We start from the raw sequence: 144179 nt of genomic DNA on the forward strand, positions 1-144179 counted from the left end.
GTAGATAACCAGGTCCTGAGCCATGGAGCGCTCTAAAGGTGATGACCAAAACCTTGAAGCGCACTCGGAAGACCACCGGGAGCCAGTGCAGCTCGCGCAGGAGAGGCGTTACATGGGAGCGCCACGTCGCTCCCATCACCACCCGCGCGGCCGCACTCTGCGCCAGTTGGAGCCTCCGAGTGCTCCTCAAGGGGAGCCCCATGTAGAGAGCGTTACAATAGTCCAGACGGGAGGTGACGAGGGCATGAGTGACCGTGCGTAACGAGTCCCGATCCAGAAAGGGACGCAACTGGCGAATCAGGCGAACCTGATGAAAAATCCTCCCGGTCACGGCCGTCAAGTGCTCTTCTAAAGACAGCCGTGAATCCAGGAGGACACCCAAGTTGCGAGCCCTCTCCGTGGGGGCCAATACTTCGCCCCCAATAGTCAGCGATGGCACCAGCTGACTATATCGGGATGTCGGAAACCACAGCCACTCGGTCTTGGATGGGTTGAGTCTGAGCCTGTTTCTCCCCATCCAGATCCGTACGGCCTCCAGGCACCGGGACATCACTTCAAGGGCATCGTTGGGGTGGTCCGGGGTGGAGATGTACAGCTGGGTGTCGTCAGCGTACTGATGGTACTCCACCCCGAAACCACGGATGATCTCGCCCAACGGCTTCACATAAATGTTGAACAAAAGGGGCGAGAGGACCGATCCTTGTGGCACCCCACATATAAGGGGCCTCGGGGTCGACCTCTGCCCCCCTGTCAACACAGACTGCGACCGGTCGGAGAGAAAGGAGGAGAACCACCGTAGTACGGTGCCTCCCACCCCCAACCCCCCCAACCGGTGCAGCATGATACCATGGTCGATGGTATCAAAAGCCGCTGAGAGATCTAATAGGACCAGGATAGAGGAACAACCTCTGTCCCGAGCCCTCCAGAGATCATCCACCAACGCGACCAATGCCGTTTCCGTGCTGTACCCAGGCCTGAAGCCCGACTGGAACGGATCTAGATACGTCGTTTCATCCAGGTACCGGGGAAACTGTCGTGCCACCACACTCTCAACAACCTTCGCAACAAAGCGAAGGTTGGAGACTGGACGATAATTAGCCAATATTGCCGGGTCCAGGGAAGGCTTCTTGAGGAGAGGTCTCACCACCGCCTCTTTCAAGGCGGCGGGAAAGACACCCTCACTCAATGAAGCATTTATAATCCCCTGGAGCCAGCCTCGCGTCACCTCCCGGGAAGCCAGCACTAACCAGGAGGGGCACGGGTCCAACAAACATGTGGTCGCATTCAGTCTACCCAGAATCCTGTCCACGTCCTCAGGGGTCACAGAGTCAAACTCATCCCAGATAACATTCTCAGGACCTGCCTCCGTCATCCCCACTGGATCTACCCAGTCAGAGTCCAGATCTTCCCGAATCTGAGTGATTTTGTCATACAGATACTGAACAAAATCCTCGGCTCTCCCCTCCAAGGGGTCCTCCCTCGCTTCCTGGTGGAGCAGGGAGCGGGTCACCCTAAACAGGGCGGCCGGGCGGTTATCTGATGACGCGATAAGAGCAGCAAGATGAGTACATTTCGCTGCTTTTATCGCCACTAGGTAATTCTTAATATGAGATCTTACCAGTGTCCGGTCAGATTCAGTGCGACTGGCCCTCCAACTACTCTCTAGGCGTCTTTTCCGGCGCTTCATCTCCCTCAGCTCCTCAGTAAACCAAGGAGCCAGGTGAGATCGGCGCCGGGTCAGAGGCCGCAAAGGCACGACTCGATCCAGAGCTCCAGCGGCCGCCCTATCCCAGGCGGCCACTAAGTCTCCAGTCGAGGCGTGAGCCAAGACCTCAGGCATTGGCCCAGCATCATTTCAACAGCAGAGATTAGAGGGGGAAATGTTTCCTAGTATCAAAAGTAAAAACTCAGCTGGCTTAATGATAATTGCTTGTTCAGCAAAATATAAATAACAGAGAGTATCTTCAGAATATGTCAAACATGCCTTCCAAAAATTAAGTTTGATCAATGTTCTGAGCATGAGTAGGTATCTATAGCAGGAAGGTAACGAAGCTCTTGCTCATTTTACAGAATACATGGTTTCTATTAAATTGAGCTATATTACCAGTTTCTATCAGCGTCTTAATCATAAAGTCTAACCTGGTGTTTCATAATTCCAGTGATTCTAGTATCATATATACATATTTATGTCCTCTTAGAAGTAAGTCCCATTGACATCTATGATCTCAGGTAACCCAAGAGAAACCTTCTCTAATCTAACGTCATGCTACAGTATTTGGACTGCACCATTTACAATCCTCAGGCAGATTAGAAATAGCACTGCTGCTCAGAGCTGTGGATTGAAGTGCAATAGAGACAAAATCTATATGTGGTAGAGCTCCAGCCAAGGTGTATCTTCCACCAAGAAAGACCATCAGCTACTTCTACTTTGGCTAGAATATGATTGATACATTAATTAGCAGCAGCATCTTCTGAGACTATAACAGTTTCTAATTCTCTCATTCATAGCTTTTACTGTAAGCAAGGATAAGAATGATTTATTTAAAGCAGAGGTGGGAAACTATGGTCCCTTTATGACTTGTGGACTTCAACTCCCAGGATTCTTGGAATTGAGGTCCACAGGTCATAAAAGGGCCATAGTTCCCCTCCTCTTTCCCTAAGGGGAAAGAGATCAAATCCAATGGACACTGGATAAAAGATATTTAAAGGAAAGGGAAAGGCATGTTTTGTGGTGTAAATTGGCATTTATAAAACAATTACATCTTACTGCAAACTCTTATTATAAAAAAAAAATAGAGAAGATTGCACACATGGACACATATACACTTAGTATAGTAGTTCATTAGTTTGGATTTTTTTTATTATAACAATTAGATGCAGGTTGGAATAGCTGAAACTGAATTCCAACAAAATAGTTTAATTTTGACAAATGTTCCAAAGGACAATTGCCTGCTGAGATTCATGGAATTGATATCAGTACTGCACTTTTTGTGTGTTTTAACAAGGTACAGTACAGCATAACCATTGGATCCTTAAGGCCGTTCTGAGGAGAACAAGTTCCAAACAAACCTGGTTAGTACTGGTAGAATTTGGCTATTGTTTTTTTTTAACAGCTAACCCTAATATATACAATCTTCTTTCTGGCGCTTTCCGGCACTTTCCAGTGCTTTAGGAAACTTGTTGCCATTCCCATCCCTGCTCCTCCCAAATTGCAACTGGCAGTCACCATCTAAGCAAAAATGTATGAAAAGATTTAATTCAAGGAAGATCTTTGCCTGCAGTATTTCTCTAGTCTCTAGTCCACGGGTGTCAAACTCAAGGCCCGGGGCATAGATCCGGCCCATGGGATGCTTAGATCTGGCCCGTGAGGCCACCTTGGAAACAGTGAAAGAGCAGCCCACAGTGCCTCTGTCAGCAAAAATGGAACTTGGGAAGGCCGCATGCTCTGTTTTTGCTGGCAGAGGGTTGCAGGAGGCTGTCCCAGCTGAAAATGGAGCTTGGGAGCCCGATTTCACTGGCAAAGCCCTTGGGCCACCACAAGTGACGTCAAGCTGGTCATGCTCACCCCGGTCCCCTGAGATCAAACACAACCTTGATGTGGCCCTCAGTGAAATCAAGTTTGACACCCCTGCTCTAGTCACTATTCAGAATCTCTACTTTGCCTACACTGTTTGTAATCTCAGCCTCATTTAAAATAAGCTCATTATATGTCAAAGCAAGGGAGCTTTGGGTTCCACAGATTTATTATTTAAAGTGCCACCAAAAAAGGGTTAAGGATTGCCAACATTTCATTGCCATACACTGTCACTATGGAAAGTTCCCCCCGCCCCCTCCATATTAAATAAGGTTCAGTTCTCACCTATTCTTTTGAAGGAAGAGTCCATAAATTCATTATGGTAATTCCTGACTCTAAATGGGGCAGAGTCAGAAGTGGCTAACTGAGATAAATCACTACCATCAGCTGAAGGATGAACATGGACTCTGGCCTTACTCAGCAGACCTATTGGGGTGCAATGAATTTTATTGAGAAGGGCTCTGTCTTACTGTCTTCTTCTTACAACATTGACTATTGTCTCTACTGTTAGAGGATGAGGATGAGCTTCTGGGCCTTGAGTTCTTGCCATTCTGAGTTAAAGGAAATCAATGGGATGGCCTCTATAGGCTCTATGTGGACGAGTGCTGGCCAGAGAGCCAATTACATTTTCTATGCCTATTGTTAGTATTTCTCCGAGATACCAACTTGGTTCTCTAACTCCTGAATACAGGTGGCTTCCTGATAACTTGACAGATTTATGCTGACCTGCCAAAAATATAGCTGCCATTTGAGTCATCTAAACAGCATTCTTGGAGTAGCAGCTCATTTTTTGCAAATTCAGCTGTTTGCCTAGTTTGATCTTTGGCTATTTAGATTTCTTCTAACAAAGCTGCCCACCTGTGCTTTTCTGAAATAAGATCATTACTCTGTTGCTTCTTCCATGCCTCCAATACGCAAACAAACAGTAGATTTTCCCTATTCCAGAAATTATTTTTTTAATATTTCTCTCATTTTCTTTTAATATTTCTCACTATTTCCTCTTACCTCTCAGTTCTTTGTCCTTGACTTGTAATAAATCTCTAGAGTTTACTTGGAAGTATCCATGCAACACAATTTATTTGTTTTTATTCTTACCAAGCTTAAATTGTTCCGAGGTTTGGACACAATGTTCCTTTGCAGTGGTTATAGCATCAGAATGATCCTAGGGACAGTTTCCTTGTTTTATTACAAATTTCTCAAGTTTGGAAAGTTTATCCTTTGGTTCTGAAGCAGATTCAGTTTAAACACTTTTGGAAAAATGTTTCCGTCCTTTTGAAATAAGAAAGTTAACTTTAACTTTCAGTTCAAAGCGATCCTTTGTTTTAGTGGATCTTGATGCAACAGATTTTGTCTATAGTGGACCCAATTTCCATTGCAATTTGCATCATTTTAGAAATATCGTCATGAAAATGCAATTTACTTCAATTTTTTATTTGTAGTGATCACATTATGCAAATTCCTCCCCCAATGCCCTATTTTCTGGTTCAATGAACTTTTGTCAATAGCAGACACTTCCACCCCCAATTAGCCTGTTAAAAATTGGTTTCAAAGTGCTTATCTTACTATCTTATCACCAGTAGAAATGCAAGATTTATTCAAAACAAATATGAGGGATGATACAGGTAGTCTTTTGCTTCTTGCCAGATTTATTTGGAAAGCAGGGGAGGTGGGGGAGAGAGAGACAGTGAAAGTAATAACAAAAGTTATCTCTACTTGATAAATGAAATATACATTCACATGAAATGCACGTGCACAGACCAAACAAACACTGAATCCCCGAAGGACACCAACAAAGGAACAATATCAACAACTAAAAGTACACTGCAAAGAATGAGATTACTTCAATATATTAGTACTGTTTTTCCTGTGCAACACCCAAATGCCACTTAATCCAAAAGATATCCTGCTGGTCTGCTTTAAAGCAAGCAAAACTGAGCAGCAAAGCACGAAAAAAAAAAAAATCCTAAAGATGCTTTCTCAGTTTGCCTCTTCCAAAAACAAACTAAGCATAAATTCCTCTCCAAACAGGGAAGGGGGAAGAGCGCTGCTCAGAAGGCCTATTGCCAAGCTGAGGGCACCACAGCTTCTATGCAGCCACAATGTTCCAGATTCTTTATGCTCGGAGCTGCCCAATATGGTTTAGCAGTGAAGCCAGGACTTTGGAAGCCATCTGTGGAGGGGGACAAAGAGAAGATTTCACACTACAACTCTCCAACTCAAATCCAGGGATACTAAACCAACCGTAGATCCAGATTCCTGCCCCGGAATAACCTTTTAATGCTACCCAGTGCAGTTCAATTAACTTCAGAATAACAGAAAGGGAGGAAGTGAGCAATGTTCTCAGAAGGGAATAGCTTACCAAATTTCCCAACATCCACAACAATGAGGAAGGGGAAGGTGTGTTGCTTAAGGCGGCCTGCCCTGTTTCCAGATAAACCCTTTTGTGCCTCTCCAATCTCTATCCCCCACATAATTAACCCACTTTTGGAGCTTCTGGTAATATAGGGCCACTTAAGCTCGGATTTCAAAATGGACAAAGGACTCTGATAAAAGATCTTTCCCTCTAACCAAGGTGAGACCAAGAGGTACTTTGTCCAGCTGTTAATCTGACACAACTATGGTAACTTTGTCTAGTGCAGTTTAAGTGAATCTCAGGAAAGTTAGAGGTGAGATAAAAGCGGTAGTCGTGTTCAGGTAATGCTGCGTGTATTTTCTGTCAAGCGAGTAGCAAACCATGGAGCATTCTCCATCAAACAAACAATTTCCCAACCACTCTGCCAGCCTCAAGTACCAAAATCACATTCAGGAATATTTTCAATAATCAACACTTCAACCTCTCTCCACCAAGAGCACAAACAATGAGACAAGAGTATAACAGAACATACAAAGCAAGCTTGCAAAGAACAAAAGAAAGTGCAAGGTATTGATTTTCCAGAGCTACTCAGATTTAATGATTCAGGTTTACCTTGATTTTTGAGTCATGTCTGCCTGACGTTCTCCATCAGCCTGTAAATACTTTCATTTACCTGCCTGGATACTCACTACGGTAGTATATGTAAATTGAGCCCACATATAAAGTATCTTGTGACTTGGTGAACCCTGGAAAAAGCTTAAAGCCAAAAACAGAAAAGAAAAAAAAACCCTTCAGAAAAATTAAAATAAATTCAGGAGGATTAGAACTCAACATAAACTGAGAATGTTTCTAAATCAGGGGATTTAGAATCATACAATAAGCATAAAGAACAGGATTTGTAAGTTTGATTGAGAAATAGGGGGAAAAGGAAGCCTAGCATTGATCTAATCCCAGAAATGGAAACCACTCATACAAGAAGGAGTTAAGGACCTGTCAACCGCAGACTTTAAAGAGAGTATGCAGATGTTAGTTTCATAGTGAAAATTTAAGAAAAGATGAAAGCAATTAGATGTTGGATGGTTCAGGGAACAAAATGAAGAATGTACGAAAGTAAACTTGTCCTTGTCTGTTGGCTTGGGTATACTGGAGCAAGGGTCTCCAACCATAGCAACTTTAAGCCTGGAGGACCTCAACTCCCAGAATTGCAGGAATTCTGGGAGTTGAAGTCCACCAGGCTTAAAGTTGGCAAGGTTGGAGACCCCCGCACTGGAGGATTGGCTTGGCTGAACTTCTGAAGAAACGGTAGGAGTCCTTGTTCTGCTCCCAAACTTGAACCAACGAGGGCCTTTTCAACCCTTTTACCAGGAAATTTAGCAAATTAAAAAGAAAACAAAATCCTCACTTCAGGATGTCCCAAGTTCACTTGAAGAACTATCAATAAGGTTATCAGAAAGAAAGTATCATGCTTCTTCTTTCTCCTTCCTCAACTGAAGGGACACAAATGAATAAGGAAATTCCTTAGCATAATCATCATGGGGTGAAACTTTAAAAGAAGACAATAGAAGCCCACCAAAGATGTTTGCAAAAGCTCAAGTACTTTGCTGGGGACCTCTCCTGCCAAAGTTTCAATAATGGAAGGATTTCTTTTGCCAAACTGGAATGGAGCCTCAGCCTCTTGTTACAGGCTATCTTTAACAAAATAGGCTAGAGTTTCCTAAGAGGAGTTATCACAATAGCTGTCACTTGGAAACTTTCAAAGAACTGGGCATCAGCCTGAGCTGAAACAGCAGTTTTAAAATCACCTGATAAGACGACCTCCAACAAGGCCCTAAGAAACAAGACGGCCACTTCACGTCTGTGATATTTGCTGAATATATTTAAATCTATGGATAGATACCAGCGTGCTTCTTAAGTCTTTGTGGCTACCTGGGGCACTTCAGCCTACACTTTCCCCCATCTGACAAAATTAAAGAGAAAAGTGTTGTGAGAAGAGGCTGCATTTCCGGAAGCACTACAAGGAGGCTTGTTCCGAGGAACAAGATCGCTGTGAACACTTCATCCTCCAAGGCGACACCAATGCCCCTCGATCCCTCCATTAGCTTAAACAGGGAAGCATCCATCTAACTGTAGGTACTGCTTGTCCTGAATGAGGGATGCATTATTTATCTCTCCGCGTTATTTTCACAGATTTCTGGAGAGAGTGGGGCAACGTAAAAGAAGAATATGAGAGAGAGAGAGAGAGAGAGAGAGAGAGAGAGAGAGAGAGGGAGAGAGAGAGCCTAGCAGTTATTTCTCTCTCTCTCTCTTGCTCACTCGCATATTCTACCCCACGTTACTTTGATTGACAGCCCAGCCTCTCCACTCTCCTTCTCCCCGACCTTCCTATTCTCCCTGCCTGCCTGAACGTTCCGCTGCCTCCCATTGGCTCGCTCAGAGGGGTCCTGCAGCTCAACTAGAAAGGCTTCCTAGGAAAGGGGGAGGGAGGCAGAAGGGGAGGTGACGCTTACCAGAGTCGCCTGCCATTGGTCTGATGTCATTGCCCCACGTTGGTTCCTAAGCAGATGATTGGCCCTACGCCCTCCTCCCTCTCGCTCGGGGCGGAGCCAAGAGGCTGGTTAGCTCGAGGAGTGTGAAACCGCGTGTTAATGTAACCAGCGCGGGCGGATACATTGTGTCCCGTTTATTGAGATCCTGCCGCCGCCGCCGCCGAGCTGGGCTGTGTGTCCTGCGGAGTTTTCTTATTACGTGCCGGTTTTGTCTCCATGGAAGAAAAATCGTTGCGATAATTTTGGGGAGGGGGGAGGAGAAGGTCTCGCCTTCTCCCCACCCCCGCCTGGATGGTTCCTCGAGGGATCTTGCAAAGAAGAACTTTGGCCCGGGGTTGAGCAAGAGAGAAAGAAAAGCAGCGGAAGGGAAACCAGAGGCCGCCGCGAGAAGTCCGCCCGGGATGCTTCTGCTCCAAATGGGGGGTTTCGTTTCGGGATTCTAACGTGGGGATCCTGGTCGAGGCGCTGCCGGGCCTAAGAAGACAGCCTCGGCACGACTCCGAGGGAGAAGCGGCTCTTGATTTGGAGACCGACTGCGGTGGGAAGAGTGGGTACCAGGAGGGAGAAGAGCGGCTGAAGTGTGGGGGGTGGGGTGTTTTTTCCGTGTAACTCTCAGGACTCTTTCTTCAGTCCGGCTCCTGTCTCGTAACCCTCCCTCTCCCTCGATTTCCTTCCTCGAGTCCCGCGCCCGATCTGGCCTGAATCGTTCTCCCGAGGCGAGGAGAGCGCGGCCTTTCGCAGGGGCGCTCCTCGGCTCTAGCCCCGCACCCCGATCGTCGGAAAAGAGCCCCTTTGACTTGTTTGGATTTTCTCCTCCGATCGACTCCAAAGCCACCGATCTTTCGGGTGGTTGGTTGGTTGTTTTGTTTGTTGGGTCTTTACTAAGTGCGTTTGGCGGCCGAGGAAAGGAAGGTTGTTATTTCCTGGAAGAAAAAAAAAGAAAATAAAAGAAACCCCCCCCCCCTCCAGGAAGCCCAAGGAGCGGCGACAACAACAACAACGGCGCGGCGAGGAAGGACCCATCCCGGACTGGCCATCTCTTGCGCTTGCTCGGGCAGATCCCCGGTGACTTTTCCTTTCCTCGCTCTCTCGAGCTAACAACAAAGGAAGCGGCTGGGCTGGGGCTGGAGGGAAGCCGCGTGGGGGTGGGGGTGGGGGGAGGATGAGCTTGCAGCTGAGCCAAGAAGCGGAGTAAGCGCCCTTCCCCGCTTTCCTCCCACCTGGCGTTTGCTCTGGAGCTTCCGCGGAATCTAAAGTTCAGGGGGTCGAGGCGAGGCGAGACCTGCGAAGGAGGAAAGCGGCGGCCAGAGCCATGTTTCCTCAGAGCCGGCATCCCGTAAGTGGCCTTCCCGTAAGCTTCCTCACCTCTTCCACCCTACCCCACCCCCCCGTCAACCCCCACCCGGTCCCCTTTTCCCGGGCAAAAAAGTAACGCGCGGGGTTCTTGGCTAAACGCAGGAAGTCCGAAAGTGTAATTGGCTCCTTCAGTTGGCCCTCTGCGAACTCTTGGAGGGCCGAAAACAGCTTTTTTTGGGGGAAGCGGTGTGTCTGTGTGTGGGCGGGCGGGCGAGGAAAGGCCTGGGAAACTTCTGCCTCGTCAGCTGGCCTGGCCGGGGTTGGTTTGAAAAGCCTCGCTTGGCTTTTTTTTTTTTTGGGGGGGGGGGACGACCGGCGGGCGGGGAGGAGGAGGGGGGGAGCGTCGGCGCGTGCGGCTTCCCCTTTTGTTTACTCGTAGCCCTGGCGGGGGCCGCTTCGCTTCCCTTTCCCCGGTTCAGGACCCAGCCTGTAAAGTCGAAGAGCGGCGGGTACTTTCTCCTCAAAGCCCGAATGCGAGACACCGCTGCTGCCATTTCCTGGAAGGAAGAGGACGTTGGAGGGAGCGCTCTCTTGCCCGCCAGTGGCGTGGCGGTGCTTTTTAAATGAAGAATATAGCAGCGAGTTCTGGATGGGGCATCCCTACAAAGGCGGTTTCGGTGGGGGGGGGGGTTCTGCCTTTGCCCTTGCCACGTGCTCTTTCTGAGCCAGGTGGCATTGTTCCCTCGGTAGCGGCGGCTGCAACTTCGTCTACCGTCTCAACAGTTTCCTCACAACCCCCCCTTCCTTTTCTTCCTGTGCCCCCTTCCTCCTTTCTTTCCTTCCTTCCTCTTCAGACGCCACACCAAGCTGCAGGACAGCCCTTCAAATTCACAATCCCGGAGTCTCTAGACCGAATCAAAGAGGAGTTCCAGTTTCTCCAAGCTCAGTATCACAGGTGAGAATGGCTCTGGTCAGCATAGAAAGGCATCGCCTTTCCCCCAACCCCACCCCCAATTGCACTTGGAGAAAGGAGGTTTCTTCTGGGATGAGATTTTCAAGGCTCCATAATGTGCTCCTTAGTATATATAGGGTGTGTTTTGCTTCTTCCAAATGTACTTAGTAGTTATGCCCAGGTGGTGGCGTGAGGAGGCAGTGAAAAGTCTGTCACTCACTCACTGAAGGTGAGTGTGCAAGCAGGCTGGTGGATCTGGCTATTGTTTTTATTTGTGTTAGGTTAATACAGTTTAGGTGTATGAGCTGCTCTCTTGCTACCTCCATCTTCCTATGTGCTTTCAGAGCTTTACAGGAACTGTCAATATTTGCTCTGGAAAGTTTTAAGAGACTGAGTTGACATTTGGTCAACCAGGGTTCCTGTCTTCATATTCCAGCATGCCAATGAAAAAAAATAAAAAATAAAAATAAAAAAACCTTATTTAACTGGGTTCCCACAGCTCCTGAGAGAATAGAGCATGCTAAGTAAAACATTTTTACAAAATAAAGTGTTTGCATGCTTATTTTGGCCATTGTTTGATCCTGTGTGTGTGGTCTACTTAGAATTATGTTTTATTTAGTTCAGTGAAAAATATTCCCAAGATAGCATGCATAAAAGTTCAGCAAAGTTTTCAAAAGCACAATTTGCAAACAAGAAATCAAGTTAGGGTTATTTACTAAAACATTAACTTGTACGTACATGTGAGTAAAATGCATGTCTAATAAAAATCTAAGGAACACATCTTTAAAGTAAACATGTTCCAGGGCCAGACGGTTAGTATATTATCTTGGTTTGGTTTGAACAAACAAACATACATATATAAAACTGAGCTCAGCTGTTATATAGCTCAAGCACACTGTGTACACAGCCTTAACTGCAAAGATCAAGCCTGTTCAAATAAGTAGTATTCAAACAGTAAAGTTTTTACAATTGTGTGAGAGAGAGCAGGAATTATGGTACACACCTACAAATACCCTTTAATCATAGCAGTAAAACTGAAAGGCTTTAATTATCTAAAGGATTTGGCTTGATGACCTTCAGGCTTTTATTTTTAGTTAATAGAATTAAAATCCCAATCCTAGAAGTAAATTTCCATTGGAAATAATTTGTAAATGAATTTGAAGCTTGGCAGCTTGATTTAGGTTATTTTACTTCAACTGAAAGCTATAAATTATGTTTGGGTCTAATTAAAAGTTTATGTAAACTACTATAAATTACAGTGCTGCATTATCACCAAGTAGTTTACATGATGGGCAAAAGCTATTTAGTTTGGTTATATTTGAAAAATTGATTTTGGGAAAATGCAAACTGAAGTATTTGCTAATAATTCATATGGATTTTTATAGAAATGTATTTTCTGAATCTTTCAAAGGAATGCTGGAATTCCTTTTTAGTACCTCTTTAAAAATATTTTCCCACTATATTAAATTATTTCTATATTACATAGGAACACTTTCATCTGTTTGATCTCCTCTGCATATTCAAATGTTGTCATCTATTAAAAGTGGGTTGCTAAACATCTCTGTATTTCTACTTTGAGACCCCAGAACAAAACAACAAACAATATGTAAATAAAAATCATATCTTAAATTCATATCTTAAAACAAATACATACCTTTATCTTTGTAGCCTTAAGTTGGAATGTGAGAAGCTTGCAAGTGAAAAGACAGAAATGCAAAGGCACTACGTTATGGTAAGTACAATCTTGTTTATGTGCTTTAGTAAAATGTAAAATCAGAGTTGGAAGAAAACATGAAAAATAGTCTAATCTAGACCCCTGGTAAGGGCATAGTATCCCTAACAACTGGTAGCTTCTGTTTAACTTCCTCCAGTAAAAGACTCAGGATCTCCCTTAGCAGCTTGCTCCATTGCTGAATATATTTTAGGACATTTACTGTTGTTCATTAAAATCAGCTTTACCACAGTTTTAATATATTGGTTTACTTCTGCTTGTTTGGAACAAGAGAAAATGGAAATTCTGGGCATGATAGAACCGCTGTTTTGTGTGTTATCTCTGTTTTAAATAAACTTTTCTCTGCTTTGTTCACAGTATTATGAAATGTCATATGGATTAAATATTGAAATGCACAAACAGGTAAGAAATTGTTGTTATTGAATTCTGTGTTAGTACAAAATTACATTACATGAATATCTAAAAGGTTGGAGAATTATAGAGAAAATTTCCCTATAAATTTCCATTTAGTTTTATAAATACTATCTTGGCCTTTGCTATTATATATGAGAGATGCTTAAAATTAAATATTTTCAAGGAAATAGTTTTCATGAAGAAAATTTGGGGTCGACACCTCCGTGAATTTGCCTAACCAGTATTTTATGTCTAGGCAGCATATGTTGATGGTTGCTCAAATCCAAGCCATTTAAAAAGCATGAAAAGATTAGTGACTTGGAAAGCATTCCTTATGACTGAGTTTGCAAGTTCCCATAAAATTCACACTTATGGCTGCTATAATGGTGAATAAAAAGAGTATTGAACTGGAACAAGGCACTAAGGACCTCATAAGAGAAAGAAAGCTAAATGATTGCTCAGCCCAAAGGACCTTCAATTGAGTAGTTATTGTCTGCCAAAGAAAGCATTAATGGCAGGGTGTAAATATTCTGTAGATATGCTGACATCCACTTTTTCATCAAGATGCTGGTACAATAAGTCTTTCAGAAATCGATGGCCTCTTAAAAAAAATTATCATTAGATGAAGTTGCACAGTTGGATACATTTCAAAGTGCAACAATACAATTCTTTCTTGATGTATATGTGCTATTTCATCTGAAACTCTTGTTTCATTAAATTAAGGAGCATGGCTGACCAGCTAAGGCAAAGTGAAGAAATTGATTCGTTCAGGTTTCACATCTTCAGTGTATTCAAAGGCTCCCATTAAGCAAGTGTGCTTGAATGCTGAATTCTGCTTTTGTAATTCTGAGCTCTTTGATTTGGGGGGAGTATGTGTAAAATCCATCAGATGCAAGAACCTTTGGTAATCCAGAATTACAGATTCCCTCAAAAGTAGATGCTTTTTAGATGTATAGGTAGTGCATTTGACATTTACATATTAAACATTTGGTTGCATAAATTAATGGCAGCTTTCAAGCCTTAACTAAATTGTTGAAATTTGGGTATTAAGAATTCCCATTTTTCCTTTCATACTTTTCTCTATTTGCTTTGAAAATAGTACTATTACATTGCACTAAAAACTGATGTTTTCCATTCCCCCTCCCCTGAAAATGTGTAGGCTGCCATTTGCTTAAAACTTACTAATAGCCTGTTCCAGATCACAGGTTTTTATGAGCTTAATTGGTCATACTTTTGTCCAACATTGTGACTAGCTTTAAAAATTTCTTCTTTAACAGCAAACCAAATGTGTAAATTGGAAACTGAAGTTGAGAACTGGATTTATTTAAAGATTAAACAAACAAAACTGAAAGAGCTTTGGAACTGAGAGTGTTATTTTAGTCTGTGCATTCGTGTACCAAATTTTATTTAGTCTGAATATGAAATTTATAAATAACATTTTCAGATACAATAAGCATTGTCTATATTATTTCTGTAAAAGGAAATTGCCAAAATAATATTTATATTTGGTAGAAATTTGCTATTTTTTATATGGTGTACAACAGAAGTAGCAATGATTTTACCATATACTTTTCATGTACGACACAGTTAACTATTTCTCTATCTTAACAATGTTGTTGAAAAAAGAAAATGAATTCATCTTGGAAAAAAGCATGTGTGTATGTGAGAATTTCATGATTTAAACATGAACAGTATGTTCTTAGGCATTTGCTGGAGAGTAATCATAATTCTTATTAAAACTGTTGATGTGTATCCCCCAGGGAGTAGCTAGGCTCCAATTGATGCTTTTTGCTGGCTGATCACCAGCCTGGCCTAAGTGCTCATTATGTTGTAGAGAGGGTCTTCAGAGCTCTCATTACATTTGACAGGAATTCTCTCTAGGGGGAAACTGGGCATTAGCTAGACTCCTGACAGGCTGAAATTATTCCTGTTTTATGGCTTATAACCAAATGCTTAGCAAGGCACCATCAGGAGACATAAAAGTCATCATAACTGACTTTTTTTAAATACAAAATGTAGTGATGGGAATTTTTTTCATCAATTGTAATGTCATAGATGCATGCATCTAATGTTATAAATGTGGAAAGATGCTTTCAGAGATCTATGACCCCTTCACTCCAAACTTTAGCAAAGGAAATTGCAGTAGCATGGCAAAATAATAACAAGAAAAAAGTCATGTTAATCTATGGGATTATTTTGCCCTTATTTCCATGGCTGTTATTTTGTGTTGGCAGTATTTTCCAAAAGTGAAAATCAACATTGGTTGAACAGGCTTCTACCTGCTTGGTAGGAACATAATTTGATGTAGGCAAGCTCTTTCTATTCCCTCTTTGCATGTCTTTTGCCTTTAAGCAAAGTGGATGGCATCCAGGAAATTATGTTTCGGATTCTGGCCATCTTTTGTAAAATTACGATGATTCTCTACTCATATTTTATTTCATTCTTTATTTAATATACCATTAGTTATTTGCATTTATCTAGTGTAACAGTCTGGGCAAGACCCCACTCAACCTCAGAGTTACTGGATAGCTTTGTATCAATCATTGTCTGTCGTGTCACCTCCCTCAAAGGATTGCTGGGGGAATAAAATGAGCTAGATATCCATATTAGCAGGATTTCCAGAAACATTGAGATTTAAAAAAAAATTCTTTGCATTTAGACCTGTTAGAGCAATGAGCTAAGGACCAGCATAACATCTCAGACAAAAAGCTGCTACCTGTAAATCAGTACTTTCTACTTATCACAATTATTTATTGGGTTGACTAATTGCACAATTTTCTTTGGCCTTTGATACAGTAGAAATTCTGTTTGTAGAATCCACCAAGGAGGAGAGCAAATTTCACTGATCTTCCCTTGTAGTAACTCTTATGTGGAAAAGTTCCTCTTCAATCTTTTGGAATGGATTATTTAGGGCATGAAACAAATGTGCTGGAACAGGTGTCAGCATGTAACTACCTTTATCTGATCTCACCCTAAAAAGGGGTCAGCCCTAGTTAGTTCTTGGATGAGAGAATGCTGTAATTCCAAATCTTTTTGAATAGATTGGGAAGTTAAAATAAAACAATAGAAGAGAATATCTATTGTTCAGGGTTGAACTATGAAGTCCTTGATGCTCTCTGAGCATCATGTTATTGATGGTTGTATCATTGCTTATTTGCTTGCAGATGTTTCCTTACCTGACTAGGTAACATATTTAGTGCTAGAAGAGAGTGTGGTTTCCCCACTTCCTTCTAACACTTGAAAATACTAACTACTTGGGCAACAAACTATCTGCAAGCAAACAACTAAGCTCTGAAAGCACTTATTTTTTAAAAATGCATTCCATTTGCAAACCACTTCTGTTATTTTCCAAAAGTACTGTGTGGATATAGCCATCAAGAGTTGAGTGCCTTGCAAGGTTATCTTTGCTTTGGTAAGACTAAGGGAGTAGGGAAAAAAAACCTCTACCTTCCTCATCAACGGGTTTGTCCTGGGAATTCTTTACTATTTGTGGGATCCCTGGATTCATCTTTTTTTTTTTTTAAGGACAAAAATAGAGAACCTGGGGTAGTGCAGGAAATGAAGCATTGCTTTAATTTAACCAGTAGTAAGCTTAATCCTTGATCTGACAAACAATTGTAGCAAGTGTTTTTTCCCTTTAGATTGCATATTTTGCTTATGTATATATGATTTTAAGCCTTTTGCTAGTTTATCATAGTACTTTCTTCCTTTTGTTTCTCTAATTGCATTTCAAAAACTATGCTGTTAGTCTAGGGCTGATACAGATCTTTCTAGGGAATTGCTTAAAGGTTATGAGTTTCATTTTTAAAAATACTTACTCATTATGGCAGTTAGGGTTAGCAATGATTACTGTGGTAAATTTGCTGCCAAGATACAGGGTTTCTTGGATATTAGTAGCTGCATGGGAAATGTTTTTTCTGTGTCATTTTCATCATTCCTGTCTGATGGCCTTCAGAGTAAACCAGAAAGTAAACCTTCTTGTGTGTTAAAACCCCAATTGTTTAGGGGTAAGGTTAGCCTTAGTTCAGTGGCAGTCAGCCAAATGAAGATTGATCACTGCTGAGCCCACAGACAGACTATATAAACTACTACAGTGTTTGAGTTCCTGCCATTCTAAAAGTGACAGGTGGGCCTTTGTCTCCTCTGAGGGGACAGCTATGATCTCTCTGACCTGCCTTCAGGCAAGCTTGTTACTTTGCCCTGCTGAGGTTTTCTGTTTGGCTTGCTGCCTTCTCGCTTCCAAATAATTACAACTTCAAAAATGGAGCATAGTGCTAACAGTGCCAGTCTTTTCTTTGAAGGAGCCACTCACAAAGCTGTCTGTGTTCAACAGCCGTATCTCCTGATGGTTGCTCGTGACATCGTAGGTAGTAGATAGCTTCAGACAATTCAGATATTTTCTTGATTTTGCACAGTTCTTTGAATAGGAGTGATCATGATATTGGACTAGTCTTCCTCCATGAACTTTTTAATGTGGCTTCATTAATTTAGATTGCAAATGGGAACTCAGATGAATTTGTGAAACTAATAACTTCTTTATAGCAAGTTAATGTCAGGCGCATAGAATTTTAAGTATTACCTTTTTAATGCATGGAAATGGTTTCGTGTGGAGTAGCATAAATCAAGGTATCTTTCTGAATTGTGATGCAATATATTCTCAAACCCAGAATTACCATCTCAGCAAAAGATTGGCTTTTTAAAAATAGATTTCCTTTTGCTTGGCTGCTTGTATTTCACTTATTGCTTTCTGACTTTCTCGGTATCTTGATTTTCTGTCATCAAGATATTAGGTGAACATATTTGAGCACTAATGAATTTTGTCATTGCCCCACACCCCAAAGGTCAGAGAAGCCTAGTGTTGGAAAAATACAAACCTACTCCTTCAGTTCTAATTTTTCTTCACATTTTTATCTTAAATTCCTGCCTTTTAGATATTTAATTCTTCATAGTATTTTGTATAATTTTTAGCCTATAAGACCACAATAAGACAATCCTTTACACTATTAATTTGTCACCGGCATTTGAAGCTTTTATATATTCATAGCAGAGATTTCTATCAGTACTCCTTACAAAATTTCAAATAAACTAAATGAAATGAAACACATCTTTGTTTGAAAAGAGGAAATTGTTGTAGTTGGATATGCTTCTTGAAACCACAGTTTGGAACATAGTTATTATATGCTAGTCAGCATGGCTATAGCATAATTATCTTAATTTTATCCAGGTTAATCAGAATAGCTCCCAAATTAAGCTGATTAAAAGTGATTCCAGTTAGGAGGTGCCTGATCTCTTGTGTAGCATGCTGCTTTTGGACTGGTGACATAAATTGTTGGACAGAAAATCAAGGAAAGTCCCCTGCCTTGTTTTTGGTCTTTTGATATCTTGTGTAAACAAGTAGTCAAAGTAGCTTATGGAATAAGGTGACCAGTCAGTGTATTGACAAGAACATACACAATAGGAAAAAAACTGCATTAAGAGACAAGCCATTGGGATTTGCAGTAAATATATTACTGAACACAAGTGAATTGCCAATACTGCTTGTTTAGCAGTTTGCAAGGGCAATGGCAGTATGGATTTTTGAATTAGAAGGGAGAAGGACTGTTCTTTCTCTGTGCTGGAACATCTAGTGGATGGTTAAGAAGAGAATTGATTTAAAGAACAAACTGCTGCAACTTCTGTTTTGAGCCATTTGAAAAGCTTTTGTGGATTACTGAATGAAAACAAAAGGGTAGTTTTCCATTTTCTGGAGGAACAGAGCAAAAAGGATTTTGTTTGTTGTCTGGCTAGGATGCTAAGCCTAAACAGATATGAAGTCCATCCCCAATCTACTACATGGAATTCTTTGGATTTTCTGCTTAGATTAAATAGAGGTAGTCTAAATTAACAAATTAATTTTCACTTTGCCAGGAAAACCCACACAAACAAACCAAAAGTGCACATGATACTGCTCCCTCCCTCCCTTGCAACTTTGTCCTATATGTATTTACTCAAAACTAAATTAATCGAGTTTCTATTTAACACTTGATAAAGATACTTAAGATACTTTCACAGATCTATATTTAATATGACCTCTTACAGCATAAAAGATATGGTTCATGTATAGCCATAAAATGAGGCAGTAAATGTGCTTTATTAGAATTCAGTATAGAACGATCGCTATCCCTTTTGTACAGCCAAAGTAAGATGACCTGCAAATCACCTTTGTGGTTTTCAAACGTGTTTACACATGTAGGAAATGAATGTCCATAACAAGGCGATGGCGATGATTTATTCCATTTTGATATTCTAACCGTTATAACTAATATTACAATTGACTTAATTGAAAACCACAGCAAGTACCCATGGTTGTGGTCCATCAGTTCAGGTTTAAACTATAGTATACTTCATGTAGTGTCATTCTAAATTTGGATTCCCCACTTAACTGGTTTTCAAACCACAGTGATAACTTGCAAGCAACTCTGCCCTTGCTGTTAATGGGAAGAGACAGAAGTTGTGTCTGGTACTCTGTGAGGCGAGTTTACCATTTAACCATTTCCTTCTTAAGTGGATGTGCAATCAACGTCAAAGAGATAGTAGCCTCATGCTGCTTTTATTAATCTCAAGTGCTGCACCTTTACACCGGGTGTCTGTGTGTGTGCAGTTCACACATTCTTCTCTAAAATTGGGCGATAAAATATTTTATATTTAAATATGTAATCAGACTTTGCATGAAACAATAGTGGATATTTGTTTATGCAAAAGTTTATGTATTGGCCTACTTTCAAGAATGATATCAGTAGAGTAAAATACTTCGCAATTTAGGGGTTTTTTTCCATTAAAAATTCTTGTCTTTAACATCAGTAGCAATATCTCATATAAATGAATGTTAAAGTTGCTTAGTAAAAGACTAGAAAAGATACTATGTACCATGTGTTAAGAATAGAGAAAATTGTTCTCTTAATTATTTCCTATGCTTTTTTCAAGAAAAGACAAGCCAGCATATATGCAGTTATTTATAATAGAGAAATGTATATGATCAACCCCCCCCCCCCCAAAAAAAATCCCATGTTGCTCTTTAAGGATTTGGAAGGCATTGGCATGTATTTATATGTGACTTGACTTGATTCACTGAATCAGTGAAGCTGTTCTGATAACAGAATGTGCAGAACTATGGTATTTAGTAAAAATGTTAACAGTCTTATCCACTAACCGGTTAAGAGAATGAAATCTCCTTCAGTCAAATTACATGTCAACTTCTTGCGAATAAAAAATATGAATCCTTAGAAAGACGTGAATGGCCTTTTGAATTTAGTACCCACTTGCATTGTTGCTGCCCAAAACATGTAGGTTTTGTTTCTGATATATCAAGATCTGTATCGTATGCATATTTGATTTTTTTTAAACATGGAGGCATGATATATTGTAGAATGATAACATAGCAATCATTTTTAAAGTGCATGCACGGTTCTATTGGATATAAGGTTGCTAGAACTGAAGTGATGCACTGTTTTACTAATATTTGTAGACAGTCATTGATCAAAGCTCATCTAGTTTATGTGTATGCACGCACATGCCTCTTTATCAATCTGAATTTAATCTGTTTGATTATGGCTTCACAACTCTTTCTGTTGATTGCAATATTAATGGTGACAACACTGATAACTTGAAATATACTGGGAGGCCACCTTCACGACTTCTTTGTGTAATGGTTAATATGGCTGTAAATAGGAGATGAATGTGGCTACTTTTCTAAGTCTATTACTCAGGAGGCCTGTAAACATGATTGGCTGTTACAATTCTAGCAGAATCATTCGATTTGAGAGCAATAGAGAGATAAGGTATCCAATTACCCAAATGATTTGCAGGGCTAGCCGGTGTTGTCATGGAGATGTGAGTTGGAACAAATTAAATTTTAAGCAATAAAAATAATCTTAAAGCACGTCTGGGAACAAGAACATTTGGCAATGGCACTTACCTGAATTGAATCTTAGTTTGACATGCTGTTGCTTGACATTGATATACTGTGGGGGCTTAATCCTCCAGATATGGCACAGAGCCTCTTAATACGTTGCTGTCATGGCCAAAATAAGAAAACAGCCTTTTTTACCAACTGGCACCTTCCAGAGGTGAAGGATTTCAGTTTCCATCATCCTAGCCAGCACATTAGCTTTAAAAATATGGTGTTTAATAATGCACGCTATTGTGAGATAGCTGAATGCAGCAAAAGTTGTACAGATAGTCCTTGATTTATGGCCACAAATGAGACCAAAATTTCTGATGCTAAGCAAGACAGTTGTTAAGTATGAGTTTTGCCCTATTTTATGACCTTTCTTGCCACAGTTATGAATTTAGTAACACGGTTGCTGCAGTTGGGAAGTTAGTGAATCTTGCTAAGTAAATCGTGCTTCCCCATTGACTTTGCTTGTCAGAAGGTCACAAAAGGTGATCACATGACCTTGGGACACTGCAACCGTAATAAATATGAGCCACTTGCCAAACGTCCAAATTTTGATCACATGACCAGGCTTATATTGCAACAGTCGTAAATGTGAAAAATGATCATGTCACCTTTTCCAGTGCAGTTGTAACGTTGAATGGTCACTAAATGAACGGTTGTAAACCGAGGACTTAAATAATTGAAATTGCAGCGACTTCATATGTCTGACTATTTAACATTTTGATTTTAAATGTGTGACAACTTTTCATACAGCTCTTTAAAGGCAAGCAAGTTATGATGGCCATTATAACCTTGATTATATCCTTTGGACTTTTTGTTATGTTGGCTTTTTCAGGTTATCTTGAAGACTCATTTTTTTTTCCCTGAGCAAATGAAACCTTTTAAAAAAGAAGGTATGCTGCACAAAATAACTTCCACTGTCAGTTTCACTTACTGTCTTTGTGCAAGACTCTTTTGTCCTGCAAGTCACTCTTGTGGAAGGCTGCAAATTGGATGCTTTCTGCCCTCCCTGGCAAAGTGAAGGTATCTCTAAGCCATTTTGTTAACAATTTACAGATGTAAGGAAAGTAACTTCTGAGAGAAGGACATACTTCAAGTGATAAATAACAATCTAAATGTGTTTTTGAGTCAGAGAAGCCTACTTTCCCCCTTATTAACGCTATATCAAACCGATTCGTGCCTTACAACATAGATTTAAAAAGAACCCTGTAAAAAGCTTTCATCCTTATATGGGTTAGACAGATGGAGACAAAAATTGGACTGAGGTCAAGCCATTTGCAGCATACTCGCAGTCTTCGATTTTCCTTACCACAGATCATCTCAAATGATTCGGTAATGACCAAAAGGGCAGCCTTGACCTTTATTCCCTGGTGGATTACTGTTACACTGTATATAAATGGCAAGAACATTTTGCTCATTCAGATGGAGTTTTCAGCACTATTTTGTTGAAATCTCTATAGCACCAATGCAGGGATTTGAACACAGTTGGTTGCTTGTTTTGTGGAAAAGCTAAATATATAGTTTCAGTTTCAGTTAGGTGATCATACTGTCCTTTTGAAAGGTTTTTTTTCCCCCTGCCCCAGAAACTTGAGGAGTTATGCTTTTTTGTTAAAAAAAAAAGTTTTTTTTAAAAAATATTGATAGTAAATGAATTTGGCAGAAGTTTGTATTTTAATTCTTACTACTAATGCTTAAATATTTCCTTTCTCATGTTTGCAACATTTAATTTTTCCATAATAGTTTTTCTTCCCTTATTTTGGCAAATGGTTTTCTATGGATTTTTTTTTTAATATCCTTGATGACATATTTCAAAATTATAATGCATGGATTTCTAGAGGATAAAGCATGTTATTTATTTGGTTGTCTAGGTTGTAGGATGATTTTTAAATAAGAATGTCTTAAGTCCACAGTGAGTAATAGCTGGATAACTAGCTAAGTCCAAAAGTTTGTTTTGGCCAATGTATATAATAAATGAGAGCTAATAATTGCTCATCATAAATAATATAAGAACAATAATAGGGCCAGAATAGATTACAATTGTGTCTATGGTTGAAATTCTATTGCTCTGATAGTCAGAAAAAAGACTTAAAATTGTCTAGGTTTGCTTTGAATTTGAACGATACAGGAAATAGAAGTAATGTAGATAAGATTTGTGTTTTCCTCTTTGTGGTTGCTTTTTCACAGTTCCCATACCATGCAAAAATTCACTCAAACAGTGCAGCATATTGTATAAGAATGTATTCAGCCTAGGGTTGCTCAGTACAAAATGTATTTTGTTTCTAGAATGTCCATTGTAATGTTCTGTTGAAATATTACAAGTCGTCTGCTCTTCCATTGGAACAAAGTCATTCAAAGTGTTGAATATTCCACAATAGGAAACCATTACTACTCGGGGCCAGCTATTGCTGCCTTGTTCTTTTACTCCAGCTGCATGGGGTACATGGTGCTTGTTAATGTTGGAAACGGGGAGACTTGAGTTCTAGTCCCACTTTAGGCAAAATGCAGCTGGGTGACCTTGGCTTGTCATTCTCTCTCAGCCTTAGGAAGAAGGCAATGGCAAACCACTTCAGAAAAACCTTGCCAAGAAAATTGCAGGGACTTCTCCAGGCATTCTCCAAGAATTGGACATGATTGAAGGGAAGGAAAAAAAAATTCCGATGTGCCTTAAATTATCTCAATTTTTCTTTAGGCACTTGTTACTTATTTTTATACCGTCTACATGCTTGTTGTCTGCCAAAGAGTGATGAAAATCAACTTCGTTGTTCCTTCCACAAATTTTTGCCTGCACAATGTGGAAAAAAGGCCTGATATTGATTAATTGTGTGAATATTATTAGCCATTTTGGTCTAGTGGTTAATGCACCAGGCTAGAAACCAGGCGACTTGAGTTCTAGTCTTGCTTTCAGCATGACAGCCTACTGGGTGACTTTGGGCTAATCATTGTCTCTCAGCCCAACCCAGCTCACAGAGTTGCTATGTGTGGCCCCTTGAGCTATAAAAATAATAAAGGGTTAAAAAATTAAAATACAAGAACATTATTGTAAGATGCGAGAATATATAACTATATATTTATATATTCTTATATATATATATAATTCAATCAACCAACTAACCAAACCCACCTTGCATTAGTAAGCTAGATTTATACAACCTCAACATCATAAGCAACACTTTTATGTGAAGCAAAGTAGTGAGTGCACAAAATGTGCGTGATGTTTTACATTACTTGCTTGTTTTAAAAAAACAGAAGCAGAACAAGCACAACACTTGGAGAACTCATACAACCACCCACTTGAATTTTTAACTTCTCCCTAGCATGAGGGGAAAAAAAGCAATAATTTACTAGGCAGTCAAGCAGCTACAAGCAGTTTTCTCCTGTCTGACCATGTGTTTAATTGCTTTTCTCCACTCAACACTCCACTCCCACATCACCTTATTCAATCTAAAGCAATAGCAGCAAAGATACAACTGGTCCCTGCTGTAGTATTGGCTATGCTGGATGAAAAAAAAGCAGCCACAAAACAACAGTCCAATTACGATGCTATGAGCAACTGGAACATTCAAAACTATGCATCTCAAAACAGCCAAGGTTATTATTATGCAAATTCTGCTATTTGCATAAAAATAACGGGGGGATGATGGAAAATGCATGTTTTGTTTCATGATTAGAGCCTGCTTTCCTACCCATACGATACCCAAAGTGGCAAACAATTAAAAAACGTGGGAGTGCTGCTGTTGATTTTAATCCAAGGCAGACTGAGTTTTCCACTGGGGTTTCATGTCTAGGATACACAGTTCATGCGACTTCTAGATTGGCTTTTCTGGAAATGGCATGATAATGACAAGCATGTCACAAGGCTGTCAGGATTTTTCAGGGCTCTATAATCCAAATAGCTACAGGAACCACTTCAGTTTAAGAGGACCTTAAGAGTTACATTAATCATAAAAAAGATGCTGTCAGATTGAACCAAGTACACGTTCTAACAGTGGACATATTAGAGCTGCATTGAATTTTCATGAGATTCATTATTTTTCTGCGAAAGGTGTCATTTCGGTAGGTGTAATAAAGTTTACATGTCTTTCCTTTCACTCTGTCCCTTATTTATGTACGTGTGTGTGTGTGTGTGTTCTTGTTTCCTCAATTTGCTGCCACTTGGAGATGGTGGAAGATAGTTCTTGACAGCGGGAGATATATATTCCTTTCCTGTGGGAGCTGCCCTCTGTGCACAGAGTGAGATAATGTTTTGGAATGACATTTCTGGCTGACTAACTTCATGTGGATTCTTTGAACAGCATCATTGTCAGTAGGAGGCACGTGGGAACATCTGTCTTGTTTGTCTCAACAGTGAGGGTATAGTCCCACCTCCTTGATAGCTGTTCTGCAAGCAGCTTTTGCCAAAGGTGTTGAAAACTATCAAATATTTACAGATAACTCTTCTGTATATAACAGAACCTAATTTAACAGTAGTGTATGAATTTGTTAATTATTTGTGCACCGGATAGCCAAATATATTTTTTTCAGAATATGGAGAAACAAAAGCATGAAATATTTGCTTTATTGTTCAGTAGGAAGTAAGAGAAGAGGATGATAGATGTTATACATCATAATAAAAATAATTGCTTTTAAATGTATTTGTCACCTAACTCCCAGGAACTCTATACATCTTTAGTTTAGTGAAATTACAGATGTCATTTGTAATTATGCAATGAAGAAAGATTTTTAATTTATTCTGAGATGCATTAAAAATTAATATTACAGACTACTTCCACATAAGGATTTCTTCTATAAGAACTAATTGGTGAGATGAATTTTTGAGGATTTGAATAGAATATTTAGTTTAATTTTTCCCATCTAACAAAGAACAATGAGGATGGTGCCTTTTGAAGTCAGGAAACTGGATTGCCTTTCAGATAACAAAGCATTGCTTCTCACAAAAAAGTAGCTGAAAGTAAAAGCTTTCAGTGATATCCTGTTTAATTAACGTGATGAAATTGCATTTTCTAAGACATCTAGCTTTTTATACATCTCTAATTTGTATTTGAATTGTGGGAAGCACTTACTCCTTTTCTCCTGCCCCAAAATATTATTTTAATCACATCATGGATAACCTCTGAAAAGGTCTGGCATTTTTCTGGGCTGAAACACAGCTACACCTTTTTATCAAATAGAATCTACAGTTGTTAAACTTACAAGGACAGTTTGGTGACTGACAGGAAAATAAAATTCAGATAAATAAAAATGGGAGGTTACAAGCAAATAGGAAAATATCGGTTCATATATTTCATCCGGGATTTATTGTTTTTATTCATATGCCACAGTAAAGAGATTTGGAGTGAATACTAGAGTGGTAATCCCAGTTGCAGTAATTACTTAAGACAATTGAAGTCCTTGCAACTTTCCAGTTCTAAATAGACTAAATCCAACTCTTTTAACATAGAATGGAGTTTTCAATATTCCTGTATAGAAATCTGGGAGAATACTTATAGCAATAACATGTAGACTTAGTTACTGCTTCGCAGTGCTTTCCAGCTCTCTCTAAGCTGTTTACAGAGTCAGCATATTGCCCCCAACAATCTGGGTCCTCATTTTACCAACCTTGGAAGGATCCACCCCACCCCACCCCTGGCTTAACAACAACAACAAAAACTTGAGACAACATCGGGAAGATAAAGAAGTACTGGTTTCAAACTTATTTTTTAACTACTTGGAGATAAAATTAGACCAACGTTCTGCAATATAGGAGCCTAAGCAAAAGTACAAGCTTATTCTTCCTTTTTGCTGATTTCTTATCAACTGCCACTTGTTAGGCCAGAAACTAGATGACACAGCAACAGTTATTGTGCATGGATTTTTTTTTTTAAAAAAGGTGTAAAATATTTCATTCTTAACACTACAGTCCTTATGCTTGGAAAAAGTGGCCTAATTTGTGATTTATTTATTTATTTATTTTTGCTATTTCCCAGTTCCATCTATTTTATTACATTTTTGCTAATGGAGAACTCAGAAGCATTCACGCCTTTTTTGGTCATTCTAACAAAGGCATCACTCAAGGATAAGTTTGGAAACTTGTTAACTTTCTGTGCTAATAGACTGAGCAAACATTTCCTGCTCTAGGTCATGGTGCCTTATGATTTTTGGTACACAGGCTCTCAATAGGGTGATTATTTATCTAAGCTTCCAGTTTGTACAAGGAAATTCCTTAATTTTATTGTTGCTTTTAAATTTTGAATGAGAATTCACTTTTAATGGGGAAAAAATGACCCATGGAAACTGCTGTGTTAAGAAACAATGTATTAAATTCTTCTGGGGAGAAAAAGCTCGAGTATCATACATTTTAATCTCGGTTAAATATGTGTTGCTTCTGTAGAAAGAAGAGAAAGAAAAGAAAATCTCTGATCAAACATTTACAGAATTTGAAGCAGGCATTTTTGAAACTGTTCAAGCACCTGCCTTTTCCCCCCTTAATCACTCAGTTCAGTATGAAATGTTGACAAAATGACAAATAACAACACTTGAAGCTGACTGTGCTTCAGATCAAAACACTTTAAGTTAGTAAAAAAAAAAATACACATACCTCCCACAGAATGCAAACAATTTCAGTCTCAACTTTATCTTTCCCCCATCATGTTTATGATGCTTTAGAAAGGAGGGCACTGATTGAGTCTGGAGCCCCAGCAAGCTTGTCATTTACAAATAAATCAAAAGGTCATCATTGCCATAGCAAAGGACTAATAACTGGGGTTGCTGTTGTGCTCTTTGATAGGCCCCACACTCAAGCCTGCTATTAAAAATGAATGCATTCAAGAGGCCTTACATTAAGAACATAAACAATTAAGGGTACTTGAGGGGCTTTCACGCCAGGCACCAGCCTTGCAAATCTGCTTTGGTGGTGAGCAAAGAGAATACGGGCAATTAGTGTTGATGTATCTGCTGTCTGCAAGGGATGGTTTCTTTCATCCCACATTGTTTTTAACTGTCCTCTGTATTTTCAGATCAGAAATCTAACGATAAGCTGTGTCAAGCTAGCTACGACAGCTCAGAATTAATGAATATTACATGAACCTGAGGGGCTGTGTCAGGCATTTCAGAGATTTAATGTCATCTATATTGCATATTCCTAAAGCATATCTTATAGCTTATATTTTTGATTGATTGACTGGTTTGGGGCTATTCATCCCCCACCCTTTTTTTAAAGGTTGGATTCTGGCCTCATGAGTATTTCTTAGGCCTTTTTTTAATGCTGCAAGCTTATCTTCATTTAATATCTGAAGCTCTCATTACTAGTTGTGGAACATTTCAAAGATTGAGTTCTTACTCAAAAAACTGAAAGGATAGCATAAATTAAACTTGAGTGTCGATCTTTGTAGCTCACAGATGGATTGAATGAAAGACTTCGTGTCAGTGCCTTACAATCATATATAGTGCAGTATTGACAAATATAGATATTCTCCAGTTCATTTAGTGACCATTCAAAGTTACAATAGCACTAGAAAAAGTGACTTATGACTGTTTCTTACACTTAGAACAACTGTTGCCGCATCCCCATGATTACACAATCAAAATTTGGATACTTGGCAACTGTTTCATATTTATGATGGTTGCAACGTTCAAGGGCCATGTGGACACCTTTTGCAATCTTCTGACAAGCAAAGTCACTGGGGAAACCAGATTTACTTAACAACCATGTTACTAGCTTAACAACTGCAGTGATTCATTTAACAACTCTGGCAAGAAGATCGTAAATAGGGCAAAATTCACTTAACAGATGTTTCATTTATGGCAGGGATGCAGGATGCCCTTATCAGATATCCTGCATCTCTGCCATAAATATCACAAGATACTAAGCATAGATTGTTATAAAGTACCTACTTGGACATTAGTTTGTGAGAATATCTACTTGTGACTTATTTCTCCTTTTCAGCACTCGGAAGACTTCAAATAATAAAAAAAGGGGGAGGAATAATAGATTTATCAATCTCATGCTGGGCTTGAATTGATGATTTATTTGTTAATGACAATGTAGTAATAATATATTTGTTTAAATATATGTGGAGCTGTAGCAGATGTTCTTTCCGTTTAATTACATATTCTAGATATTTGATGTAATATTGGGGTACTTCACATTTTTATAACATTTGTCTTTCACATGAACTTGTAAACTAAAATATAATGTGTGTGTTTTAATCCAAATATTTACTTTTCTCTATAGACTGAAATTGCCAAGAGATTGAATACAATCTGTGCACAAGTCATCCCATTTTTGTCTCAAGAAGTAAGTACAAATGTTCAGCTGTTTAAAGTGAAATTATGTTGCATCTTTGTTTGCAAATTAGTTCTTAAAATGTTAATTTTATCAAAATTCAGAAGAATGAGGAACATCTGTTGTAGCTGAAGTATGCAGGCCCCCTGTTAATTTGGTCTAGCAGATGAGATGAGATACACCAACTGTATAACTGGTGAAATAGCTCAACCACAAAATTATTCTTTCCAACACAGGAGGAGGCAGTCTAAAAAGATTATCAAGATTTTTTTTAATGCTAGCATTAGCTTAGCAGCTGCTAGTCTAGCCATTTGTTAAATCCTCTGTAAATAAAAATGATAGTATTTAATAGCAGACTAAACTTTTTGAGTGGCATTTGCAAACCCAAAAAACATCTAAGAATTGGTTGAAATTCTTAAAGCCCTTTTACGTTTCATTTGAAACATTAAAGTCTAAGAAAGCAGAAGTCTAACAAAAGTCTAAGAGGCCTGAGTTGTAATCTGTGTTAAATTTCTTGACAAACATTTATTAGCATTTATGTAGCAACTTCTGTAGGATTGTGCCATGAGACACTGTAAAACATAGAAGTGAATTTTGGGGAGTAGGAAAACCTGGTTACTGGCACAGATGTAAATTGTATTGTGTATGGGAGAACCTGGTGACTAAGTTGATACCACGACATTGGCGGAATGCTTATTAACACAACACGAATAGGCCAGATATACTGCCCTAATGCTTTGTCACACACACTTTCCTAGCTTACAATTGGCACCCAGGAGTGCCTTGAACGATGACTCCCCAATGAGATAGTGTTAAGGCAAAGGTTGAGGTGACCAACATCAGCCAATAGTATGGTTTAGCACAGTATGCTCAACAGAAGCCTTACATATCAGCTTTGGAAGAAGGTTAACTTGCAAATAAACAATAGTTAAAGCTATGTGTTTATGTATGGTGAAAGGAAGTTGCGTCTTGGTTTGCTAGTTTGAAATATACCTACTGCTTAATTTAAAAAAATGCCTTTTTCTCCTGCTTAAATCTGAAATAGCGGTTGTTCTGATAATAGACATTTATTTGTCCTTCCAGCATCAACAACAAGTGGCTCAAGCAGTGGAACGTGCCAAACAAGTGACCATGGCTGAGCTGAATGCCATCATCGGGGTACGTGGCCTTCCAGGTCTACCTCCTACAGTGTGTATAACCAGCTTTCCTTTTTTATTGCTTTTGGCAGTTTTGATGTTTTAATTTTTAATATGTAATATCTTTGATAATTAATGGCTACATTTTAAGTATTTATTTTCTTGGCACCTATGCATTTTTAAACTGGTAGCATTGTTAAAAGCTTAATTTATTGCTTTATCCTATATATCGGGGATACCCACCCTTGGCAACTTAAAGACTTATGGACTTCAATTCCCAGAATTCCCCAGCCAGCCATGGAGAATTCTGGGAATTGAACTCCACAAGTCTTTAAATTGCCAATGTTTGACATCCCTGTTATATATTACAGACCTATATTTTATATATGGAATGTTTCTGGATTGTAAATTAATGTTTGGAGTGGGTATGTCACAGGTTAGAAAAAAGAAACCAAACTGATTAGGACTGATACATTTTGTAGGGATTAACAGACTTTCTTGGTATCTGAGTAATTGGATAATCTGAATATCTACATTTACCAAAAATAAATAAATAAATAACCGTAGCATGTTATAAAAGTAAAGTTATTTTGTTCACATTTATAAGTGGAGAAAATGATTGGGTGAAAAGTTTAAGAAATGTTTATTTCTGCTTTTGCTTAACTATATCATCTGTATCATCCCAATTAATATACTATAGTAATACTAATGTCATAGTTATGTCCCAAAATTACATGACAAGTTCTTTTAAATACAAATAAAAATAGTTATCTAAACTGTTCCTCTTGACATTATACAAAAAAATGAGAAAGGATATCAGACAATCTTAAGGTTTGCTAGAATTTAGTATACCTGTCACATTCATAGAAAGTTTAACCTCATGGGAAAATAATCTGCTAATATATGAAAACAAGTAGATAAATCACTTTATATTTATGGGCATCGTGCACCAGACATTTTGCTTGTCATATACATTAATTTTATAATGCTGAAGACATATCACTTGTATTTCCATCCTATTGCTTCTGTAGTGGGCAAAAGAACTTGAAACAAGTCGTCCTCCTTCTGATTTTTATTCATGTGCGAGTACTATGAGAGATTCAAATTATTCATTTACTAGTTTATGTTAATTGCTTGTGAGAAGATGCCCTGCTGGTCTTTATAGTTCCCTCAGACACTTTGTAATGATAATTAGACATGCTGCTGTATGGATTAACAGTGCAATAGTCCAGTGACATGTTCAAACAATAGCACCGGTTAATCCATCTGTGCTTAAAATTACATCCCAACTGGAGATGGGGGAACTCCCCCCATCCCCACAAGACCTAAGGAGGATTAAAAGATGATCCTCTGCTTGAAAACTCTGCTTTAATCAATTTCTGAATTGTAGATCTGTGGTAAACTATTGGCAGTCAATTAGGTGAAATAAACTGAGAGAATGACCTTCATTTCCTTTTAATAGCCATTCCTCCCTGCAAGTGTCAGTAGATTTTCAACTTAAATTTTATTCAGGCAGCCTTATTACATGCCACAGATTAGCTTTGCATAAACACACCTCCCCTTTAAACTAGGTCCTTGTTCCTCCTGCTTGCTCTATCCAGTCAACTACCTTTTCTCCAAAGTCTTTATTTGTCTTCATGACCCATGACTTGTCCCTATGATGTCTTTACTTGGAATTTAGTTCAGAAGTTCAATTGGGTATTTTCTATGTGTGCAAGTGTGTTTAGCTGACACAGCTCAAAATAGCTTTTAAAATAAATTGGAAATGTTTATATTGGACAATGAATATTTTGTGGAGCATCTGGTTTATATCTTTGTACGCTGCTACCTTTTCCTTAAGCGCCCATCAGCCAAGAGAACAATATTGCAATCATTTACAGACTACCTCCAGTTGAATGCCTTCAGCACAAACTTGTGTATTTTTAAAGGAACAAGACTACCATCCATTCATTTAATACGCTGATTTCATTTTAAGTGAAACAACAGCATTTTTTTTTAAAAAAAAGACTGCAAATTGAGGTTCGCCTCATATGCAGTGAACTCCTCCTGAAAAATAATTGCATACTCCTTAGCAAGAAAATAAGAGTTGCCCTGTCAAATTGGACCAATTTAGTCCAGCATTTTTTCAATATGATAAAATGCTGGACTAAATCAGAATAGGGTGATCACAGACAGGAGACTGAAGTTTGCCTCCCTGCATATGTTATTTAGAGAGATGCAACCCAGCCTTGCACAGCTGATCTAACAATTGTGTTATAATCCAAAAAGTGTTGTGCAACTGCAGTCTCACTTTACACATAGATATTGGTCCGGCAAGAGATCATCTCTTCCACTGCACATTTGTATACACAAATAATTATTCTGTGCTGCACAATAAGTTTCATGCTCTGGCATATGCTTGATTTGTTTGAAAGGGGTTGGGTGCACTCTGCAAAATTGGAGTAGCATAAAATTGGGCTGACAATTCACTGGCCCTTTGCTCCTCTTCATTGAACATTCACTGTGTCAGCCTGTGTCCCTAGAGGGGAGGAAGCATCAGGAGTCGGTCTGTTCTTACAAGCAGCAGCTGCACTAAAGTAAACGCCAGCTCAGTTTAATAGCAGCTGTCAGTATTGTTCAGAGACCCAACTTAGTATAAAGAACAATAGTGGAGGCCATGCTCTTAAACTGCAGTGTCTTTCAGGCTAATAAAAGAAATAGTAATTTAACGGTTTAGACATCTATTGTGAGCCTGAAACATCATGAGTCTCTTCAAAATGCAAATCATCTGCTGAATTCTCCAACATTAGAAGCACAAATCAAGTAGCCAGTGGCTAAGCAAGGCCCAAGAAATTTGAGTTGCATGAAAGTAGAAGCAGTAGAGAGGCAACAAATTGAGGGAAAAGTTGAGTATATTCCTAATAAGTGGAAATAGTTAAGATCCATGTTTTTAGTGATGCTTAATGAGATTTAGTGTTTTTTTAAAGAGCTTTATTGCTTGACATTGAAAACAATTGCTTCTAAATGGTGCCCTTACTTCTTTGTTGGGAATGCCCTTCTACCTCTAGACCTGTATTCCATTTGGCACAAGAATTAAGGCACAGGTAGGTGTGAGGAAGATGTGTTGGGAAACATTCAGTTACGAAATTGGGGGGCTGGAGGAGTTTGCTCTCATAAAACCTGTAAACTAGATCTGGAGCTGTTTTAATCCTGATAGAACAAATTCTAACAACCCCTTAAACACCCTCCCTCCCCCAAATGTAACACTCTTGAAAAGTGTCCAGGTTCCTTTTTCAGAAGTCTGATCCAGTATGGTTGCCCATCTGCAAGTTTATGCAGTTAGGTAGTTGAGATTGTATAGTGTTTATTTGAAGATAGGGCCAAAGGTTCATAGGCAGAATACCTTCACATACATTACACACATTTGGTTTGAAAGCTAATTAGATTGAAAAGTCTAATTTTAAATATTACAAAGTGAACTAGCAAAATGGCAAGTGAAGCAATCATTCTCTTCCTATTTCAATGTTCCAAATGTGGTGATAAATATTTTCTTGGCGTGGACATTTAAATAGATTTCTTAGTAAAGTTTTAAGAGATTAGAGTAAGAGGAAAATATAGTCAGCGGTTAGGAAAATTAAAGGAAGTTTGTATTAAAATCATAATTGGGCCACACTGATAGATAATTAGATCACTTTAGGAGATTGATACAGATTTGCAGATTTTTTAAAGATGAACTGTACAAATACATCTTAAAGAGTATTTTTTGGGTCCACAAGACATTGTGGATATTTTAGTTGAGGTGAAAAAGAATTTAATACTTTAATGATTGAAGAGTTTCCTCTTACCCTTTTGAGGTGTGCTGTTCGTGCTACTATGAAAAGTATCAGTTGGATTGATGGTATTGGTGAGACAGATTGAGTTGTTGGCATCTAAAGGGCTTTGTGCCATTGCATGAGGTGATTGACTAAAGGATTAGCAAACCACTGGATTATTTTTCCTTTCCTTGGCTGTGGTATCTTTGAGACGGTAGTGTGTGAAGCTTAAGAGGATGAGGTTAACCTCTTGAGGGTTTATTATGAGCCTGCAGTTAATCTTCAGAGCCCCTATAAATTACTAGAATATATCTTTTCCTGTAAAATAGAAATATGGAGGCAAAAATTTGCTGCTGCAGCTTCTTATTGCAGAGGTTTTGGAATCATTGTTTGCAATTTTGACTTTACTTTTGGGGTGGATGGGGAGAAGGGGCCACTGAAGAGATAAAATGTCAAAAGACTTTTAAAGAAGGTTGGGGGAAAAGGTTTAATAGTATTTTCTCCAGCCTGATGTTCAAATGTTTTAGGCTGCAACTACCTAATCCACAACCCACCAAATCTCTAGCTGTTAAAGTTAGAGTTATTTTGGGGTGAAGTAGTGGGAAAAATCAGCAAGATGATGGATGGAGCATTGGGATACATAACTCATTCCTTTTGCTCATGTGTCACACATTCCAGCTGCCATTTCCCTCCCACTCCCCACACTGCTGGTTAATACTGATTGAAGATTACAAGAATTGTCTTTTTTGTCTGAGGAATATACTGCAAATTTAAACTCAAAAACAAGATGCTGAACAAATAAAATGATCTCTTTATCTACTTAGGGGGATCTAAATTACAAAGTATGCTAAAAACCAGAGTCTGGTATGTATTTCTTAAAACTCTGCTTTCCCCCCATATACCTTGCACACTGTATTTGAAATATCAAGCTATGCTTTTGAAATAAGACATATGTTTGCTGCTTGATGATGGGTGGTATGAATTTATAATTAGAAACAAGTGCTAAAGAACCATAAAGGTCAGAGAGAGGAGTGTACAAAGACATAAAATAAATTTATACAGACAGCTATAAAATCTGTTATCCATCTATTCCATTATTTCCAGTTTTTAGTTTGAAACTTTTCTGTTCTTGTTTAAACCCATGCTATTGTATTTTTATTCCCTGTGCTAAAAAATATTTCAGAAATGCAAGTTGAAATGTATTATATATGATTAATTGTGATAATATTTTGATCATAATTTTGATAAGTTTTGGTGGTGCATTGGTTAGAATGCAATATTGCAGGCAAACTGCTGACTACCACGTGTTTGATCCTGGCGGGACTCAAGGTTGACTCAGCCTTCCATCCTTCCGAGGTTGGTAAAATGAGGACCCAGGTTGTTGGGGGCAATATGCTTACATTTGTAAATGGTTTAGAGCAGGGGTGTCAAACTGGCAGCCCATGGGCTGGATGCGTCACCCATAGGCCATGCCCTTCCCAGCTCCACAAAGCGGGAAAATGTCTTGATACATCAGATTACAGCAACATGACACTGCAAGTTTGACACCCGTGGCTTAGAGAGTGCTATAAAGCACAATGGAGCGATATATAAGGCTAAATGCTATTGCTCCACGTGTTATTTTCTAGAAATACTTTATTGTAAAAGTGAGGGGCAGGTTCCCATTTTGGGTTTATCATTTTTCTTTCCCTTTCCCATTGAATAAAAATGTCTAAAAGATTAGGACTTGATTTAAAATATTCCAAAGCATAAAACCAAACATGAAATTACTCAATTATAATTATACAACTGTGTTACAACTTTTAAACTCCTGTTGAAAGAACCAAGCCTCTTCAGACAGCATACTTTTCTCCTTTATTAGGTCAGGCTTTGACCCCTGTTGCTGGATTTCACTAGTCATCCTGGCTAAAAAAATATTTGGTTAATAGTGATGCTACTCTGAAGTGGGATTTAAAGGTTACGTAGCTGAATTAAACTTGCAAGTTTAATAAAAGAATATCTTATTCAATTGTATAATTTAATTTGAATATTATTTTTCTCCTTTTGCAGTAAATATGTTACTTTCTTGATTTAGAACATGTTTTTAAATTCATTAATTAAATTAGTTACAATGAAGTTTTAGGATACTAGTGTCATGATATATTTAAACTAGTTAAAAAGTTATTCAAGGAAGCAACTAAGCTTTCCCAGGTACACCCAATTTCCTGGTTTTCATAACACACAAAAAGTCTTTGTTATGAGCAGCAATCAACCACTTTTTATTGGCATCCTAATTGCAAATCCAGCATATTGTCAGATGTGCAGTGTTAATTTTGAATTCAAGATTGGAGAAGACCATCACCTACTAATACCTTACTTAAGGAGAAAAACTATATAAGCACTTTACTTGGAGTGGGAAAAGATACAGTTCATTGATCCACACACTTTGTAGACCGTAGGTTATAATTTAAGTGATTTCAGTTAAAAAAAATGATTGATTAGGTGATAGAGGGAAAATACTCTTCCACTTAACAGCCTGGATAGGAACTGGAGTGAAGCTGGAGTGAACAGTAGTGCAATAAGTGGGGAAAAATAAATACTGAACTAGTATAAAACAGCTTATACATATCCCATGTTGCTACATTATCTTCATGAAGATATTTTTTTAAAGAAAGACACACATAGAAAAAAACCATACAAATAGAAATTTCTGTACTGAATCTTGCTAAAGGTAAGGGGTAGGAATGTCACTGACATTCATTGCACTGTTTAAATATTTGAAACTGTCTTTGGAACAGAATAAAAGTGGCTTAAAACACATTTAGTTATTGTAGATATAGTGGTTTGTTTCATATGATTAAAAGATTAAAAGTAAAGAAGCAGTGCTATACATAGTTTCCTGATTCATATGAGATTGCAATTCTAGTTGACTGGAAGATTTTTGGTTTGTCACTTGCAGTATTCAAAGCGACTTCATATGTAGCCTAAAAATGAATAAATATATACATTCAGTCTGATAATCTAAACGTAATCTTTCCAGCTGAGATGAAATAATCTAAATTCAGCTTCTGTATCAAATAAAACTTATTTACTGAAATATTGTTTTATTCTATATATGCATAGATGTCCAAGAATCAGAATGCCAGTTCTGTTGACTCTGCACTTCATAGCAAGTAGAAAGAAAAAGCAACACTTTTTAAAAAAGTCTTCTCCAAAATACAATATACAATAATGTTTTATTACCATGTTGTAATGTCGAATTGTTGTTTAAATGCAGGCTCCTATTCATTCTTTTTATAATACAATTTAAGAACCAAGGCTGGACTTTTCTGTTGGCAAAATGTTGTTTATTTTATAAACACAATTTTAATTTTGATTAATAAATAAATAATAAATTTTAGTATTTGAGGATTTAATTTTAGCATTTCTATGAATTGAAAGTTGGATGCTATTGTAAAAATAACATTGTAAGCATTAATAAACACCTCAAAATCACATTACACTTTCCACACAGTTTTATGCAGTGTTTAAAGCATCTAACTTCAAGTTTGCAATCTAAAAATTATGAGCGATATAAAAAGAAAAGCAAATGAATCTATCAATTATTATCGGATGGCTTGATAATTCATGCAGAATCTGCATGAATCTGGTTCAGTTTACCCAATAATATCTCAGGTTTACTAAAAAAAAAAGACAAAATGAGTCTTTTACTTGTGCATTATTCTTCCAGTAAGTCAGACCGCTTCCAAATGATTATACTTTTCCAAACCACAGATGTTTGATATTGGGTTTTGGGTTGCTCTGAAACTGGTACTTAATAGTTTTTTCAATTTTTTAAAAAGGGCAGAATTATGGCTAACTCACAACCACCTGATGAAACGTGCAGCCTTTTGGGCTACACTGAATTGGATTCTCAGCATTCTTACATCCTTCAGCCATATTATCTTGTCTGTTTAAATCCACAAAAAAGCTTCAACTGGAAATTCCTTTTAAAAAAGTAGAAAACAAGAGAGTGCTTACAGCCTTGCTCACCAATGAATGACAAGGATGTATGTAGCAGCCATTGTATCCCATTTTCCACACTTGATACTAAGGGGGAGTTACTTTAGGCATCCTGATCAGCAGAAAAGTTCCTTCACACATTATATGTGCATAGAACCCCCTCACATATCGTTCAAATGTCATGTGGATGACAGCTAGGAAGTGGAATTTGGGCATTCTGTGAGAAATCCTTTCATACACTTTTTCAATGTAAGTTTTTATGAAGCCATTAGTGGTGAAATAATTGAAGTGACATGAAAGTAATCATAATGGAAATATCTGATTTCCATGCAGAACATTTCAAATAAGTTGCATCTACGTGAAAGAGGTCTATTACACAATGGTTCACCTTAAATGTTATATACGCCTGCCTTGACACTTGTATCTATTTACTGTAAGACTACACTGAGGCATCATAAAAGAAAGAGAAAAAAGGTGGCTCCTGGGTAATCCCAGACACTTTGCTGCTTCTTTTTTTTTTTAATTCTTTCTAAAACCAGAAAATCTGTGTCTTATTTCTATGTTGCCCCTGTGCTGGTAAGTTTCTCCTACAGAATGGTGCCCCCACTGTTTCTATGCTGAAGATACAAATAAAACTGGATGATGTATTAATAAATTAAAATGAATATAGACAAAATAAACCAAAATGAGGACCTCGCTAACTTTCCTACACTGGATTTACAAAAGAGACTTGTTAAAGGTTTGAAGAATTTTGTGAGAAAAGCCAAAGGAAAAAAAAATCAAATTCTGGGGCATTATGTGAAAGGGTTTAAAAAGCAGAACTTCCCTTGTGGGAAAAACAGTAAGAAGAAAGAAACTTAACAAATTAAGATTGTTAAAAGTAAAGGGATATGAAGTTGGTTTATTTGATCAAGGTATATATATGTATGTGTGTGTATGTATTCACCTCTGATAATATTTAAAGGATTTTTGTTGATTAGGACTGAATGGGGATGCTTTTAGGATCTGTATATTGACAAGAGATAAGTAATGGGAGAAAGAGGGATTTCTTAAAAGTATTTTTTAAGCCCACCTTTGTTAAGAGAAGGTGGTAAGTTATTAAATTTATACCTGTTTAGATGAGGCGGGGAGGTAATTTCTATTTTCTTTTCTGCACTTCTTTTTTCTTAGTTTGCATTAGTTTTTATCTTTTTAATTGTTCATTTTTAATAAAATTACTCTTTAAAAAGAAAAAGACACCCCCCAAATTTTTGGACATGTTTCTCGGAAGAAGCCCTAAATATAAACAGCTGTATAAAACAATGTTTGAGATCTTTTGATGTTGAATTCAAGGTGGCATGGCAGAGCTCACAGTTGTAATCATTTTAAATTCTTTGTTTAATTATGGGAAAATAAAATCCCTGGGTTTATTTGCTAGATACCAATTTATTTACAAAAGTATATCACACTTAAACTGAAAGACATGCTTCTGTTGTGGAAAGAGCATAAATTGCGCTGTGCTTTGTTTGGCATGCTACAGCGTGTTACTTCTTGTTAGTTAACATTAAGAAAGGAAAAGTACCAGAGGAGCAGTAGCAAGACAATACTTGATATAAAAAGTAGAAAAAGAAACCATATATCAGACATCCTTTACTAGAATGCATAGAGTACATTTATACATTGTAGAAATACTGGTAAAATATATACTTTATAGTTTTTATAATATAAAAGTGTTTTGTAATATATATTTTCACAGTGACTGCATGGATTGGGTCCACTTTATGGTGATAGGAAGCACTGCTAAAATGATTAAATAGTCCAAAGCTTTCTAATGAACATGGTCGAGACAGATTTTTAAATGTGTCTTCTCTGGTTACTGCACAAAATTTAATTGAATACAGTATTAATAACTCAAAAAAGCAGGTGTTTTGCTTAAAATTCTTGATCTAAGATACACACAAATGAAACACTTTTAAGTGCCTCTAACATTCTGTTAAATGTTATGTTATCTATAAGCACAGTTATAATGATTATCTTTTTCTTTTTTTAAAAAAAAACAGTAAGTACTACATTGTAGAGGTGATAAATGTAATTGATATGATTGTACCATGTGTCAAACACAGGACCTGGTAATGCTATCAGCTCTTGAGAGTTGCAGCTTGGCTGAAGTCATAATGCAGAGACCCATGCTTACAAATGTAAGCACTTTGAATAATTCTTTCAAAATTGGAAAGGGCTAAGTAGAACTTCTGGCTGCTAAAATACAAGGTGTGGGCTGCAATTCTGTGCACTAACCTTCTCCAACCTGGCATCTACCATATTGGGAATTCTAGAATCCCAGTCTATCTGGAGAGAGTGCTAAGTTGGGGAAGGCTGTAATATTTATCTGGAAGTACGTGTCATTGTTCGCAGAGGGGCTTATTTCTGAGAAGATAAATAGTAACTCGAAGCCTTGTAGCTTAAGTCAATCTCTTGCCTTCTGTTTGGAGCTCAGTTATATAATCCCTGGTGTTAACATTCAAACCGGGGGGGTAGACTGGAAGGGGAAGATGTATATTTTCTATGTATGTATAACTGTATGTACTAGTCTTCTCCAAACAAGGCACCTTCCAGAGCCATGAATTGCAGTCCCAGAATCCTCATCTGTGATCTGGGGGAATTCTGAAACATGAAGTCTGCACATCTGGAGAGCATTGAGGCTGGAAAAGACTAGCATATATATTGTGATCTGGCAAAGATCAGTCTGATCTTCTGCTGAATTTGGGGATAGGTACATAGATTTGAAATTGTTGAAGTAAATTTCATATAGTGCTCTTAAGGGTAAGACTAATCAGATCAACACTCTTGTTTGTATTCTGTCAGTCTTAATGTCAACCATACACAGACGACAAGAATGAAGTGAAAAGTTTGGTCATTTTTCCAACTGGTGATTCAGTATTGGAAATATTCCTAGCAGAAGCTGTAACAGAAACTTATTTTAGATAGGGCCCTTTTAAGTTGTTGGTTTTCATCTTTATTCAAAGCAGTTGTGAAAACAAGCGTTTGGGGACAGGAAGGTGAGAGCAATGATATCTCTGTCTGCACTAATTCTTTTAATACGGAGATGGATTTGAAAGGTGCCAGCTGTCTTCCAGAGTCTAGACTACACAAATCTGTTAGTTGGGCTGCAGATTAAATTGCATGGTTTAGTTCTGTAATTCAAAAGAGAATCAATATCCAAGGCAGTATTCTTACAGTTGTGAAACTTAGCATAGGGTGGTTAACTAGACCAGGCTGAAATAGGGTAGATGTTGAGGCAAGAAATGGTGTTATGTTCACTGGCTAACCAGTCCTCCTTTTCTTTCCTTCCTTCCTTCCTTCCAATTGCCTGCTGCTTCTATCTGGAAAAACCACAACAAATAACAGCAACAGCAGTTGCAGGCTCAGCATCTCTCTCACGGCCATGGACCTCCAGTGCCTCTTACTCCACACCCATCAGGACTTCAGCCTCCTGGGATCCCTCCACTTGGAAGCAGTGCTGGCCTTCTTGCCCTCTCAAGCGCGCTGGGTGGGCAATCTCACTTGGCAATAAAAGATGACAAGAAGCATCATGATACAGACCACCACAGAGGTGAGAGGCATGGGAAGCCTGATTAGGACGTTTCAAATAAGTGTTCGCACGTTGCTGAAAATTGTGGGCATCTCTAAAGAATTCTAAAGAGCTATTTAGAATGAAAACCAAGAACAATTATAATGCCAAACATTAAATGTCCTGCATTTATATCACTGAAACAAAATTTAGCTTGAGGTACTTAGTTTTTGAACCTGGAGTTCACTAGGATTCTCCTGCTTTGATGAAATGCAGGGCCTTTTAACATCCCTACAGATGCTTAGTTGTAGCCTCAGTGGCCAGCACAATATTGTGGATGATCATTATACAAGAATAAGTGGGCAATATTTTTGTTTCTTTTTTTTTTTAATTAAAGAAATCTTTAACTGAAAGGGGGCAAGAGGTGAAAGGGTGGGCAAATGAAGAATAAAAAAATTGAGTTGAATGAGTTGAAATGAAAGGTTTTAAGCATTGCTCCTTTTTTGTAGTTTTGTTTAGGATACCTTTAAATATTGGGCAAATTGCACTTGAATAATTTTTTGAAGAATAAAAATTAATTTATTCTGTCATGGAAAGAACTAGGCCTTGTGTATGGTTAAACTGTAAATCATGTTTACAAAATGTAATTTTCAGGAAATCACTGTATTAGGAATGTGCAATGACTTATATAAATAAAAGCCATTTTAAAACTGTTTGCGGCTTGTGTTCTAATTTCTTCCCCCTTTTTATTTCTGTTCTTGCCTCTGTGTCTGAACGGGCATGTCTGTGCATTTCTTGGTTACTACGGGAACAGACAGAGATCCAGGCACAGTAAGTACCAATATTCCTGCTAATGTTAACATTTTCATAATTGCGGTAGTTGATAGCCTAGATATTCACCATTTTTCCCCTGTAGACTTACTTTCTGCTTCTCTCTCCTAGTTTAGATAATGGTCACAGTTTCTCCTATTTGGACACCTCAGTGCTCTGTTGGGAGAATTAAAAAAATACTATTTATTTTTAATAGCCTTTGTGGCTATGGAGATAAAATCCCTGCAAACTAATCTGGTTTCAAGACAGCTTTGCTAATTCCATAACTAATATGTGCTTGGGAAACAATATCAGCTATTATATAGTAGTCACCAGGAATGAGAACATTTTGATCATTTTTTCTTCACAAACCTGACACTTTTAAGTGTGTGATCAGACATTACACATCTAATCAGAACTAGCTATGTTAATTCAAAATTTGTCATTAATTAAAAAATAAATGTTATATATAGTTTGTAACATACTTTTGAAGAGTCCTACTGTTTTAAAATATATTTAAAAAACAATAATATACATCACATGTCCTATAAAATTCCTTAACAATATAGAACAATACTATTCAAGAAGTCATCCTCTTTTTTTTTAATGGCCTTAGATAACATATGTGTGGTAGTTACACCCTCTGGGCAATTATTATATTGAGTAACACATCATATCGTTTTAAAAAAATTGATTTTCTTATACTCTTTGCAAAGGGATTTCTCAGAGCTTTTATTCTGGTTTGAAAGATTTTTTTTGAGAGATAAAATTAATGTGCTCCTCTATCTTCACGTACTTTTTTCAGAGTAGAACCTGAATGCTGAATTTTAAAGTGTGGGATTTTAAAGAGCGAATCAAGGTTTTATGAGTACACATCCTATTAAAGCTACTCTATAAGATTTTTCTCCATCATTGTCTTCAAGGCCACTCTGATTCCATGGTGACTCTGGGCAGATTACAAATTAAAATTAAAACAAGAGATATTAGAAGAAGAAAAATATACCTGTAAATGTTAGTAAATATTGTGTGTTTCCTAAAGAGATAACAGATGAGGTGGGCAAAAAAAAGTTCTGCCTCTTGTCCTGCATAGGTAGGTGGGCTTGTCAGTCCAATCATATAGTTTGGATTCTGAGTTTGCTTCTGATAGAAAAGTGAAAGTGATAAATTCTTCTGAATTCCCTCTTCTTTTGCACCCCCTTGTATTACAGTGAAGTTGTAAGTTTGAATGGTCACTGAATGAATGGTTGTAACTGGAGGACCACCAGTACAAGTAGTCCTCAATTTACAACCATGACTGAGCCGGCAATTATAGTTCATTAGAAAAGAATATTTGTAGCTCAGGTTTGAACTGTGGGGTCCTCGGTGGTCTCTGAACTTGGTAGTTTTCTTGCAGACATTTCATTACCAAACTAGGTAGCATCAATGCACCAACTACAGTCATAGTTTGTGATGGTCATTAAGCAGGGCATAATGTGACCAATTGCTGAGTGTCCAAAATGTGGTCATGTGATCATGAGTGGGAGGCAGCTGTCATAACTTTAAATTTGGGTCATAAATCCCTTTTGGGGGGGGATCCATTGTAATTTCATACGGTTGTTAAGTGACCAATCATAAATCAAGGATATTTGGGTTTCCTTTCATCATATCCTAATTTTAACTGTTTTAAGGTTTTCTATCGTGTTAGCAGGAGTCAATTTGTTATAGTGGTTAAGTCACTAGGCTAGAAACCAGTTCTAGTCCTACGTTAAGTATGAATCCAGCTGGGTGACCTTGGGCCAGTCACTCTCTCTCAGCCCTAAGAAAGAGGCAGTGGCAAAACATTTCTGAAATCTTGCCAAGAAAACTCTGTGAATTTGTCCATGCAGCCACTATGAGTCAAAACTGCCTCCGAGACCCTTAAAAAGTTATCATTAACCAGATTGCAGCAGAAGATAGACACAGATATATAAAGTTAGAATAGTTAGGGAGGACAGCTAAGGAATAACTCCCTATTTCATATTCTCATATATACTTTCCTTGTATATGAAAGTGGATTTGTTAAGGGAAAAAAATGATAAAACTGTAAAATTGCAACTTTTCTTTTACTAAAGGAAATAACAGTCATTTGAAAAGATAAGTTGACTGGAGTGGTTGTGTTTTTAGCATATTTACCAATATTATAGCACATTGAGAGCAAAATTGAGTAAAAAAAAGTCTATTTGGAATATTCTCTCCCTATGGCAGTATTATAGTATGAAATGTGACAAAATGAGCCTGTCTGATCCTCTTCTAAGGTGTTGGACAATAGCTTCCCATTGGTCATGCTAGCTGGACGTTCTGGCAAGCACTAGCTTAGGGAATGGTGATGCAGAGAAAATGTACTAAATGGTCTGTAATAAAGAGATAACGTTATATGCGGTGAAGAATATCAACAGGAGATTTGAGCTGTGTATTCCCTAATGCATCTGTATTATTTTAATAGCTTGTGTAAAAGCCGCCTATCAATCCTTTCCCTTAACTACCACTTTAAGCATGAAAAAATGTTTACACTAATGCTATGCATAAGAATAGTAGTTTCTTCTTAGACCAGATGTTTTTTGCACTGAAATAAAACCAAGCGAAGTATTTTTTTTTAAAAAAAAAACAAAATCAGTTCTCCCTCTCTACCAAATCATCTTAAGTGATTCTCCATACTTGCATATTCCATTCATTCTTTATTATTTTTCAAGATCATGACTTATAACTAAACAGTTAACTATTCAAATCATTCTATGTTACTGCAGTGATTTTAAATATATTACAAGAAAAATATTTCCAATTTATAAGGTATATGATCTTTTCAGTTAGAAGTGTTTTTAAAGGCATTTTTTTAAAATAAAGATCAACATTAGAGACAGTATCCTCTCCCTTTGCCTCCAAGGAGCATTCATATACAGTGGGGGCCATTGCTAAGACTAGTGCTTAAATATCCACTACTTGGACTGATTTTGAGTAAGTTAAACAAAGTAAGATGTAGTTAATATTTGCGTAGGAGGCCTCCAGAAATTGTGGACTAGACTGGGAAGCAAAAACTATCTTGGATGAAGTTGGTATAGCTGACTGACTTTTTTTCCCCTGTCTCTTTGCCTTTCTTTTCTGGTGAACACTCAGTTAACCAAATTTAAAACAAAAATGATATAAAAATACTGATTAAGATGAACAATAAATATTAAAACCAGACAGTCACATTTGTTGAAAGAAGTGCTTCTTTAGTCCTTTCTTAAACACTGATAGTATAATTCCAAGAGAATGCATTCCATAACCTGGGAAAAACTGAGCAGAAAGCCTTCCAGAAAGATGAAATTTTAATACCAGGACCACCTGGTGGCTGCTTCCATTGATTTAATCTACAAGACAGATTTATAACAGGAGAGGTAGTCCATTATGTACTCAGGCCTTAAAACATTAAACACTATAAATAGTACGCTGCTGACAACTAGTACAGGAACCATATGATCCCTGTTTCTTGCATAGATCAGCAGGCTAGCTATTACATTTTCATCAGTTGCAACAGTTGAGACTTTTTAATGGTAACTCCATGAAGAGTACATTGTAGCAGCCAAGATGGAGGTAATCAACATCTAGTTATCATCAATACCAAATCTGGTCAGTTAGGGAGAACAGCTGGAATGCTAGATGTAATTGTTTGAAGGTATACCTGGCCACACCTAGCTACTCTGGATTTAATTTTAACTTATTTTTGGCATCTAATTATATGGTGAATCCATGGAGTTGTCAAGTGTAAAGCTTGAGTTGAGGGAATTTTTCCCTTACATGACGCTTCTCTCCATTTTTCTGTCAAGTTATTTCTTCCTCTTGCCTCATCCCGATCCTTAATCTTCCTCCTCCTCCTCCTCCTCCTCCTCCTCCTCCTCCTCCTCCTCCTCCTCCTCCTCCTCCTCCTCCTCCTCCTCCTCTTTCTCCACTTCTTCTTCCTCTTCTTCTCCTTTTCCTCTTCCTTTCTTCCTCCTCTTTTACTGAAAAGCAGGATAGAAATATTTGCGTATATTGTGTATATGTGAAGATGGCTAATACATGTAACCATGAAGGGTCACATGAATATATTCATTGAAGTATGAAGGAATCAGAAGGATTGGATTTAGGTGGATATGGCAATCTAAATTAATAAAGTGAAGAAGATGAGTACTGCACAGAAACTAAGGTATTTTATTGGTTTTGTTTTATCTTGTCTGGCATGTCATCTTTTTTCTTCCCAGTCATTTTCCTTTTGGAAATAAATATATGTTATAAACTACCAACATTAATACTACCACCCATGTTACAATAATTTTAAAACTTTGTAGGATGATTAAAATCAAGCTGGCTATTAGTAGTAGGCCTCTGAAGGCTTCTACTATGAGTTCAGGCCTTGAATAATCAGTTGAGACAAAATAGAGAAAACTGACTGTCCTTAAGCTGTACAGAACACTAGCATCATAAATTTTTATTTATTTATAAATTTATTTATTCAAAAAGTTGGGCTGTAGTGCAGCTAGGATGGAGGAAAATTGGATCAGATGTGCAAAGAGGACATTATTGTGTTATGATGGGAGTGAGGTATTGATGCAAAACCAAATACTGAATCTCTCTGTGAAATATCACCTGATTCAAAAACATGTAATGAATGGTTTGGAATCTGTCTTCCTTCAGGAATAATTGCCATTATTCCACATTTACTTATTTATTAAATTTAAATAGCCAACAATCTCACATATGTCAAACCAGTTCCAGAGACTCAACAGGGTGTCTTTTATAATACAGGCAGTTCTCATCTTACAATTCATTTAGTGATTCGTTTAGTTTGAAGTTAGAACGGCACTGAAAATAGTGACATGACCATTTTTCACACTTATGGCCATTGCAGCACCCCCATGGTCATGTGATTTACATTTGGATGTTTGGCAACTGACTCGTATTTATGATGGTTGCAGTGTCCCAGAATCATGTGATCATCTCTTGCGACTACTGACAAGCAGTCAAACGGGAAACCAGATTCACTTAACAACCATGTTACTAATTTAACAACTACAGTAATTCACTTAACAAATGTGGCAGGAAAAGTCGTAAGATGGGCCAAAACTCACTTAACAAGTTTCTCACTTAATAACATAAATTTTGGACTAAATTGTGGTTGTAAGTTGAGGACTGACTGTATTTCTTATTTCCAAGTAGATTTCCCTCCCACCTCTAAAGAACAATCTTTCTCATTTTTAAATGTGCTTTTAGATTTAAAGTGTATATTGCTTCATCACAGAAGTCATAATACATTGATATGAATCAGTTTCACATAGCTTGATAATTTCAGTTTCCATTATAGAATTTCCTCATATCTGGAGGACACAAAGGCAGGCAAGGTTTATACAGTTAAGCTTAAGCAACTTCATGAAATCAATGGTTCAAAGTTTGCTTGCCTTGATGTAAAACGATCAACTGCAGGAAATAGATTGTGTACCGGAGAACATTATCAATATTATGTCTTCATATTTGGACTTTCCATTTCTGTCAGGATGCCAAGGCATTAGCTGTTACGGTTTCTTGACTGAGAAAACTACATTTATATCTACTAGTGTTTATAGATCTTATCAGAGCTGTGTCCCTAAGGAAAGTAGACGTGGCTGTTATAAAAATGATAGGATTGTTCTGACACATAATTTCCTCTTCAGTTGGGGAAAAATAATAATTGAATTGAAATATAGTCTACAACTTCTGTGGATGATTTTGTAGCATGGAAAACAATTTCTGATGAAGAAGTAGAAAAAAAAATAACTCCCATAGATGAAGTCAAGGCAGACAGTCAGCACAAATGAAGATGTTGCGTAATCTTCTAGAATGCGGTAGATTGATGCATTAAGTCATCCCATGGGAACCTGTGTATCCCTCAAATCTCTCTTTCGATTCCTCACTGTCAGAACATAATAGATAATGCAGAATGGAAAGTGTATTTTTCTTAGATCATGAAGTTTGGTCTGATAGGAAGAGGCATTTGAGGGCAAAATAAGATGACCCGAACTGTGGGTTTTAATATGAACTCAGCAACTAATTGAGCTTAGAGCCAGTTTTCAGTAATTGCATATCCTTCTGTAAGTGTGAAGGAAACTGTTATCCCAATACATTTTATTTCATCCATAAATAAACAAATAGGCTGGAGGAGATCACAGAGCCCTAGCAATAAGTTACCTTGAGGTAAGATGGGTGCCTATAAATTTAATAAAGAAACAAACAAACAAATGAGAATGCCAGTTCTGCCTACATAAATGTTGTGATACTTCAGGAACAAAGATACTGTATGTTACTGGGAATGAATAAATGAGATTAAGTTGCAGTATTTATAAGTCTAATATTTAAGAGCTAGTTACTCTTCTTCTGGTGAGGCCATTCTTTTGTTGATTTGGAGGTATGCTTTGGGTCATTGCCATGTTGCAAAGTAAAATTCCTCTTCATCTAAAGCATTTTAGCAGATGTCTGAAGATTTTGTACCGAAACTGACTAATATTTCATAATTCTCTCCACCTTGACTAAAGCCTCAGTTACAGCTGAAGAAAGGCAGTCCTAAAGCATAATGCTGCCATCACCATTCTTCACTGTGGGTATGGTGTACTTTCAGTGATGTGCAATGTTGTTTTTATGCCAAACATACTTTTTGGAATTATGGCCAAAATGCTCAACTTTGGTCTCATTAGACCATAGCACATTTTCTACATGCTTTCATCAGACTTGTTGTAGGTTTCTGCAAATGACTTCCGTCTTGCCATCCTATCCCATAACGCACACATATGAAGTATACCAAAGATTGTTGTCACATGTAGTACACAACCAGTATCTTGCCAGAACCTCTTGCAGCTAATTTAATGTTGCTGTAGTACTCTTGACAGTCAGACTAGTTTTTGTCTTGTTTTTTCATCAGTTTTGGAAGGATATCAAGTTTTTGGTAATGTCACTGTTGTGCCATATTTTCTTCACTTGTTGATGACTCTCTTCACTGTGTTCCATTGGTATATCAGTGCCTTGGAAAAAAATGTGTACCCTTCTCCTGACTTCCAACACTGAAATCTCTTTAATGCTTTATAAGCTCTTTGCAGACCATGACTTTTGCTTCAAGAGACAACTGAGTAAATGTCAGAAAAATCCTACTAGAGCAGCTGAACTTTTATATGGGGTTGATCAGAGTCACTTTACTTGATGGCAGGTGTAAACATCAGTTTGAAGGTATTTGGTTAATTCTGAACACAGCCACATCCCTACTAAGAGGTTGTGAACATATGCCACATTATTCATTTTTTCCCCTACTAAACAATTTCAGGTTTTGTTTTTCAATTGGATTGAAAAGAGAGAGGGAGAGAGACAGAAGCTTTATATGCTAGTTTATAAATTTTCATTTTATTGTTCTTCCTCATTTTGCAGTAATTCTATGTGATCAAACTTCTTTTCCTAATTTCATATGCTTAAATTATAGTACTCTATCTCTTGGACCTTGGGATTTCAAAGCTGTTAAAAAGACTTGCTCTTCTCTGTCAAAACTACACCTTTTAAGATACACTCATTTATAAAAAAAAAAAAAACCCGAAACACGGTGTTCACAAAAAAGTAGGGAAGCAGTTGTGGCCACAGGGCCTTTGCAAACTGCATCTGATGGTATCAGTTGCACCCTTCCTAAATTGAGAGACCCTTCAGTCACTCCTGCCCTAGTCATATCACAGCTTGACTACTGCACTGAACCCTACCCTAGGCTGCTCTTGAAAACCACTTGGAAATTTCAACCGATCCAGAATGCAGCAGTGCAGACAGTGAAAGTCATACCTTGCTATGTCCTTATGGCACCCTTGCTTCATGAGCTGTACTGATTGTCAGTATGCTTCAAGGTGTTGATTGTCACTTATACAGCCCCAAATGGCATAGGACCAGGTTATTTGAGGAACTGCATATCTCCCATGGTTTCTGCCAAGATGGTATGTACTGGCAGAATTGGAGCATTCCAGGTCTCCTTCAAATTAATAGTGCCATCTATCAGGACCCAGGAAGTATGTTGCAAAGAGTAAGGAAAATGACCTTTACAGACACAGACAAGATCCATTATCAAAGCAACAAGGGAAAGAACATAGATTAAATCACAAAAAGCAGAAAATACAGGAAACTATTCTTCCCAATTCACATGACTATAAGAAGTGGAAGAGGTACAGAACAATCAGTCTTGTGAGATTCTGTTATTACAAACACCATAAAAATATTTTTAATATTATGGAGTTGATTTCTAGCACAGTCTACCTGGTGGGCTGACAGTTTCTCCATCTTCCTTCTGGATCAAGATGCTCCCAGAGATCCATATGGTTCCCATCTTGATGGTATTCTGGAAGGCTTTAAAGACCTGGCTGCTGTCCCAGATTTGATGTTCTTCCTTGTTAATTGTGGTTTTGTCTATCATACAGAGCCACCAGATCCAAAATCTAGTGCTTTGCATTGTATTATCGTTGCTTATTCTATTTTGTGCCACTCGGAGCTTTTTTGGAATCAGACAGAACTTAAACACAAATAAACAAATAGCAAACAAATCCCTATGTAATTATTCTGCTGTCCCTTTTGCTGTATTGGTATGTTTGTGCCCGTGTACACTGAAAATTACAGGACAGATTGCATATGTCCATACTGGACAGAAGAGGAAGAGAGGCTTAAAATGGAGGACTATACAACATTCTGAGTAGCTGCCCAACTGCCTCTTCCCCATGGTTTAGTGAGGCAGTCTGTGGCCTTATCTGATCCATTTTTGAACATCATTTTTATTTTACACAGCAGATTTGATTTCATTCAGTTTGCCTTTTGAAGAATTAGTCTATGTTAGACAGACAGAAAAGATTTTTTACACAATTTCTTTCCAAGATTTCATTAGTTGGATATAATACAAAACATTCCTGAATGTTGAGTTTAGTTCATTGTGTAAGGATCCTATGGTCAACAACATTTGACCTGACCCAGCAGGTCACGGTAACCCAAGTCTATAGCTTAGAGGGATGTTTGTTTTAATTCCAGGTTATGCATAGGGCAAATCTAAAATGAAAAGTATTCAAGTGTATGGGTGATCTAAATTCATACAATGCCTTGACAAATCAACTCACATTTTTTTTTGTCCACCTTGATGAAAGAACTATACCAAGGCTAATATCAATAGTATTTATTATGTTGTTATTTGTACATAGAGCCAAATTGGTCTAGGGCAGGGCTGTCAAATTCCTGGCCCACTGGGCCAGATGCGTCATGCGTTGGCCACGCCCATGCCCGGTTTAGTGAAGGGGAAAAAAAGTCCCAATACATCACGTGACATCGCCATGACAACGTGAGTTTGATACTCCTGCTCTAGTGGTTAAAATGCCAGACTAGAAAGCTGTGGAGGCTGTGACTTCAAGACCTGTCTTAGCCATGAAAGGCAGCTTTGTGACTTTGCACTAGTCACCCTCAGCCCAACCCACCTCATAGGCTTGTTGTTATGGAGAAAATAGGAAGAGGAAGGCATGTTGGGTATGTTCACTGCCTTAAGTTATTTGTAAAAGTAATAAAGGTGGTATACAAATAAATAAATAAAAGCAATTAAAATTAATAAAAACATTCCTCTTCCAAGATACAGTTGATACATTTCACTTTCAACCTTCTCTTGAGGTTGCTAATATAATTATTTATACATCTGATATAGATTTACTACTACAACAACAGAAGATGTAAAATAATTTTTACATCTGAACTGTTCTTAGGTTTCATCTTTTTTCCAGAATTATAATACTGGCTGGCTATGCATACATGCAAAGCAAGGTTTCTTTTTTAAAAAAACAAACACACATGGTTTGTAGAATAAGCTACAGCAACCCAGTTAGCACATTCTGCTAACCCAACCAAGCTATTTTATAGTCAGTGCAATATGACCATTCAACCGCCTTTTCATATACTGCTAACTTCCTGTAAAGTATCTGTATGTTTGTGTTAGCACGGAAAATCATTTTCAGATCTGAAATGGTTTGTTCTCAATTTTTCCCCTGCTGCTTTTGATTTGTCTTAGCCCATCAAGAGATTTAAAAGGGGGGGAATCTAAACTCACATCTCAGATTAATGAGTTCACTGACCCAGCAAACCCACCTTTTCAATCAAGAAACACTGCAGTAAAGAGATGTGCTGCTTTTCAGCTATTTTCACGAGGCCCTCCCTTATGCTTTGAAGAAGCCATACATAGGCTGAGGTTGAAGAAGCAGAAATAAAAGAATTTGCCTTCAAAATGTAATATATGGTACTATAAACAAACCCTTCACATTACTTTAGGCAGTGTGAATCCATGATTTCTTTTCATTATAGGATACAGCTATACAGATGTCTATACTGCTTTAACATAGTGACCTTATGTTTTGGCTGGGCAGGGCAGTTCCTTTATTTATTTATTTATCAAGAACGTATTAGGTAATAAGTATAAACATAGATTGGATACATAAAATAGATACAAATAGAGGAAACATTAGGACAGGGATGGTAGGCACGCTGGTGCTCTTACACACGCCTCTTACAGACCTCTTAGGAATGGGGTGAGGTCAACAGTAGACAGTCTTAGGTTAAAATTTTGGGAATTTTGGGATGAAACCACAGAGTCAGGTAGTGCATTCCAGGCATGACCACTCTGTTGCTGAAGTCATATTTTCTGCAATCAAGTTTGGAGTGGTTTATCTTGAGTTTGTATCTATTATTTGCTCGTGTATTGTTGTGGTTGAACCTGAAGTAGTCATTGACAAGTAGGACATTGTAGCAGATAATTTTATGAGCTATGCTTAGGTCATACCGAAGGTGACGTAGTTCTAAGTTTTCTTAGATTCTAAGAAATTCTAAGGCTAAATTCTGGGCTAAATTCTAAGCCCAGAATTTCAAGTCTGGTGGCATAAGGTATTTTGTTGTGAGCAGAGGAATGGAGGATTCTTCTTGTGACATATTTCTGGACACATTCGATTGTATTAATGTCCAATATGTAGTGCGGGTTCCAGACAGATGAGCTGTATTCTAGAATTGGTCTAGCAAATGTTTTGTATGCTCTGGTTAGTAGTGTGATATTATCGGAGAAGAAGATTAGGTTTACAACTCTTAATGCCTTTTTGGCGATGTTGTTACAGTGGGCTTTGGCACCTAGATCATTAGATATGAGTACTCCAAGGCCCTTGACAGAGTGAGGGTCATCTACAAGGTCATATCCACTCAGTTTATATTTTGTGTTCTGGTTCTTTTTGCCAATGTGTAAGACAGAACATTTGTTGGTTGAGATTTGGAGTTGCCACTTGTTAGACCATTCCGACACAAAGACAAGGTATTTTTGAAGGGTAGCAGCATTGTCTGTGGTGTTAAATATTTTTACATCATCGGCGAAGAGAATGCAGTTGCTTATAATATGATCGCAAGGGTCATTTATGTATAGTATGAAGAGTGTTGGTCCTAGAACGCTGCCTTGGGGGACACCGCTATTAACAGGTGCAGGATTTGATAGGGCACTCCCTGTTTTGACCATTTCAGCTATTTAGCTGAATTCTTTTTATAATTTTGCTTCCTAAGTGTTTGAATATATACAGATGTATTCCCTGGAGTATGGTGGTGAGGCATGTAACAGATTTTTGTGTAAATTTCAGAAAGCTTGTTGGCATGATGCTTTCTTATACAAGCGACTTTTAGAAAGGTTTGTCAGGCCTTTGTGAAAAGAGCTGTCTCCTACTCTACCCTACCCCCCAGCCCTGCATTCAGCACTGTTCATGGCATTAACACACCACTGAACAAATTGCCCTTCTTGCATATGCTAATCCTGAACTTAAAAGAACCCATTGTGACATGTTTAATGCTTTAGCTGGAGGGAAGATGAGAATTGGAGGCATGTCAAATTATCACATGACCCAGAAATATCTAAAATGCCTTTCTTCCCCTTTGGGTCAACAGTTTGTACTTAACATTATCTAAAGAAAGTAGCCTGCAGATTCTGGACAAGATTAGTCCTTGCTCTTGTTTTTTGGCCTTTCTTTCAGATCAAGAGTTGGATACTGGAGTTTAAGAGGGGGGGGAGTGTTAGCAGTAAATTAGGAGAAACCAACAAACCCCAGATAAAGTAATAGAGGTCGCTTTGTATTTATTTAGGTTTAATTTTATTCTAGTTAAATACATGCAAATGGACGCTTATGTTTATTTTCTTACAATCCAATATACTAGGCAGTTTCTGACACTAAGAAATGTCACTCTTGAATAATAAGAGATTCAAGCAAATTAAACTTTTATTGATCCCAAACCACTCCAGTATTTCAACAGATTCCTAAACAAACAGATACAATGATATAAAACTCAGGACTTCAGAAATCTTTTCCCTCACATTGTTGCACTAATGTGGCCCACTAATCCTTTATCTAAATTATATAAATATAAATGATGATGCTTTTCTCTCAGCCCCAGCTACAATGGACATAGCTTCCAAGTTACTTGGAGCTGTTTGAGTTTCAAAAAGATATTTTCTCAACATTTTTTTGGTCATGAAATTAATCTGGAGTGTGTCACTGACAATGGTGATGGGAGCAGGAACTAGGATATGCCCAGTTTTCTTAGCCACCTTAGGCTCCAGTAGATATTCCTATGGATTTTGGCAATGAACTTCTTGGCCATATGACATTAGGTTGCAGGAGAGACTGGGCATCTGGCTTCTGCAGAAATATTTGCCAGCATAATGCCTGATTGGCATGCCTCAAAGTAAATGTCAGATTCTATGCAGCCTCTTCATATCATGGGTTGCTTTGAAAGAGATTCAGGCGTACTTTAAAAAATAAAATAAAACTGGTGTTTTCATGAGAGAACATAATCTTGTTGTACACAAAAAGTTGATTTAAGGTGTCTTGTGTCACCTGTGAATGCACTACAGGTTTTCTGTTCTGCTGACAAGAGGTTTTGCATAAGCATATTTTTTAAAAAATATATTTTTAGTATTCGAGAGGGCATTTCTGATGACTCATGGGCTGGAGGACAGCATGTTATGTAGCTAAAAGGGAATGTCTTTTCCCCGTCTACTTTATGTTTAAAATGAATATTGTTAATGTGTTAATAGAGAGCCAGTTTGGTGTAGTGGTTGAGGTGCCAGGCTAGAAACCAGGAGGCTGTGATTTTTAGTCCCACTTTTGCCATAGAACCAGCTGGGTAACCTTGGACCAGTCATTCTGTCTCAGGCCTAGGAAGCAAACAATGCCAAACCACCAGAAAAAAAATTGCAAGAACTTATGCAAGTAGTTGTCAGGATTCAACACTGTCACAAAGCATGTTAATAATCAGTAAAAGAAGATAAAGGGTAAACTATGATATATTTTCAATAATTTTCATGTAGAAAGTGATCAGTGTTTTCATGAACAAATGGTCCTGTTCCCACCATTACTTTGTCCTATAGAAACCATAATAAGAAAACTGTATAGAGTAGGTTGCCTTACATGGAATCCTCGATGCAGCAGGTCTGAAACAAGTTTCTTGCAAGACAACACTTGCAGTCTGTTTTTTGTGTTTGTGTTGTGAACAAAAAATAAAACACAATTGTGCTTGTTGGAAATATCCATATAAAAGGATTCTAAAGGTGAAGATGATGATCTTTATGTAATTTCAGAGTAATTCACTCTTGGTCCCAGAGAGTCTGAGGAACACTGATAAACGAAGGAATGGACCGGAGTATTCCAATGACATGAAGAAAAGAAAAGTGGATGATAAGGACTCAAGCCATTATGTAAGAAACTTCATCTAAAATATAGCCAGTTTGACAATAATCATCACCATTTTCAAGGCACTTCTGTTGGGTTGCTATATATTTAATCTTTCTCTCCTTGCTTATAAGATTATTCATCATATTACCAATTCAACATAGCCATTGATTTCCTAGCTTTGCTTTTTTTTTCACAAGAAGCTGAGGAATAGGGAGAGGGTGATGAACGATGCGGTATTTATGTGTTAATTAATTTACCATCTGCTGATAGCAGAATAGAAACAGTTATTTATAAATCATCTAATAGGAATATCATTGCCAAACTAGCATTTGGAGTTACATATATTTGCATGTATGGCATTATGTTTTAAAATCTTCAATTTGAATATAAATATCCCAAATGGGACGTATTCCTGCTAAGAACAAGGAATGAATATGATTTTCACTGGAAAATGTGTACGGTATTGATCCTTATGTCCCTTTAACAACAGCACAAACGTTCCCTGGCAACCATTTTTAAATCACATGTCCTCGTAACATTACCTTTATCTCATGAGTCAACATTAGCTATTCCATTTTTGAAGCATTATTTTCTTTCTCCTAACACAACTGACTACGGACACCATTTAGGATGTTTTAATCATAGGTTGGTGACATGGTCAGAGGATAAATTCTGCCCAGCTCCTATCGGCCACATTAGGCTACAGTGGACATATCCCCTTTTGTGGTGGCTGAGCACTATTCTCCATTGGATTTTGGCTTGGTCTACAGGAAAGACTGGACTTTTCTTTCACAGAGTCATCTTAACATACACTGATAGATTACGTTTATATATCCCTTGTATATGTAAGTTTAGCACTCTTTAAAAACACACTAGACTTATATTCAAACAGTAATGCTAGAACTGTCTTGAGATATGTAAGCAAACAAGCAATGGTGTTTGCGAGAGAGAGCAGCAAAGGGCATGTGATCACGAAACTGGTAGAATGAATATGTGAGACAGTAAGAAACAAGTAGTCCTCGACTTACGACCACAGTTGAGTCCCAAATTTCAGTTGCTAAGTGAGACATTTTGTTAAGTGAACTTTGTCCCATTTTATAATATTTCTTGCCACAGTTGTTAAGTGAATCACTGCAGTTGATAAGTTAGTAACCTGGTTGTTAAGTGAAAGTGGCTTCCCCATTGACTTTGCTTGTCAGAAGGTCGCAAAAGGTGATCCCATGACCCTGGAAAACAGAAAAGGTCATAAATATGAACCAGTTGCCAAGCATCTAAATTTTGATCACATGATCATGGAGATGCTGCAAAGGTTGTAGCTGTGAAAAACGATCACATGTCACATTTTTCAGTCTTGTTGTAACTTTGAATGATCACTAAATGTAACTATTGTAAGAATGAGTGAGAATATGGAAGCGAGGCAGATGGGCCATTACCCAGGAGGGCTTTCTCTCACTATACTTTGCATCCCTTCTCTGCACCCATGACCTATCAGCTTGGTTATTTTTGGACAGTGCTGTTTCAAAGAAAGAACATCTGACAGGTTCCAGACACGGAGAACCTTCTGACCTGCAATTTGTCATTCAGTCAATCCAAATGTTGGTGAAATTCTCTCTGGGGCACCCACTTACATATACTCTGCTCACTTAGGAAGGTAGTTTGTTAAAGGAGTTATGAGTGGGTGCCCTTTATTTTTGTTTTGTTGTTTGTTGTAGTGAGTAGACTGTTAAAGTCCAATATTCTAAATATTGTTTTTAAATTTAGGACAGCGATGGAGATAAAAGTGATGACAACTTAGTTGTGGATGTGTCTAATGAGGTAACTTGCTTAGTGTTTCTTTTACTGTAGCTAAAGCTGAAAGGAATATAAATATTCTAGACTAGGGGTCCCTAAACTTGGCAGCTGTAAGACTTGTGGACTGCAACTCCCAGAATTCTGGAAGTTGAAGTCCACAAGTCTTACAGCTGCCAAGTTTGAAGACCTCTGTTCTAGACTATAGGGTGAATACCTCTTGTTAGAAACCTGCATGAATCTTTATATATCACATTCTTCCTCAACCATCTTTGTTCATTTTAATGTTAATATTTAACATTTTAGTATTTTAAGGTTTTGTATTGTTTTTATTCTGTTGTAAGCCATTTAGAGTCACCTGATGGTGAAATGGGTGGCATACAAATTTAACAAATAAACATGCTATTAGTAATATATCTTCTTTACAGAAGCCAAACAGTGGGGAGAACTTACACTATTATTAAATTCATATTTACTACAGACTCTAGAAACCAAGGCATCTATCCCATGGCCTATGGATGCTTGAGAGTCCTTGATCTCTGTGTTTATTCTGTCAGTACTGAGCAGACTAAACACATGGGAAGGAAAAAATATTATAGAAATCATCATCATTATTTTTGCAGCTCCGCAAATGGTGCAATTTGCTTATTCAAAGTTCTTATTGTGCATATGATCATAGATAAATGAACAATGTTTATTCTGAATATATTAAAAGAAGGGGTTGATGTGCAGAAAATATAAAGGAAAGGAAGCCATTTAAAGAACAATTCTGATCTTTTTGGTGTGATGTGGAAGCATATAATCATGCTTATTTATGATCAGTAGAAATTTAATACAGTACTTTTGCTTTTTTTCCCCCTCTCACACACTTATGTAAAATTATTTATCTTGCTTACTGCCCCCTTTTGTTCCTGGGAACTTGATCTGAAATACACCAAACATTTTTCTTAGTGGTTTGAAATAGTCCTGTTCAACATTTAAATCAGAGGTTTCTAACCTTGGCAACTTTAAGACTTGTGGACTTCAACCCCAGAATTCCTCAGCCAGCTTTGCAAAGGTGGCTGAGGAATTCTGGGAGTTGAAATCCAAAGTCTTAAAGTTGCCAAGGTTGGAGACCCCTGATTTAAAGCATAGATAATTTTTTTATGTGGTAGATATTTGTAACTGGTATAAAATAAATTACAATAGAGTCATATATTTAACATAATATACAACAAATGTCAAAGCTTTTGAATGGTGGGTACAAATTTACTGCATTTAAATTAACAACCACTAACTGTATGTCTTTGTTACTATCCTTGCCCATAAAGGACCCTTCGTCTCCCCGAGCAAGTCCTGCTCACTCCCCACGAGAGAACGGCATAGACAAAACCCGTATCTTGAAGAAAGATGCCTCTAGTAGCCCAGCATCTACTGCCTCATCAGGAAGTTCTGCTTCCATGAAATCCAAAGAAATAGGTTTGGTAAGTATTCTTCTCAATTGTATTATATTTTGACAATTAATCATTATTTATTACTGCATTGTGTGCAAGCTTCGTGACGTAACCATAGTTCTTGTGGTGAGACAGATCAAAACTGTAGTAGCAGTTCATTATTAACAAAGAAAAAGAAAAAGAAAAAAACCCTACCTGCTCATTATTTATTGGGCAATGTTCCCCTTTCTTTTTTTCATTTTTTAGGTACTGTCCACATCATGAAATCTGATCACAAAACCAATGTTGGAATTTCAGTTGTGATTTGATTTGGGATTGACTTTTGTGGGTTTCTGCCATTTTTTCACCTTCCACACAAAATAATCCAAATGGGGATACTATTTTTCCGTTAATGTTTCTAAGTCTTGTATTCCTACATAAATAATTTCCTTCATACATTATATCAGGATACTTTATGTGTCATATTGGAAATTTCATGGAATTCCTTTCTTTAGAAGAATGGCAAACGAGGCTATAAAAGGATGCAATAATGTCAAAACCATTTTGTATTTAAAAATCAAGTCTGATTGAGAAATTAATTTAATGTTGAAGCCATTTATGGAGTATAATTCTAGCCATAGACTTGTGTGACATACAAAGTTGGATTTCTCTTTTTAAAATATTATACTTTGCTGGATTTATTATAATGAGGGTAAACTGAAGATGGGCTGTAGCATGAGCCTGAAAGCTCAAAAGAGTAAATCTCTGGTCCCAGTGACCAATCCAAATTCGATTTCACATCATTATCCTGGGACACAGATATTTGCCTTCATTCAGGGTAAAATGTTTAAAATTAGTTGGAAAACCCTGTTAAATCATTTATCCTGACTGATTATTTTTATAACGGTTGCCTTTGGTAATTAGTTATTATTGATTTCCTTTTAAAAATAATCAAATATGATGAAAGCGTATTTTACATGTAGTGTTAATCTAATATTCATTTGAACATACTTACAGTATTCAATTTAATACAGGTTGTAAATCTGTTTTTAATTTCTCTTTTGTTCATTTGTCTAGTTTTAGCTGTATATCTTAAAAAAAATAAAAGGATGAAAAAAACTCAAGCTGTATCCATTCTTAATGAGGTCATGGAGATAATTTATTTTCTTGTAAACTATTTTTTTTTAAAATCCTTTTTCCTTATGAAGTTTCTGGCAGAGAGAACAAGTCTTTTGTAGTAAATCACCATCTTTTTGAATTCTAGTTGAAGCATAACATTTGCCTTTTGTCTCTTTTTTCAATTGGTTTGTATAGAATATATCTTTGCAATCTGAATTACTCTGTCATTTACCTCCTTAAAAGTCCTATATTTGAATTAAAATAGTTGAAGAGTTAAAAAAATTACAAATAACTAGTAAAGTCTTGCCAATGAGCTATACAACTAAAGAATGTTGCATATCATTCTTTTTTTTTTAGTAGAAATAGGAAGGGTAGACACTACTAATATTGAAAAATAGGAGATCGCCCAAAGATATTTAATTGTAAAAGTTCACAGTGCCACATGGTGTTGAAATTGAATACTCATACATTATCCTGGATTAATAACAGTACTTATTTGATTTGTTTAATGATGCCAGCATGAAAAGGCTAGCACACCAGTCCTTAAATCCAGCACACCAACTCCACGAAGTGATGTACCGACTCCAGGAACTAGTGCTACACCAGGTCTCCGTCCCGGTCTTGCTAAACCTCCAACCATGGACCCTTTGGTTAACCAAGCTGGTAAAATAAAATCTTCTGTCATGCATGAAATTATTACTACTAATATAATTTGATGTGGTTATCATGTATCTGAGGATTATAATTGTCTTCCCTCCACTGCTGAGGGACCATAGATGTAGGAGGCATAAAAGGGCATAGATAGGGGAAGATGGGGGGGGGGGTGCGAGCTTAATAGGCAGCAGTCCTTAACCTTATTGAGGTTAAGGGGAGGACCAATCCAACTATGGCTTGGCTTGGAGTGAGTCCTCACCAAATGGCCGATGACATTCAGTTAACAACAGCAATGGGGAGTGCTGAGATTACCATCAATAATCAATGTAGTTATGTGATGTCACACTTAGCAGCAGAAATTCCCAGTCCTCGTTACTATTGTAATTAGAGGATTATCTGCATAGAGGGGAGTCTTGGAAAGGTTTTAAAGAAAAGGAGGATTCTGCATGCTGACTAATACTTTTTTTCTTTTGCATTTTGACCATGTTTATTAATATAATAGTCATAGTGATAAAGTTAAAAATTATCAGATTCCAGACTGGCAAAATGAGTTTATTATGGCCATTTGTATGCTTGTGTAATAGCAAATGGCAAATATAATTGATTGGAATAATTGGAAAAAAATAGAACAGTAGTGAGGTCAAATGTTTGAAAATGCCTGTTGATGTCATTTTGGAAGGGGGTGGTGGTTGCATTTCTCACTCTGTATTTCTCAACAAGAGGTTGCTAGAGTGAAAAAATGTTAGCTGAGTTTATGGTTGGCACCACACTTCTTTAATTTTTACCTTTGAAAACTCATGAATCTTTGAACAACAGAGTTACTCAACTTTAAACTGGATTGTGAAGTTATTGTATTTCACACGGAATCGCAACCACATATAGTGTAAGCAGAGTTGCTATGCAGATAGATTAATATGGGAAAAAACAACAACAAAAAACATGTTGCATCAAGTATACAGAGACTGTCTCCTTTTCTTACAGCTGCTGGCTTGAGGACACCTCTGGCTGTACCAGGTCCTTACCCTGCTCCATTTGGAATGGTACCCCATGCTGGCATGAATGGAGACCTGACCAGTCCAGGAGCTGCCTATGCTAGTCTCCACAACATGTCCCCGCAAATGAGTGCTGCCGCAGCCGCAGCTGCTGTAGTTGCTTATGGACGCTCCCCTATGGTAGGTTTGCAGTCTTGTTGAATGGGGGATATAATTTACTGAAATACTAACACACTGCTTTAAACATTAAAGAATATTAGGGATGCTGCAATTCTAGACACGGGATTTTTGTCCCCTACTATGTTTACATGTTCCTACACAAAATATTTTTCAAATAAGGGGAAATACTAAGGCCTCAGTTCCTTCATTTTTTAAAATGTTACCAGTAGTTAACAAACAAAAGCTCATAGCTGTACTGAATATTTGTTTTCTTAAATAAACAGGCTTTCTTCCTCCTTTTAAAGATGAGGCAGGAAGTATATATTATGATGGTGGACTTTGTTAATAAATGAGAACACGCATATCTAATTTTGGTAGACTTGTGTTTTCTGAAAACTACTATGGGTTCAGTAGTCTTGTATTTTTTCTAACTGATTGGCCTGTTTGTTTCTTTGATTTTATCAGGTTGGGTTTGATCCTCCCCCTCATATGAGAGTACCTGGAATCCCTCCCAATTTGGCTGGAATCCCTGGTGGAAAACCGTGAGTAATTTCTGACAATTGTAATGAAATTTAAATTAGCCAGAGCACAATGTTTATAGTAAAAGATGAGCAACCCCCCCAAGATGCAAGTATGATAAGTTTTCCTAGACAGGCTACTATCTTCTACTACAGGCAGGGGTGGCCTTCAAAAATTTTAGCAAGGGGTTCTCTGCCTGGTTCCTGGGTGGGCGTGGCCATGGTGGGCGTGGCCTAGTCAGCCTCCTGCACCACAGAAGGGGGGCTTTGAGCCTCCGAGAGGGCAAAACCAGGCTCCGCAGGCCCTCCAGAGGCCCTTCCCAAACTTCCAGTAGGCCCGTTTTTTGCCCTCCCCAAGTCCCTGAATGCACCCTGCACTTACCTGCATCCAAAATGGGCCATGTGGGGACTCCTGGGAGGGGCAGGGTGGGTGGGGCCATCCAGGAATTGAATTTGGGGGTCTTCTGAACTGCACAGAGTCTTAGCTAGAGGTTCTCCCAAACCCCTGCAGCCCACCCGACTACAAGTAGTCCTCAACTTAACAACAATTCATTTAGTGACCATTCAAACTTACTGAAAAAAGTGACTTATGACCGTTTTTCTCAGTTATAACCATTGCAGCATCCGCTGTGGTCATGTGACCAGAATTCAGATGCTTGGCAACTGACTCATGTTTATGATGCGTGCAGTGTCCCAGGGTCATGTGATCACCTTTTGCCACCTTCTGACAAGCAAAGTCAATGGGGAAGCCAGATTCATTGAACAACTGTGTTACTAACTTAAGAACTGCAGAGATTCACATAACAATTGTGGCAACAAAGGTTGTAAAATGGGGAAAAATTCATTTAATTGCCTCACTTAGCAGCAGAAATTTGGGGCTCAATTGTGGTTATAATTTGAGGACCACTTATGCTTTTTGTCTAACAATATTTACCATTCCTGAACAAAGCACTTTATACTGTTTTTATGCCATTTAGTTGGCAGAAGATATTGGCAAGATTTGTTGTCTCTTAGAATTTTGCATTACCAGAATACTAAAAGAAATTGGATTTTAATATTGGCTGATAAATAAAACATAGTTTTAATTTGCATTTAAGCTAAAAACATACGTGCTAAAAATGGTGATTCCCACTTCTAAGTTTAGTATGACTTAAAAGATAATTTCATTTTCAAGTTTCAAACAATTTCAGAATATTTGAATACATTATTTACTCATTTGCTCCTATGCTGCAAGATAGTAGAATGGGAATGCAAGGCAAATATTCTGCTTCAGAGTTCAGAAATAAAACCTGTCAGTCACATTTCAATTCTTTACAAAATGTTTGCTCTGCATGTTTCATTCCTAATGTTCGTTATTCTGAAGCAAAATTCAAATGCCACATTTGAAAAGTAGTTCTGCAACCTAAGTAATTCTCTGCAAATAAAGTGTATATATTAGAGCTGTACGAAGTTTCATCATGAAAGAACTTTGTTCAAATCATGTTACTAGCGTTAATTCACAAATCAAAGAGGGTACCTGCTTGAAATCTTTGGTTTTGAAATGCTTTGTGGTCTTTCACAACGTTTTTTCAGAATTGATGGCTTTTCTGGTGCTATCAGAGTTTATGCAACTTGAGAGAAAGGGAGGCTGGGTGGATTGAGGGTGTGAGGAGCTCTCTGACAGATTTGAGTGGCTGGCCTTTGAGTTTTATTGTCACCCACACTCACATTATTGCACTCTCTTTAGAACGTGTGAAGTTAATAGTAATTGGGTGCCGTTTACTTTCTCAGTACTCAGCTTCTTTGTTTAGGTTAATCGGAAAAGAAGACCAGTCAGTTCAATAAGCAATTTGAATCAAACTATACTTTTAAATTCTGCCTGAAATGGTTTAAATCTCTCAAAAATGAATATATGAATGCTAGACTAACACAAGGGTTGGCCTAAATGTTAGCTACTTTTAACAATAAGTTGTGGCAGGGCCATATCATTTTAGGTAGCCTATCTATGTTCTGCCTGACTATAATTGATTGTGCTAGCCTGTTTTTTTTTTTAATTTTTAAAGTTTTTTATTAATAATTCAAATTTTTTAAAAAAAGGACATGGTTTGACATCTCCGGTTTCTAACATTTCAATCTAATTCAAATTAATAAATAATATATTCCTTAATCTATACACAAATTTGCATATATCTTACTTCATTACATGTCAAGCATACTACATAATTCCTCCTAAACGACTATATCCATATCCAATAAATTTATATCACACACACAAGTTCAGTATACATTGACATATATATTTCTAGACATTCACTACACCTTCTTCTTGGCATTCTTCCTCTTGTCTAACCATTCATAAAATTTAGTCCAGATTTCATAATATATTGATTCATTTTTATTTTTGAGTTACAAAGTGAGTCTGTCCATTTCTGCACAATTGAAGATTTTACATATCACTTCTTATTGTGCTAGCCTGGTTTTGCTGCCTCTCTAATTAATATAAAGTAATACTAGCAAGCATAATCCTAACATTACGACATTATGTTATTATATTATTATAATATAATAACATGATGTGATGGCTCAGTGGCTAAGACTCTGAGCTTGTCAATCGAAAGGTGGGCAGTTCAAATCCCTAGTGCTGCGTAACGGGGTGAGCTCCTGTTACTTGTCCCGGCTTCTCCCAACCTAGCAGTTCGAAAGCACGTAAAAAACGCAAGTAGAAAAATAGGGACCACCTTTGGTGGGAAGGTAACAGCGTTCCATGCGCCTTTGGCGTTTAGTCATGCCGGCCACATGACCATGGAGATGTCTTCGGACAGTGCTGGCTCTTCGGCTTTGAAACGGAGATGAGCACTGCCCCTTAGAGTTGGGAAAGACAAACCTTTATCTTTACCTTAATACCAGCAAGCATAATCCTAACACAACTGAGTCCTACCTCCAGAGAAGAGTCTTTTCTAGGAGAATTCCAGTTTGCAAAGTTCCATCGTCTCCCGATCTGGGGAAGAGCAGTCTCCTTGACAAAATTGCAGGCACCTGAGCTGCCTTCCTTGCCTGCCATTTGAACCTTTTCCCCAGGGCAGAGTTGCCAGTAAAGCTGCAAACTTGACACAGGTGTGGGAGAAGAATGGGGGAGTTGTGAGTTTTGGAGTTCTGCAGCTGCTAACAAACAGAGTACACAACCAAATGAAAGAAGGAGTTTTTCCTTCAGAGAGGGAGTGAATGGTCCTCAGAAAAAATACAAAGGGCCCAGCAAGAGAAAGCACAACTTGGAAAGGTGCAAGAGTTTTACATCCTGGCCATTAAAAAGCAACAATAAAGAAGAAAGAAAAGTAGAAGAAAACACAATTAAGACAACTAGTTTTGTAAGAAGAAAACAGAGCTATATAATAGTTAAGAGTACAGAGCAAACAAACAAAAGTTGTTATAGTAATAGAATAGAGACAGAGGTAGTGGGAAGTGTATGTTTGCATATATCTTGTGCATGATTTTTGTAATACCCCCTTACAAAATAAAAAAAATTCTTCCTTCCTTATAGAGAGATATAATGGAAAACCCCTAATGTAGGAATTAGTGCTTTTGTATCTCTCCTAGGTCTGAGTCAATCTAATGATTGGATGTGGTTTAAAAAGAACCCCTGGCAATATCCCACACATATCGAAAAAGGAACTCTCAGAAGCAGCAAAGCTATGTTGTCCCAGTTAGCATTTTTCTTCTGTTTCCTGCCCAGAAGAGCTCAAGTTTTCCTCTGAAAGTCAACAGTGAGGGAACTCTTCACTTGAGTCTCTGTCTCTCTCCCCCTCCCCCAGGAATCTTTCTCAATATCTTGGATCAGTAGCCTAGACTTTGAGGTATAATTTGAAGGCTACTTCCCTAAACAAAGAGAATATGGCTTAATAAGAACCTGATGGAATATACAAAGATCCAGGTCTATAGAGCCTGCATCCTGAGCACACTCTTGTACTGCAGTGAATCTTGGACCCTCTACGCATGGCAGGAGAGAAAGTTGAACACCTTTCATATGTGCTGTCTCTGATGAATTCTTGGCATCACCTGGCAGGACAAAGTTCCAAATAGCGCAGTCTTGGAATGTGCTGGAATTTCTAGCATGTATACACTATTGTTTCAATAGTGTAAACAGCGACATCTACGCTGGCTGGGGCATGTCGTGAGAGTGGCTGATGGTTGGATTCAGAAAGATCTCATGTATGGAGAATTAGTGCAGGGAAAGCGTCTCAGAGGGAGATCACAGCTGCGATATAAGGATATCTGCAAGAGGGACCTAAAGGCCCTGGGAATGGACATTAACAACTGGGAAACCTTGACCTCCGGTTGTTTAGCTTGGAGGCTAAAGACGCAGCATGGCCTTCTCCAATTCGAAGAGACACTTGTTCGGCAGGCTGAGGCAAAGAGGCAGTCCCGGAACCAGCGAAATCTGGGGGCTGGGCAGGGGAAAGAATGTATCTGCCGTCAGTGTGGAAGGGATTGCCACTCTCGAATTGGCCTTTTTAGTCACACTAGATGCTTTTTTAGGACCTCTTTCCAGAGCACGATACCATAGTCTCTTGAGACTGAAGGATGCCAATGCCAATGACTTCCTTAAATTCTTCTTCTTGCTGATCTGGGCCTTAGAAAAATGAAGAGGAATTATTATTTTTTAAAAAAATTTCCTGTGAAACCTTATAAAATGCTCAACAGAAATTAGGCAGGGTCAATGTTCTCTAGAGAATCATATCATCCTTATCTTTTAAAACCCCTTTTGCTAAAAAAAATAAACAGCTGCAGGTATTTATATGCCTTTCCTTTATAGCCTATGGATTATTTCTTTCCCAAATCAAATCACAAAGTGTCTTGAATCAAAATCACTTTATCTCTGAATCTCAGACCACCAAATCATACCAAAGCTGATCTGCAGAGGCCTGTTATTTATAACTTGTTAGTTATTTGATTCAGCGTGGTGTTAGTATCCCTGGAGCACTCCAGATATCTAAGAACTGAAGTCCTGTTTTCTAGGATCCTTTCTGAGATTTGATCTGGGCTTAAATTGTAAATGTGGAATATTATGCATCCTATCAGTTCTTCGTTACCTACAATACACATACACACCCAAAACATCATAAAAGAATTCTGTTTTGTTTTCTTTCTCCAATTGCATGTCTATCTCAGCAGGCAAGTTTCTGTATATTATGTATTAATGATATATTCTGGATTTTGATGGCAGTTTTTACTTTTTTGTTTTTATTTAAAATACTAATGTTCGGACTTTTGATGGGGAATTTCTTTTTTTCTTTGACAGTTTTTTTCTTTGATGCAAAACATTCAGTTAAGCTGAAAAGTAAAATTTTCATGAATCAGGATCTGAGAACTTCAGGGTCATAAAAGCCCCAGATCTTCTGGTTATTATTCCCCAATCTTGTTTCTTGTTTGAACTAAATAATAATAATACTACCTGGTTCCTTTCTCTTTGATTGCTACACAAAATATACCCACTGTATATTATTTCTGCCTTAAAAAAGCTGCTTCTTTCTTAGTCTTTGTGTACTATATAAATAGACATGATAAACTTTGAAAATCCTGGATGCTGAGTTGATCTCCTTTCATTATTTGCTTTTGAAACTAGATTGACGCTACGCCTGATCACCCCAAGGCAGCAGGATGTCTTCAGTTACCCATAGCAACTTTCTGATGTTATAGCCTTATCTGTGATAGATAAGTCTATTGAAAATTTCTGGTGTAGGAGTTCAGATAATGCCCTGTGTACTGCAAATTTATATTGACAGCAGGAGAGTTTTCAGCTTGAGTTTGAAAACTAGTTCCTTTCAGGCACACAAATCAGGATGTCACATTGAATTTATTTGGCAAATGAAATGCAGGATCCTTGCTATGTCTCTTCTTGACTGGAGGAGGTTTGCCACTTTCATTCATAGTTCAAGAAGTCAATAGGATGGAGCGTGTGTGCATGAATGTGAATTTGTGTTTGTTCAATATATATTGTTCTCTTTCTAGCAAAATGGATTTCTGAACTAACATGACATTTACGATAGAAATAGGTTCTGGTTGCTCAAAATAACAGTAATGAGAACAATAATGTTTTTTAGCTTGACAAGATTCTAAGAGAAAGTAAGGCACATGACTGTTCCTATCCACCACCTCCTCCTCACATGTGGGCTTCCAGATGCTGATTAATTTCAACTATCATTTTTATCATTTATTTTTTACTTATTTATTAAATTAATATGCCACTATCTAATTGGCAAATGGCTATGGATGGCTTACAAAAATATTCCTGCCCACTGACTATGCTGGGGCAGGGGCTGATGAAATTTGGAGTCCAACAACAGAGAACATCAGAAACTCCATCTCCATAAAACTTGTAGCTACTGATTTATTCTAATACAAGACTTGTTTTGTATTCTATATAGATTGTGATCTCAAAATTTTCTTGCATGCATTTTATTGGATGAAGGAAGTGGCATGTGGTTGTGGTGATCTTTTTACGAAGAAGAATAGTGTTTCAGATTAGACATAATATCTTTAATATATTTTTAGGTTCTTGGATTGAGAATGTACTTTTATGGCTCTTTGCTACATTATTGTCCATTCCTTGTTCATGTCACATTTTGATATTTCAGTTATTGATTAAACACTTCAATCTGCATGGAGAAGTTGGCTTAATTTATGTTTATAAACTAGAATGTGCAATCAGGAACATATCCTGGTTCCTAAGCAGATAAAAGACAACAATTTCCCAGTTACTTTAATGACACATTTTGATTATATTAGTCCTGAAAAATTGTATTATAGTCATGTGGTAAGATCATGAATGATAGTCAGATCTTATATCTGAACAAGGCCAATATTTCATGCTTGATCAACTAATTAAAAATCTGCAAAATCTTTAGACACATGTCTGGAAGGAAATTTATTTTTATTTATATGTTGAAGATGATAGTTACTGTATATGGTTCTTTTTGTTATAGTTTTCAAATTCAGGAGAGACCTCTAAAAGCTAGTGGTAAATGAAAATATAATATGGATGGGGACAGGAAAAGAGGCTTTTGTTTCCTATTTTCTTTCTTTGGTGCATATCTGAAATGCTTAGGGCTTCTGACTGAATGAGTGTATTGATTTCATCATACATACATGTAACTTTGATCTTGGCCTAGGTGGCATATTTTTAAATAAATTTTAAGAACTTTAGTAGCAGAACTACAGGTGATCCTCGACTTATGACCAAATTGAACCCAAAATTTATGTTGCTAAGTGAGAAATTTGTTAAGTGAGTTTTGCCATATTTTACGATTTTGCTTATCACCTTTGTTAACTGAATCACTGAAGTTGTTAAGTTAGTAACATGGTTGTTAAGTGAATCTGGTTTCCCCATTGACTTTGCTTTTCAGAAGGTTGCAAAAGGAGATCACATGATCCCAGGACACTACAACCGTCATAAATGTAAGTCAGTTGTCAAGCATCGGAATATAAATCACATGACCATGGGGATGCTGCAAGGTCATAAGTGTGAAAATGATCATAAGTAACTTTTTTCAGTGCTGTTATAACTTTGAACGGTCACCAAATGAACTTTTGTAAGTCGAGGACTACCTGTATTAGATAGAATTAGGATATAATCAAATTTCAGTGATCTTTATTGAAGAATTCAGACAAGTCATTCCCGCAATAAATACATTCTAGTCTATGTATTTAGCCTCTAGGAACTGGTTAATGAAGCTCTAGAAAACTGTTGACAGGGTAGGAAAAGTATTTGGACTGAAAAGACGCATCAGCTCAGAATTGATTAATGTCACTGTGAAAAATAAACTATGTTATCTGTTCTGTGCTACTGATTTCCTTTGTTCAGATAGAAACAGCTTTAGGTAATCCTCAACTTAAAACCAGAATTGAGAACTTCTATCACTAAAAGATGTGGTCATTCAGCAAGTCACACCCAATGACCTCTTTTGCTGTGGTTGTTAAACAAATCCAATGTCCTCCATTGACTGTCTCAGAAGCCCTCTGGGAAGGTTGTAAATGGCAATCATGTCTCACACACACACACACACACACACACACACACACACACACACACACACAGAATGTTACAACTATCATAAATCCCAAGTGCCTGATTTTTGATCACATGACCCAGGGGCGCGGCAGTGACCGTAAGCATGAGTACTGATTGTAATTCACTTTTCAGTGCCATCATAATTTTGAACGGTTGATAAATGAATGGTCATAAGTCGAGGGTTACCTGCATTCCATAGCATGTTGCAGATAGATGTACACTCACAGTTTGAAATGTGTCAATGATTTGACCTTTGTTTTTCTTCCCCTACTGTCTGCCCCTTTCTTCTCTTCCCTACCCAGAGCATATTCGTTTCACGTTACTGCAGATGGTCAGATGCAGCCAGTTCCTTTCCCTCCAGATGCTCTCATTGGACCGGGAATACCTCGGCATGCTCGCCAGATCAATACCTTGAACCATGGGGAAGTGGTGTGTGCTGTTACCATAAGCAATCCAACAAGACATGTGTATACTGGTGGAAAAGGCTGTGTCAAAGTCTGGGATATCAGCCAACCTGGCAATAAGAGTCCTGTTTCTCAACTGGACTGTCTGGTAAGAAATTCTGAATAAAGATGGTTTCATTGAAATCCAATAGTAAAACCTGGGTTCAGATAAGCTTACTTTAGTCTTGAGGTTATTTCTACCATAAAAACAATAATTTTGATGAAATGTACTTAGAAGCAAGCTATAAATAATTTGTTCCACTGTATCTTTACTTCCACCATATTACAAGATACCAATGTTGCCAAAAATACACATTGTTCAGCTGCAGTGCTTCAAGTGGCTTAACTTAAAATGCAGTGCATCTGCCACAGAGAAGAACTATCTTATTGCAGTTTCTAAGAAAATGGAATTGTTTGTAGCACTGTATTTTCTAGATGCTTATGGAAGTTTTACTAATGTGTGTTTTAAAAGTGAAAATGTTGACAATTGTTTTTAGTTTATGGATTGGAATCTATAATAGCGCCTTACTTTTCCCATCTCTTTTTTATTTTTGGATTATTTATCCGTATCAGAGAGAGGTCCTATAATCTCTTTCTTGAAGCGGTTTGAAATAAGAAAAATATCATAGCCCATTAGTGCATTATATACATTTGAGGCCATGCGTTTTTCTCCAGAATAGAGATAACTACATTCGGTCTTGTAAGCTACTACCCGATGGATGCACCCTGATCGTTGGTGGGGAAGCCAGCACGTTATCCATTTGGGACCTGGCAGCGCCCACTCCACGTATAAAAGCAGAGTTGACATCTTCGGCTCCTGCCTGCTATGCTCTAGCAATCAGCCCTGATTCCAAGGTGTGCTTCTCCTGCTGTAGCGATGGGAACATTGCAGTATGGGACCTACACAATCAGACCCTGGTCAGGTTAGTTGCTGTACTTTATCCATTTGAAACTACTCTGAAAGCTACTTTTATATAGACATACTCCAGCTGCCACTGATTTTTCAGAATGAAAAGTTTGAGGACATCAAAAGTTTTTAGGATTGTATGTTTCAGTTTCAGAAGAAAATCTGTGGCATTCAATTGTCTGGATGCTTTTATTTGGGAAACAAAACCTTATGAGTGGGAAGCCGTATTTTTATGGATAATGTCTTCTAAAATCTCAGAAGCCAGTGAGATGCCATAAAAAAAAATCCCAGCAATCAGTAATGTGGTTTATATTTTCTAATGCTATCAAAATGATTATAAGCAGTGAGAAAAATGAGTTGTATGATTTTGTTTGAAACAGAGATTTTCTTTGTGTCAAATCTGATTGTTGTGGCTTCAAATTGTACTATAAACCTGGAAGCACAATGTCCTACTATTTCCTCTGTTTCATTTCCAAAAACAACAGTTCGAACATTTGAGAAGGTACATCATTAGCTACTTATATATAATTTATTTATAGCCTTTGTTTTCTTACTTAGAATGGAAACTAACACCAATTCTCAATTTCTGTACTTGCTTTGAGCAAAGGTACATTTTTTTTTTGGTGATCGTTGTACTTGTCTGGCCAAGGCAGGGAGTGAGTTTTATTCTAGAGAATATTTATTTGTCACCATTTGTAAATAAATGACATTCCTGTCTTAAGAAAAGAAAGCTGGCTGTTAGCCATCTTGTCTTCCAGAAACACTGCAGGTGTGCTGTGCAAACACTTGAAAATGCTGAGTGTTAAGAATATTTATAGCTTTTTTTCAGGTTATCTAGTTATCTTCAGTTGTACAATGCATACCTTGTATCATGGAAAACTACAGGCAGTCCTTTTACTTTTTTCTACCCTTCCCTGTTGAGGATCAAGAGTGGATCCTCAACAGTTCAAAGTTATGATGGAAAAAGTGACAACCCATTCCTGAAGTTACAATAGTCACACTGACATGATTGGTATGTAAGTACAAATAATCAGTGACTGAAGGATTTCCCATTCAATTAGCCTCCACCAGGGATAACTGATAACATTAAGAGCGAAATGATGGCAAACTTGTTACATAATTAACCTCTTTTATAATGTGCCTGATCAAGAGTGGATCCTCTATTGACATTCTTCATCCATTTTTCCATCATACTTTAATAGCTTTTCATTCTCTAGTGGGCTCTTTTAATTTGAGTTCCTACTCCACCTGACCTCTTAATTCCTCAATCATCTTTCTTAATTCAGTTACATGTGGGACTTCTGCTTATTTTGAACTACTACTCTATTGATGCTGGCTTCAGGCTCTTCTGTAGCTTTGTTTGTTGACATATGCTATTCCTGGTTACATATTCTTAAGAACATATTCTTGAACGTGAGCCAAGTGGCGCTATAACTTGCACTTCTCTTAAAAAAATGGGCAAAGAAGTCCTGACCACAGAGCTTCTACCTGCTGTCCAAGCAGGAACCATAAATCTATGTGGACCAACAAAGTATAGACTAGATCTTCTAAGACAGGGCTCCCCAATCCCCGGGCCACAGCAAGTTTGGAACCAGGCCACGGAAAGTGTTGGGAGAGCATGTGTATATGTGCAACTCCCCTTGTGTGAGTGGCGGGTGCTTGTACTCATGCATGCAGCTCCCCTTGTGTGAGTGATGGGCACTTATGTTCACATGTGAAGCTCCCCTTGTGCGAGCAGCAAATGGAGCTGTACGCACACATTCATGACTCACACAGAACCATCCCCTCTTTCCAAGGCAGAAAGATTGGGGACCGCTGTTCTAGGGAAAGTATAACTCTTGGTAGGTAGATATTTCTGGACAGACAAGATAGTTATGAATGAGAAGTAACTCCACCCAGTTACACACCGTTTCTTGGAACCCAATCTGTTACAGCCACCAGATACTGATTCAAAACTTCCATAGGAGCTGATTGTAACTTTGTATAATTGACTATCAGCATGTCAATTAAAAAAAATATAAATACACAAAAAGAGAAAGAGAACAAAAATGCTGCCTCCAAAGATTGGGGACTGCAAACTGGCTCTTCTACTTGAGTTGATAGTTCCATTTAATATATTTGATGAAAGCTTTGTTCTGTACTTATTCCAATGTGAAATATAAAAGGGTCAGTCCTTTTCCCCATGATATTTACATCCAAGCGACTACCCATTAGTTTGAAGTTAGTGGTTAGGGTTAGGCAGTGGTGGGTTGCCCCCGGTTTGGACTGGTTTGTAAGAACCGGTAGTAAAACCAGCAGGAGGCTTCGCCCAGTGACCCGGACATCATCATAGGTGATCTGTGCATGCGCAGAAGCAAGCACGCACGGGCACAATGTGAACCAGTAGTAAAGGTAAGTAGAACCCACCCCTGGGATTAGGATCCAATATCAATATTAATGTTTATTATTTATTATTATTATTATTAATTAAATTTCTATACCCCCCTTCTCCAAATAGGACTCAGGGCGGTGCACAGCCAAAGTAAAAACAGAGCATACAAAATTTAAAAAACAGTATTAAAATAATTAAATATTTTGGCCGTAAATTAAAACAACCCAATTTAAAATCAATTTAAAATTTAGCTCAAGCCAGCCCAGCTAGTTGAAATAAATAGGTTTTCAGGGCCCGACGAAAAATCCGGAGGTCTGTTATTGTACGTAACTCTGGGGGAAGGTTGTTCCAGAGGGTGGGCGCCATCACAGAGAAGGCTCTCCCCCTGGGGGTCGCCAGCCGACATTGTCTGGCAGATGGCACCCTGAGGAGGCCCACTCTGTGCGAGCGTACTGGCCGGTGGGAGGCTATTGGTGGCAGAAGGCGGTCTTGTAAGTACCCCGGCCCTAAGCCATGGAGCGCTTTAAAGGTGGTCACCAACACCTTGAAGCGCACCCGGAAGACCACCGGGAGCCAGTGCAGCTCGCGCAGGAGAGGTGTCACATGGGAGCGCCTCATCGCCCCCATAATCCCCCGCGCGGCCGCGTTCTGGACCAGCTGGAGCCTCCGGGTGCACCCCAGGGGGAGCCCCATGTAGAGAGCGTTGCAGTAGTCCAGGCGGGAAGTGACTAGTGCCTGAGTGACTGTGCGTAGAGAGTCCCGATCTAGAAAGGGGCGCAACTGGCGTATCAGGCGAACCTGATAAAAAGCCCCCCTGGCCACGGCCGTCAAATGATCTTCTAAAGACAGCCGTGCGTCCAGGAGGACGCCCAAGTTGCGAGCCCTCTCCGTGGGGGCGAGTGATTCGCCCCCAATAGCCAGCGATGGCATCAGCTGGCTATATCGGGACGCTGGAAGCCACAGCCACTCGGTCTTGGAGGGGTTGAGTTGGAACCTGTTCCTCCCCATCCAGGCCCGCACGGCCTCCAGGCACTGGGACATCACTTCAAGGGCATCGTTGGGATGGCCTTTTATAATTTGTTGGCTTTTATAATTTGTGGGGTGGCCTTTTATAATTTGTTGGCTTTTATAATTTGTTCAGATTACATTTAGAAGTTATATTCCTAAAACATTTCTAAATATATATATAAATCAACATGTTAAAAGTTTTAAAGAAGTCCCTTGCTGTACCTTCCTCTGCCCTTCACTGTTGCAATAAATGCCTGGCCTCTTGCCCAATTCTGTTCCTCCTCCTTTCATCAGCATTTACCACCCAGATATCCCATTTGGCCATAATATCCAGGGAATTTCTACAGATGTCACAAAACTCCACTCAGTCCTCCCCATTCAAATAGTTTATTATCATTTATCCACATAGTCGTGCCTTCTGCCATACATTCCAATTTTAGGCATTTTTGTCTACCTACCTACAGCAATGCCAATGAAACCTTCCTCATAGTTCCTAGTGCACTCATGCAATCAATGTATTATAGTAGGACAAGGGTTTCTACTCTCTCTGGTTCCCTCTTTCCATAGTTTGGTCTTCATTTCTCCCTACCTCTCACCTGGGAGCTGAATTCCAAAGTCCACCACCAGATTAGCCTGTTCTTTCAACCAGGGCTTCCTGGCCATTTGAAGTTCCTTCCATTCTCTATCTTCAGCCAGTGTCAGATCAGCTTGGGCTTGGGCTTTCTACTGTTCCCATTACTTTTCTAGCGTCTGATCCCAGATTGGGTCTCTCAGTGCCGGCTGTCAAATCTTCATCACAGCCTCCACTTCCTTTACCAACCTCTGCCAGAACAGTGTGTGTGTGTGCGCGCACGTGTGTGTGCATGTTTTTTTCCCCCCTGATTGGGCCTCTTTTTTGTCTCTAGTAGCTGCTGAAATAATAATGGCAGCTTCTATATTTTCCATTCATGACCTTAGTGACTAAGGCCATCAGAAAATTGCTAACCTGAATTATCCCTAATTTCCTCACCACAGCTCTCCAAATCTTATGCCCAAATCTCATGATTCAATTTTGTGTCCATCTATCTCCAATAACACATCCACCATTCCTCACCTTTTGGCCTGACCTTCTGTCAACAACTTCTCATAACATTTAACATTTTCTCATTCTTCTCCTTACAACACAGTCCCATTTCTCATTCTCTCCTATGCTTTTCTCCCCACCCAACCCCCATTCCTACAAATTCTCACTGAAAATTAGGCTGGATGCCTAATTCAACCCTAACCCTCTTGCTAGCCAAAACAGCTTCTACCCAAGGCAATAAAAAAACTATAACAAAACTTTCATTTATCTGCACTATATTCTGGCACCTTTCTCATTGTTTTGCCTGTCCTGTTTCATGAAGCTTATTGAAAATTTAAAATTACCCTTTAGACTGTCAGAACTCTCTTCCTGTTGCCTTAGTGTGAAATCAAAAACCTTTTTGTTATGATACCTTGAATACTAGTTTGATAGCATCTAATCTTGGAGGTCTAGGAGCTTCAGTCTCCTGGCATTAAATACTTTGTATTGTGATAGGCTAATCTCCCCCATCACACACACACACATTTAACAGTTTATTAAATGTAAGACAATTTAAGTTAATTAAATTTAAGACTATCCTCAAATAATTGTCAACTTAAGTGTAAATGAATGAAACAGCTCTCAAACCATTCACTTACCTAAAGGATAAATAAAAATCAGAATTAGCTCAAATAATGTTCTGTTTTTCTTGGTGCCTTTGTTGGTTTCTAGACAGGGGTTTCTTCCTCCTCCCTTTTTTAGGTTATGTGGCTTCTTTTTGCAGACAACCTCTAATATTTCCAAGCTTGCAAGGCTGGTGTGTAATTAGCATAATGCTCACATAAGTAATTTCCTTCCAAGCCTTCAAGATTAAAAGAAAGAATGTTTTGGTACACCTTGGTGGGAGTGCTTTGGCAAGGCAGCAACTTTTAACAGTCCAAAATAGCTTTGTAATATGACAGTGTTTGGTGGACCACAAAACCAACTATTCATATATCACACAAAAAACTGGCAGTGATGCACAATAAATCTCAGCAAGCACAGCTGACATTTGCACCTGCCTTCATAATGAGAGGCTATTTAAAGCATCGGCATTTGGCCACTTAAGCATTTCTGGACACTTACAGACTGAATGAGTCATCTTAATTACAAGCAGGACTGTGAACCTTATACTGATGGGCCAAAAATCAAATTAATTTAAGTTCTGCAGCTTGTGTATTTTTTTTTAAAGAAAATGGACAGCTCTGTGTTTAATTTATTCTTTTTTATGCCCATAAAGTAGAATAGCAAAAAGTTGAAGGCATTGAAAACTCAATGATACCTATATTCATAAAGTTATTTGATAATATTGATGCTATCAACCGATGCTGTGCATTTCTACTTTTGCCATGCCAAATTTTTAGTCACATACAGTGTATGCATCTTATTTATAAGCTATAGCATCAATAATTGTCTTTGGGAGCAACACATTTAGATGTTTGACTCGCCCAAGTACTATTGAAATCAGGTTAACTTGAAATAGTTGTCCAGTTACCACCTTTGAATATAATTTACATGGCACTGTGTATTATACTGGAAAGTTTTGGCCAGTATTTCAAGCGGAAATTATTATTTATATCTGCCTTTATCTTCTGTATCTCTTTTTCTCTTCATCTGTAATTACAAATGGGTTTGGGCTTTACTTATGCAAGTGCTAATTACACAGTAGATCAGATCCTTTGAAAAGGGAATGTGGTACTGAAATATAAGATATGTATATTGGAAAAAAGACAAAACAGCAATAAAACATTTTTCAAATTCTTTCATGGCTTTCCTTTTTGAATAATTGTCACTTTCTTTCAATGCCTTGGAACTTTTTCACTACCTTAGAAAAACAATCTGATTCAGCATCGACATTCTTAATTTGACTGTTTTATTTTTAAAATGCAACTAAAAATAACATCTGGAGGCCATTCGTGGCCTCGAGTGGTGGTTTTAATGTTTCCTCTGTTTGAAATCCTTTTTCCTTTTTTTGGTATATTTTTAATCATGCTCTTAATAAAACAATACAGGTGCTCTCTCACATTGTGTGTAGGATGAGGGAAGCCAACACTTACACAATAGTAGCACAAAACATCTGAAGCTTTTTCATGTTAGTGTTTACTACAATAGGTGCTAATTATATGACTAAGCCAATTGAGTGAATGGGTACAAGAGGAATGAATCTAAAAAAAATACTTTGTCATGAAGTTATCTCATAACATGACTCCAAAGTACAAGCAATTAATAGTTGGATAAGATTCTATTTAAATGACATATATTCTACATGTATAAAGTTTTGGAGGGGAAATACTTCTACTTTAGTTTATGTGGCCGACAGAAAAAACAAAGTTTAAATCCCCATAGTGAGCTTCTAAAAGCAAAGGTCTCTGCTCAGTGTCATGTAACATATTTAAGTTGTGCTTTGGGAATAATTTGGATATTTATTTTGAAATACAAACATAGCATTATTTTCAGCCTTTTAAAGCAACTGCATCTTTTTCAGAATCATAGAGCTGCACCTTTTCCAAATTACTTCTGAAGGGCTATTCAACCCTATTGTTGAACCACCTGAGTTCTTGCCCGGTTTTCTGAGCATAAGTATTGGTTGAACTTGTGATTCATTCAGCCTTACCTGCAGTCAAGTTGTAGAAATGAAAGGAGTACACTGACTGATAACCCCTTTCACTTTCAGAGAGAGAGCGAGAGAGCCTCTAGGGCAGGGGTGTCAAACTCACGGCCCTTGGGCCGGATGCATCACGTGCTGACCACGCCCACCCCCATTTTAGCGAAGGGGGAAAAGTTGTGATACATCATGTGATGACAACATCTTGTCAGGAGTTTGACACCCTTGCTCTAGGGTCTATCAAGCCGATTCATAGCTTATCCCAGGATAGTAGTTCTTCAGCCGCTGTTATGTCATGGAACTAAAGCTAATTGCTGATGGGAAAAAAAAGCAAGCCCTTTAAACATTCAATCTTAGGGTATAATATATACTTGAGTAAGTTTTTATTACTGAGAACAAGGGCTTTCACACATAAAATTTATATTAAAATTATAACCATTTAAAATATAAAATGTTGAATAATGATGACAGACTTAGGTCAGAGTTTTGCAAGGCTTAGTCAGGTCGTGTTTCTGGATAGCTTCCTCCTTGTGTTTATGTAGCCAAATCTTTTAAGCATTTAAAAAAATGTCCTTGATTCGGCAGCTCCACAAAGCCTATAAATAACTGGCTTTCTCTGTGAGCCAATTTGCCTTTTGTATATTGAGTTTAGCTTGGTAATCTGTTCAATTTTTATTTCCAGGTGTTGTGGTAGTGAATTACAGCTTTTCAAAGAGTCTTCCACCTTTTACAGATCAATGCACACATATGTTTGGTTCTCATTACCCAAATTTGCGGTTCATTCCATGTGCTTTGGCACCTGCAAAAAAAAAAAAAGCCACAAAAAAACTTGCATACAGGGAGCTCATTTCACAGTAGGGAAGGGTGCAAGATTGCTGCTTCATGCACATTAGCTAATGCAGAGAAGATGATACTCAGGCAGCATCCAAAACTAACAACACAACAGTGTTTACCTTGAGTTCTGGCAGGAAATCATTATTCAATCTGGTTTGTTTTATCAGGCAATTCCAGGGCCACACAGATGGAGCCAGCTGTATTGACATTTCTAATGATGGTACCAAGCTCTGGACGGGAGGCCTGGACAACACTGTCAGATCCTGGGACTTGAGAGAAGGAAGGCAGCTCCAGCAGCATGACTTCACATCCCAGGTGTCTTTTATTTTCTTAAAGCATTTCTAAGACAGTGAATAATACACATTTCAATTCCTTCATATACTGGATACATTTAGTAACTCTGGGAGGAGACCAAACATTTGTCTCAGAAGTACTGCTTAACTGTGTTCACAATTTAACCTTATTATCTATATAGGTTATTATAGTCTCAAGCTACTATTAAGGAAGCCATTTATTAGAGGATAAACACCACTTCTAACAAGGATGTATTTAGGAATTTATACCACCTGTTTGTGACAATTTCTTTGGGGAAAAAAGGAGTATTTCCTATACAATCTTTAAAACTGTGAGTGCATATATAAATCTTATTTGGCATTTTCAGTTAGGCTAGGTGAAAGGAGAATAAAATGCAGCAAAATGCCTTCATAGGTGACAAGCCTGTTTAGCACTGGTCCACCTATTCTGGGATTAATATATACATATTATAAATGTATATTGGTCCTGATTTCAAGCTCTAAATCATTATCCTATGTTTCAGAATATATGTAACACAGTTTCCATTTCTCTCTCCCTGCACCCCATCCCACTCTTTCTCTCCCTCTCTCTCATTGTTTACCCTTTTTGCTGGGATGGGATTGTAAATAGCTCTCTCTTTTTATTTTAAAGATATTTTCCCTTGGCTATTGTCCCACTGGTGAATGGCTGGCTGTGGGAATGGAAAGCAGTAATGTGGAAGTACTGCATGTAAATAAGCCAGACAAATACCAGCTTCATCTGCATGAAAGCTGTGTGCTATCACTCAAGTTTGCATACTGTGGTAAGTTAGAGGAATAATGTCTAACAGCCATCAACATCTGTATAAATTAGCCATAGCTGCCCTTAAAAGAAGGCAAGGCACTTGAATATTTTCATTCCACTTTGCTTTAAGAAGTAGAAAATAAATGTAGCTCTCTTCTTGGTGGTTCTCCCAGCAATGATGTGAGAAGATTTACAAAATAATAATATAGTGGATAGGGTCACTGTACGATATTCTTAGCCACCTGCAGGAAGTTTACAAATTTGGAGTACTCTTTGACTTGCAATTCCTGCTGGATCAATTTGTGGAGTCTTTTGCCAATTTTAACTGATATGCCAGTTGCAGCCTTACTTGGAATAGATGGCATGACTACAGTGGTCCATGCCCTTATAAACAACTAAACTGCCGCAAATACTCAACACGGGTCAGCTTTTTTTTTTTTTAATGATGTGGCCAGCTATCTGGGATGACTTTTTGTGGAGATTTGTATGTCTTTAACATTGTCCTTTTCTGAAGAACTTTGGGAGCATTGATGTGCTTTCGTTTTATTTGTCAGATACCTATCTTTCTATATACATTGGTTTTTTTTACTTTTCTGACCTTATGAACCATTGAGAATCCTGTGATTGCAGCAGGATATAAAATTGATAAATATACAATAGAATCAAAGCAACATCTCAAAACAGCTGGTAGCATAGAGTTTTCCTTGCTTGTGAAGCTAAAACATGTTGAAGCTCCAAAGTTTTGATACTCACTGGACCTGTCAGTTATGGCCTTTTAGTTAAATCTTGTATTTCAATTACTTCATAAGAATCACTTGAAAAGTTGATTTCAGAAACTCCGTGGCTTACTTATGCCAGCAAGCATTTGTCAAAATGAAAAGTTGCATTAAGTTTTGTGAAGTGTTCTTTGACACTTTTTCATACTTTCTCTTCCCCTTGTCCTCTTCTCTCCCTTGTGATGTTGGAGTCACAAACTTGCTTGCATTAAGTAAGCCTGGAAACAATTCAGAAGAGAGCTTTTATGAATACAGTGTATGTCTATGTAGTATGTCTAAGTGTTCTCATTAATGATCATTTTCCAGGCAAATGGTTTGTAAGTACCGGGAAAGATAATCTCCTAAATGCCTGGAGGACCCCATATGGTGCCAGTATATTCCAGGTAAGAACTATAATTTGCATATAAAATAAGTTTAAAAACAGAATTCTTTGAGATGACATGTCATTTTCAACCTTTAAAAATGACATGTTGCACTCACATTAGAATTTAAATCTTGATGCATTGTGGGTGGGAGCAAGGGAAGAACATAGGTGTGCATATATAGAGCCTTATACTTCTGTTTCTTCTCTCCTAGTCCAAAGAGTCATCTTCTGTGCTCAGCTGTGATATCTCTGTTGATGATAAATACATAGTTACTGGATCTGGAGACAAGAAGGCTACCGTCTATGAAGTTATCTACTGAGAAATTGTGTTGGAAACTTAAAAAGAGTTGAACTGGGCCAAAATGATTTTAAACTGTAGATGTAGAAGGACTCTACTTTTTTAAAATGATGAAACGAAGAACTTGGTTCCCACATCTTCCCATGACGCTCCTCAACATCTAGCAAGAAGGACTAATGTAGCATAGCTTTAATGGATTTAAACAGCAGAGTCTGTTGCAGCCTTTTGGGCCCCTCCTTTATGACATCATAGAATCATGCTCATTGCTTGACGATGTGGGATGACGTTTCAGCACTTGCGGTTCCACCTGCATTCTGTCTTGTGTAGAACAGTGGTATCTTGGATAAACTTGTTTCCTGGTTTTTGCCTCTTGGGATATGGGTTTTTGTATGTTTTGTTGAAGATCAAACATTTGTACAAATTGTAAATATATTTGGTTTATTACAGTAAAGGCTTTAGTATCAATAAACAGTCTCCTTTCTTTCCCCCCACCGATGCCCCTTAAATAATTTAAAGAAAAAAAATTCAGTATATAGTTGAAAACTTATAAGCTAGGCTAAAACTGGGAAGTATTTGCTAAGGTTTTCTATTTTGAGCACCTGTAAAATTTGTTTAGGAATGTTGCATCCAACAAAGGTAATACAGATCAGTTCAGAAATATATCTATAATTTTATAAAGTGTAGTACTCCTATTACTGATAGAAAATAGTTGTTTACCACACTGCATCAGAAAATGAGCACAGGGAGTTCTTGACTTACAACCAAAATTGAACCCAACATTTCCCTTACAAAGCAAGACAGTTGTTAAGTGAATTTTGCTCCATTTTATGATCTTTCTTGCCACACATGAATCACTGCAGTTCTTAAGTTAGTAACATGGTTGTTAAGTGAATCTGACTTTCCTGTTGACTTTGCTTGTCAGAAGGTCGCAAAAGGTGATCACACAATCCCAGGACACTGCAACTGTCATAAATGAATGCCAGTTGCCAAGCATCTGAATTATGATCATGACCACTGGGATGCTGCAATGGTGGTAAGTGGGAAAAATGGTCATAAGTCACATCATTGTAACTTTGAACAGTCACTAAATGAATGGTTGTAAATTGAGGATTACCTGTAGTTGATTACCCTTCCTGCTTTTGAGCTGTTCCATTCTTCCATGAATTTTGCTACTTTGAAAGGATATGAATACAGTTAAGGTTTTAAGAAGAATTTGGCTATACAGTAGAACCTCTGGTCATGAACGCTTCTGACCATAACCAAATCGGGTTCCAACCAAAAAATAATTTTTTTCCCCCTTTTGTGCCATTTTTTTTTTTTTTTGTAAACACCAAATTTCCAAAATTAGGTTCGGGTCACGACCAAATCGGTTTGAGACCAAAGTTATGGAACGAATTATGGTCATGACCAGAGGTTCCACTGTAATATTAATTGCAGATACACTGTGCTTCAGATCTGAAGCTGAAAAGGTGAGCCAAATGCAGATTTACTGGGACTACTTAGGGAGCTCAGGAAAAAAAAGATACAGCTCTTCAAAAGAGGTGCTGAGAGATATGTAGTATGTGTCTATTCCCACTCTGAATGACCTTTTTGAAACCAAAATGCATCTCTTCAAAAGATAACATGAATTTTGTACAACTGGTACACAAGATAAATTTAATCATAATAGAAGAAAAAAGAAAACTTTTGGGTTTTTATGTTAATTTTGTTTCTTAAATATATCTTGTGATAAGTAACCAGCTTCTCTGTACTGATTCAAAACAACGTCGCCTGAAAATCAAATTTAAGAAAGATCTCAGAGCAATGTTGGCTTAATTATGGACAACATTTTCCATTTGGGAGCAAATTTTCTTTCTGGCATCCAGTGCCTGAAAAGACATTACTTTTTTTTTTTTTCCAATTTACATGCTCATTCTGCTGAATCCATTTTATAGCAGCATGAAATGATAATAGTCCTAATATATATAACTTTGCATCTGGAATATAAAATATTAAGTATTCTTGATGGCCTAGAATGCATTGTCTTTAAAATGAGCAGTGTCTACATATCGTATCAGATATGCATCTATATGAAAATGGCTGACTGAGTTTTTCATTTGATATGCCATTTTTGATGTATGAGGTTCCCACATTTCAGCCACTTTCAAATCCTGCTCTGTATCAAGCTATAAAGAGGTAAATATTTCAAACTATCTTCTTTTTCTCCTTCTCTGCACAACCTTACTGCTCCTGAACGGATGGTCTCTATTTATTTTTCAATGTGTTTGTACACAGCAGGATACTTACAACTTTAAAAAGAGTTTCTAGTTGCTGTTTTTTAAATGTTGGAAGTCTTGGTTCTTTGGATGAACTAATATGAAGATGATGTCTTAGGCAGCTTAAGTCACATATTTGCTTGTTTTTGCAGTAATTTTTTCTCTCTAATGGACTGAGGTCCCTAAATATACAGGTAGTCCTCAACTTACAACCAAAATTTATGTTAAGAGAAAAATTTGTTGTGAGTTTTGACCCCTTTTCTTGCCACATTTGTTAAGTGAATCACTGCAGTTGTTAAATTAAGTGAACCTGGTTTCCCCATTGACTTTGCTTGTCAGAAGCAAAAGGGGAGATCACATGACCCTGGGAAACTGCAACCAACATAAATGTGAGTCAATTGTCAAGCATCTGAATGTAAATCACATGACCATGGGGATACTGCAACTATCAAGTGTGAAAAATGGTCACAACTCACTTTTTTCAGTGCCATTGTAACTTTTGAGTCATCACTAAATGAACTGTTGTAAGTCGAGGACTACCTGTGCTGCTAAAAGGTTAGCGTAATATGCAATAATGGGACAAATGATCTTCTGTAAGTAATGTTACAGAATACAGCCCAATTTGGATGGCAGAGGATGGAGTCATTCAGGTGGGGTGGGCAGTGTGGAAATGTGAAATATGAAAACAAGTAAACAAACTTATTGTTTTATTTATTAAAAGGATATAAAAATATTGCTTAGTGAAAAATAAGTAAACAAATAAAAGGAAACAATTCTAACCCTAACCCTAACAACTCCAACAATCAGATAGAAAGAGATAGATACTGATCGGCGGTGCCTGTGCAGAGTAGCTTAGTGATGCGCCCATTCATATCTTCTATCTATAGTTGTCTAGTTCTATCACAAATATTCCTGCTGCATGAGGATTGCTTTTGTTTTGGAAATCCACATAGCCAACAAGCACTTACTAGCAGTAGAAAGGGCCCAATTGTTTCTTCCACTCCCAGTTTCTGCTACCAGAAAGTAGCAAAACATAGCAGCAGGAGATCTTATCCCATGTAAAGCATATACATAGCTGCGTTGATTCCAGATGCCCAATCTGTACTTCTGCTGCTGATGCTATGAAGATAGTATCCGGGGTAAAGCAATGTCTTCTCGCCCACAAACTTCTAATCAATGTTTGTTTTTTTTTAATTTGGGGAGGTAGACCCAGCAACTGACATTTCTGGAGCAAATAAGGCTGATTCGAATGTTCTTCAATTTTGCTTGGTTTTATCTCTTTAACCTACATGCGAACTTTCTTACTTATATACTGTAGTTCTCAGAAGCATTTTTGTACATGCCACCTGACTTTCCTGAAGCAGATTAGCTGACTCAAGGAGGCAGGTCTTCCTTTCTAACTGTCGGGATAAGCTTTCAGACTTTTCCTGTTTTTCTCTTCTGTAAAGGCTATATATAGTCTTTTGTGTTGTATTGAGATCTGTTTAAATCAGACATGGTGTTGTGCTATAAAGCTCTTGAGTCTGGGTGTTCAATCTTGGCAACTTTTAAGACTTGTGGACTTCAACTCTCAAAATTCCCCAGCCAGCAAGGGGTTGGACACCCCTTCTCTAAATGATTTAGAATCAGATTGTGAGATTCTGTCAATCTGCCTAAGTACTATCACGTGGTTTCTTGATGATAAGGTATTGGTACACAAGGACATTTAATGTGGCAATACCGAGAGTTTGGAAGAGACTTTCTGTAATCATAGTATTTAATTTGCTATTCTTTCTCCCTCTGTGGTTTGTAATTTAAATTTATTGATTACTCTTCTACTGATTTTTAATACTTGCAGTAATAAGAGAAGAGTGGAGTAGAAAGTCTGAAGTTACTAAATAAAGCATTTTCTGTGATATCTGCTACCTGTTAAAGAAACTGTATTCCATGCATTCTTTTCACTCATGATCATTATGAAATATTAGAAGGTACCAGTGGAAGGTCTATTCCCTGGTTGGCAGGAAGCATCACAGAGTACCAGACATGTTAATTTTTAGATAATACAGTATTGATCCAACTTGATATGAGGATTTGATAGGGATAAACCTATCAAAGGTTTAGAGGCTGGTATTATCATAGTTAGCTCAATGTTTTGTCTTGAATACATGAGGATGAAAACCAGTTCCGCAATGCAATGGCTGAATTCACGGCCTGCTCATGTTTCAGGGTGCTTTAGGGGCCAGTTCACACAAGATGGATTATCTACTCACAAATCAAATCCCAGGCAGGAAATTATGCAATTTAGCATACGAGAACCAGCTCAGGCACATTCATTTTGCTGTAGGTAAAGTTTATCTTGTATGAAGTAGTCCTTGTAGACCTGAAAGCTGAAGATGAGAGTTTCAGAACTGAATATAATAAGCCCTCATCTTGTTTCAATGATTGTGCTTAATGACAAGAAGAAAAAAAATTACCAAGCAGCATGAGAAGGTCACAGTGGGAAGTTAACCCATAACATGGAAAACTACAAAATCACTTGTTACATCCCAGGGAGTGAGCTTAATTTGTTTAAAATCAAATCCATCTGTTCATTTCACACGCTTTGTTCCACTTCCTTGCAGCAATCCACAGTGGAGTACTCTGTTACTTTAAAATTGGCTGCAATTATGATAAGCTAATAACTCTTTATTTTGTGGTTAACTGCATCAAGATATTTGGATCACTTCCAAGCTCTCAGTTCATTCTTCAGAATTATCCAAATCATCTATTGGGCCAAGTGTTCACTGTGAAAAAACTAGGTTTAAAATTAATGCCCAATTTTAATATTTATAAATGCTATATTAACGCTGTCATTCAGTTACTTGCTCCTAATTAATCAGCCATGTATTTCCTCTTAATGTGAGCATAACCTTAATGTCAGACTGGTGTTTGGAAATGTCATTCATGTATTACTGGAGAAAATTGCACATTAAGATTTTACTCATCCGGTTCAAATACATCTCACTCTTTAACATCACTTTCTTCTATTGTGCCCCTTCCTCCTGCAAAGTTAGTTCTCACCAGTGTTGTGCCTGTGGAAATTTATTTAGTTAAATGTATTTACTGAAAGCTAAAAAAGTTCCTCCTCTTATTACTACAATGCACTCTATATTGGATTCCCCTTGAAGACTGCACTTTATATGGGATTCCCCTTGAAGACTGCTCGGAAACCTCAACTAGTGATCCAGAATGCAGCAGCATGCACAGTAATGGAGTCCACAGTAATGGAGTCCACTAGGTTTGTCCACCTTGGCTGCGCGAACTGTACTGGTTTCCAGTTACTTTCCTGGTGCAATTCGAGATGCTGGTTATCACCTTTAAAGTCCTGTAGGGCACAGGGTCAGTTTATCAGTGGGATCACTTTTCCCTAATGACATCTACCCATTCCACTAGGTCAGATATAATAGGCATGCTCCTAGTCCCTTCACCTAAACATTGCCATCAGATGGGAGCTAGGAGGCAGCTTTTTCATGGCAGCCCCTGCCTTAGGGGACACTGCCCGCCTGAAGCTTGGCAGGACCCCACCCTCCTAGCCTTCTGTAAAGCTTTGAAGACCTGGCTCCCCCCCCCCAAAGTGCTGGAATCAGATTGGATTACTGCACATTAAAAGTTTGACTTGGAGCCAGGTGTTTTGGAATTTTTATCATTTTCACATCTTTAGTTTTATAATTTTAATATGGTTTTACATGTTGTTTTAACTGTTAATCGGGAGCCCCCCCCCAAATTGGTTAGAATTGGGATGGCTATTTAAATGTTTTAAATATATAAATCCAACACTTAGTGGATTTGGTCAGAAACCAAGCATGTAAAGATTTAACTCTTTAATCCACTGTGCCCCTAATAGCAATAGCACTTAGATTTATATACCACTTCATAGTGCTTTACAGCCCTCTCTAAGCGGTTTGCAGAATCAGCATATGGCCCCCAACAATCTGGATCCTCATTTTACTGATCCAAGAAGGATGGTAGGCTGATTCAACCTTCAGCCCATCTGGATCGAACTCCAGACTGAGGACAGAGTTTGCCTGCAATATTGCACTCTAACCACTGTGCCACCAGGGCTCTTGGTTCTTAAGATTTTTTTACTTGGAGTGTACTGGAATGAGGGTGTGATTAGTTGTCCTAATACTGCCACTATTTTGAACTGAGGGGCAGGACCTTACAGCTATATTGGATCTACTCTAGGAATGTTTCTCGTTCAACAGGGGTACTTCAAGACTTCTTAATGTGAAGGATTTTCAGCTGCAGTTGAGCCAAAATTCAAATTACTCCAGATGTTTATTCCATTAACTATGATAATTTCATTTCATTTCAGCTTCCAACTTAGGTTTCCTATAAACTTCTCTGCAAGTGCAGCTGTTTGTGTGTTTTTTAATAATTACATTTAGAACGGTAATTATAGATTGCCTCTTAATGGTGTCTGAGTGCAAGTCACTAACTTTTCCATGCTTTGAAGGAACAGCACTTCATTAAAACAAAAAACACCCTAATACAAAACAGGATATTAAGTGCTGCATGATTTAAAACAGAAGAATTGTTACGAAAGGCTGTTTTGATGTCTTCATTATAACTTTGTCTTTTTTCATTGGTGAAGTACTTAGGCTCCTAAAGATAAAATACAGTGTAATTTTATATTTTCCGCTCTCAATAGGAAATATTTATTCCGTGGGGGGGAAAATTACTTCAGCTCATTTGCTTTTTTGTCTGAAGATCTGAATAGTAGATTCTCATGTTTCCATTCAATTTACAAGCACTGTTTTCTGCCCCAAAGAAGTATGCTCTGCTGTGTGCTTCCTTCCTCTTAACCATGCATGGAATTGAATTGTAACATGAATTGATATTAATATAAATACTTCTTTTGCAGATATTTACTAAACAGATTTAATGATATAAATGCTGAAAATTAATACTTGCTAATGGCATAGGCTTTTATAGAGCAGGATACATAGACTGTTTCTCTGAATTACCAGTTATGTATTCACCTAAATAGAAAAATAATAATGCTGGCAATAAAAATGGAAAGTTTTCCACATCATCCAGGAAATGTCTCCACATTTAAAATCCAGGTAGGCTCAATGAAATTGTGCAAGAGTTTCCTGATAAAATAGATTGATGTTCAGCCTTGTCATACCACTGTCTTCCCAGCCCACACAACATGCTCTTGGACATCATCAATACTAATTCCATAACTGACTTCAATTTTCAACAAAATTGGATCTACAAGAGAAATTGGAAGAATTAGAATATAAAATGCAGACATCCCCGGATAAGAGAACCAGAGAGGAAAGGGATTTGACCAAACATAAAATAAATTTGCTCTCCCTGGAGGAAATGGCCCAAAAGCTTAAAACAGCAAAGTAAATACACTTTGAACATGCTAATAAGCCGGGGAGACGGTTGGCCTACAAATTAAAAAAGGATAAGGAAAAGAGATTAATAACACAACTACAGGACAAAGAGGGGAACATCCAACACCGGTTAGAGGAAAAAAAGAGAATAGCCCATAATTATTTTGAAACACTCTATAGGCAGGAGAAGGTAGAGGAAGAGGATATAAAGAAATATTTGAAAGATGTTCAGCCATTTCATACCACGGTCTTCCCAGCCCACATAACATGCTCTTGAACATCATCAATACTAATTCCATAACTGACTTCAATTTTCTTTCTTTTTTTTTTTTACATTTGGGAATTTTTGATACATGTAGTCCTCAATTTAGGATCATAATCGAGCCCAAAACGTCTGTTGCTAAGCGAGACCTTTTAAAAGTGAATTTTGTCCCATTTTACGACCTTTCTTGCCACAGTTGTTAAGTGAATCATTGCAGCTGTTAAGTTAGTAACACAGTTGCCAAGTGGCTTCCCCATTGGTCGCAGGAGGTGTTCACATGACCCTGGGACACTGCAAGCATCATAAATATGAGCCAGTTGCCAAGCATCTGAAGTTTGATCATGTGACTGTGGGGTTGCTGCAACTGTCATAAGTGTGAAAAATGGTTAGTCACTTTTTTCAGTGCCGTTGTAACTCTGAACGGTCACTAAACAAACTGTTGTAAGTCGAGGACTACCTGTATTTTATGTAATCCAACAAAACAGAGATAATTATATATATTAAGGAATTAACACAATCCAGATTCTGAAGAAAACAGATCCCTGGAAACTGTCAGGCAACTCTGTTCTTCTGTGCTCCTACACAATCTGTTTTATACACTTCCCCGTCTTTTTTTTTTTCTGTGCCGTAAGTCTTTAAAAATCCAGCCTTTGCCATTAAATGACAGTACAATTAATTTCGACTGTGGTTGCAAATCCCCTCAGGGGATGACTTGCTGCCTCTTCAGAAAACTGATAGGACAATATGACTGACTATGATATCTGAATGCCCAGACTCTGCATTTCCCTATTTTGAATCTGAACAATGTCTAGGAAGCTATTTGAAAGGCCGTTAAACCACTAATCGCATGCAATCTATTTTGTAACCGTGGGTGATATGTGGTGATGGCAAATTCAGATGGAAGGAGAATATGAAATTCAGATAGCAGCTTGAGTGATTTGGTGTTAGCATGGGGCCCAATAACACTACAAAGCTATAAACTCTGTCGATCTAGATTGCCCAGTTAGGTGGCAGAGATGCAATTTGTCTCTTCTGAAGCCGCCTGCTGCTTGCTAGCTCCATCTCCTGTCACAGCCTATTAGCTCCCCGAGAAAATTGGTGGGAAATTGCCTGCAGATTGTAGGAAATTGCATCTCCAGGCCCTGGAAAAAAAAAAAAAAGTAGGATAGCACAACAGTGACCCTCCCAGAGCAGCTATTAATACAGCAAAAGCTGACCTTTGGCTTGGTGTGAAACGGCTTTGCTATTTATTGAATAAAGGCTGTATTATGTGCGGTTGCAGGAAGGTACAAATTATTATCCCCCACTACGTGGGTAGCGGTCCTGCTTTGCTGAGCTTTTAAGTGTTCCTCTTCTTTGAATCTTGGAAATGGCAGAGAAGAACTGTTTAGGGCCTGGAGCACAAAACCTCTTGAAAGGAAGGCTGGAAGAATTCTTGGGTTTGTTGTAAACTTTTAAAAATTCAAAGTTGTATCTATCAGGGCACCATCCTAGTGAAGACTGACCCCTTTCTGTTTTTCCTCCTTTCTCCTGTGATTTGAATGCTAAAACAAACTCCCGGCAGCTGCTTCCGTCTCTTCCTTTACCCCATCAACATCACCAGGGATGTCCTTGGCTGATTGATACTACTAGAACTAGGACATTCTTAAGGACAGATTTTATGGGACTTTACTTTTTTTAAAAAGTTTATATTTTATATTCTTCCTTTGGAAAATAATAGCCTGTAATCTTTCTTCACTTAACTGAAAATAAGCCAAAGTATGTTAAACAGAACTTAATTTTTAATAAATTGGGATTTTAAAAAATCTACTTATCTCTGCAGAGAGAAAATGGCAGCTAGCTTTCTAGTGAGTTCACCTTCTTCATTCTCACCTTCTTTATAGTAAGAAACTGGCTGGCAATATATAAGGCTAGGTTAGCACACAGGAAAAGATATCTGTCCAGAGCAGTGACACGGAGAATATAATGCATCCCTCTCATTTCCCTCACTTAGATGGATAATTACTTCCTAGATATCTAAAGACTCAATGCATAGGAAATAAAATAATACTTTGGTTGAATGACAGATTACACTTCTAATCTATCATTTCCTCTCTTCCCCTACCAACATTAGGATAGGACCTCCAATAAAAATTTCTTTGCATTGAATACCATGTTTTCCCGAAAACAAAACCCTGTCTTATATTTTTTTGAACCCCAAAATAAGCACTTGGCCTTATTTTCAGGGAGATCTTATTATTTTTGGGTGCATGGAGCAAGACGGGGCTCCTCTTGCGTTTTACCTGATTTCCAACTCTGCCTCCCTAATCCTAACCAGAGGAAATGGCGGGGACCGGCTGCACATTCATTTAAATATTTTCAGGGAGGGCTTATTTTTTGGGAGGGGTTTATTTTAGCTCATGCACTCAAAATCCCGATTGGGCTTATTATCAAGTCTTATTTTCGGGAAAACAGGGTATATACACTTGTAACAAATTTGATCATTCTGAAACTGGATGTATTTGAAGCAGAAATGAACATTGTTTAGTGTCTATAGGTTTTACAGTTCTTGCTACCTAAACATGGCATGCTTAAGTGCTATGTATAAAATTACACACGAGTGCCCTCAATTTGAGATGTATAGCCTTATCCATTTTTATCCTCAAATACTTCTGAGATAAGTTGGGTTCATACCTCTTTGGTATCCCATGGGCCTATGGATCCTTGATCTATATAGCTAGTCATTTTGTATGCTTTACTCTAAGAGAACATCTGCTTCAAGATCACTAGTGAAATCGATATAAAAGTCAACTTGGATTTGTTTCTTCCACATTGTCACTTTGGCTAAGTTAACACCACAATCTCACATATGTTAACTTGGGTTTGTTAAATATGCCATAGTGGCCAGGTTCACATACCATGCTAAAAAACAACAACCCATGTTTTAAGAAATACAATAGCTATATTTAAGCAGAATACAAAGTGAGAAACAAACAAAAGATGACATATGTTGAATGCCTACTAAGTATCTACATGTAATCCATATGTCAGCAGTGTCCTCTTCTATAGCAAATATCTTCAGAAAATTATAAGTTTTTCTTAAATTAAATCTTCCTAGTCTAAGTAGAAAAATACTGGGCCTTATGATTGTTTTTTCATTCTTAATAGAAAAGAGAGACTGTTTCAAAACTCAATAAATCGGAATCCATGCCAATCAATGAAGATTAGAAGGAAATGTCTGATATTAAAGCCCAGGCATCAGTTATATTATTAAAATAAATAAATTTAAAACAAGTCTTTGTATACTCCTATAAGGATATATATTTGGGACCCATCTAATTTACTGTAATCCTGTGAACATAATTTCAGCCATGTGAAGATCCCATATAACTACTTTCTGTGAATATCCATACTGACTTTGCTGAATATGATATCAATATAATCTCAGACTTCCTACACCAAGAAAAGCTGGAGCAAAATAGAGACAATGGCACAATGGCCGCGGTGGCACAATGGTTAGAGTGCAGTACTGCAGGCTATTTCTGCTGACTGCCAACTGTCTGCAATTTGACAGTTCGAATCTCACCAGGCTCAAGGTTGACTCAGCTTTCTATCCTTCTGAGGTGGGTAAAATGAGGACCCAAATTATTGGAGGCAATATGCTGACTCTGTAAACCACTTAGAGAGGGCTGGAAAGCACTGGAAAGTGGTATATAAGTCTTAGTGCTATTGCTATTGCTATTCTTTTCCTGGCAGGACCAGGGTAGTTATAGGAAGAAGTCATTGAGATCATTCAGCAACTCTTAGTTAATAGTTATTGAATTATTGAACAAGAGACTGAATGATCAAATATCACTGAAATATCAATGCAAGTTATATTAGGATGGCTTCAATCTAAATGGAAGGAAAATAAATGCTTCTGGTATCCCAGTGTAGCAAAACTTAACCAGATTTGTATTAATGAGGTTTTAATTTTGTCATCAGAAGCATACATTTTTGAATAAATAACTGCAGAAATGTTCAATATGCATTGACTGCTACATATTCAGTTTTCTCACCTCCTAAAGTGGTGCTCATGATGACTACACATATTTAGAGCACCATAAAAGAATCAACAAGTAAAGACAAAGAAGAAACAAAAGAACAGATCGTGAAGAATCAGTTTAAAATACCAAATTTTACAGTGAATCCATCAGAAGAATTGTGTCATAATCTGGCATTGGAGGCTAAAAAGTCATGTCATGAATATCTCAAGGGAGAAAATCACTGGAAAACCTTTCTTGACAATGCACATCAGATTTTAATAAGCAGGCAGGTTGGGATGGAGAAAATAGATATCAAATATATTGGTTAAAAGTCATATGTTGATGCTAAATTCATAGATTCATTTTACTTCACTGAAATAAATTTATGAACTATGAAATAATTTAGGCTTTCATTCAGCCATGATCAGTGGTGGGTTTCACTTACCTTTGCTACCGATTTGCTCATGCATGTGCCACTTCTGTGCATGTGCAGAGCGTATTTGATGATGTCCGGGCGGGTGGATGGACCCTCCTGCCGCCACTACTACCGGTTCGCCCGAACCGGGGCAATCTGGTAGCAACCCACCACTGGCCATGATGTTTATTAAACAATCTTGATTTATAATCTTACAATCTTAACCCATTGTTCAGCCAGATTTGCCCATAGGGCTATTGTGAAGACAGAGCTGGAGACAATCATGTTTACCAAACCTAGAGGAAAGATAGGCCATACCTGAAAAAAGGACTAGATCTTGAGAGGATTGCATATTCAAATAAACAATAAATCTTCAAATCCCAAGATCTCAATGTCAAAATGTTATACAGAATTCTACCACAATCATTCTGTTGCTGAAATCTAAATGGGTTACATGAATAGTTTTAAATTCCTAGATTTAATAAACATGATATAGAATTTTAGTATGTCAACATAACTGCAAATGCTTCATTGCTTTCATTCCAGTGAAATTCTTTGAACCCCAAGTGTCTCATTACAAGAAGATGGCTGTAATGGCTGGGACTAAAAAGTATGGTTTGCATTCACAGCCAATAGATCCTCCTCTGTTTACACAACTCTCGGTTGGGGCATTTTCCTGTCCTGCATGCCGTTTTCAAATACTTGTTATATCTTTATAGCTTTACAGATGAGAAAGGCAGATGTTTTTGGTTCTCCTGCCTTCTTCCCCTACAACTGATAGAAAATTGTATAGAATTAAATGCCCTTTTTCATGGAAACACAATGCACATTTAATGGCAGAACTATCTGAGCCACCTCATTGCTCCATCACCAGAACAGGCAGGCAACTGTTCTGTCTCGGAGGGCATAAATGAACAACATGGTTCTTTATTAATTCCCCGTTTGCCTTCACAGTGACTTCAGGGTAGGTTTCTCTGTCTGTTTATGAAGAACACTTCCTGCCCATTTGGAACAGAGTACTTAAATCTGTTGCAGGCTAACCACAGCCCAGTCTATTGACAATTTTGCAGAGGAAGGACTACCTTTTCAATGGAGCCATTGGTTACCCTACACACTTACTTTGTGATTTGAGCAAAGCCAGCAAAATTTCCTCTAGCCACAATCGGAAACCAACTCTTATGAATTCTAAAACAAGTGAACCTTTGAATCTCTGGCATTCTTCTTTCATTCAGATTTTTATAACAAGCAGAATCTGTCATTATCACCCAGTTACTCTCCCCTACTTATATCAAACATTAAAATGCATTCTCACTATGGTTTCTTTGGGGCTATTCCTCAAATGGCTCAAAAATTCTTTTCCTTTTCTGTTTTTATTTATCAGATGCCTGTTTCAAAGACTTTACCCATCACTGATGATTTTAAGGTGTCCATCTACAACAGGAAGAACCAACCTGATGACTAAAGGTCAGGTTGGCTGGAGCTATGAGACTGCTGGCCCTTGAGTGATACTTTTTAATATGCTAGACCAGGGAAATTATGAAATTCATAAGTGCGAGAGCTAGATTTTCTACCAGAACAAGCACTAGTGGCAACTGTGCCTCCTGGCCAAAGTTTGAAAATTTCCATTTATTACACCCCTCAGGCAGGGGAAAACCCTCAAAACATGAATTTTGTTTTTACCCTAAGCAGAAATATTGCATTTTAAAGCTGTTAGTTTCAGAGTTCGGTAACAGCTTTCATGGTTTTTGAAACATGGCCTGATCCTTGAATCATCATGTGCAGAAATTCTAGTCTACCATCAACTGAAAGAAGTCTGAAAATAAACCTATGGATTATTTCACTTCAAATGAAATCTGGTATTTTTGCCCTGCTTCGTCTCACAATTTTTTGGAGTGTACCCTCCCCAGAGGTCAAGTGCAGTCCTCAAGTGTAGAACAAGTTATGAACTTTGATTTATGGTACATGGAAACAAGCATATTCTGTGATAGAAACTGCACTCAGCAAGAAACTATAGCCAGTCACGGGCTTCTGGAAGTATCACGTTTGTCAGCTTGCATCCTGTATTCAATTTAGGCATACATTTCGAAGATCTTTGCTATTCATTACAAATATAATGTATGCAGGATTCTGCAATCAACCTCAGGAGCATTTCTTTTGCCTAGAATTTACAGTTCATATAGGACCAAACAAGAAATGACCGAATTGGGTCAGGGGAAGTAAGAGAGGCTTTGAACTTTTAAAGTTTTTTTTTTTTTTAAACATATATATTGCCGTGGGAGGCCCAGACAAAGCTGCTGGCTTTAATTTCTGCTTTCTTTCAATTTCGCTTTTCATAACACGGGTTTCTTCAGACAAGCGTAGCCGGAAGCTGCCCCCTAAGGAGTTGGAGACACAGTCAATAACTGGCATGTTTTATTTTTGATTGCATGTCTTGCTTGAGGCATCTTTTCAAGGCTTTGCACGAAAAACGTGGGAAATTGCTATGGATAAACCTCAGGATTTTAAAGTAGGAGCACAGTGAGAAATACTTGTTATAAACACAGACTGTAGCATGTTGCAGAAACAAAATAGCAGAAAATGATTTTCTTCGTCACAGGAGACCATCACAAGCCCATTTAGGCAGTCAAATATTCACAATATTAAAAAAAATACCTCTTCCAATAAGTGTGTCTGGGACAACCAAACTACCACTAATTTTTATGTTTCTTGTGTGTTTGTGGTTTTTAAATGCTGCCCTCTTAATAGTTACTGCTTACATAAGCAAAATGTTAAAATCAAGCAGATTCAGTTGCTCAGGTCTTATTGATTGCACACTTCTGGAATTTCCAATAATTATTGACTTTCCCAAATATTTCTGTTATAATAAAGCAACTGATAAGCTTTTGGTTCCTTAGTCCTACAAGTGGTGCTTGAGGATATTTAGCAGGGCAGATACCTGGAAGCTTATATTGTTCTCTTTTGATTTTCTACTGGATTCCAATTTAATCATTCAGTGATTTAGTTAAACCTATGAATGCATATGAAAGCCAGCCTGAATAAGGTACGGGTCTACAATTCAAATCACTCTGAATGGTTTTATAGCAATTCAATTCCTAATGATTTAAGAAATGTCATTTTATATACATACATATTCCCCTTATGTGGGAAGGTTCAAAGAAAAAAAATGAAATCAAATCAAATTCTGAGCCGTTATTTAAAGGGACCAAAGGTAAAGATTGTTAAAAAGAAAAAGAAAAAAAATGTAAAGTTGGTTTATACGATCAAGATTAAAATAGATATGTTGTTATTCCTAGTAGTTAATGGATTTGGCTTATCTGAATGAAATGATGAGGTTTTAAAGGATTTGTTTATAGATAAGAGATGGGAGATGAGAAGAAGAGAACATTTATTGTATTATAAGAGAGATCATTTCATCATTCATAATCATTTTTAGACATTGTCTATCCACTGCAGGATGAAGGCCTCTACCGCATGTTTCCAACCAATATGGTCCTGAGCTTTCTTTTGCCAATTGGACCCACAATACTTGCTGATGTCATCGATCTATCTTGTTTTAGGTCTCATTCATGGATGCTTTTTATCAAGTGGGATCTGTTCTATGACTGCCTTGGTCCACCTGCCATCAGTTCTTGCTAGAGCCGAGGTGGCACAGTGGTTAGAGTGCAGTACTGCAGGCTACTTCAGCTGACTGCTAGCTGCAGTTTGGCAGTTCAAATCTCACCGGCTCAATGTTGACTCAGCCTTCCATCCTTCCGAGATGGGTAAAATGAGGACCCAGATTGTTGGGGGCAATATACTGACTCTGTAAACCACTTAGAGAGGGCTGTAAAAGCACTATGAAATGGTATATAAGTCTAAGTGCTATTGCTATTACTATGTGACCAGCCCATTTCCATTTCAATTCTTTTACTCTCTTGATGATATTGTATACTTTTTTTTGGTTCCCTAATCCATGTGTGGTTCTTTACATCTTGTCTTGTGATGCCAAGCATGTATCTTTCCATGGCTCTTTGTGCCACTCTTAGCTTTTGTATTGATTGTGAGGTTAGTGTCCATGTTTCATCAGCATATGTGAGAGCAGGTAGCACATACTGATTGAAAACTTTTCTCTTCAGGCATAGGGGAAGGTTGTTCTTGAAAATTATGCTTAGCTTGACGAGTGTCTGCCAACTACATTTAACATACCATTCAATTTCCTTTATTGTATCACCTTCTATTGAAATTCCGTTGGCCAATATATCTGTAGTGGTTTACTACTGGTATGTCTAATTCATCTCCAGATATAAAAATGTTATTTTCTTTGGTGAATTTATTAAACATAACCTGGCTCATTTTCAGGTTTATTTTTAAGCCAAATGTTTCTCCTGCTTTGTGCAGCTCTTCTATGTGTCTTTGTAGCTCTTCTAAGTCTTGTGAGAAAAGTACATCATCATCTGCAAATATTAAGTGATTTAAATAGGCACCATTGATTTTTATTCCATCTTTTGCCCAGTCCAGTTTGTGAAAGAGAAGGTGATAAGTTATTAAAATTGTTCATACTTGATATGAAAAAGATGCCATTTCAGTGTGTGAAACTTAAAAACAACTTTCTTAATCAAATGGCAATCTTTTTTTTAAATAAAGCTGCTTTGCATATTATGAATTAATCACATCATTTATCTGCTTCTTCTTGTGCTCAATGCAACAATTACAGAGTTAATACAATAAGGTAAAGTGCCTTTATCCTTTATTTGCCACATTGGTATTCAGGTCTTCTGTCATGTAATTCAAAGCAGAATTCCAGCCTTACAACTTCTGTATAATATAAGCTAAGCTGCAGGAATAAGGAATTTGTCCAAGGCCACCCAGTAGGCTTCTAGTTAAGTGAGGATTTGGTTCCCCACATCCAAGCTTCTTTTAGCATCTACTCTATAATGATATAAATGGAATGGAAGTCCACAGCGAGGTCTGAATTGCCATTAAGAAATCCCTGGGCTTGGAAAAGCAGGAAGGCAACTGACGAGAGCCCACCTCTGCGCTGATGGTGCCTTGGCCACTCTATAGAAGATCCATTAATAGGCTCAGTCATAATGGATTGCAGAGATTGTGCAGGGCCATTAAAATGAAGTGGTTAGGACCCATGCTGCTGAGGACTTCATAAGTCGTGTATTCATCCACAAAGAATGGACTATGTGTTCCTTGACTCTCTACTTGGATGTAGCATAGCATTGATTTTTTGTAAGCATTCTCTTGTGGTCTAATGCAGTTAAACCACAGGAGCGATCACTCCTTTTCTAAAGGTGTGTGTGTGTGAGAGAGAGAGGGGGGGGAGGGAGGGAGGGAGAGAGAGAGAGAGAGATGGGGAAAGAGGTAGGGAGGCAGGGAGAGACAGAGACAGAGAGAGAGAGAGAGAGAGAGAGAGAGAGAGAGAGATTTTGAGGCTATGGTTGTACTAAAAAGTATGGCTCTTCCCAGGAAGTTGAAAAATATGGCCAAAGAGGGAACACAGCACATCATTTTATTTGTAGATACAGCTGAACAAACTGTTCTAAGAGTGTCAAGGGCCGCTATAATATAAACAAAAAGAAGCAATGACCTGCCATGTGCACTTGAGACACAATAGATACATTTTTTCCCCTGCTGTTGTTTGCTTTCTGCTGATTCAGGTCTCCATCAAGCAGGAGAGGGGTTTGTGCTGAAAACACCTTCCAATCAAATCAACCCTTTTTGGTTTGTTTGTTTTGTATGTATATTTTCCAGACCAGGGTTTGAAATGGTTCAACTGCAGCTGTCAAAAAACATAATAATAATAAATAAAAGGCAATGACTCTTAATTGTACATTATGCCAGGAATCCCAACATTTTGGGCGAGGTGGTGCACATTTTTGGATTTTGGAAAGCTGCTGTAGGTCCTTTTTTAAAATGGCTGGAATTTTCAATTGCTTTCAACAGTTGCTCACAAGTGGGCAGAGAAATACTTCAAAAACAAAATAAAATCCAAACTCCAAATTCTGAAACTTGTCAAATGTGATCTTCTTAGAAGGAGAGAAAAAAAAAGGGGGGGGGCTTCAATTACAATTTTTTTAAAACGAAATGTCAGTTTCCTAAATCAGGGGTTTCCAACCTTGGCAAATTTAAGAGTTGTGGACTTCAACTCTTCAGTTGGCTGAGGAATTTTGAGGGTTGAAGTCCACAACTCTTAAAGTTGCCAAGGTTGGAGACCCCTGTCCTAAATCACTTGTTGATTTTTGGTGCTAAACAATGGGAAGGAATAAAGGTTTAGATAGAGCATCTGAAGACTTCCAAATCATATTAATTTTCAAGCATGAAATCAGAATCTAAAAACTATGGCTATAGTTCATGAACAGACCTCATAATCATGACTTAACTGGTAGGTGCCATAGATTACAAATCTATATTAATAACTTAATGAACTCACTTTATGATGTTGTACTTTGCTCACATATCAGTGCTAAATATCTGATTTTTGTGATAAGGTGTCATATCTATATGCATTTATTTTGCTGATCATTGAAGGTTCAGTTTATGGCTTATGTTGAAATTGTAAAAGTTGAAAAATCTGCCTAGATGTTGCTTAGAGAACATTTTTCCCCACTGATGCCTTTATTGGTATAAGGTCATAATGTGGAGGAACAACTCTTAAATGGTTCACTTAAATTTTCTATAAAGTACCGGTAAATCTATTTGTAGAAAATACAGTAGCTACTGAAAGCATGAAGGCTATAATTAAGTGAATCCTTTATAGGAAGGGAACAGCTGAAATTCTTTTTTGATGATCTGATGTAAAGATTTTAATATTTATTTGTGTTCACCACACAAATCAATCAACTTTACCTTATTTGGGGCAAGCATAATAAGTATTCTTAAGTAGGTTATTCTATGTTAATGCTGTCTTAAATATGCTGGAATTAATTCACCTTTTTACTTGGACTAGTAATTTCCAAACTTTTGGTATTGCCATAAATCCCAGCCACTATGAGACATTTCAATTCTAAGACATTTATAGAGAACAGATTGAGGAAAGTCATTTTAAATGCATGGGTGTTCTGAATGATGGACAAGAGCAAAATATCTGGCAATCTGTTAAAACCTAACACATATGGTCCCATTTTATGTGTACTTCAAAATGCAAATAGTTTCCAATAAATTCATTAGAGCCACATTATAGATTTCTCCCCTCTAATACAGTGTGTGTGTGTGTGTGTGTGTGTGTGTGTGTGAGTGAGTGAGTGTGTGTGTGTGTGTGTACATACCAGGTGTATGTGTATATGTATATATATATTTGTTTTCTGAGGTTTTCGCGGGTGTTTATATGTAGGTCTTTGGTTATTCGGGTTTCCTCCTGCATAAAATTGGAGGTGTCTTGGCAATGTTTCGACGAAGTCTCATTCGTCATCTTCAGGCTGGTGTTTTCAGCTTCAAGCTTCTAGAAGCACGAAGCTGAAAACACCAGCCTGAAGATGACGAATGAGACTTCGTCGAAACGTTGCCAAGACACCTCCAATTTTACGCAGGAGGAAACCCGAATAACCAAAGACGTATATATATATATATATTTATATATATCAAGTGCTTAAGATTAGGCAGGTCAAAGGCACATATTTATTAAAAGCATTTTTCTATATTAAATCCAGATCTGGACATCTATGGAAGAACCTTATGCATCTTTTGACAGTAAAATACTAGTGTATAATAAGTGCAATATGGCTACTGACAGGGATAATTATAGTCTTGACTAGTAGGAGGATAATACAGTCATTTCTCTCTGAATAGTACCTTTCCATAGAAGCAAATAGGATTCATGTGGATTTATTAACCGCAAAAAGAAATATTGAATTTAAAGTATACTTTCTAGCAGATGAGGGTAATAAGTATGAAATGATAATATTGGATGTTGAGTTTGTCTGTCTCCGGAGTAAACATCCCTCGGGGCTGATCCAAGATTGCAATACTCTTATTTTCTAATTCACTGAATATATCTGGGCTTACTATAAAATAAGCAAATTCCCCAAAAGAACGGGAAGGAATTCCCACAGCTGTCTTTGTCAGCAGCAAGAAGTTGACACTGTATGGAAGGCAACCTAATTGAGTGAATACATGCTGATTGGTTAGGATCATTAATGTCACCAGCATAAACAATGCTATTTTCAGCTTGGGTTTTCTTTTCCTAATGCTAATAGCTCCGGGACTATTTCTGCTACATTATCTTCTATTCTCTAAACTCAGATGATAAGGAAAAGAAAACAATGGGATGAGGAAGTTTTGGTGAACTGTAAAACTGTTTTAAAAAGTGCTTAGGGGTTAGGTCAAGACTAATGCAAATAAAATGAGTATTAGCCTAGCTAAACTAGTTACTTATTACCTTGTTGATTCCCCATCCCCCACTTCTATTCAATCGTGTCTGATTCTCGAAAACTGCCTGGACAGGTCCCTGCAGGTTTTTTTTGGCAAGGTTTTTCAGAGTCGGTTTGTCACTTCCTTCTTTCTAGGGTCAAGAGAAATTGACTGACCCCAGGTCACCCAGCTGGCTTGAGGCCTAAAGCCGGCTCCCTAGCTTGATGTCTTAATCATTGCACCAAACTGGCTCTTACCTCCTTGAATATGCTCTTTTATTTCACCCCATGTTTGGAATTCATTATAGTAGTCCCTCTTTCCCTTTCTCTCTTTAGAGAAACTGGAAGGGACTGAAAATCCAGCTTCTGTTACTTTTGCCCGACTAAGCAAAACTCTTCCATCTTGGCCATCCGTGGATTTATCAGAAAATTACCTATTGGCTGAGCTCAACTTGCTAATGACTTCATGGTTGAATGGTAAAGATGCTTACTAGTTTTCACCTGCTGTGCCATTATATGAAAAGGAAAGGCTTGGGCAGGGATGGAGAGGCAGCAGAACAAAAGGTGATTTCTGTCTATTCAGACCTCTCAGCATGGGGGTCAGCCAATGAGATGCTTTACGGAGCTCTGTCTATTACTCCATCAGAAATAAGGCAGTTGTCAAAATGATTTTAAAAAAAGAAGTTCTGTAGCATCCAGATAATTTAGCAAATAGGTAAAGGCAGCAAATAAAATATTCCTGTAAACAACAATATCTACAGTAGAATATTGTTGATTCTAGTGATGTTTACAATTAAAAATATTTATGCAGGTTGGTAGGGATAATATTGTTCGCTGGGTACCAGAAGTTTTCCTTTATGGCCTCTGGGGATATAGCCAAGTGTCTGCTCCAAGAAAGAAGAATTATGATTTCCTGAGCATAAAGGTCACCCTTTATGCACAGAAAATGCTAGTTTTCAGAGACAGTATATTACCAAGAGTGGCTTCAGACTTATTCAGGAAATAAATTGAGCCCCTCAAAATAATTTGGTAACATTGTTCGATGTTCTGTCACAGTGTTTCTCAACCTTGGCTACTTGAAGGCATATGTGTAGCAGTGGTGGGTTTCAAAATTTTTTGCTACTGGTTCTGTGGGCGTGGCATGGCTTGGTGGGTGTGGCTTGGTGGGCGTGGCAGGGGAAGGATACTGTAAAATCTCCATTCCCTCCCCAATCCAGGGGAAGGTTACTGCAAAATTACCATTTCCACCTGATCAGCTAGGACTCGGGAGGCAGAAAATAGATGGGGGCAGGGCCAGTCAGAGGTGGTATTTATCAATTCTCCAAACTACTCAAAATTTCCTCTACCAGTTCTTCGAACTACTCAGAATTTCCGCTACCGGTTCTCCAGAACTGGTCAGAACCTGCTGAAACCCACCTCTGGTATGTAGACTTCAATTCTTGCTGGAGAATTCTAGGAGTTGAAGTCCACGTGACTTCAAGTAGCCAAGGTTGAGAAACACTGTTCTATGCCATTAAGTCCTGGCTCCTTCCTGCTATGATAACAAGATTTTATGCTAACAAGAAGCTTCAATTTGCACACCATTGTAACAGAAGGAGCTTTCATGTGATAGAAAGCATTGGTGATGTCACTGATTGATTTAGGAGAAAGTTCAAATGTCACTTCCAAGGCAGATTTGAATCCAAATCTGGTGATCCCTGGAATTATGCTATATTGTGACACAGTGTTGCTCCTAATGAATTATTGGAGAGAATGCATGAGGAATCCATACTAAAATCCCAAATTCCGAAGACTTGTTAAATGAGATTATTAGTTGTTAGGGCACTATATCACTTTTTTTTGGGGGGGGGATACAGCACCCTGATTTGCAAAGCTTGTTTGAGATAATTGATTTGCAACACTTTATTTTTCTTGATCTATAATTTTTTAAGAGTGAAATATAACAGTATTTGCACTGCTCAAAACCTGAATTGTGAATAGGGGAGAGCTGCTGTTTTGAACATGTATAAACTGGTTAACCATATTTGGACACAGTTGAAATGAATTGCACTTTTTCAGGGATCAGAAAAGAAAGAATTACAATCTGTCAAAATCCATTGACAGCACGTTGTTGGTTGTACTCTTTGTGTAGTACAAGGGCATTCTAGGCCAAACAGGTTCCTCTTGGCTGAGTGTATGAACTGCTCTATACTTATGCAAGCAGACAAACCCAAGTGAAGCTAGGTTGGGATGGTATAATTCAACAAATACATCTAGCCTGTCATGGCCTTTGGCTTTTTAAGTGTTGTTTTGACAGCAGACAGACAGAAACCAAACACAAAAGTTGAACCCTACACTGGAAGGCATATGGTCAGCATCTTAATGACAGAGAAAACATTGAGTGGAGGCAAAGTTCAGTGATGTTTAGAAATAAGAGTAACCAGTCATAGATGGATGGGTTTGTTAATGCGAGACCACAGGCTTTCACAGACAACTGGAATGATGGAGGGTAGATCTCTGTCATTCTCTCTCTCTGTAATTCTGTTCGCATCACCTGGTGTAGATATCTATAGGCACCACTGTAGATCACTGAGAAGGATGTTCCCTTTTGATAGCAAGTTATTACAGTGACTGTGACAGGGGTGCTGCAAGGAACACACAATTCTGGGATGGTAGAATGGGATGGTACTACACACCAACCAACCACAGAGTGGTCCTCATTCATATTCATTCATATTAATGTCTATGAGTATGCAGTGTTTCAAAGGGGCCATCTGATTTGATGGAGCTTGGTCCAAGCACATCCTTTGAAACCGAGCATCAAATGGAAATGTGCTCTGCTTTAAAGCACCACATGCCACCTCACTTGGATGCTTAAAACTCAGTCATCAATGCCTGATAAACACTATCTTTCTTTTGAAACCACTGGTCTACTTTTGGTCAATGAAATTAGAAGTGGATAGAATTCCACAAAAGTTCTAGCTTTAAATCTGATTCCATAATTATTTGAACTCATTGCTGGCTTTCTCCCAGATAGCAACTGGTCACAGACAACTCAGGATGATTTTTGAAGGAAAGGATAGATGGTACACAGTAAGAAAGTTTACCTCTAATTATTGCCGCTTACTCAATATACAAAAAATACGATTGGATCAATAAATAAGACACATGGCTGTTGTTATTTTTTAACAGTAGAAAAGCAACCCCATCAAAAGCAATATCACTCTCTTTCTTTTTATTTTCATTTCTTCGCAGTTCTTAATATTGGCTGCCTCTGTTGAAAAAGGCCAAATATATTCAGTATTTGCTCTGTACACATTCACATATTTAGAAAATACTCTAGTATTTCCAAACCACAGGATGAATCTCTTTCTAACCTAGAAACCCAGAAAAATCTAAGATAAACTGCTTGCCACCCAAATCATTTCAGACACTCCTTTCTTATGCTGATTGCATAAATTTTCAACATTTTTTTAAAAAAAGAAAAGCTAGCAAAATTGCATACTTTATTTCAGCCTTTCCCAATCCAGATGTGTGAACTTGAACTCCCAATATTCTCCGCAATGGTCCTCTAGGTTGCAGAATTTTGAGAGCTGACATCCAGAAAGCAGCAAATGCCTGAGAAGGATGCCTTATTTATTTATTTTTGCATTTTTAAAATACATTTATACTCTACTTTTCCTCTAGGCATTTAAGCGACTATTCAGGGGTCTTCCCCCTCTTTTTTTGTTCTCCCAACAAGAAAATTATATGGTAATTCAGTAGAGATCTAGTGATTGGTCTGAAGCAGGGGTGAAATGCTCCCGGTTTGGACTGGATCGCCCGATCTGGTAGCGATGGTGACGGGCAGTTCGGAGAACCAGTAGCAAAAATCACTGCCCTGCCCCTGCTCATGCCCACCCAATCACCCAGTCACCTGCTTGCGCGTTTGGCCATTTGTTGCTCACTTGTTCACTTTTCCCGCCACTCAGCACTTCCGCTTCCACCAGTCGCTTTTCCAGCCACTCGGCGCTTCCTTCCGGCCCACCCACCCCACCCCTGGCCTATATAAGTTCCCCTTCCTACGCAGCCCAGCTACTTTGCCCAGAAGTTCGCTGACCGCTTGGACCTCATCTCGCCTTGCCTCGCCTCGCTCGGTTGCCTCGCTGACTGCTGCTCACTCAAAAAGTAAGCTTTGCCGGTTGCGGCCTAGCATGCCCCCCCCATCCCCTTTAAAGTCACACAAACCCCTCTTCCAAATGAAAACATTTAGCAGAGGACCCAAGCTAGAACAACTATATCTGCATTGCGAGTAGAAAGTGAAAAATATTTTGCCAATTATTTCAGATAATTCTTCCTGGCATGATATGTTCAGTTCCTCAGCTGGCCTGAGCAGACAGGAAGATTTGTAGAGAGCAGTAGAAGGTGTCAACAAGCAGCAGCTGAGCAAAGGTTAAGCATGCTGCCTGCCAAAATGTTGGCAATGACCACTACAACTGGTGTTTTCCACTTCAAGACCTTCCTTGTTTCTCATTCAAACTCTCTTGTCAGCAGAGGAAGAGAAGGCAGCCTTGTAAAAATGAGGCTTTAGGACAGTTGAACTGTTCTCTTATACTGAAACCCAAACTCCATAGTCTAAATTTTTTATTCCCAATATTCTCCCATCAGAGTTGAGGTCCACCTTCACACTCCTGGCCTTCCAGAAGAGCCTAAACACTAAGCTTAACTGCCTGGACTGGGGCCTCAATAGAGAGGTCTATTACAACTCACCATGGCCAACTCACCACGGCCAAATCGCCATGGCCATCTTGCCACAGGACAACTCACTGCAGGACAAGAGTTACACTAATATCAAAGAAATGGTGGAATAGAATCATTAAAGAAAGGCTGCAAAAGGAGGTACAGAATTAAATGTGAGTGGCAAAAATTATTTATTTTAAATAATTAAATAGACTTGTTAAATTGTCCCACAAAGAGTTCTTTTGCAGTGAAGTGGTGGTGGTGAGTTGTGCTGAGCCAAGTTGCCCATGGTGAGTTGGCCACAGTGAGTTTGCCACAGCGAGTTGGCTGTGGCAAGTTGTCCCATTCCCTTATAGAGGCCTAGTACATTGGGGGTGGTTGATGGGACAAAGAAGATTTTCAACCCCAGGTGGCCCTTCATTTTGGATTTTAATTTTAATTTTGACTTTCTATTCTAATTATTTTTGTACTTTTAAACTTTAATTATATTGTAAGCTGCCCAGAGTCACTGTATTAGTGACATGGGTGCCATAGAAATCCAATGAATGAAAAAAGTAAACATCTGGATCAGGGGTCGGTTCTACTTACCTTTACTACCGGTTCGCAACAGGATCGCGCATGCGCAGATCGCCAAGGACAACATCCGGGGCGGTGTCTGGGGCCTCCCACTGGTTTTACCACCAGTTCTTGCGAACCGGTCTGAACCGGGGGCAACCCACCACTGATCTGGATCCTATGAGTTCATATTACATACAGCTACATATAGATAAGGGCCCCCATTTGGAAATTCCGTGTGTGTGTTTGTGTATGAAATACATATCTACCTATATTAAAAAATCTCACATAAAAATTTCATTGACTGGAATTTCCCACACGACTTGCTGTGCCCATTTTTGGTGCCAACCCTTAAAGGTTAAGTGAGGTAGAAAATGAGTCTCCTTTACATTTGTCTTCCTGAACTGCAGCCAACTCCTGCCAAATCTTTCAACATATATTTTGTGGAATGAATAAACAGATCCCATAAGCTCTAGGGTGGATGGGTGGAGGAAAGCGGCTGCTTGTATTTGATTTCTGCTGAGCCATCATTTATTTTATTTGTGGTTACAGGATACGTTATATCTTTGGATTGCTAGCTTGAGTCAAAAGCCTGCACCCAGTGCCCTGTTCCATAATTTGAAGCATTTCAAAAATGTTTTTGCTTTGTTGTCTTGTAAATGAGATTTTGACAAATTCCAGCTATTATTAAAATTGAAAATTGTTTTGCTAGGGACTGTTTAGTAGTTGGGAAGTTTGAAAGATACTGGCTTCCATTTGTTACGTGAGTGAGACTGTCTAGAACAGTGGTTCCCAATGTGGGGCCCAGGCCCCACAGGGGGGCAATTTGATTTTTAATGGGGGCAATTTGGAACCTTGTTTAAACCAAGTTAATGGCCTTTTAGGTCTCCTGCATGTGTGTAGGAGTTCACTTTTTGAATAGTAAGAATTATATATCACAGGGAGGGGGGGCATCAGGATTTTAGAGATACTTAGGTGGGGCATGGCCAAAAAAAGGTTGGGAACCACTGGTCTAGAAAATATGCTTTATACACTCAGCATGTCAAAAGCTTTTCCCAACAGAACAGCTCTTGCACAAGAAAGATATCAACCGAAGGAAGATAGTGGCTGATATGATAAGAACTTAATGTTAACTGGCATCTCATGTCTTTTGTTGAGCAAAGAGGATTGCATGTATAAGTAAATACAAGTAAGGGAGAGGCCAAAAGGAAAAGGGTCATAAAATATTGCTTAAAAGCTAAATATAAATGCAATCAGAAGATACACTGTGAACATTTATGAGTTTCATTGGCTACCAACTGTATGACTTGCACAAACTCAGGATTGCAAGCCTGCAAGGAAGTGTGCTTGTATGTTTTAATACTGGCCTTGCAAGAATAACGTGGAAGGATACATTTATGTAGCAACTACTTAACATAACAAGTTAGATTTGTTTCTATACAATACAGGAACAGTTAATTTTGTGGGGGCTGGAGAGATAACCTATTTTGAGGCAAACACAGTGCTAAGTGGTCAGGCTTGTACCATGCGCTATATATTAGTTAGGGCAGGATTTGGGATTGTCCCCCCTTTTTAATGGATGTGGATTTTTTTTTTTTTTGCTTTCTTTAGCTTTCTACATACGATAAGCTTCTTTTAGCCTGACTACAGATGTATGTACTTTGTGATCCCAGCAGACAAGAAAATAGCAGATTAGATTTTCAACAATGGAAAATGGGAAGTTTGGAGGCCAGGAAAAGAGATTTGGGGGTTGTATAGCAGAAGATTTTTCACCCCTAATTTAAGGCAAAAAGCACGCAACATTTCCATTTCTGCTCCCTAATCCCTCATGAAGTAATTTGGAGCTACAGTATTGCATTTCTGCTGACCTGGAACCTCTGAGAACCCCCAGGGATCACCATGAGCCAATCAGTGCTTGCATTCCGCTGACCAATGGTAGGATGTCATCCGATCAGTGTCCCCGTAACAATTATACGCATTAGAGCAGCAAAAATCCCTTCACTCCACACCAAACAATAAGAAAATGGGTTTTTTTAAAAAAAAAAACTTTGTATTTTATAGATTGACATGTATTTGGTGAATTAAAAAAATCTGTTGTTATGAGGGGAAAAATTATGATTGTGATGACAGCACACATTTGCTATATTTGAGGCAGAGGCAGTAGCTGGGCAGGGGCCAGGAGGCAGAGAGAGATGAGAATTGCTACCAATAAGAAAATGGCCACCTCACAGACTCAGCAGTTTCATGACTGTTAAAGGGGGGTGGGGAGGCTTTTTCTGCCATTCTAAATACATCGCAGCAAAGCAAGAAATAAATTAACTCTGAAGCCAAATACTGATGGGGAGATTACACAGTGCAGAGTTGCTTCTGGCACTGGGCAAAGAGCCCATGCAGACATGCTCAAAGTGATGTTGAAATTTTAAAGAACTCCCTGGATGATTGACAGTTCTGTCTGTAAAATCTTGCCCTGAACGTTCCCTTTGAAGTGCTTTTCTGTTTTGTTAAAGGTGTCAAGTTGGACTGAAGTGTGTAATCACTAGGTAGTAATTCTACTCTTATGATGGTTCTCAGCCTTGTAGACAAAGGTGTTAGTAGCCTTTAGATCCTTGCATTGCCCTTTGGGGGACAATGAATTAGACCTGAGTTAAGAGTTCTTGCGCTTTGGATTCCTGCTCACAGGGTCTGCATGAAACTATCAATACAGTCCGTGCTAGGCTTTAGAATTACAAGTGTGCAGCTACAAATATTTGGCTTTAAAAAAGCCCACTTGGGGATTAGTTAGAGTGGTCTGTAAGTATTTGCTGTATGTGGGGCAAGATTTGAAAACAGTCTGGAAACTTCAATTAATTTAAAACAGAGCAGTTTAACTGTTAATAGGATGATATTATGCCGCTACTTCATCATCATTTCCAGGTTTAATTCAGAGTACTAATTTTGACCTTTGAAGCTCTTGAAGGTTTAGGACCAGATTACATGAAGCGATAGTTTATCTCAGATGGACATACCTAGTTTTAAGATCTTGAAATGAAATCTTCCTCAGGTCCTCCCACCAAATGTTAACCCTAACCCTAACCCTAATCACAATCCCAACTGCAATCCCAACCGCAATCCCAATCCCAATCCCAACCCAACCCCAACTCCAACTCCAACTCCAACTCCAACTCCAACTCCAACTCTAACTCTAACTCTAACTCTAACTCTAACTCTAACCCAACCCGACCCCAACCCCAACCCCAACTCCAACCCCAACCCCAACCCCAATCCCAACCCCAACCCCAACCCCAACCTCAACCCCAACCCTAACCCTAATGCTGATCCTGGCCTTAACCCTAGCTCTAGCCTTAACCCTAACCCAATTTTTGGAAAGCCCTTCCTCTAAAACTCAGTTGGTGCCCACATAAGCATCATTTCATCACTAGGTAAATATCTTTCTAGTTTCCCAAGCTCTTCAAGGGTATTTTAATCCTCTACTCCTGTTTTGCCAAGTTTATTGTGCATCTGATTTTATTTTAATGTATAAATTTTAATCTGAATTGCATTTTGCTTTGCTTTGCTTTCTTGGTGTGTTATATTGAAGCATCCAGAAAACTATGGCTATTGGACATTTAAAAATTATAAACCATCAAAGAAATAAGATCATGCTAAAGCATTTACATATTCTTGCCTGATTATAAGTTAAATTTCCCTCTATTTAATAATGAGGCTACACTTCAAAAGCCAGAGTCATTAAACTTTCTTCGAAGAATCAACATGAATATATTTATCACTTACAATGATGGCAGCTGTTCTTCTTTTAACTCTTTGCAACTATGGCATAATGGAATGTGAAGCTAAAAACTGAGTGGGAGGGAATGCTGGCAATAGCAGAGCCGAGGCAGCACATTTCAGAGATGAGCCCAAACCAAGAGAGTGCACAGTCCTGAGCTGGATGGATGAGGGAGAAAGAGGTTCAGGCTAGTCACAATCTAGAATTTCCCAGGGTATATCTATTTGGTTAGAAGGTTATAGCTTTAGTCTGGCAAGATTCTGTCTATTAGATGTAGACAAATAAAGAACTGAACTCAATTGGATATCACAGTGTTATCTTTGAGCTTGGGCAACTGATATCAGACCAGTTTTCCTTTTTCTAGCATGCTTGCTTCCTCCACGTCTCCCTGCAGGTAAGCAGTATCAATGGTAACTACTTATGTCCCTCCTGGGTTCTTCTATTTACACATCATCTACTTGCTCAGTTATTCAAACAAGGGTGTTTGAGCAAGGATTCTGATCTGGGCAATCTTCTCTCCATCAGCTATGAGACCTTTCTCCTCCACATCTGCTTTTTGATGGGTTAGGAATATTTCTGATTTCCCTGTTATTCAAATAATGTAAAATAATGATGTGCTTACATGAGCCTTTGCTTGAAGTGGAGCTTTTCAAAACATTATTTTATCTCTACTTTTGAACTAGAGTGCAGGTGAAGATAATACCTATTATTGGTTCAAATGATGTGGGAAATATCTAAATATCTTGAAATGGCAGAGGAAATTTTATTCACCCAAGTATCAGACTTATATCGAATTCAATATGGTAAAAATAATGTTGGCATGGTAGACTTGATTTTTGAAACTAGGGAATGGAAAGCTTGGCTAATTTCAAAAAATTGCATGCATATTTACTCAGATGCATGCATATACACTATTGCTATTATAATATCCCCTCTTAACAGAGTTTAATTCTGAGTTTTGAAACAAGACCCTGAAAGCTTTGTTATGCTGTATTTTTAAAATAGTTATTAAAACTATTGAATAATAGTTCAGTTATTAAAACTGAATAAAAATATTATTTATTCAGTTATTTCTAGGATTTCCTTATCATCAAGAAAGGTTAAGACATCAAAACATCAAGAAAGGTTAACACCTTAACGTCAAGAAAACAAAGATAATGACAACTGCAGAGAACACACAGGTCAAAGTACAGATCTCCAATGAGATCATCAAAACAATAAAGGAATTCAACTTCCTGGGCTCTATGTCAACCAGCGTGGTGGCTGCAGCCCTGAGATCAGAAGATGTATAGCACTAGGAAGAATTACAATGTCTGGCATGAATAATATCTGAAAGAGTAGAGTGGAAATTAACCAAACACAGATTAATTAGTGCAATAATTTTTCTAATTGCTACTTATGGCTGTGAAACTCAGACTCTGAAAAAGGCAGTTGTGGTGCTGTCAAATTGTGGTGCTGGAGACAACAATTACTATGCCATGGACTGCTAAAATCACAAAGAAATTCTCCCCAAAGCCTCCCCAAAAATATCACTTGAAGCTGAGATCGTCAAACAAAGGATATCATACTTTGGCCAAGTCATGCAAGTTGACTCACTTGAGAAGTCAGTCATGCTGGGAGTGATCAGCAGGCAAAGGAGAAGGGGCTGCTCTAGGATCCATTGGCTGGACACTAACAAGGATGACACTGGGGTGATTATGGCAGATCTGAAGGAGGCAGTGAAAGACAGGACAATGGAGAGTGTTGATCCATGAGTGGCCGAGGGTCAGACACGACTGAATGGCTGATAATGATAACAATTGGGATTTCTTTATCTCGCTTTCCAGCTGAGAAGCTTACCTTCCCCCACAAAAAAGGCAATGCATTAAAAAAATAGTAGAAAAACAAAAAAATAAAAGTAATACTGTAATAAAGGTACCATCGCCCAGGATAACGCCTAGATTAAGATTTGCTGAAGGCCCTACTAAACACCAAAGTTTTTATAGGCTTGCAAACAAAAACAAAAAAACGCAGCAGGGAGATTGGTCTGGATGTATGAGCAAAAGTGGGGCCACTACTGAGAAGATCCTAACAAGCCTTTGTATATAGAAACAATCCTTGGAGATGAAACCTTCAAGGGGCCTGCTCTCCCTAACAGCCTGGACAGCAGATTCATTTTGCTTCGAAGGCCATAACTAATATCTTCAAGTACACCTTGATGCTCACTGGTTGCCAGCATTTCTACTATGGCAGAAGTGTTACAAGGCTGACTTTATTTTTTTTTTATTGGTTTTTATTGTGAAAATATAGAAATACAATTCTGCGTTTTTCAGTTCCGTGGTGTTAAATTATTTACATATTATTTACATAGTATTGTATCTTTGCTTGTATATAGTTTGGGTATTATTACAGGTAATTATATACAGTTAATTATATACAGTTATATACATATTGTTTGCTTGTTATTTTCGTAGATTGCAACCTTAGTTCAGTAATGGACATGGTAATAGTTAACTCTTTATGAACATTATTAATTAACCTTGATACTTCTCAAATTTCATTTTTTGATTCTTTTCTCTAACCTCTCATACCACAACTCCCACACATTATAATACTCCGTGTTCTCTCTTTCATTAAGTTCTAATGTTAGCTTGTTCATTTCAGCGCACTCTAATATTTTCTTGATTACTTGTTCTTCGGTTGGTGGTTTTTTTCTCCTTCCAATATTGAGTGTAGGTTATTCTTGCCGCTGTCGTTATATGTGTAATAAGGTACTTCTTTTTTTCATATTCTGTTTTTAGGATTCCCAGGAGAAAGATCTTCAGTTCAAAATCAATATTTTCTTTTATTATTTCCATAAGCCATTTCCAAATCATTTTCCAAATTTTTTTCACTTGGGGGCAGGTCCACCAGCAATGATAGTAGGTGCCTTGGTGGTGGCCACATTTCCAACAATTGGCTGACTTTAGATGTACCCATTAACTATCCAAACAGCCCCATGCTGTTCCAGTTTTAGCTTCAAGGACCTGCAATGGTATCTCATCTACCGTAAATTGCAGTAGTTCAGCCCTAAGTGATAATGGCATAACTGACTGTACACAAAGGCAGGATATAATTAGTACAATGAGTGTAAATCTACAAAGGCTCTAATGGGCACAGTTTCCACCTATTCTTTTCTCTGTTATGTCATCTCACTGCATTTAATAATGTCACCTCAAACGATGCATCTCCCTTTCTCATTTGTACTTAATTTAAGAGGAAAACTGATCTTTATTTCTTGAATACATGTTTTTTCTGAATATTATGGAATTTTTCTTTTTTTATGCCAAATATTTAGAATTTAAGCCTAGGTTGTCAGCAGATTATCTGTTACCGAAACAAGAGTCCTTTAAATTGTCAGACTTCTGTTTTTTTCTTTGATGGTTTTTTGTAATCTCTTTTTAAGATTGTGGTTCTAGAAGTGGATGAAATAATTCTTTTAAAAGAAAAGTCCATGAGTTGCATGAAGCCCTGTGTTAATGCTACAGATGCATAAATAACAAGTATCCAAAGAGCATCAGGCATTTGAAAAAAAGAATTGTGATTCACACGTTGCCATTGCCATGTTAACTTAGGGTAAATATTTTCTTTGCTTTTCTGGTGCTTGGTATCTTTTAAACACAGCAAGCAATAAACAAAGATTTACTACATGACTCAGAGGATCTTTCTTTCCATAGAAAATATGCAGAGGGCAGTGAAAAGAAGATAGATAATCTAGCATATTGCGTTGAGACATGCAGATTTCATTTTATCCACCTATTTCATTTGTTAAATGAACATTTATTATTCCAGTAAAGAGATTTAATTGCTGCTCATTGCAGTCAGTGCTTAAACTTCAGTAGGATTATGACATAATCCATTTAAGAACATGGACTGGATAAAAATCAGTTAAACCACTTTCCCATTCACATGTTTACTTTGCAATTAGAACACAGTACTTATAGTCCAAAGACTGAACTTCAGAGCACACATCCAGGGATCTGCAGCCAAGGAAAAGTCTCAAGTTACACCCCCTCACACACACAAGAATGAGCATGCTGGTTAATCACAGAATCCTTTTCATATATTCCTCCTTTTTAAAGAATTAAAATACTTAAAATAAAATACTTAAAATATATAAAAAAATACTTAGTATTAGGGGACAGCTGGATGACCATGTATGTACAGTAATTCCAAATATAAGACCACACTTGGAATATTGCATTCAGTTCTGGTCACCACAATACAAAAAAGATATTGAGGCTCTGGAAAAGGAACATAAATGACAATGGGGCTGGAGGCTAAAATGTATGAAGGACAATTACAGGAACTGGGTATTAGTCTAACGAAAAGAAGGACTAGGGGGACATGATAGCACTGTTCTAGTATTTGAGGGCTCCTACAATGACAAGGGGATCAAACAATTTTCCAAAGCACCAAAAGGAAAGATGAGAATCAATGGTTGGAAACTAACCAAGAGAAATTTCCTAATGGTGAAAGCAATTAACCAATGGAATAGCTTGCCTTCAGATGTTGTGTGTGCCCCATCACTGAAGGCTTTCAAAAAGAGACTGGACAACCATTTGTCTGAAATGATATAGTATCTTCTGCTTGAGTTGGGGGTTGGACTAGAAGACCTCCAAGGTCCCTTCGAACTCAATTATTCTATGTTATTTTTATGTTATACTAAGTGGTCATGATAAGTACCAAAAACGATGAGTACCAAACACATTTTCCCTATAAGGAATAATGTAGTGAGTCACAAAGCAACCAACAAGCAACAAATTCTAGCTTGTGCATTGAGTTCTAAACAAATGATGAGTACCGGGATGAAATTTTCATGTCAAAATGCATTGAGTACCAAATTCGATAGGTTTCAAAAAAGTTGAAGATACCAAAGTACTGTAGGAAATCAGTGTGAGTACTATAATATGGGCTACTATACTACCAGAAATGTAGTATGAGATCAGTTTGTGCCAGGGGTGAAATGCTCGTGGTTCGAACCAGATCGCCCGATCCGGTAGCGATGGCGGCAGGTGGTTCGGAGAACCGGTAGCAAAAATCCCTGCCCCCCCCCATTGCCCAGCTGAGCCACATGATCATCAGAGGCTTTTTAAAATTATTTTTAAAAGCATTTTTTCTACAACCTCTTCGGCCGAAAAAAATGCTTTTAAAAGTAAAAAAAAAAGCCTCTGATGATCGTGCAGCTCAGCTGGAATCGTCAGAGGCTTTTAAAAGCATTTTTTTTTCAACCTCTTCGGCCGAAGAGATTGTAGAAAAAATGGTTTTAAAAGTTAAAAAAAAAAAGTTGGCCAAGCCCACTCAGTCAGATTACCCCACCACCACCAAGCCACGCCCACAGAACCGGTTATAACAAATTTTACATTTCACCACTGGTTTGTGCTCCTTGGTATGAGAATACATGAATACAATACTGTTGGATTTTCCAAATTGTTATATCTAAATGCCTTCCTTCAAATTGGGCGGAAAGTTATTTCTTGTGTGATTTGTCTGGGAGATACTTCTAATCTTTCCTCTTTGCTCTAGTCTCATGGCAGTGATTATTTCAATTAATTGCAATCTTTTTGGCTAGCTTGGTGGGGGGAAAAAAGTCTAACCTTTCATTATCCTTAACCTTGCTTGGCAGCTTGCTAAATTGTTATTGTTACAATTATAATTTCACAAGTGTCAGTTCCCAAGAATTTACATTTGCTGAAGCTGCAAACTGTTCCGACAGGAATTTTCCAAGGATGACTGAAGTCAAAAGTTACATTCTTTTTATAGTAAGAATTGGACAGACATCCAATATCAGAGGTGAAAGATTCTTCACCTCTTGCTAATAATCACCAGAGAGAAGTCAAAGGAGTGCTAACCGTATGGATTTGAACATCAATTACTTGATTTTCTTTTTAATGCCTGTAACAAAAACCATTACGGTCAGGTTTGAAATTTTGTGAAAGTTGGTAACTCTCTGTCTCCAAAGCTCTGACCTGTAATAGCAAATGTAATATAGTTGCTTAATGGTGAGGGAAATGCATTGACTGTGCACAAGGTTATCTGTATGATGACTAGGTAACACACTGAGGTGTTGTATGTTTAACCTCAATTAGGTGGCATCAGTGGTGGGTTTCAAATTTTTTTACTACCGGTTCTGTTGGCATGGCTTGATTGGCATGGCTTGGTGGGATGTGGCAGGGGAAGGTTACTGCAAAATCCCCATTTCCTCCCGATCAGCTGGGACTTGGGAGACAGAGAATAGATGGGGGCGGCGCCAGTCAGAATTTTACTATTGGTTCTCCAAACTACTCAAATTTTCCGCTAGCGGTTCTCCAGAACTGGCCAGAACCTGCTGAAGCCCACCTCTGGGTGGCATCACATAAATCATAAAGTATAGTTTACAAGCCATAATTGGTGGCTATGTTAAATTGCTACTTTTAATGCAGAGTTACAGTATGCCTGTCTAGCAGAAGTTATGGGACTGTTGATGATTTTAGTTACATTTGCTGCCAGTAATGCAAACAATACGTCTTCTGCTCTGCCAAAGCTGAAATCCTGCCATTTTGAAGACAACAATTAAAATTTCAGGGTTGAAATATAGTTGGATATCTCACAAACATAAGTGCAAAAGCCAGGCTTTTTGGTAACAAAGAAAAAGAAAGTAATGAGGACTACAAGACATAAAACTATTTTGTTCTATTTCAGCGTAATTTCAGGTGTGTCAGATCTGGAAAAAATACACAGCATTGGTATACTGCTAAGCAATAAAAAAACAGTTTGATTCAGATGTCTATCAAGATTGTCAGTCATGCAGGTCATAGTTGTCTCAAAGGTGGTGCTATTTTGTTTTTTGTTTTGAAATGATTTTTTTTTTGAGGAGGAAGATGAAAAAGACGTATTCCTTCCCATCCCGGAAGCTTCACCAGTTGTAATGGATGATGAGGCAGATGGAAGGCAAATACTGACACTTGAGATAGTGTGTGTGTGTGTGTGTGTGTGTGTGTGTGTGTGTGTGTAATAGAAGGGTGGGTTCTGACATGATGGTGAGATTGGGGAATGGAAAGATTCTGTTTTCTTTGCAGTCAACTGGTCTTAACACTCTCTGATAGCCATTGACTTGGGCTACTTGGGGCTTGGGGGCTTTATCTGTGCCCCCAGGGTCACCTGAATCAGAGGTATGGAATCTTTTTGGAACAGCCAAAAGGACTGCATTGTATACTGGAGATAGCCAGTGTTGGAGTCCTCTCCATCTGTTGAGGGAGGGCTGTTCATTTTTAATATACATGGCAGGGGTGGGTTCTAAATTTTTTACTACCGGTTCTGTGGGCATGGTTTATTTTGTGGGCATGGCTTGATGGTCATGTGACAATTATTTAGGATTTAGCAGAGGTACTGGTCTACCAGGCTTTTAACTGCTTGCAGAGCTGTACTGATCTACCCATTTATTTTTGCAGGCACTGGTCTACTCATGTATTTTTGCAGGCACTGATCTACTCATGTATTTTTGCAGGCACCAGTCTACTCATTTGTTTTTTTTTAACACTGATCAGCTGTAGGGAGGGCCTTTGAATCCCTGTGGCAAGAGTTTAAACAGTTTTTTTTCCTCTAGGCTTCAGCTGGGACTCAGGAGGCAGCAATAGATTGGGGATGGGGCCAAATAAAAGGTAAGAATAACGCGGGGTGGGTGGGTGGGTGGGGGGAGGGGGGGCAGAACTGGTTCGGTAATGTCATATCGTCACTGCTACTGGCTCAGGGGAACCAGGCCAAACTGGAGGAACCCACCACTGATACATGACCTCTTTTACCCCTATTTCAAACCAATGAACTTTGCTATCCTCAAAAGAGTGACCCAGTTTGATTCAGGATTCTTTTCTTATTTTTTGTTCTGTAAAAAGTGTTTGATAATTATTATTAAAGAGCAATATGTTCACATTTAATAATACATTTGCTTAACTTCGTAGCTGTTGTGAAAGCTTAACATAAGAGAGGAAGAATAGCTGACTAAAGATAGCTATGCTTCCCCCCACCTCCCAATTTGCTGTGTTTTATTAATGCATGTTAGACTTGGGTCAGCCAATTCAAACAGTAGCAAAAATGAGGTCAGAATACCAACTGGAGTCATTCTGATTGTGGACTTTGAAGAACATTGTTAGGAAAGAAAGTTATTTTTAGCTTGTTCATTTTGGATGCACTGTATTGCTAACAACACATCATCCGAGAATTTTATCATGAAAGAAAATTATTTCTCCTCAGAGATTTGTGTTTTCCTGGGCTGATTAGTATTTCAGAAAATAATGCAGATAGTAAATCCAAATAATATATGCACACAGATGATAAAGTAATTGATTTAGAAATAATGAAGCACCCAGAATGCATGTGTGGGCACACACACACACACATTTTATATATTGCATTCATTATATATGTCTGATTTTGTGTGCATCACATTTGAGATTCCCATAGATATTAAAACTTTCCAAAGTGAATGCTTTTGTAAAACAAAAACAAAAACAAACCATAGAACAAAACTGCTTCTTCTGTGGCTGTAGGAGCCAAATTAATTTTAATGAAGATGATTTAAAAATAAAGGTTCTGACCTCAGAAAACCTTTTCATGCTCTCTTAACAGCTCCAAAGCCAATTCTTTTTGAAAAAAGAAGTATGTTAGGAGCAGAATGGGATAACTCACTATGGTCAACTTATTGTGGCCAGCTCACGTTGACCAACTTGCTGCAGCCAATTCACCATGGCCAATTTGCTGTGGGATAACTCACCACAGCCAACTTGCCATGAGCCAACTCACCATATGGGACAATTCGACAATTCAATTTAATTATTTAAAATAATTTTAAAAATATTTTAATTTTTGTCATTCACATTTCATGTTGTCCCCCTTTTTGCATTCTTTCTTTAATTATTCTATTTCACCTTTTCTTTGGTGTTAGTGTAACTCTTGTCACTCAGCGAGTTCTTCGCGACAAGTTGCTCCATGGTGAGTTGGCCGTGGTGAGTTGGCCATGGCAAGTTGGCTGTGGTAAGTTGGCTGCAGCATGTTGTCCTAGACCAGGGATCCTCAAACTTTTTGAACAGGGGGCCACTTCAGGGTCCCTCAGACTGTTGGGGGGCCGGACTGGCTAGGTGGGTGTGGCTGCCCCCCATGCGACTGGGTGGGTGTAGTTAGATGGTCATGTGACTGGGTAGGTGTGGCTGGGTAGGCGCGGCCAATTTAGCAGTCCATTTTGCCAATTTAGCAGTCCATTAAATAATACACACAAATGAAACTTTAATTTGTTTTCCTCCTGGGAGTGTTTTATTTGCTTTTGTTTGACTTTTCTTTTTACTAGATCATTTTTTAAGTTGTTTACGAGTCTAGTGGTCCACTTCAGAAAACTCAGTTTTGCAGCAATTCTTCTCAGCTCCAAGGAGGTTACAATCGACATTCATCCATCTCTCCCTCTCCCTCTCCCTCCCTCTCTCCTTTGCTAGAAGAGCAAATGGGGGTGGGGAAGACAAACATTGCTGAATCCCATTCCATTCACTCTCTCCCTCCCATCTCTCTGTCAGGAAAGAGACGGCTCCTACAAGAGCAAATGGGGGTGACAAAGAGAAACTTTGCTCCATTCTATTCCATTCCTTTCCTTTCCATTCCATTCCATTCCATTCCATTCCATTCCATTCCATTCCATTCCATTCCATTCCATTCCATTCCATTCACTATCTCCTCCCATCTCTCTGTCAGGAAAGAGACAGCTCCTACAAGAGCAAATGGGGGTGAGGAAGAGAAACTTAGCTCCATTCCATTCCATTCCGTTCCATTCCGTGGTGGGATTCAATTTTTTTAACAACCAGTTCTGTGGGCGTGGCTTAATTGGGGGTGTGTGACTTGGTGGTCATGTGACTGTTTGGGCGTGGCTAGCTGGTCATGTGACCTGGTGGGTGTGGCTATGTCCATAGGGACTACTCAGAGGGCTGAAAAAAGTCATGTTAATGTTAAAGATTCTTTAGAAGATATTCCCTATTTACAAGCACTTCTAGTATAAAAGACAAAATTAAATCAGTCATCAACAATTTGGAAAGGTCAGAAAGTGATAGAACATCTACAGATATGGCAAAGAACGGAAGAAAATAGTAAAGGAGAATGACACAGTGACCAATAGATTGGAAAACATTAGTTTAGATACTAATGCCAAAGAAAATAAACTTAACAAGATACATACAATATCTTTAATTTCATATGGTAGCAAAATAATGTTTAGATTATAGAAAGTCCTTTGCTTGTGTTTATCATGTCAAGATGTGGAATGTCTTTTAAAAAAGTAGGAATCCCAAAGCATCTCATTGTTCTTATGTGAACTTATACACAATATGGACATAATATGGCGAAACACACTGGCTCCAGATGAGCAAAGGAGTGAGACCAGGCTACATACTGTTGTCTTATTTATTCAACCTATACGATCAATATACAGGTAGTCCTTGACTTAAGACCACAATCGAGCCCAAAATGTATGTTGCTAAGTGACACATTTATTAAATGAGGTTTGCCCCATTTTATAACTTTTCTTGCCACAATTGTTAAGTGAGTCACTGCAGTTGTTGAGTTATTGACCCAGTTGTTAGTGAATCTGAGTTTCCCAATGACTTTGCTTGTCAGAAGGTTGCAAACAGGCATCTCATGACTCTGGGATACAGCAATCATCATAAATATGAACTAGTTCCCAAGATCTGAATTTTAATCACACAACCATGGGGATGCTACAACGGTCGTAAGGGTGAAAAACAGCCAGAAGTCACTTTTTTCAGTGCCGATATAACTTTGAACAGTCACTAAATGAACTGCTGTAAGTTGAGCACTACCTATATACAGAGGGAAGCTGGCTCACAAGAAGATGGGTGGAGAAAGAAACAAAAAGAATCTGTATTGTGCCAGTGATGATATTGTGATAGCTGAAAATGCAAATGATCTGTAAACTCAACAATCTACTCCTGAAAGTTGAGGATCACCATGGGAAAAAAGGGACTAAGATTAAATATAAACAAATGATAACAGATCCAGGGTTAGCACTGACAATGAAGATACTGAAGAGCTGAACAGCTTTTGCCTTTTAGGATGGACTACCCAAAATAAAATATTCAACAGACAAGATGTTGACTACTACAAACTAACACTTGGAAGCCAAAAGATATTCATATGTCATTAGAGTTCTGGACCTGCAAAGGTCAACATTGTGCAGGTAATGGCTTTCCCTCTGTGGAGGCCAACGCTGGACTCTAAAGAAGCAAGATAAAAAAAGCAGTGACATTGTTGAACTTTGGTGTTAGAGGAGATTCCTGAGTATATCATTGACAGTCAAGTCAGCAATCTGATGAATTATAGAACAAATCAATCCGGTGTTTTTACTTGACACATAATTGACCAGGCTCAAATGATCATATATTGAATATGATAATTATAGAAAGATCTAGTTCTCTCGAGAAGTCTAGGATGCTGGGAAAGATGGAAGGAAAGAAAAGGATGACTGGTAGCTAGGTAAACGAAGATTACAACAACAATGGGGTGCACTGTTGGAAAACAAAATGGCATAATCCTACATATACAGTTGCTAAGAATGGACCATGACTCTAATGGCACGTAATAAATTTCTGGTCTGTGCGAATGATCTTGGGAGAGGGAGCTAAGGGGAAAGAAATGCTGCCTAGGGAATGATTAGAGAAGGTGGGGGGGGGGAGCCCACAGCTGCATTACAGGCAAAGAAGTAAACTCAGAAAGGATCTTCCCTAATTTATCAGGCTATAAAAAGAGAGGGGGTGGGAGATCTCTACATTTAGACTTGCAACATTTTGTTAAGGTAGTCTTGCAATAAAGTAGAATTAACTCATCTGATTGTATTTCCTGTCTGGTCTGCGTGGGGAAGCTGACAATTTCTGGGTGAGGCTTGATGGGAAATAAATTCCTTTGCGCTTTTTGGCTCAGATGTTTGTTATTTGATGTATAGTTGTGTGTGTGTGTTCTATACACATATACTGCACACATATATTTTAGGTTCATCTTTTCCACATCTGTATCTAATATAGTATGCTGTGTAAAACTTGCCACCATAATCTTCAGAGGAATTGCATAGTATTTGAAACAAGGTTGGCCCTGAAAACGTCTGTAGACAGATTCTGAAATCAGAGTTGATCAGCTTTGTATCAGCCTTGAAGCACACCATACAGTAACTACATAGGCATTTCCTGATTTGGCAGAATTATTAAGGCATATAAATGGGTTGAAGGAGTACAGTTTAGTATCTGCTGGAGGAATCTTTGGAATAGGGGACCAATGCCGAAACATGTGTTTTGATGTCATGATGCAAACCAAGTGTCTGATACCAGGATCTTGCTATTTTGCAACTTCTTAACTAAAACAAATAGCTACAAACCTATTCATTTTCTTACATATATGGCATTAGGCAATTGTAGCAGGACTCCGTGCAAGACACTTCTCATAGAAAGCACTTCTAAAACCTCAGGGCATTACTGAGGGCTGAGAGTTGGATTTTACTTTGGTGTGCATTCTATTCGGAAGCAATGCTACAAGAAAAAGAACTTCTGTTTTATCAGGCCATGCAAGAGGACTCCAAAAATTAAAAGCTTCAGGATGAGAGTCCAACTTCATGGTTGAAAAATGTTTCAGACCTCTGAGCCTTCATTTTGGTTCCCTATGAAATGGTTGGTGAAAAACAATTAGTAAATGTAGTTGAACTATTTACCAACATTATACTGCCTTCCCTTTAGAAAATTGATTGCCCAGAAAATTCTTGATTCGTGCTTCCTGCCATTTGACTCATTGTCTTCTCCTACTCAATGATTATAATTGCTTTTCACTGAAATGGAACATCTGTTTATCCCCCCCACCCCTTTAGATAGCTTCCAATCTATATAAATGTTATCTGATGGTTACTAGCTTGGTTTCTTTCTCATCTATCAGTGAATACAAGGAATATATCCATACCTGGGCAATTTTTCAATGAGAGGCCAGTGTCTTCCCATATAATCTGCTTGTAGTAAATGCTGGGTTTGTTAACCAGAAAGTGGGCAGTTCGTGACCCAGATACTGTGTGACAGGGTGAGTTCCCATTCCTGCCCCAGCTCCTGCCAACCTAGCAATACAGAAACATGCAAATGCAAGTAGATAAATAGGTATCACTTCAGTGGGAAGATAACAGTGTTCTCTGTACCTTGGTGTAGAGTCATGCCAACCACATGACCATGAAAGCATCTTTGAACAACATTGGTTGCCTTTGCTAGGAAACAAGACAACCTTTACCTTTACCTTTACAGGAGAAACCTTTACCTTCAAACAGTGGTGAAATCCAATTTTTTTTACTACCGGTTCTGTGGATGTGGCTTGGTGGGCATGGTGTGGTGTGATGGGTGTGGTGTGACATGGTGGGCATGGCTTGGTGGGCGTGGCAGGGAAGGATACTGCAAAATCTCCATTCCCACCCAACTCCAGGGGAAGGATATTGCAAAATCCTGATTCCCACCCACTCTGGGGCCAGCCAGAGGTGGTATTTGCCAGTTCTCCGAACTACTCAAAATTTCCACTACCGGTTCTCCGAACTGTTCAAAATTTCCGCTACCGGTTCTCCAGAACCTATTAGAACCTGCTGGATTTCACCGCTGCCTTCAATGTATTACTTTAGTTGTTGAAATGCTTAAGTTATGGGGAAGTCATTAAGTCATAGGAAAGCAACAATGTCTTGTTCAAGTGAAATATTTACATGCTCCTAGTGGTCTCTTATCCAGGCATTGATACTTAATCTCAACAATGCTACAGTTTCAGGATTTTAAAAGACGATTTACAAATTACATGCTGGTATATCATTGATTATAAGAAGCCTAAAGAGGTTTTAGGTCCAAATCCTAAAATGAGTATCTAACTTCTTCGACAGTTATTATGACAATCATTTGTGTTCCTCAACCATGCCAAAATGTCATTCATACAGTTGTATGACATCCAAAATTCTGAAGGCCTAATAAGATTTAGCTTTCCTTCCCTATAAATAATTTAATCAGATTAATGACATTGTTCTACCTGAGGGATTCTGTAATTAGTAGATTAGTGAAGCAGCAAGCCAAGCTATCTACTATTAGCACCTGGAGGAATTCCTGTTGTCTTTGTTGGTGAATATGAATATTCCTGTCATGCAAACTGTAAAGATAATAACCCAGTGGCATTTTGTAAGCTATATAAATCCATGATTTCACATTAAATATTTAAACGCAGGAGGTGTTATTTGTTAAATGGGAATGATAAAAAAAAAAGAAGGTTCAACCATTACTGATTTCTTTTTTTCAATCTCACTTGGCAAATCCCTCTTTGTGTGAAGATGCTTTATTTGCGTTTTATGCTTTATTTTTTAATTTTTTCTTTCCCCTCAAGCTGTATATTCATTCAACTTCCTCTGAGATGGATTTCAGACTTTGCACGTAAAACACTTGAAATGTTTTTACAGAACATTTACCCTTTGCATATAAAAAGGAAACTCAAACTATAAGCATAAACAGATGCAATGATGTCTAGGTGCCTCAATGCTTAGCAGATCACTGAAAAGTTGGAAAGTAGGACTGTCTAACACAGCTCCTGTTTGAAAAATCAGTTTACCTGTCAGCTTCCTGTATACCATACTAGACAGCTCATGACTCACTGAATTGAGGCTGATCTGCGCGGCATGGCTGCAAAGGGACTGGCAAAGAGTTTGCGAGATGGAAAGACTTACATGAGCAACTTGCGACCTATCCTGCAAGATTCCCCATTTACTTTCTTTGTGCAAACTTTCCTAGAAAGAAGTTGCAAATCCCTCAGGCTCCCGCCATCAGTCTTGGTACCATGATCCTCATAGATTCTTTCCATGCAAACTCCCAGGCTTCCCAATGCACTTGTGATAAGGTGTCAAGCAGTGGTAGGATATAATTTTTTTCCCCACCGGTTCTGTGGGCATGGCTTGATGGGTGTGGCATGGTATGGCTTGGTGGGTGTGGCAGGGGAAAGAATACTGGATAATCTCCATTCCCACCCCATTCCAGGGGAGGGATACTGTAAAATCTCCATTCCCTCCCCACTCCAGGGGAAGGTTACTGCAAAATCTCCATTTCTTCCTGATCAGCTGGGACTCGGGAGGTGGAGAATAGATGGGGGCATGGCTAGTCAGAGGTGGTATTTACCGGTTTCCAAACTACTCAAAATTTCTACTACCAGTTCTCCAGAACTGGTCAAAACCTGCTGAATACCACCTCTGGTGTCAAGGAACCTTGAACATGACTTCTGACTTCTTGTCTGCTTTTGGATCAGGCTTCCTTGTAGGAAGCTGGCAGTGAGGATCAGAAACCTTGCTTACTTCCCCCCTTCTTTCCTTCCTTCCTTCCTCCCTCATCCTTCCTTCCCTCCCTCCCTCTTTCTTCTTTTCTTCCTCCCTTTGTCCCTCTTCTCCCTTTCTCCGTTTCTCCCCCTCTCCTTCCTTCCTTCCTTCCTTCCTTCCTTCCTTCCTTCCTTCCTCCCTCCCTCCCTCCCTCCCTCCCTTCTCTTCCCCTTCCCCTTCCCTCTCCCCTTCCCTTTCTCCCCTCCCCCTTCCGTCCCTCCCTCCCTCTTCCAAATCAGTAACATAAATAATCAAGTACCTTCTGTGTAATCTTTTTTTGGGTTGAAATGATAGGGTGTTAAATTTACTTTATCTTCAATAGCTAGCTTATTTGCTCAATACTTGTATTAAAGTTTGGAGAAATAGAAAAATGTCTATGTATTAAAATGTCATATGGGAGATAGTGAAAACTAGAGGTGGTAGGGTAAACATGGATGATGTGTGACAGTGGACCATAAGTGACCTTAAACTTCTTTTCTAGCGCAATTGCCAAATTGTACAGTTTTACATAATCTTTTACATAAAAAGCACAGTTTTTATTGTATGTCCTAAAATATATTGACCAAATTTAGAAATTAAGGAAAATGGAAAAATAACTTTCTTCTGTTCACATACATTTACACATACACACTCACAGATATAGAACATTTCAAATGACTAACACATTTTGTGTAATCACACTAAGATTTAGTCTCCCCATCCCACATTTCCCAGGTGAAGCTTCTGGCAAGGGAAAGTAGCTAATACCATACTAAACTGTGAGGAACAAAAGTCGCTTAGCTTTTTTAAAATAAAAATATGTGAATTTTTCACTTGAAAGAGAGGGGTTATAAATTTTCAGGTGAAAACTGTGAAGCAAAAATCTTAGCGGGATAAAGGCCTCTGTTTTCAATAATTGCCACATCAGGCTAGAGTGAAACTGAGATAAGTGATGACCTTTTGAAGTCCTCAGAATAAATTATGGTTTGTGTGCAAGAGAAGATAACACTGTTTAAAAGATTTATGTAACAGCTCTTCAAAGAGCCTGAGACATTAGCACACACTGTAATAAATGAGCCACAGTTTCATGTAGGGAATTATTTACACGAGAGGATCTTGGAATCTTATCCACCTGGTCATCCTACAGCTTCTGCATATTCTGTTTAATCAAAACAAGAAGGGAAACTTCTGAACCTGATCAATTTTCTAAGCAGCTATGGAAATGGTAATGATGGGCTAGGTGGTGTTATGAATTAAGAAAGCTGGATAGCAATCAAAGGATTTGGCAAGGACTTCTTTCTTTAGGGAGATTGGATTGCGGCCTAAGCCTCCATTTACAGGACATATGTTGGAAAGGCAGTGCTGTCTCTTTCAACGAATTACAAGCCGCAGCTCTCTTCAAACTTTTAAGCTTCTTTGGTGGTCTTGCTAAGCAACTGCCACCCAAATACATCAGAGAGCCTTCCACCATATCAGAAAAAGAGTTGGATGGCTAAATAAATACTTATCATAGCAGGTGCCATGAGCACATCTGTTGCAGAAGCTCTATTTCTTACTGGATTGTAAATTATTTGCTAGCTCAGGACAAAACAGTTCTCATAACTGAGCAGCGATTATATATGAAAGATAACACAATAATAACACTTTTCTAAATTACAGAATTTGAAGATAGTCTGTAATTAGCCATCAGTAAGAGATAAAGAGGCCACTTTGTTTTCATAAGCCAAGAGGACATATCTTTGGGATAAACAATATACACATATGTAGAAAAAAAACCCAAACTTTAAATATATGTTGGGTAGTGATGTCAACATTTCTTTTCTTTTCTTTTCTTGCTTACAGAGAAAAAGAAAGGGAAGTTACAGGAAAAATCTCATCATATGAGTTTTTATAAGGAATCCTGTCAAAAATGTCTATATAGAACACAAATATTTGGAAGGAAATTCATTTCCATGGTTCAGACATAATTAAAATTGTATGAACTGTGACAGAGTGTTCAGCAAAGCTTGATTAGCCAGAAATAATTCACATGGGTTCTTGGAATTAAACAACAAACATTCTATCCATTACTGGATGGCTTATCATAAGCCTATGACTCATCCACCATGAGCGAAAATGAACTTTCTTCAATTCATATGCCCATGTATTCATTCTGTTGTTATTTTTATATAGAGCCAGTTTGGTCTAGTGGTTAAGGCACCAGGCTAGAAAGCTGGAATTCAAGTCCCACCTTAGCCATGAAAGCCAGCTGGGTGATCTTGGGCCAGTCACTCTCTCTCAGTGCAACCCACAACAAGGTTGTTGTTGTTGTTGTGGGAAAAATAGGAGAAAGGGTGTTCACTACCTTGAGTTATTTGTAAAAACAATAAAGATGAAATATAATTAATTAATAAATATATTGATATAATGCCACTGGGAAAGCAAGTGGATTTGTGACTTCCACCCAAATAGAAAAGAGGAAAACTCCAGAAGGACATCTATTTTTTTTGCCCTTGTTAGGCATGTCTTGAGTACACGAGACTTGAACTGGATAAAGGATGGTGCTAGCCACACAGTAAGTTAAGTCATAAATTTATTTTGTCAAGCATATATAAGATAACAGGTAAAAGTATAAACATAATTTGAATACATGAAAAGAGTAAGTAAAAAGGAATATTAGGACAGAGATGGTAGGCACGCTGGTGAACTTATGCACACCCCTTACAGACCTCTTAGGAATGGGGTGAGGTCGACAGTAGACAGTTTAAGGTTAAAGTTTTGGGGGTTTGGGGAAGAAACTACAGAGTCAGGTAGTGCATTCCAGGCATTGACCACTCTGTTACTGAAGTCATATTTTCTGCAATTGAGTTTGGAACGGTTTACCTTGTGTTTGTATCTATTATTTGCTTGTATATTGTTGTGGTTGAAGCTGAAGTAGTCATTGACAGGAAGTACATTGTGGCAGATAATTTTATGTACTATGCTTAGGTCAGACTGAAGCCCAAAATTTGAAGTCTGGTGGCATAAGGTATTTTATTGCGGTTAGAGGAATGATATTTTACTCTTCTCGTAAAATATATCTGGACTCTCTCAATTGTATTTATGTCCGATATACAGTGCGGGTTCCAGACAGATGAGCTGTATTCAAGAATTGATCCAGCAAATGTTTTGTATGCTCTAGTTAGTAGTACAACATTACCAGAGAAGAAGCTACGCAAGATTAGGTTAACAACTCTTAATGCCTTTTTGGCAATGTTGTTACAGTGGGCTCGGACACGTAGATCATTAGAAATGAGTACTCCAAGGTCCTTGACAGAGTGAGGGTCATCCTCAAGGTCATATCCATCTAATTTGTATTTTATGTTTTGAATTTTTTTGCCAATGTGTAAGACAGAACATTTGTTAGTTGATATTTGGAGTTGCCACTTATTAGACCAATCTGACAAGTAGTCAAGGTCTTTTTGAAGAGTAGTTGTATTGTCGGTGGTGTTGAATAGTTTAACATTATCAGCGAAGAAAACACAGTTGCTTTTAATATGATCACAAAGTTCATTTATGTAAAGTATGAAGAGTGTTGGACCTAAGACACTGCCTTGGGGAACACTGCTATTAACATGTACAGGATTTGATAGAGCACTTCCTATTTTGACCACTTGTTGTCTGTTTGACAGGAAGGCAGCTATCCTTTTATGTAGGAGTCCAGAAATGCCACAGGATTTTAGTTTTAGAAGTAATTTGTCATGTACCAGTGAATCAAAAGCTCTACAGAAGTCTATGTAAACTGTGTCTATTGCTTTACCCTGATCGAGATGTGCAGTCCATATGTTTTTGCAATGTAGTAGTTGTAGATTACAGGATAATTTTTTTCTGAAACCAAATTGTTTGTTAGAAAGTAGGTTGTTTGTCTCTAGGTGTTGTGTAATAGATTGGTTAATGATTGATTCCATGACTTTGCAGGTGACTCAACATAAAGAGATTGGTCTGTAATTTTCAACTAGGCTAGGGTTTCCCTTTTTGAAGATAGGGATGACCCTGGCTTGTGACCATTGGTAGGGCAAGGTGCTGGTACTGAAATTATTTTTCAAAAGGTATGCTTAGAGGTTCTGCAATTGCAGTGGAAAGCTTTTTTAAGAAGTATGCACGTAGTCCATCAGGTCCAATAGATAGAGATGGTTTTAGATTGTGTAGTGCCTTTTCAACATTATCTTCTGTAAAATCAATATGTATAAGATCACCGTAATCGTTGTAATTGTCTGTAGTATGACTGGGAAATATTGGGTATGTGTTGTTGCTGTTTACAAAGACTGAACCAAAAAACGTGTTAAAGAGATTGGCTTTAATGGTTTCATCAATACAATCTTCATTGTTTGGTCCTTTTAGGGGTGGGATGGATCTCGAGTCTTTAAGTTTGTTGTTTACAAAATTATAGAAGGCATGGGTGGATTTTGTGCATAGAAGGTTTTCTTCTTGCTTGATGTGATAATTCAATCTTTATTTGTTGGCATAAATTTTTATAGCGGTTTTTGAAGTTAGCTACATAGTTTGTTTTGTTTTTTCACCAAAGAGATTTTTTTCTGGATTGTATTTTCCTTACTGTTATTGGTAGTTTATTTCTTCTGGTTTTGTGGGGTATTAGTGTTATGTAAAGTTTAATGATTCTTTTGAGTTCACGCAAGAAAATGTTGTAATGGTCATCAGCAGTATTACAGCCAGAGAATAGATTTTGCCAATCAAGATATGAGAGTTCATTGTCTATGAGATCATAACTGGCTTTTTTAAAGTTATAACTGGGAATCCCATCATTATGATTTTTGAGAGGGTATAAATTGAGACAAAAGTCAATCATGCTGTGGTCGCTGTTGGAGAATGGTTCTTTTATTTGTAATCCACAAATAGAATTTAAACTGTTGCAGAAGATGAGATTAAGGCAGTTGTTGAGTCTAGTGTTGTTAGTTACTAGTTGATCAAGTCCCAGATTAGTTACAGTATTGTTCAGGGTTGCATGCAAAGGTTCAGTTGTACATTCATTTAGGATCCAATTAATAAATGGTAAATTAAGGTCACCAAGAAAGATTATTGGGTGTGGGCAGGAGGCTGCCCAGGTTAGTAGTGAAGTTAACTTGTTTGCATGTTCGATGTCGTAATCTGGGGCTCTGTAATAAAGTAAGAATCGAAGTGTGGTATTGAAGGACAGGTTGCAGACGATGGTCTCAGGAAGAGCAAATTTGCATGTAACTTGAATATTTTTTAGATGTAGGGACTTTTTGTAGAAGATAGCAACACCACCTCCTCTACGGATTTCATGATCTGACCAGTAAATATAATAGTCTCTTACTCTAGTAATGGAGTCAGGGAGGGATATATTTAGCCAAGTTTCACAGACAAATATAATGTCGAATATAGCCGTATTTAGTAAGAGGAGGAATTCAGGTATTTTATTTACAAGGCTTCTTGCATTAAGTAACTTGCATTTAAGGTCGGTAGTAGTTGTTATAGAGGAAGTTTGGGGCATGCATGCCTAGTTTTGGATGATGGGGAGTTGGATGGAGGAGGATTGGGTGTTAGGATGTGGGTTGTGGGATTTTCTTTTGATACAGTCGGCACGGTATTCGATGTATAAGTCAGTATGTCCTTGTTCTTGACGTCCTTTAAGTTCTGATTGGAGTTCACGGGAGCGGATTCTTTGCAATATGGATAAGTCTGGACATGAGCGAAGTTTGTTATGGCTGATGTTGGTTTTGGCGATTGAATTTATTGTATGTATGAATATGCGTTTGATGGACTCATTTTTGCAAATAACTGCAAAATCGTGGAGCTACCGAGCCATCGTTGTATTTGAACTCAGGGCCATCTCTTGAAATTTTGATGATGTCATCAGGGGAGATTTATTTATTTATTTATTAGTTCAATTTATATGCCACCCTTCTCCGGAGACTCAGGGTGGTTTACAATGCACTTATAGCAATAGCCTTCATTCTTTTTGTAGATACCTGCTTATTAAGGTTTTTGGCCCCCCATAAGCGGTGTTCTATTTTATACAAAGTCAGCTTATTGCCCCCACAATCCGGGTCCTCATTTTACCTACTTCGGAAGGATGGAAGGCTGAGTCAACCTTGAGCCTGGTGAGATTTGAACTCACACTAATTGCAGGTAGCTGGCAGCTAAGTGCTATATAACAGCACTTAGTCCGCTGCACTACCAAGGCTCTAATGAGATGTTTGGTTTATTGGAGTTTCTTATAATGTTGCGAACCTTTGTGATATCATCAGATTCGTCGTTGTCAATCCAGGCCAAATAAAATAGCATTTTGACATTTTTGTTCATGTTCAACGGCGTCTTTGATAAATAAGGATATATTATTTGGTGGGTTGGAATTATTTGCTGGGTTGATGGTTACTTGTGGTTATTCTCTCCAACTGCCACAGTTGTATTCTCACTTATATGAATGGAAGTAGATTTGCCTATGTGATTTGAAACCCTAATCAAGCAGGTTTAGCCGGACTTTTTTGATTGGCAAGATCTGAAAATGATTGAAGGAAAGAGAGGTGGCATTCCCTCAATGGAATGTACAATTATGTGAGAACAGAATTCTAAATCATGCAGAGAGCTTCTATGCATAAAGCAATTTCCCTCTTTCGTAATTCCACCTTTGAATGAATGAAAACGAGCAGCTTTTGATGATGATGAGTACATGACAGAGGAAATGAGGAGATGCTGTACATATCTCCTTCAGTGAAGTATCATCTCACATTCTTCTTCACTCAGACTCTTAGTTGTTCTTTTTCTTTTAGAAGATCTTTGTACAGTTTTACCATCTTCAGTAATGAAGCTTAACTGGCCTCCAGCTGCATTTACTGTAACATCCATTTTTTTTTTCTTGATGTCTACCTAAAAGTTATCGGCTGAATATTGGGAAACTGTTGGCTTCTTGTTTCAGCAAGATTGCTGGAATAATGTTTCCCTCCCTCCCAAAGACCTTGCTCAGGAGAGTTGTTTCTTATCGTCATTCGTTATTTTATACTGGGAGTATTGCTTTTGCTTCTTTCCAAAAGTTCTTGCTTGGAGTCATTTGTTTCCCATTGCTAATGGCACTTAAACACCAGCAATCTGGAGCTGTGTTTATTATAAGGAGAAAATATTGCTTAGAATGAAGGAGATGAAGGCATGTATATATGTCTTCATATATGTGCACAGTTGTTTGCGTTGTGCCTGATCTGGATGGGGAGAAACAGGCTCAGACTCAACCCTTCCAAGACCGAGTGGCTGTGGCTTCCACGGTATAGTCAGCTGGTGCCATCATTGACTATTGGGGGTGAATCTTTGCCCCCCACAGAGAGGGCTCGCAATCTGGGCATCCTCCTGGATGCACAGCTGTCTTTAGAAGAGCACATGACGGCCGTGGCCAGGGGGGCTTTTTATCAGGTTCGCCTGATCCGCCAATTGCATCCCTTTCTAAACCAGGATGCCCTACGCACGGTCACTGACACCCTTTTCACCTCCTGGCTGGACTACTGTAATGCTCTCTACATGGGTCTCCCCCTGAAGAGCATTTGGAGGCTCCAACTGGTCCAGAATGCGGCTGCGTGGATGGTTATGGGCGCAACTCATTGCGCCCATGTAACACCCCTCCTGCGCGAGCTGCACTGGCTCCCATTGGTCTTCCGGGTGCAATTCAAGGTGTTGGTTACCACCTTTAAAGCGCTCCATGGCATAGGACCAGGGTATTTATGGGACCGCCTTCTGCCACCAACAGCCTCCCACCGACCAGTTCGCTCCCACAGAGAGGGACTCCTCAGGGTGCCATCGGCCAAATTATGCCAGCTGGCGACACCCAGGAGGAGAGCCTTCTCAGTGGGAGCTCCTGCCCTTTGGAACAAACTGCCCCCGGAAATACGTACAATCTCTGACCTCCGGGTTTTTCGCTGTGCCCTCAAGACCCTACTGTTCCGACAGGCAGGGCTGTCTATTTAAGTGGTTTTTAAATTGGAGTTTTAACTTGGGGGTTTTAAATTTTGGCTGAAACTGTTTAATTGATTTTAATTACTTTTAATGATGATGTCTGTATATTTATGTTTTTAAATTGGCTGTACACCGCCCCGAGTCCTTCGGGAGAAGGGCGGTATATAAATAAAATTAGCATAACATAACATAACATAACATAACATAACAAGAACTGGCACCAGATGTGGCCTTGGGAATGAAAAGATTGGTCATCCATGCTTTATTGGTATAGTTTTTCAGCAATTTTGGAACTTCTCCAAATATGGCCAATGTCCATCCACTTGCTTTTGCCTCATTTGCTATTTAGGTTCCTCTGTCCTTTACCAGTTTCTGAATAAGTGGTTGAATACGGTGGAATTCCTGTTTGCCTTGCATGAAAACCTACCTTTTTGTGACTATTTCTTCTTCAGTAGAATATATGGTTTATTTCATCCGAAGAACAAATTTTGAATAATTTAAAATCATGCTGCACTAAATCAAATATAATTAATAAGATATAACTTTTTGGTTTTCACCTGGACATGTAATTAATGTGGGAGAAATTCAAGGTAACAATTCTGCTTGATAGAATCTTGCATAGTCATTTGGATTAGGTAATAATCATGTAATTTATATGCTAAACAATTTAAAGTTCTGAATCTGATATGTCACAATTCAACTTTCCACCATCTTTGAGAAGTCAGTAAGGAGTCTGAGGTTTTCAGGCCAGAGTGAATAGTTTGGCAGTCATTCAAGTCATCTTCAAGATCACCAAAGATCTCATTAACTCATGAAAGGGCAGGAAAAAAACAGTGAGTTTGAAGAACCACACTTATAAAAAGACACTTAGAACTTTACACTGGAAGTGAATAATCAACTATCTTGTTTGACTATATTCTTATTTACGATAAAGATGTTTTCTCAAACTTAAATAGCTACAAAGCCTTTGTAAGTCCTAGACTAGAAAATGAGTTTAGCAATTTTTGGAATTTATTTTTAAGACTTGGCCAGGAAATCTGGAACTTTTTAAAAACACAGTGCTTAGATTAGTAGGTCAAAGGAAAGCTGTGGATGTGTGTATTGATACTTCAGTAAGGGATTTGATAACATTGACTGCAACCTCTTCCATGATGAAATGGATCAGTGTGGGATGGATGGTCCCATTATCAAATGGATTCAAAATTGGTTGAGCAACCATATCCATTATGTGAAATTCGTTCACATAATGGGTTTATGTTTACATGAAGGGTGGCATGCAGTGGTTCTGCCCTGGACTCAGTGCCCTTCAACATGTTCATAAATGATTAGGAAAGGTTGGTCAATTGAATGACTCCATTTTGTACATGAAGGGCATTGAGTTGTTCATACCTAGAGCAAGAGGCATCAGTGGATAGAAAATGCGATCAAGCAATAATGGGAGGACACGATTCTGGAACACAACACCAATTTACAGGATTTAAGAAATACTTCAATAGCTACACAATAATAGGCAGAAGAAATTATGTGATCCTTATATATGGAAGCCTTCTAGTGTTCTACCTTGGATATAAAATGAGGAAACCTAAGGAAATTTCACACAAATAAGTTCTTATTGTTGGACCTCCCTTGTTGTATTGCTGTCTGTGAGTTGCAGAAGCAGATGCAGTTCAGTAAATCATGAAAAATGACTATATTTGCCTTTAGTATAAATCCATGAATGAAAACTGTCCAAATTTCTGATGTGTATTATTAAAGAGACCCTCTCTATCTATATTGCCCAAAATTAGAGTAATTTTAAGCATTGCAGTAAACCATCTGGTCCAGAATAAAAATAAAAGAAAAAGAAAAGAAAAAGAAAAGAAAAAGAAAAGAAAAAGAAAAGAAAAAGAAAAAAACCATGTTCATAAATGAGGTAGATGACAAGACATAAGGGCTCCTCGTCAAATTTGCTGGGAAGAGAAATTGCAGGTTCAAGGTTCAAAAGGATCTTGAGATTGGATCGTATCCAACAAGTAGTTCAGTGGTGAGATATATAAGATACTACACTTAGAAAAAAACAACTGATTCTCAAGTACAAAATAGGTGGTAACTGGCTTGACAATAATACTTCTGAGGAAGATTTGAGTGTTCTGGTAAACCACAAATTGAACTTGAGCCAGCAGTGTGCTGCAACTGCCAAAAGTGTGAATGCAACCTTGGGCAGCATCAACAAAGGTACAGTATCAACAGCATGGGAAGTGATAGTTTTGCTCTATGTTTTTACTGGTCAGACGGCATTTAATTCTGTACACAAGAAGGAGGCTGAGAAGAGTGATAAAGAGGGTAAGGGATTTGGATGCTAAATTAAATGCTGAATGATTGAAGGAACATGGCATACTCACCCTAAGGAAGAGAAGCATAAGGGAGGAAGAGATAGCAGTCTTGCAATTTTTGAAAGGTATCACAGGGAAGAAGGTATGGATGTATTCTTCTCCCAAGAGTAGGATTAGCACCAATGGCTGGACAATTTACAGAAGGAGTGTGGCTTTCTTCCCTGGCTTTCTTCCCTGGCTTGACACTTCTTGCTTTTCAGGTTCACTGGATACATAATAGTGATCCCACAATTAAGGAGGAGATCCCAACTCAAAATAATGAAGAATTTCTTGACCAAGAGGTACTACTGTAGAATTTCTTGGAATTATGGGTGTTCTATCCGTAGAGGTTTTTGAGCAAAGATTAGAAAGCTGTTTGTCTGAGATGGTATAAAGAGTTTTACCCTAGGCAGTGGATGGATTACAAAATTCTTCCAATGCCACAATTTCAGAAACAAACAACTAGGACAACAACAAAAAGGAAGCTTCACTACTATCAGCATGTTATGGTATCAGGAGCTCATAATAAATTCTTCAAGATGTGAATACAGTTCTCTAATCATCTGTTTAAATTCATACTTCATCTGGTGGTTTTTGTTTTTGTTTTGTATTATCTTAACCATGAGATAAGAATTTGGGTTACATTATATCTATATAAATTAGGGACACGATGGCTCAGTGGCTAAGACGCTGAGCTTGTCAATCGAAAGGTCGGCAGTTCAGCGGTTTGAATCCCTAGTGCCATGTTAATGGGGTGAGCTCCCGTTACTTGTCCCAGCTTCTGCCAACCTAGCAGTCTGAAAGCACATAAAAAATGCAAGTAGAAAAATAGGGACCACCTTTGGTGAGAAAGCAACAGCATTCCGTGTACCTTTGGCATTTAGTCATACTGGCCACATGACCGCAAAGACGTCTTCGGACAGTGCTGGCTCTTCGGCCTTGAAACGGAGATGAGCACTGCCCCCTAGAGTTGGGAACGATTAGCACATATGTGTGAGGGGAACCTTTACCTTTACTTTATATCTATATGAAGTTCATTGCAATTAATGCCTGGGATTTTCTCTCTCCTTTCAGCGTTCCCCTCAGCCAAAGATTGAGATTAAATCTTTTGTCATAATATAATATTCTTTTCTTTCTGTAATCAGTTGTTTGGTTTGCTTTCAAAGCTACTTTTCGGTTCTTTTTCTTCTGGAAATAGAACCGAACAGAAGCAGCCAGTATTTCATAACATATTTAGGAAACGTTCCTGCTGCAATTTATATGAAGATATATTTACAAATAAGTGCTCTTCTTTGATTTTGCATTAGTCAAGATCTGTGCTATAAATAGGGGGGGGGGGGTGTCTGGTTTGGGCCCTTTCCTTTCCCAGCCATACTTTTCATGATGGCAACTTCATTTGACTGCGTCCCTCCCTCTGTTTTTAATGTTGGGTTGCGCAGCAACCTCAAACCACTTCAGTGAGACTACTTCAAGTTAAGCAGCTTGAAAAGTGTGGCTTTCTTCCCTGGCTTGACACTTCTTGCTTTTCAGGTTCACTGGGTACGTAATAATGATCCCACAATTAAGGAGGAAACCATTTCCAACAAACAAGTTGGCTGGACAACAAGAATGATCTCTAAGCAATGATAGAACATTAGTTCAAAGAAATCCCAAGCCAGGCCCCTTATCTCTTGCCACAGGGATGATAGTTAGCATTCCCACCCTTGCTAATCAGCCTGTTTATCTGTGAGGCATTATGAAGTAAATATTATCACAATCTCTTTGAAGTCGAGACAGATGGGTGCCTTGAGCCAAGCTACTGAGGTAATGATCTTTCACGCTTACAGGAAGCTGCTTGCCTGCTTTCAATGATCTGGGAGCAAAGGAGGGGTGGTGGGGGGGTTAAGGGTGGAATGGAGAGACCAGCCTCATAATCACCTTCAGACAAGCCTGGAAGCCCATGGGGAGTTGAGTCAAACCTCCACCTCTGGTAAAGAAGGGAGCCAGAGTTCAGATCCAGGAATGCAGACTGCTCCCTCTATATCTTCTCCACTTTCAACAAACTTCACAAACAAGCCAAACTCTAGCTCAGCCAAACAGTATAAAGCAGATGTTAATAATCTCTAGTTTTGACTCCAACTGCTTGTTAACCACTCCAATTAAACTCAAGTGTGTCTTTCAGCAGAAAAACGGGCTCCTGCTACATCTGTTTAGCAGTTTGCAGGGCAGGCATTAGTCTTTTTTTTTTTTTTAAAAAATATCCTGTGATTGGTACTGCCTCATTTATTCTGAGTGATAGATGTTACTAGCAACATATTGAAAATGATTTCTACTTAGGAAATCAATTTGGTTAATTTGCACCCAACTATTGATCTAGAACAGGGCTGTCAAACTCCTGACCCACGGGCCGGATGCGTCATGCGCTGGTCACGCCCACGCCCGGTTTAGGGAAGGGGAAAAAAGTCCCGATACGTCACGTGACACCACCATGAAGACGTGAGTTTGACACTCCTGATATAGATCATGATTTGCATAGGTATTATTATGGCATACCCTTGAATGGAGGTTACTTCTGTCTTCTTAAATGGATACAAGTCCAGTGGTGGGATTCAGCCAGTTTGCACCACTTCGGTAGAACCCAATTGTTAACTTTCTGAGCAGTTTGGCAAACTGGTTGTTGGAAGAAACCATTAGGGCAGAGAACCAGTTGTTAAATTACTTGAATCCCACCACTGCACAAGTCCATTCTGTCCCTCGTTTTAACATGCTTCCCAAATCTTAATACCTAATTGTGACTGCTTGGTCCCCAACTTCTTAACCTTTTTGCTGGCCACTGAGTGACCATCTCTTTGTTACTTTGCACCATACTCTTGTTCACATCTCCAGCTGTGCCGCTTTGTCACTTTCAAATAAATACCAGATTGTTTGCCTGCGGAATGGCCTATCCTTGCCTTCATTAAATTCCTCTTTGGAAATCTCAATTGGCCCTGCATTGAATTATGCCATCCATGACCTGGAGCACAAGGCCGCTTTCTTCTTCATCTACAGCCAAAACCTAGTTCATAATTAATATTGCAAGCAGGGTTATTTCATCATGATCTGTAGGATGTCTGGCAACCGATTCAAATAGCTTCTTCTGATATAGTAATTATGTGGACAATGCAGAGTATTCAAGTTAAGTGCCTCACATTTTCATCTTATGACTTTATCTTATTATTACAAATCAACTGCTTGGAAGAAGAAATCCACAACTTGCCCCTGTGGCTGGTATCTATAATCCTTAGATCACCCTTAATGTAAGAATTCCAAATGTTATGTTTGGGATTAGAGAGAAAAGCAATGGAGACAGGAAATGTGATGTACTGTACTTCCTGTTCTGTTTGATGGCATCTGTGTTGTGTCCAAAACTGCTCTTAATGAAAACAAGTGCATTCTCCAGGATCATAAAGTAAACAGTTTGGATTTGACTCCCAAATTATACCATATTATCTTAACAAAGGCAGAGAAAGAAAGCTGGGAGAAAAAAGACGCTCATTCTAAGACTTTGTTTTGAGCTCTCTAGAAGTTGATTTATATTAGCCCCATTTCGCCGTGTCTCTGTACTTACATAAGAGCACCAGCTGCCCTTCACATCCTAACTGTCTGGATTAGTCAGGCAACCAACCACCTGATTAGCAATGAAGCTGCAAATTAGCAAATGAATATTGAAATGTTTTTAAGGAGGCACAGAATGTGAGGCTTTGCAGAAATACTATATCTGCCCTTTGGCAGTTATATTCACCAATATGTTTTGTGATGAAAAGGGAAGCTTTGCAAACGACTAAACTGAGATGGGAGGAGGCGAATCATCCTTGAATTTTCTTCTTAGAAATGCCACTCATTTGCCTAATGTCATTTTTTTTTTAATTAGAAGATACACATATGACTTAATCAAGCCCATCTCGGGGAATTGCGCATGTATTAATGATTTTAGCACTCAAACACATTATTAAGGGATTTGTGCTAAGTACCCAAAACAAAACAGAATAATTTTGCTTGCTATGTTTAACTTACTGAGAAACAGCTCATGGCTTGTTTTTCTACTTAGCACATTTAAGAATGCAACAGCTTAGCATTCACTATCAATTTTTACTTGTACACAGTCTCAAAGCAGTACTAGAATAATTCAGCCACGGGGCTATTAACATTGTCATAGATCTTTAAGAAAAGGTAATTTAGATATGATTAAAATCAGCTCAAAAACAAGATGTCTATTCAGACAATCAGAGAAGCATGTGAATAAACCACAAAATAATAATAATCCCCCAGGAAGACATTACCTTAACATGATTGTGGGGATTGCTTGCTCCAAGGAGAATGAGAGCTATATCAGAGGTTCAACCATACTGGATAGGCTTCATCAGAGGAGGCTGATGAAGAGTATCTCTCACCTAAATTACTAAATTACATAAATTGCATTACTCTTCAATATCTTCATAAACGACTTAGATGAGGGAATAAAAAGGGAACTCATCAAATTTGCAGATGACACTAAACTGGCAGGAATCTTCAACATCCCAAATGACAAGCTCAGGATCCAAAAAAATCTTGACAAACTTGAACAATGGGCCCTATTCAACAAAATGAATTTCAATGTGGACAAAGCAAAGTTTTACATTTAGGCAGGGAAAATCAAAGGTATAAGTCAGAGGTGGGTTCTACTTACCTTTACTACCGGTTTGCAATGGGGCTGCACGCAGAAGCATTTTGATGATGTCGGTGTCGGTGGGCGGAGCCTCCCGCCGGTTTTACTACCAGTTCTATAGAACCGGTGCGAACCAGGGGCAACCCACCACTAGTATAAGTACAGATTAGGTGAGACCTGGCTCAAAAACAGTAACTGTGAGAGGGACCTTGGAGCCCTAGTGGATGATCACTTGAATATAAGACAGCAGTGTGCAGCAGCAGCCAAAAAAGATAATAAAATCCTGGGTTGTATAAACAAAGGTATAGAATCAAGATTACGTGAAGTACTAGTATCACTTTATAAAATACACCTGGAATACTGCAACCAATTTTGGTCACCATACTACAAAAAAGATGTTGAGACTTTGGAAAGAGTTCAGAGAAGAACAATTAAGATGATCAAAGACCTGGATTTTGGTTTGGCTAGTCTTAAGAAAAGAAGAATTAGGGATGACATGATTGCAATATTCCAATATTTGAGGGGCTGCCACAAAAAAGAGAGGATCAAATTATAAGCACCAGAGGGCAGGACAAGAAACAATGGTTGGAAACTAATCAAAGACAGAAGCAACCTGGAATTAAGCAGAAACTTCTTAACAGTGAGGACAATTATCCAGTGGAACAACTTGCATCCAGAAATTGGTGGCACTCCATCACTGCATGTTTTTAAGAAGAGTCTAAATGGTCCCTTATCTAAATTGGTATAGGTTCTCCTGGTTGAGCAGGGGGCTGGACTAGAAGACCTCCAAGATCCCTTCCAGCTTATTCTATTCTATTCTAAATAATATGGTAAAATGTAATTTATAGACATCCGTACTGGATCAGTCATCATCTGGGTCAACAAGGACCACCCTAGGTCTTGGATATCTGGTGACAAATGGATGACAGGACTCTAAACTATTGACTGAGCAACCAGGACCAACAGCTGCATATATATTGGAAGAAATGTTATTTAGCTGACTCAAGCATCTGAAACATTGACAAAATCACCACCAGTCAATTGCAAAAGGAACCCTTAAATGGAACATATTATATCCTGCAACTATACCTTTAACACCATCAAACAACAACATTTGTCTATTCCAAGACACCATTAGAATTATTATCTGGAGTCAAACTGAACTGGACAGTTTTGATTGAAAACCAAGAAAACTGATGACTATTCATTATACATTATATCCCCATAAGGATATTGGTAGATTATAAATTGTCCTGTAGAAATGGAGGCAGAGATTTACTTCAAGTTAAACAAACTGTCAAAGAAGAAAAGGATGCATTAGCTGATTATGTAAAAGATAGCCAAGAACAAGCATTGATTCAAGTTAAAAATTGGAACTTATTGAATATACAGGAAACAAAACATATTGTTTTGAAATATTGAAATAACATAATAAAAATGTGAACTGGCAAGACTGGCAGGGGAAAGCATTACATGATCTACAAAAGACAATCTTTCTACGAAAGATCAACAGGGAGTGTATAAAGATAAAACCTGGCAATAACTTACACTGAAACATTAAACAAAGAAACTGAAGGCTTGATTTTGGCTGCTCAGGAACAAGCTACTTGTACTATTGCAGTCAAGGCCAGAACTGAAACTGATTCAAAGTGCAGATTGAGCAAAAATGAAGAAGAAATAATGGTTCATATAATCAGCTCA

General features: G+C 38.3%; 1 protein-coding gene, 2 long non-coding RNA genes and 1 pseudogene across 6 annotated transcripts in view; 3 read left to right on the forward strand and 1 right to left on the reverse strand.

The window, feature by feature from the left end:
* Positions 1-8533: 8533 nt before the first annotated feature.
* Positions 8534-82965, forward strand: TLE1 (TLE family member 1, transcriptional corepressor). 4 transcript variants are annotated; one of them, XM_034410174.3, is made up of 21 exons: positions 8557-9809; positions 10624-10724; positions 12390-12453; positions 12811-12855; positions 28992-29054; positions 30126-30230; positions 40053-40127; positions 41335-41539; positions 42312-42328; positions 55953-56069; positions 57808-57861; positions 59145-59297; positions 60884-61028; positions 62001-62191; positions 62636-62712; positions 71035-71284; positions 71851-72098; positions 80149-80296; positions 80927-81077; positions 82141-82217; positions 82411-82965. In XM_034410174.3, exons 1-21 carry the CDS (start codon positions 9786-9788, stop codon positions 82516-82518), a joined length of 2418 nt encoding a protein of 805 aa, XP_034266065.1. In that variant the 5' UTR covers positions 8557-9785; the 3' UTR covers positions 82519-82965. The 4 variants fall into 4 exon arrangements, with proteins under 4 accessions (XP_034266069.1, XP_034266065.1, XP_087742221.1 ...); XM_087886095.1 differs by having other exon boundaries at positions 30126-30200; XM_034410178.3 differs by lacking the exon at positions 40053-40127 and having other exon boundaries at positions 8534-9809; positions 30126-30200.
* On the reverse strand, positions 81484-82411 carry LOC117661412 (uncharacterized). The gene is made up of 2 exons (XR_004589994.3): positions 82315-82411; positions 81484-82052 (listed from the first exon to the last, which is right to left on the reverse strand). It is a non-coding gene; the product is annotated as an uncharacterized LOC117661412 (long non-coding RNA).
* Positions 82966-136192: 53227 nt separating the features above from the next.
* The window catches only part of LOC117661413 (uncharacterized), a 19095-nt gene continuing 11108 nt past the window's right edge, over positions 136193-144179 (forward strand). The window contains exon 1 of the long non-coding RNA XR_004589995.2: positions 136193-136297. This is a non-coding gene — a long non-coding RNA (uncharacterized LOC117661413). The remainder of the gene's footprint in view (positions 136298-144179) is intronic.
* LOC148115139 (ATP synthase F(0) complex subunit k, mitochondrial pseudogene) lies at positions 136852-137153 on the forward strand (annotated as a pseudogene).

Source organism: Pantherophis guttatus, chromosome 2 (genome assembly GCF_059756535.1).
Source record: "Pantherophis guttatus breed Tessera chromosome 2, ASM5975653v1, whole genome shotgun sequence".
Classification (NCBI taxonomy): domain Eukaryota; kingdom Metazoa; phylum Chordata; class Lepidosauria; order Squamata; family Colubridae; genus Pantherophis; species Pantherophis guttatus.

Excerpts from the sequence above, each read along its gene's own strand:
- TLE1 (XM_034410174.3), top strand. The coding sequence starts at position 9,786 with ATGTTTCCTCAGAGCCGGCATCCC. Across the intron at positions 10,725-12,389 it reads CTCCAAGCTCAGTATCACAG|CCTTAAGTTGGAATGTGAGA; the intron begins GTGAGAATGGCT and ends TTATCTTTGTAG. Across the intron at positions 81,078-82,140 it reads ACTCAAGTTTGCATACTGTG|GCAAATGGTTTGTAAGTACC; the intron begins GTAAGTTAGAGG and ends ATCATTTTCCAG.